Consider the following 144179-nt stretch of genomic DNA (forward strand, 5'->3'; position numbering starts at 1 on the left):
ACAACCTCCTGTTCCTCTTCCAAAATGTCCTCATATAAAAACAGAAAACTTTTTCCTTTAATAACATCTCATTTACAAAGTGGAATGCAACATGCAAAGTGGAAAAAATGGCCACTTTGCACATTACCTTCCACTTGGTTCCAGTCCATACCCCTCATTCCTACATTCCGTGCACACATCTGTGATTCCTTTCATAGGTCAATTTTTTTGTGGTTTTTCAGTTGTATAGCTTTTTGTTGTTTTTTGCTCTCCAGTTTGAAATTTCAGCAGTTATCTTGTTTCTAGGGTTCAAATTACCCTAGCAACTAGGCAGTGGTTTGCATAAGAGACTGCATGAAATGGAGAGGGCCTGAGTAAAAGGTTAAAGAATAAAAAATAACATTTAATAATTGAATTGTAGCAATAATACAAGGTATTTTGGCTGCTGGATCTGAGACCCAATTTGAAAACTGCAAAGAGATAGAAGAAGAAGGAAAATAATTCAAAAACAATAAAAAATAAGACCAATTGAACTATGCCAAGATGCTCTTACATATAAAAAATGAAGTGTCCCTTTAATCACAGGACAAGCAAGTCATTGTGGCAATGGGAGTCTTGGTTACATTACTTTAATGGTACAGGTATGAGACCTGTTATCCAAAATGCTCGGGACCTGGGACTTTCCGGATAACGGGTCTTTCCATAATTCAGATCTTCATACCTTAAGTCTACTAGAAAATCATATTAACATTAAATAAGTGTAATAAGTGGTTCTGCTTACCATAAGGATTAATCATATATTAGTTGGGATCAAGTACAAGGTACAGTTTTATTATTACAGAGAAAAAGAAAATCATTTTTAAAATTTTGGATTATTTGGATAAAATGGAGTCTATAGGAGATGACCTTCCTGTAATTTGGAACTTTCTGGATAACGGGTTTCCGGATAACGGATCCCATACCTGTACTTGGAGTAAGGACCAGAGGTGCAGGGAATAGCAAATAGGGATGCACCGAATCCAAGATTCGGTTCGGGATTCGGCCAGGATTCAGCCTTTTTCAGCAGGATTCGGATTCGGGCCGAATCCTTCTGCCCGGCCGAGTCTAATCTGAAACCTAATTTGCATATGCAAAGTAGGATTCGGTTCGGTATTCGGCCGAACCTTTCACAAAGGATTCGGGGGTGTGGCCGAATCCAAAATAGTGGATTCGGTGCATCCCTAATAGCAAATTATTGAAAATATGTAAAGAATGTGCAAATGTGCAAACACCTTGCAAGTTACATCTTCTTTTTACTGTGCAAAATGTGATACTTGAGGGTTACATTCTCCTTTAATGTCATCAAATGATAAATATTGAAGGCACGCAACTAGGGATGGGCGAATTTGACCCGTTTTATTTGCAAAAAATTCGCCACCGGCAAAATGTCGCCGTCGCCCATTAAAGTCTATGGGCGTCAAAAAATGTTGACACACTTGATTTTTTTTTTTTTTACGTCATTTTTCTTTTTCCGCACACCACTATACAAGTCTATGGTCGTCATTTCCGCTGTGAAACAAGGCGAAAAAATTCGCCCATCCCTACACACAATCATATCCCAATAACAAAAACGTAGTCTAGACTTGGATTGCACCGAGCCTGCACACCTATTCCTAAGGGGGCAATGTCAATGCAATGAATTGTAGTGGAAGTTTTAACATTACAAACTTTTTTTTTATTCTAGTTTTTTGGGACTTTAAACATGTTACTGCTGAGTTCCCTCAACCTGACATTTTTATTTTCTGCTGCAAACTTAACATAGAGAAGCAAATAAACCTAGACTTGGTAGAGTTTACCTTTGGGCCCCATGGGGAGGATACAACTCACTAAAATGCTTGCTATGCCCAAGCTTTTATACCCGTTATGGCACTACCCCATTATGGTTCCCAAGAAAACCTTTGAAGTTTTAATAATATACTAAGAAACTTTAAGCCTGGTTACACTTATGAGACCAACAAATGAGGGTGGTTTCGTCCTTCCTGATATGCTCCACTACTTTTTAGCCACCCAACTCATACACTTAACCACATTAATTCATCTGAACCACTACCCACCTCTATATAAGCTCAGGAGGGCGTTGACCCCTACATCTAATTTTCCATGGTATATTACAGTATACTGGGGACAAAAGGCCTATCCCTAAACCCTACCCTTCTCACACAAGGACGGCCTTCACTCACCAGGACCCCCAAACACAACTGCGGAGTAACGCACGGTTTCCTTTTATTTTACCACCAGAAAAGGGCACTATCTAAAATCTATAAAAAATGCAAGGTGTGCTAATTGATAATACCCTAATTAAAAGGAGAGAGGCATGGGAAAAGTACCTAAGGTCTATCACTGACCCAATGGAAAGAAGCCAGTGTATGTATTGTGTAACTACAATTGTACATGTTACACCAAGCCTACCTCACTAGGAGCAAACTTAGTAAGATGTACCCAAATGTCTCTCCTGAATGGCTTAGGTATGGGGAACTATAATGTTTAATCAATACATCATAATTATAATCAATATATGGCATTGATCATATATCAATGCCAAATTACACCAGGGCTGGGACCAACGTAGACCAACGCAGAAAGTCTGCAGTTAGCTTTTTACCTGTTTGCTGGACAGATAATGAACAAATATGTGAATAGGTGCAGTGGGTTCCACTGGAACCTCACCATTTAGCAAACAAGTACTCCGACACTTCCCCAGGCACTACTAAGATTTTAAAATCTATTTGGCAGGGTCTAAAACTGTCTCTACCTTACAGGGTACAGACTACCAACTTGGCCACTGTGACTGAATGGGCAGCTTACTGGACCATAGAGGAGACTAAAAGTACAGCATTCAAGATGATGCATGTTTGCTGCTCAGCTATATATCATCTAGGAAGGCTGAAAAATCCTGTCCTTCCCTCCTTGCATGGGCCCCCATGTGATCCAATTGTTGGCCTAGCAAGGTTGCACTTGTTTGCTGACTTTACCATATGGTTGAACAGGATGTATATGGCCAGCTTAAATATATCTTTATAACTCCCAGTCTATGAAACTGTTCTGCACTGTACAAAGCAATGGTAGCATTCTTACCACCATGAGATAGTCTTCATGTTCATCAGCTGGTTTTAAGACCACATGCCATGGGTATGTTCTCAGTCTTCTCTGATATCAAGACTTGTTGTGCATACCAGATATATGCGTTGCTGGGAGTCTGTGCTACAATTAATTCTTTTACTCTTCACTATATATTAATAACCATGAAGCAGAGATATCTAACATGGGATATGTGTGTGTATTACCAACAACCTTAGGGCCACAGGTTGGCCACCCCCCATTAAAATACATAAGTATAGCAATGGTTTATTTTCTCACATCATTTATTAAGAGTACTGAATTGGCAGAATATTGGCCAGTTTAATGGGCCATCCAACCAGATATTAAATGGTAATGTCATTGTCCAATGTACCTCCATAGGCCCCACAGCATGATCTGATTGTGGGCCCATCAGCCTATATATGGGTGGCCAAATTGGTCCCAGATCTGCTTGTAATATATTATAATGCATGCCTTCTAGGATGGGCACAAATACACTTGGTTTAATAGTAGAATAGAATAAGGCAGCACATACCACTGTTTTGTCAATTCCCATAAAACACCACTAAAAAAGTCTAAACATATGCAACTTTCCATGAAGCTGTTACTAGTGTGCAGAACACTAACGACCTTTTATCGACAGATAAACATTTTATAATCTGTGGCAGGCAAGAGGATAATGAGCAAAGTCATCTTAAAATTTGTTATAGACGTATTAATCATAATAATACAATATGTAGGTTATTTGTTTAGAATTAGAATTTAGAATGGATTAACACGTAACAAAACATTTACAGTTTGCATAATTGCTACGGAGAATAAGGAACAACAAGTGATTGTTGGGATTGTTATATAAATAGTTGACAATAGTCATTCTGATAAAAAGGTTAATTTTAGTATCATCGAAAATAGTAAGTATGCCATCTAGTGTTACAAAAGGTGCATTCAGCTGATGAAAATAACTCAGCATCAGAATATTTTATGTAAAAAAGAGAATTCTATCAAAATAAGTATAATATAATATATTTAATATAATAATCAGATGTTTCCACTGGGTACAGTTTCATTGAGCAGTTACAGTATATGTAGAGGCCATGGTTAACAAACCATTATATTTCTAGCATGTAAGTAAGTAAATGCAATGTAAAACAAGTATCGCTGTATCTTGCATATAAGTACAAATAAAATACCCTCCTATATACCTGTCAAGACTCATCTATCTAGCCAAGAGTTTTGGTACTAAATATTTCTGAAGTTGATTACAAATGCCCCTTACATGTTCCCCAAAATGAAATGTTAGTGATAAGTATTAGCCAAAATGTAACATTATAAAAACTCAAGATATTTAAAGTTTAATTTTTTTCTATAACAGATATTACAATTTTCAATAATGAAATGTCTAAACAGAAAAAAAATACAGTAAAGAATTGCATCGTCTGTTCTTTGTTCTCTTTAGGTGATATTTTGTGTGCAGTAAGGACAGATTTCTCATCACCATTCCGGTTATTGGCTATTATTATTATCAAACCATTTTCTCTCTACTCTGTATAACTTATTTTAGAAAAATGTATGTACATTTTTAACAGCTGAGTTTGATGAAAATGATTCAGACACATTTAAAGCTGAGAAGAGAATAAAAAGCTATTTCTTAAATCCATAAAAAACATGTTGCAGTAGATATAAAATGAAAATATATTAGATTTTATCACTAGGCGATGGTGTGACTCACGTGTAGCCTGGAGTAACGTTTACTATGGATGCACCGAATCCAGGATTCGGTTTCGGATTCAGCCAGGATTTGGCAGGATTCGGATTTGACCGAAACCTTCTGCAAGGCAAAACGGAATCCGAAACCAAATTTGCATATGCAAATTAGGGGCGGGAGGGAAATTGACTTTTTGTCACAAAACAAGGAAGTAAGAAATGTTTTCCCCTTCCCAGCCATAATTTGCATATGCAAATTAGGATTCCATTTAATATTATTGGACGAATCTTTTGCGAAGGGTTCAACCAAATCTAAAATAGTGGATCCCTACTGTTTACTGTGTTCCACGGCCATCTTTAATCATAAAGTGAGAAGCAGTATGGGAGCACTAGTAATGCTAGGTAATGCACTTCCCTCTGATTGGCAGCTCTCTTCCCGTTTGCCCGTCTTGCGTCTAAACTATCCCAATACGCCTGTCAATATAAAAATTTCTGAACCATAAAATATATAGGATGTAATAGTAGCTGGCTACAAAGAAAAAGCACAGTGAACAAACAGTGAATTACTGTTTCAGAATGTGAACTAAAATTGACTTCAACTAATTCATCTATGTCAATGAAGGCCAGCTGGCCATACATGCTAAGAACACTTTGGAGAAAGAATAGCAGAGAGCCTTGTTTATATTTATGCCATCCATTTTAGTATGTATTTTCATATACAATATACTTGCCTAATATGAAACATACCCTACAAAGAACATTTAACCCAACATTTTAAGAAAGCTTGATTTCCTCTACTGGTGATTACATATAAAACAATGGTATTTTTTCCAGAAATAGTAATATTTGTTAAATTTGTCTAAACAAACAGTAGAGCTCTCCAAGTATAAGGTGGGGTCCAGGTGCCCATGCCCCAGTCCTTCAGCAAGAGGTGAGAATAAACAAGGAATAAACAAACAGACCAAGCACTCATGTAATGCCACATAATCAATCGTAGTGGAATAGTAAATACTTTATTTGTCACATTAGTAAAATTTACCCCCTTACACCTTCTGCCTGCCTGTTCTATAGTATATAGTGCAATATAAAGATTTTTCCAAGAACAACTGACAACGAGCAAAAAGTGAAAATGAAAACCATATATTTTTTACAATTCTTAGTAACTGTTGATGTGTACTTTGAATAGGGAATAGTCCAAATTCGATTCGATTCTTTAAAAATTCGACCATTCTCCATCTAAAACCTGCCAAATTGCTGTTTTAGCCTATGCGGGACCTTCTAGAACCTATTTGAAGTCAATTGGTGGACTTTCAAAAATAATAGTTCTTTTTAGGAAAAACTTTAAATCGAATGAGATTGAATGCGCAAAAACGGACCACTTAATTTCGGTTGGTCTTTTTGAATTCGAATGTTGACATTTTTTGAATTTGTAATTCGACCCTTGATAAATATGCCCCAAAATGTTTATCAGTATGTGGGTTATTATTTATCTAGAGCAAAGATTCCACATCAACATAAATTACTTGGTAGTCACTTATTTTAAAAATGTAATATATAATTTTTAGAGGAAAATATAAAATGAGTGATTTATCATGTGTAAGTGATTTAAAGCTTTCAAATAGGGGTCACTGACCCTGGCAGCCAAAAAACAATCACTTCATGAGGCTACAATTTAATTGTTATTGTTCCTTTTTATTTTATATTTCTATTCAAGCCCTCTGCTAATTTTGTCTACCAGTTTCTTATTCAAAATCATCCTGGTTGCTAGGGTAAAATATAGCTTAGCAACCAGCCAGCTGCTGATGTTCCAAACTGGAAAGCTGCCAAACAAATTTAGTGAATTATTTAAAAAATAAAAAATGAAGACCAGTTGCAAATTTGTTTCAGAATTCCACTCTCTAAAATACAAATCAAAGGTAAAATTTTATTTAACATTGACACAAATACAATTTTTATCCAGTTCATTAAAAGGTATTTCTTTGCAGTTTTTTTTTTTAATTTGGCCAAGTACCAACTGTTTCACAAAAGATTTAAAATCTGTATTGAAAAAATGCCTCCTTGAAACAAAGCAACATTTTCTTCTTTATCTTAACCGTTTTTCATCATTCACACCTATCCCCGCCCCAGAGATGATTACACATTATAGTCCCTTCCACATGCACAAATTAAAGTACAGGCTACATTTTTCAAAGTTACTTAACCTTTAATGCACCTGGTACAACAAGGCATCACCTTTGATAAATCTGACAATTTTTTTTAAAACTGTCCTTATTATCTCGAACATGTTCCTGACAATCAGGAAAGATGTGGATCAGGATAAAGAGCTGCTTTGGGATTCAAATATTACTCTTTGCTGTATACACAATTTTAGCTAAACTCTGGAGTTCTGCCCTAACATATTTTTAAACTCCAGTGTGAATTACAACAAATCTGCCCCACTATAAAGGCCACCTTCCCATGTACTATATATTAATATACTATATACTATATAAATTCATTATATCTTAGTCTGGGACAAGTACAAAGTCCTGTTTTTATTTTACAAAGTAAAACTGTGACTTATTTGATCAAAATGGAGTGTATGGGGCAAATTCACTAAGATCCAAAGTTGCGCCAGCGACAGCTTCGCCGCACTTCGCCAGGCGTAGTTTCGCCAGCGCTACGCAAATTCATTAAAATGCGAAGTTGCACTCAGGGAAGCGAACGGTAGCGAAGTTGTGCTACCATTACTTCGTCAGGCAAAGCGAAGTTACGATGACGATGCCTAATTTGCATACGGTGCAAAGTTAAAATATATTGGACTTAAATGCTTCAGCAACTACATTACACTACATAAGCCCAGGAAACCTTTAAAAAATAAAATAAAGTGTTCTATTGCCCTACACATGTGCCCATTGTATCATTGAGTTGCCACATGTTAGGAAATGTAGGGGGGAAGGAGGATAACCCCAAAAAAAATTTCTCTATTTTTTATACTATCACCCGTAAAGAAGTAAAAGACGCTAGCGTTTTTTGGGACTTAGAAAAAATTTAAACTATTTTCGGACAAACTCCTATCTATTGTATTGAACTTTGGCTGGTCTGACCTGGCAAAGTAAAGTCTGGTGCAAGAGGTAGCGTTCAGTAAAATGCGCAGGTTAGTGAATTAGCGTAGTTAGTCCCTTCACCATAGCGCAACTTCGCCTGGCGTAAGGGTGCGAAATTTGTATTTTATTCATCATTTCTAGAGAGTTTACAAGCTCAAAGAGAAATGCAAAAAACCCGTATTGAATAAATAGTTAAAATTTTGGCTAGGGCAGCTTCCATTGACTTCTAGACCTTGCAAGCGTTTAGATGCTGAGATTTTACCTTTGGGTTTTTCATACCCTTGCCCTTAATAACAAAAATTCAAGTTTTCTAGATAAGAGGTTTCTGACTTCAATGCATTTGGCGAATTTTTCACTGTTTCGCGGATTTTCAACGAAACAGGTTAAATTTGCCCATCAGTGTTGGCGAAATTTTGTGTTAGTGTTTTTTGTGGTTTTTACATCTAATAAATTTCAAACTTTTAGAGCCTTTTTTAAAAAATATTAGAAAACCATGAATTTTTTTTTCATGGAAAAAATTTAAATTAGATTGTTAGTAAATGTCAACCTCTGCAGTGTTAATTTTTTAAAATATATTAATGCGCTTCAGGTTGCTGACATTTTTTTCGGCATTAAGGGGCAAATTTATCAAGGGTCGAATTTTTGAACTCCCATAACTTGAAGAAAATCTGAAGAAAAAAAGAAATCTATTTTGAAGTTTTAAAGAGACAGTACATGATAAATTTCGATATTCGAATAGTCAAATTTTTTTCGAATTCGAATTGAATTTTGGCCTACATGATAGTCAAAGTACACAAAAATAGCTCAAAATCTTTTTACATCAAATTTTTACTTCGACCCTTGATAAATCTGCCCTTAACTGTCGCTCAAATGTTACATGTTCAAATGTTACATTAAAATTACTGACCATTTGACATTCAGTTATTTGCTGAAAAATCTGTAAGATAAAACTCAATTTATGGGGGCCTAAAACAAATTCATAGGATTATTACAGTTTGTAACCAGTGATATTTCTCTCTCTTCACAGAAAGATCTTCAAAAACAAATCTTCAATATCAACAAAAATGTTTCGATACATCTGTAAACTTTTTACTTGTTTTCAAAAAGTAAGGATTTTAGATTTCACGAAACGGCTGCGAAAATTAGCCGGGGAAAAAAAAACAATGGACGCCAACGTCCGTTCTTTGAACGCCAGCACATTTTCGCCAAAAAAGACGGACGCCGGCATATAAAACGGACACCAGCGTCAAAAACGAGATGCCGGGGCCGTTTCGAGAATTTTTCATCGTTTTGCGAATATCGCGTGAAATTCGAGAATTTTTCGGCGAAGTGAAACGGTGCAAATTCGCTCATCACTAGTTTTGGGATAGTTTTGCGTATATAACAGTAGTATTCGTGTCTGGTTTTTGAAAACTCATATGCCTCTAGCTTTGCGAAGATCTATGGCGATCTCATTTTAAGAAATACGTTTTAATAGAATCTCACTTTACACAATTGCATTTCTGAAATGAGTTTATGTGGATTCAGCATTCTTGCACATATTACTATTCAAACATATCTTTACGCTATTGTTTTCCAATGGTGGTTGAGAACTGCTAGGGTTCCTCATCCTAACTGGTAATGGGCCTTTTAATTTAGTTCTCCTTTGATCATTGCTTTTTATAATCAAACCTATTTTCTCTTTTTTTGTCAGAAAAAAATCAATGAACGAGAAGAAATTATTTTGGTAAGAAGAGAAGACCTGCAAAAAACACACACGCACGTACGCACGCACACACACACACACACACACCAAAAGTAATTGACAATATAACATGATTTTACAAAAGTCCTAGTTCATCAATTCTAATTCTAAAGTGGATCCCAAATCCCAAAATCAACACTTGGGGGCAGATTTACTAAGGGTCGAATATCGAGGGTTAATTAACCCTCGATATTCGACTAGGAACTAAAATCCTTCGAATCGAACGATTCGAAGGATTTTAATCCAACGATCGAAGGAATATCCTTCGATCAAAAAAACACAGGCAAGCCTATGGGGACCTTCCCCATAGGCTAACATTGAGTTCGGTAGCTTTTAGCTGCCAAACTAGGGGGTCGAAGTTTTTCTTAAAGAGACAGTACTTCGATTATCGAATGGTCGAATAGTCGAACGATTTTTAGTTCAAATCGTTCAATTTGTAGTCGAAGTCGTAGTCGAAGGTCGAACTAGCCCATTCGATGGTCGAAGTAGCCAAAAAAACACTTCGAAATTCGAAGTTTTTTTAATTCGAATCCTTCACTCGAGCTTTGTAAATCTGCCCCTTGATGTAAGTGCAGGGTGCTTACCTGGAAGACCCTTCCCAAGCATAGGGGTCAGTGGAGTAACAGCAAAAAATTCAGATGCACACCTGTTTGTTAAAATTGCGTCCAAAGGTGATTTATTTAAGCCCATATATATATATTTATCTACATCACAAAAGGGCAATGTTTCGGACCCCTCCGGGCCCTTTATCATACTAATAGTTCGTCAAACAAAAATGAAAAAATGGTTAGAACATTTAAAAAGATACAGCACTTCTTGAACCATTATGCTTATTCTAGGGGCCATATTTTTCTAATATGGTAACCAGATATCTGATCTCTAAATTTAAATTTGCCACTTGCCACTTTCAGTTACATACTGACCTTTTTGTTAATAACCCTGTTCATCATCAGGAAGTCCTATAAACCCTTGCATTTTTATATAAAAAAAGACTTTCCAAATAGATGCCTATACCAACCCTGCTGCATTTATACGTCTATTTATAACCATATCACACTGAACGCATTTCTACCCAATATTAAACAGGCTCTGACATTTACAGATAATCTGTCTCATATTTATCCTGACCAATACCGGGTCTTTACATCTATTACACAACCACTTTTTTTATTCCAAAACAGACACTGCCAGAGGAACCCGCTGAGAAAATCTGCCTGGTAAGCAAATAATAATCATAAAATAACTTCACTTTACAAAACTCCATGATATCCTTACAAAAATATGCTGATCTTTACTGATGGTTTGCTTTTAATATTTGCTTCTGATAGACAATGGGCCTTTTAGCCTGTTTCCATGCTGATGTTCATAAAATAAAAATATAATTAATACTATAAAATCAAAATACTACTTCTCTCTTAAAGGAGAACTAACACCTAAAAATGAATATGGCTAAAATTGCCAGTTTTGCCATGTTTAGATACTGAACTTATTACACCAGCCTAAGGTTTCAGCTTCTCAATAGCATCAATGATCCACAACTTCAAATTTGTCACAGGAAGCCTTCCCCTAGTTTTAGACCCATGTGTCCTTAAATTGTGGCTGCTTTTTTTTGAACAGTGAGTGTGCCCTCTTCCGCACATGCGCACTGGCGGATCATCAGCACTTCCATGCATGCACACTCACACTTTCTTTGCAATTTATAGCATTAACCTTTTTTCTCTCTTAACCAGGAGAAACCAGAGCAGGACATGATCATTGGAACAGAAACCTTTCAAGTAAGCTAAAAAGGCAATATATGGGAAATATCTATATTTTTCAACACCATGTCACATTGCCAAAATACATATTATTACCACCCAAATTAATCAATTACACGTTCTTCTTTTTAAACAGGAACAACCAGAGGAAAATATCAGCCATGACAACTGCCAGGTAAGTCAAAATAAATTGATTTAAAGTAGAAATAAAATATACACACATAACCATTATTTTCTACTGATTGGGTTGGTTATCATTAACAAGGCAAGGTTCCTCCTTATCGCCTTTGCTTTCATCTGCAATTGTTATTTTATCCCTGTGTAAATAAAACTACATACATAAATATTTATTTTTAGGCATGATGGCTTGTTAACTTTTGGTCACTGCCCATAGTCATTGCGACTCTGCCCTCCACCTTGTATTGGATTAAAATCCAGTGCAAACACAAGAGAACCCTGCCAAGAGCTCCATTGCAGCTTGCATCAACTACTGTGCTTTGATATCAAATGCCATTGTGTCCTTTGGCTATTCCTGGCAATATGCATTACTACCAGGTAAAGATAGAATCCCATTCAAATATTAAGACATAGGATTTTGTGTGCCATTCAGAATGCAAAAAGCTTCACCAAAATTTAATAGGCAAAGCTCATGGGTGGCATGAATGTTGGGTAGAAGACATAGCACTCCGAGCCCCATGGTGTCACTTTACACTGAAAAACATTATAAAACACTCTACTTTTCTCTTTTACAGGAGAAGCCTGAAGAACAATGTGACCATGACATTTGCCTGGTAAGCAGAAGAGTAAACGAATAAGAAATTATTTCTAAATTATACATCACTGGGGAACCTGGTAACAAATCAGTCAGATAAGGAAAAACATTGTGTCACTTTGCATTAGAGTGTCAATATTAAATTAACTTCTCTATGATAAATTGTGAAAAATTGAAAGGGCTTATTTGTCATTCATAATAATATTGAACAAATGCTATCGGTCATAACACCAAAAGTATATCGGTCACAACACCAAACTGTAACGTTCAACCTATTGACTGATCTGACCTATTAGCCAAAATCTTCATGCTTTTCATGGACTGATGCTTAGAAATTGGCAACACTTTTGATTTGTGCTAGGCAATATATAGTTGAGCTTCAAGATTTAGTTAATGTGACCAACTGTTTTTCTCAATTAATCAGGAGCAACCTTTAAAGTCTGCAATTGAGATCAGCCAGGAGAAGCTGACAAATGATGATGATGAAGAAGAAGAAACCACTTCTAGCCCAAATTCAGTGCCATTTGTTGAGGTACAGTATAGATGAAATACACTTTAAACCAATCCAATACTTCAGAACTAATTTAAGTGACATTAAAAGTGATGGGACAATTTATTCACCAGGCATGGATTCGTGGTGAGAATGTTAATGCTGCAACAACAAAAAATTTGCACCTCAAAATAATTTTGACAACCTATTGACTTTAATGCATTTGGACAAGAGTCTCGAATATAAAAATTGTTGCTCGTGTATAAAAATTGTCACTCGTGTCAAAATTGTCACGTGGCAAAATTATTTTGATGCCCATTGACTTCAATGCAATTCGCAAATTTTTCGGAGTTTCGTACATTTTTTTGGAGTTGATTTTTTGGTGAAGCCAAACTGGACTGAGTCACTCATCACTAGACATTGAACCCATTAGCCTTGACTTGCCCTGATCTGACCAGTTGGCCCAACATTTCATGTCCCAACACAGATTTATGCTCATAAATGGCCAAGACTGTTGATTTTCAATATGAAATACATATGACTACACCTTGACTACAAGTTTTACTTAGGGGCAGATTTATCAAGGGGCAAATTTTGAATTTGAAAAACTTCAAAATTCAAATAAACAAAAACAACCAAAATTTATTTTAAAAAGATCAAAGTTTTTTTGCAAGTAAATAGTCCATATTCGATTGAATTTGTCCAAATTCGAAGCATACAAAGCAAAGTAATAGAGCATTCGAAATGTACGAATCAAAGTTTTCCCAAAAAAAACCCTTAGATTTTTCAAATCCTACCAATTGACTCCAAATACATTCTAGGAGGTCCCACATAGGCTAAAACAGCAATTCAGCAGCTTTTAGATGGCGAATGGTCGAAGCCGAATGTGGACTATTCCCTAGTTGAAGTACACAAAAATTAGATTGAAATTAGATTTTTTTTAATTAGAATTTTCACTTTGTCCTTTGATAAATCTGCCCCTTAATGTGACCAATTGTTTTTCTCAATTAATCAGGAGCAACCTGAAAAGTCTGCAATTGAGATTAGCCAGGAGAAGCCGACAAATGATGATGACGAAGAAGAAACCACTTCTATCCCAAATTCAGTGCCATTTGTTGAGGTACAGTATAGATGAAATATACTTTAGACCAATCCAATACTTCAGAACTAAAAATTAGATTGAAATTAGAATTTTTTTAATTAGAATTTTCACTTTGTCCTTTGATAAATCTGCCCCTTAATGTGACCAACTGTTTTTCTCAATTAATCAGGAGCAACCTGAAAAGTCTGCAATTGAGATTAGCCAGGAGAAGCCGACAAATGATGATGAAGAAGAAGAAACCACTTCTATCCCAAATTCAGTGCCATTTGTTGAGGTACAGTATAGATGAAATATACTTTAGACCAATCCAATACTTCAGAACTAAAAATTAGATTGAAATTAGAATTTTTTTAATTAGAATTTTCACTTTGTCCTTTGATAAATCTGCCCCTTAATGTGTTTTTTCACAATTACTCAGGAGAAACCTGAAAATTCTGACACATAGGGGGTTATTTATCAAAGTTGAATTTATCTCAATATTTTCTGCTACAAACTCTAATCAAATCCTCTCGGGTTTGTAATCCTTATTTATTATTACATTTTCTCCTAATTTTACTTTGCGGGAAAAAAAAAATCAAATTTTTACGGATTTTTTATTCGATTTTCAAAATTTTTTGGGATTTTTTACCCGAAAACTCAGATTTTTTCCTGAAAACTTTGGGGTATTGCACAAACACATTGCATATCAAAAAATCATTGGGACTTCTCCCATTGACTTATATGCAACCTCGACAGGTCTGAGATGCCGGATTTTCTGATTCAGACATTTCAATCCACGAGGTTTAGTAAATTTCCGAAAAATTTGTGAAGTCCAATTTTATTTAAAAATAAATCACAAATTTTTTTGTGATTTTTCATTTGGAGTTTAGTAAATAACCCCCTAAGGGGCAGATTTATCAAGGGTAGAATTTTAAATTCATGGAGGTTCTTTAAAACTCCCATAAACTCCAATGAACTCGAAATTCGACCAATTAAAATGTATTTAAAAAAATCAACTTTTCCAAACTCGAATGAATAGGATTGAGCCGAAAACTCGGATTGAATTAGATTTGAGTTTTAAAAACGTGATTCGAGTTTTTCTCTGAAAAAAACTTGAATTTCAGGAAGGCAGCAAACAACTTCAAATTGATCCCAGGACATCTCCCATCTCCACTACAATAGCAATTTGGCAGGTTTTAGGTGGCTAATAGCCAAATTTGAGTTCTTAAAGAGCCAGAGTATATCTTGATTTCTAATTATTTTAAAAACTAGGAAAATAACTCAGATAAAGAAAAAGCACCGATACAATTCAAAATATTGTGCATTTTATTAAGATTTGGATAAAAAAACATAATTCTTGGATCAATTCATACATTGTAAAAAGAAAAACACCAAAAAAGCAACACCAAACAGATATTGCTAATATTCAGCTAATCAGGCTGCAATCTGGCCTTACACAATTTGACCAAACCTTTCTTTTGATTAATTAGGAGCAACCTGAGATGTCTAGCTCTGAAAAAATACAGGAGAATCCCTCAGAAAATATGGAAGAAAGCAACAATATTGAAAATGTGGTGCCATTTATTGAGGTTTGGATAAAATATCATACCACTTGGACCAGTCAATTCATTGTTTCAAATAGAGGGTTGAACTGTTCTCTTAAATATTTTCTTTCTATTAATAAGGAGGAACCTGAAGAAGAAAGCAAGCTTAAAAGCTTTTCTTTGCACAAGGAACAATCTATGGAATCTTCCCAGCATGCCTGTCAGCCTGAGGTAAGCAGGAAACAACAAACTAAATGAGCAACAAAGCTTCCAATATTGCATGAACTATGCAAAATGTATTCTATCTTGTCTATTAAAATAATATAAAATGTGTTTCTCCTCCAGGTCCATATCAAACATGCATTTGGAGAACTGTACCCGGTAAGCAAAATTTGTATAATATGCAACTCTGATGAATTATTCCTGCCCTCATCCTTCTCCTTGTATTATCCTTTCACCATTTAAGCTTCTCTTATTGAAAAATATTGGTATTATAGTATCTAACTTTTGTTTTGTAGGACCCTACTGACTGTTTCAATCTCGGAAAAGTTATTGGAACTGGCGGATTTGGAGTAGTTCATAAGGTCAGATAATAGTCTCTTGGACCTCTTTGGATTCTTAAGACCGTAGCATTAATATAATGGCATATATTGCGAATAGTGTTTATTGCTCTCCGTCACTTAACATTAAAACATTGCATAAATGCTAATACAAGTAGAATTCAAATAAATAGCAGAAATCCATTTTTGTTATCAAATGCTGCACATTAATATTCACCAGAAGTCTTTTTTCTTTCAGGCATGGGATGTTACTACAATGAAAAAAGTGGCTATAAAAGTCATTCAAGAGCTTACGGTAATGTATATTGTTTTACAATTCAACTCAATATAATGAGAATGTTACAAAAAGTGTTGTGTTATACTTACAAAACAACTGTTTTAAAAAGAAACCTTATAAACCAAGCTTAGCAGGTCAACCTCTTATATAAGGGATGGCCATGACGTAATCTAAACTGGAATTCCTAATGACTCGGAAATTGCCTTCTAAAAAAGCCCCAAACTCTAAACCAGACTGTAAAATATTCACAAGAGATTTAATAACAGCATTATAAACCATTGAAAAAACACAATATGAGTTGTTTTTTTCAATAATTAGAATAATGTATGGAATTTTTATAAATAAAATAAGAGAGCGTCAATCGCTTAATGCAGTTGTTTATTTGTCATATAGTTATTAGATGTTGATATTGTTGGTTGTAAATTTATAAAATATTTTTTTGCTTGTTCCGTAAATAGTTTGCAATCGATCTTGCTATGCTGTATGTTGTCAGTAAATGCTCAGCGCAGCATCAGAGCAAAAGCTGAAAAAGTAGTAACTATGCCATGTCCCTGTGGTAGTCTTATGGTGACACCATGGGATTGGCAGAACTATGTTAAATAGGTATTACGCCCTAATTAAAAATCATTTCTTTTTATTTGGAACTAGGAAGAAGAAAATATACTTTCTGAACTTTATGTTCAGCGAAGTGTTTCATGCCATAGGAGCTTCCCTGACTATTATGGGGCCTATTATCAAAGGAGTGAAGACTCACTTTGGGTAAGGATCTATTTCTTAAATAAAAGCACACAATTGTCTTGCCAAAAGAGGAAGAGCTCCATTCTGATTCATATTATTACATTCTAGATTGCTATGGAATTCTGTTCTGGTGGCTCTGTAGCAGATTTAATTGAGACCAAGAATTATTCCTTGGGAGAGCACTGGATAGCCTATATATGCAAGGAAGTATTACAGGTATGTATGATGTGAACCCCTTCAGGGCTTTACTTGCTATATTTACTATATTATTTTCTATATTAGCTTAACAAATCTGAATCCTATTAGTTCTTAAAAAATTCAAATATGTATAATTTTCTTTTTGTTTTATCCATCTGTGCAGGGTTGACTTACTTGCAGGAGATGAATGTGATCCATCATGACCTTAAGGGCCTCAATATAATGCTAACATCAAGCGCCGAAGTGAAGATAAGTAAGTGAAGCTTAGTATCTAGAAATATGCATGAATGGGGCAAAGCTTAGATAAACAAGGAGAGAGAGAGAGAGAGAGAGAGAGAGAATATAGTGCTGACCTTTTTAGCTTCTTACTGTGTCACTTGACATTAAAAGGGATCTCTACCTTAAAATTATATATATATATATAATTCTAAGCAACTTTCATATATACATTAATTATAAATGTCCAACATTTTAATATTATTCTTAAATGTAATTGCTACTGAAAGTTGAATATGTCAGCACATCTGGTTATGGAATTGACAAACCAACTTCTGCTTACAAATTAAATGTATAACTCATGTTTGTCTTATGCAATTTCAGTTGATTTTGGCCTTGCTACTGTGGGATCCAAAAGTAACAGCACAGCAGGAACCATCAATTGGATGGCACCCGAAGTCTTTGCCTGCATTGAGGACAGCACAGCACAATATGACTTTAAGGTATGATGAATACATAAGTTGCCATTTATTTAGGTTTTTAGAGAAGGGTCTATGTGACACGAGAAAGCAAAATGCATTCATTGTGCAGGAAACAAAATATTTAACAAACAAATTCATGCCAAATGTACAGGTAGGAGACTATTAGGGGGTTATTTATCAAGGTCTGAATTTATCTCAATATCGGCTGCTACAAACTCCGATCTAAGCCGCTCGGGTTTTTAATGCATATTTATTATGACATTTCCCCGAAAACTCTGAAAACATGGTGGAATTGTCCGAAACCCCCGACACAACCAAAAATCAATCGGACTGTTCCCATTGACTTTTATGCAACCTCGACAGGATTGAGATGCCGTGTTTTTATATTCAGGCTTTTTAGCCCTCAGTGTTTAATAAATTCCGAAAAATTCGTGATTATTTTAAAAGCTTATTATAACACAAAAAATTATGAATTTTTCAGATTTCGGGTATTAGGAGTTTAGTAAATAACCCCCTTAATCTTCAATGATTTATAATCATAAACGTTCATAGTTAAAGTCCTCTATTGGAAATGTTTCATATTTGTACAATGTGGCCTAGCTCTAATTCATTATATTATATTATTGTATTCATTATATGACATTCCACATAGACCCTCAAACAGAAAGATAAGGAATAGTCAATAGATGTGTCTTAATTAATGATCTGTAACTGCATGACTTATTCATGAACCTTCTGTATACTGTTCTCTAAATGACTGTTGTTTTTATATTTTCATATTCTAGGCTGATGTGTGGTCCTTAGGAATCACGGCAATAGAAATGGCAGAAGGCTGTGCACGTAAGTGATAATGTTTCACGTGTGTGTTTGTTAATTTGTGAAGCGGTATTTACATCATGCTGTAACACTAAAATATTTTCGCTGCAATGAGACAAAAATTAAAGCAGGAAATACTGCCCCTTATTCTGACCCCCCACAATGGATAAATATACAGCATTAACACATTAACACACAGTTCCTTGTTTACCTTCTATATATGTATGTATTTTTTATATAGTCATCATTCTACTTTACAATATTAAAGAATATGTCAGTGAATTATATGTGTTTTATTAACAATAATAATTGTGTGATTTTGCACTGACAGCATACATCGAACTGAGTGATACAGAGATTTATACCAAAATTATGCATGATCCGTCTCCAGGACTAACATGGGAAGAATGGTAAGTTTTACTTCATTAAGCAGTGAAAGCAGGGGGGAGAAATGAGAAAAATGATGGGTGCATAAGGCTGGGCCCTGGAAAAGGGGCTGATGGTAGGAAGTTTAGTGAACTATATACTATTTGAAGGGGAACTCTTTATTCTTAAAAGGACCTCTAAGTTGAAATGTACTTCTCTCTATCTCCCAGTTTAGTGGACTGTGATGAAAGTCTGTAATTCCATTAGTAGTGGCCCTTTTCATAAATGCAAGAGGTTACACATTGCTGGCCAAAATGATTTAATCAAATGGAACTTATCTCCCAATTTATGTCCCCATTTCCCAGATGTCAACTGAGTTTTCATTAGCTATGACTTCTCATTGAATATTTTTCTTTATTACTAATGTTTTATTACATTACCAATGATATTCTGCCATGATTTCTTTCCAGGAGTGTTATATTCGACAGCTTTGTTAATAATTGTCTATGTAAAGATCCGTCCAGAAGACCAAGTGCAGAACAACTCCTGTCTCATCCATTCATCACTTACAATTCATATCACATGGATGATGTGAAAAATAGAATAGCACGGCACATACAGAAAGGTAAAGCAATCCACTCAAATTCTTTTTTTAATGCCAAATAATTTGCTTAGATAAAAGACACATATCTATTCCGTGTCTAACATTATTCATTTCTTCCCTTAGGAGCAAGAACTAATACAGCATTTAGAAAGGAGAGGATTTTTTATGAACGAGCAAGCAGATCCCATGAAGCATTAATGAATAATATAATAAGAAGAGTTTCTGATGTCAAAACTGAAACTTGGCTTCTTCAGTATGTTCCCAGAAAAGGGAAGGGAAGGAAAGGGATGGGAACTTGAAGAGCCACAGTATATGTAATGCTGACAAAGAAAGAACTACTATTTTTGTAACTATTTTATAGAATATTTTGTTAAAATTTTATTTTTATTGTAAAAATGTATACAAAATATATACTGTATAATATATAAAAGATAATAAAAAGCATTATACAAATAAAAACGTTTCCATTTTGAATAATTTATATGGAATAAGAAAATGGACTGTGTAAAGACTTTCATTTACTCTAGTGGAATACAGAATTAGTTAGAGAGAAAGTGTACATTGATACAATATATAGGATTCTCTAGACGTGCAGATATAATGATATGAAACAAGTTTTGTATGATTTTTAGACTGTGTGAGGACTTCAAATAATTTAAACGATTTTCACACCACAGTGATTGGTTGTTTAGTCAATTGGACAGGTTAGAAAATTTCTGTTGAATAATGATAATATCTTTGCATGTATTGATGATATCCATGGTTTACTGTCACAACTATTTTTGGGACATAACTTACATAACATTGCTGTCTGTTTAGTAATGGCCAGAACATTGTCTGATTTCTTTTCCCTACTTTAATACAACAATTTAAATCTGAATGGTTAGTTTTAGATCCTGGAATTGAAACAATCAATATCTGAACATTCATCGGACAAGGAATAAAATCTGAATGTCTATGTCGGCACCCTAAATTCAGAACCAATGCTAAGCACCCTGATCTCGGCTCTTGCTTCCGCCTTTAACAGCCGCCTTTCATCTCGGGAGGAGCACTCGGCTAATCGGATGCCACCAGGTCTTATAAAGAGAGGTGCCAAGCGAAAGGTTCTGAACGAGCAAAGGGGCACGACGGGAATGCAAAGTCTTTTTGGCAGAAGGTCACTGTACAAGGAATAGACAGAAATCGTTGTCAAATCATGCCGGGTCGGGGCAGGCAGAGTACAAATGGAGTCAGGCAGGCAAGGGTCAAACCAGGAGATCAATCAGAAGGGATACAGAATAAGCGGAGTCGGTTACCAGGCAAGGGTCAGGATACAGAAGTCAGAATCATCAGTAGCAGGCAGGGTCACAACAGGATATCAGAACACAGGAAAACCAGGAAGCACACCCAGGAACTAGAATCAGAAACCTATAATGGGCAAGGATTCACACACAGACATTCCCTTAAATAGTGCTTGAATTTCGCGCCAATGCACCTTTAAATCTCACAGAGGCGCGTTGCACGCGCCCTAAGGAACTGGCGCCTGAGGGAAGAGAGACCGGTGCGGCGGGCGTCCCCACCGGCCCACTAGACCACCAGGTTGAGTAACCCTCAAAGTCTATGGCCAGCTTAACTGGTAGGGCTTCAGTCTATATTGCACATTTGCCAAGGCCCTCAGATGGAAAAAATGGCATTGTAAATCAAAAGACAGAATTCTAAGTGTAGGCACAACAATAAGGAGATGGAGAAACTAATTTTGTCTGAGATAAAGCATTTAGCCATGCTGTGGTTGCAGTTATCTTTGCTATTTTATAGAGTTCATTCATGGTTTCATTTTTCCTATAAAAATACACTAAATGGCAAGATCATAAATGTAAATGTAAATATAAGGAGAGTTCAATCGTGAATAGCAATAACTGTAATGCAAGCAGCCAAACTTGCTTCAATTATATCTGTTATAAATGACTAGAATAGCTTGCAAGTTCTAGTTCATTTCAAGACTCCTACAGTGAAATATATCATGCTATCCAAATGTCAAATTGTATGAGTGTAACAAAAATGCCTTGGAATAACTTTGAGATTTTTTAATTGAAGAATGACATTTGCGAGATTCCTGAAAAAGGTGCCTAATGACTAACTGGCAACGGGTATGTGTGAATTATCTACCGTTAAAGATGGTGGGAAAGCATCACAACAGTAGCAGATGCAATAAAAATCCAACCAAAACCCTTTGGGTAACATTCCCATTCTCCGAGATATCTCATTTCCCCTCTTCACTCATCTTAGCCATAGATTTGTATCTTATATTAAAGGGCCATAGAATAGGCAAATATGGTTAAAATATTTGTAAAATAGGAGGGCTCAATGACACTTGAGTTCACTTGGGTTCTTGTACCCTGGTGAGCCATTGTGACGCTGACTACAAGATCAACTGAAAAGGACATAATGCAAAAGCACCATTTTGCCCTTCCCTTGCCATAGACAAAAACATTGACACAATCTATATAATATGATTCAGGAAAAGGAAAATAAAAACAAAAATTAAATGATCAAATATTTTAGGCCTTATAGATTGGACAAAGTGTTATAGTAACAAACCACATTTCTGTGTATTGCTCATTTGACATTACTTATTATGAGCTTTCTTTTGGCTCTTTGCTGGTGTCATCAGAGTATCAAGCTCGAATATGGAACACAGATGTTGGTGGTTTGCAAAAGGTTTTTACTGTGTCCCATTTTATTTATCAACAGATAGAAGATGCATTCTGAAATAGCTTTTGCAACTATTTCATTGATTTACTAAATTCCAAGAGGTACAATAGTCATTTCTGACTATACAAACATTACTTCTACCCTGGACGACATTTCACCAAATCACAAAATGGGCCCAAATTGAATCATAGGATGTCATCAACATATCTCAGTGTTTATTTCTGGACTCCAGACAAACACTATACACTACTCCCTGAGCCTCAAGCTCTGTCCAATTTAGATGACATAGTTGATGCTATTGTTAAGATAGATATTGTTTGGCAAGCTCAAAGCCACTCTTCACCCCCTTATTAGCCAACTCCTTCCCACAGGGTGCATCAGCCACATTCCAGGTACACTCAGGCCACAAGGCACTAATTACTGTCTAACTCCTAACCTTCTTACCATTCAAACTAAACATCAGAATTCATCAGACCACTTTTTTGAATTTATGTAATTACCCAGTATTATGTATCTGACCTCCCACTATGATTCCCTCCCACTGGGTTTGAGAATCTATTGTTTACTTACCCACGGATCCTTTTCCTAAACATAATGAAGTAGGAGGTGATAACAACCATAGAAATATCATTAATGTATTAGGAAGAAATATGTGATAATGTTAGAAGACAAGTATCCAGTGTTATGCACCTAGAAAGTATCTATAAAACATTGTTTTTTTTTAAAATTTAAATAAAATCCATCCAAACACCTCATAAATGTATTGTGGAGCAATAGGGGCATTGCAGTTTATAATGCGACACTGTCCGACCCTTATAGAGGAAGTATTGCATAGAATTTTCTTTCAGAAAGTTAAATTGGGCATTCTCTCTATGGAAAAACCCTCTACCACCGTCGAAAGCTGAGGTGAATTCTAGGATAACGGACATGAGGGATATGGAAAGCGTGACAGCCAAATTACTAGGGATGCTAGCGAAATTTGATAAGATTTGGTCCAAATTGGATCTCTGTGTCTCTACAATTCATAAGGGAGTAATTAATACTTTAACCGCCAAGCACGTATGGCGTACGTGCTGGCGGTTCAGGGCTCAGGCTGCCAAGAAAGTACACTGTACGTTCTCCTCCAGTTGAGCCCTTCTCTCTGCTTTGGCTGCGTTTGCCGCCTCTGCAGAGAATCAGGAGGGTAGACAGCCACCTGGGCAATGTGGCTGGGGGGCTTTCAAGTCGGATCTGCGACGCGATTGTCGCAGATCCGACTTCAATGTAGCAGAAGCGCAATGGAAGCGCTGCTGCTGCTTTTCTTACCTGATCCAAGCTGCACACCCGCCCTCTCACTTCCTGCTGCGCAGTAACTCTGCTGACACACTGCCTTGGAGTCCTCCTTCGGTTCCAGCGATCCTCCTGCTACAAAAACGGTAAGTGCGCGTTTTTTTACACACTTACCTGCACTTACACATACTTACAGTACATTTATACACTTACACAAACATTTTAGTAAAGATTGGAATTTTTTATTTTAGCACACTTGGTCCCTTTTGTACACTTATTTACATGTATTTGCACACTCAGACAACTTTTATTAGTGCACAAAAACTCACAAACTCACAAACTGGTGTTTTTTTTAAATTATTCATTGTACCGTTTGTTTTGCCTAAAAACATGTTATTTTGACAGCGTGACTATTGGATAATCGATTTCAGCCACTAATTACGCTGTCGGATCAATTATTTTGTTATTTCATTGATTTACGCTATTTTTGTGGTTTTATTGCAATTTTATCCATGCATTATTGTTCCTTATGTATCTTTAGTATAGTTTTGGTGTTCACTGCTTTGATATAGAAAGATTTATTTTACTTAGTTTGATTCGCCAGAATATATGCTTTCCAAAAATATATAGTTTTCTGGGGGTCTTTTTACAGTTTTGGGGTCTTAAGGCACATAATGCACAGTTGGGGCTCTCTTTTCTGCAGCTTAGTTGGCTAGTGTGAAAATTCATATGCATGTTTTTCATTTGGGGTCCGTACACGCCACATACTTTGGTAAATCTATGCATATTGGGCATCAAACTATTCAGAACACCTCTGACGTCCCTATTTAGGGTGATTTTTCTTTATACGTAAAACATATGTGCGGCAAACTGCAACAATTTTAGGCGATTTTCAGAAATGTTGTAAAAACCTCTACGTTTAGAAAAGCTTTGCCGTTTGGTATTTTGGTGTAGAAAGATGTCTTTATCTTTGTTGGATTCGTCAGAATGTGTAATTTCCAAAAATATATGGTTTTGGGGGGGGTCTTTGCTATTAGGAGGGTCTTGAGGCACATAATATGAAGTCAAGGGTCTATGTTCACAGAAGGCGAATCGGCAGCGGAGAAAAATCATATGCACTGTTTTCATTTGGGGTCCGCACATGCCAGCTTCCTTGGTATATCAATGCATATTGGGCATCAAACGGTTCAGTAGACCCTTGGCATCAGTATTTATGGTGTTTTACAATTGTATGTAAGAAGTTGGGTGAGATAAATGCGGCCAATTGCAATATTTTTAGGCAATTTTCAGAAATGTAAAAACTGTTGCTTTTATCGCCAAATTTAGGAAAGGCTTGCGACTTGGTACTTTGAAGTACAAAGACATGCATACTCAATTTGGATTCGCGGGAATGTGTACTTTCCGAAAATATATGGTTTTCTGGGGTGAATGTACTTTTTTCTACCTTTACTCCCCCCCAAAACTATGTATATGTGTTGATTTTGCAGTACCTGAAATGACAGACCATATGGGGTTCTTCCTTTTGGGGCCCCTATATGCCACATGCTTGGGTACACCTATACATATTGGGTATCAGACTGTTCAGAGGACCCTAGGCTTTCATATTTGGGGTGATTTCTCTCTCTTTTTTTTTTATTAACAATTTTTAATCATTTGTACAACCATTTTTCAGGAAAGGGGAGAGAGAAGAGAGAAGGGAAGAGAAGAGAAGAAAAGGAGGAGATCTGGCTACCACACAAAATTACGGTAAGTCATATAGTTAGATGTATTTAAAGGTGCAATACACATTATAAATATGTTGCAACAATGATTCATAATGGTACCCCAGCATAAAAGTCTCGTAGGAGATATCTGTGGTTATTGTTAATATAGCGTTGACATGTCTTTTGTTGATAAAAGTAAAATACTCGTTCATACAGTTGGATGCGTTCAACCTCCTTGGATATTTCTTGGGTTGAGGGTAGAAAATTCTGTTTCCAGTAGCGTGCTAAAAGGCTCCTGCTTGCCAGGAGTATTTGGATAATCCATTTTTTGGTTCTCCTGTCTACATGTGAAACTTCTAAGCCCAATAAGAACATTGCAGGTTTAAGTGGGGTGAGTATGCCTGTGGACTGGTAAATGTGGTCCCGGATTTTGTGCCAGTAAGTTTGTGCTAGTGGGCAGTCCCACCAAATATGTAACATCGTCCCCACGGCACGTTGGCATCTCCAGCATAAGTTGGATGAATTGGGGAAGCTTGTTGAATCTTATCTGGTGCCATATACCATCTATACATGAGCTTGAAGGTTAGTTCATGGTGGTTTAGCGCTTTCGAGAACTTAGAAGTTTGCCGAAAGAGCTGGTGCCAAAGGTCTACCGGTATAGGTATTTGTAAATCCGCTTGCCATTTTTCAAGAGCAGCAGGGGGCTCATCCGCATGTTTTTGTAGCAATAAGTTGTATACAGTATTATAGTGGTGCCTTTGCTTTTGTATGTAGGCGTCCAACATTTGGACTCAAACTTGGTGGTCCGATGTTTTCCCAACCATTGGTTCGCCTGTAGATAGTGTCGTACCCGTAGGTATGTGTAGATTTGTGCATCTGGTAGTTTATATGCCTTTTGTAAATTAGAGAAGGTTAGTAATCCATCTCGGTCATATAAGTCACCCATTTTTGAGATGCCCATTTCCAGCCAATTTCCTAGATTTAAGTCTTGGATTGACTCTGTCAGGGTGGTGATTGGCACTAGAGAACTCAGCGGGATTGTTAAGTTATGATTAGACCTGGTGGCATACCAGGTGAGGAGGGTTGCTTTGATTGACGGAGGCAGGTGCTCCATAGCCAAGCGGTGGTGTCTTCCCATAGTCCAAATATGTGACAGCCCAGTATGGCCAAAATGTTGTTTGTATATCCAATTTTCCATATCTACCCATTTCTTTACTACTGAGGGTAGGTGCCAGTCAGCTAATTGATCCAGGATGATAGCTCTGTAATACGTTTGTACATTTGGGCAGGCCAGACCGGCTTTTTTTTTTTTTCCATTATTTTTTGTGAGATTCTCGGCTTTTTGTAATTCCAGATGAACGTGTACAGCAGCCTTTGGAGTTGCTGGAAAAAGGAATTGTAGAGAGGGATTGGCAATGCCCTAAATTTATACAGAATTTGTGGTAGAATAAGCATTTTCACTGCGTTAATTCTGCCAAGCCACGACACATAGGTGGTTTTCCATGTTTGTAAGGAGGTTTGAGTGTCTGTGAGCAGTGCTGTATAATTCTGCTGATATAGGTTGTTTGGGTCTGCTGTGATTTTGGTCCCCAGATAGGTAATGGCTATTTCTTGCCAATCGAGGTCATATTTGAGTCTCAGCATGTGTATATCTGTAGTGGGCATACATATCGGCATAGCTTGAGTTTTAGCAATGTTCAATTTGTAGTGGGATAGATTACCAAAATGTCTTATCAGGTCAGACAATTCCTGTAAAGCAATAGCGGGGTTAGTGATCGTTTAAGCTATATCATCTGCGAACAGTAGTATTTTGTGTTCCTGGGGCCCCAGTGTTATCACTCTGATCCTCTGTGAGCTTTTTATAATTTGGGCTAACGGTTCAGTGCTCAAGATATATATCAAAGGTGAGAGGGGGCACCCCTGCCTGGTACCATTAGATAGAGAGAAAGGATTTGACAGGAACCCGTGTATATTGACTTGAGCCGTTGGATCGGAGTAGAGGGCCATAATAGCTGTTATCAGGAGTGGAGGAAAATTAAACTTTTCAAGAACTAATTTAAGGTATAACCAATTCACTCTGTCAAACTCCTTTTCGGCGTCTAGGGCTAGTATGAGAGATGGCGTGTTATTTCTATGCAATTGTTGAATTAAAGTAATAAGCCGTCTGGTATTGTCATGTAGCTGTCGTCCTTTAACAAAACCTGTCTGGTCAGTGCTAATCAACTGGGGCAGTACCGCTTGAATTCTATTTGCCAGCACAGAGGCATATATTTACATATATATAAGTCACCGTTCAGTAGTGAAATTGGGCGATAATTGGGGCATTTAGTATTATCCTTCCCTGGTTTAGGTATTGATGAAATGTACGATTTCAGCATTTCTTGAGGAAATTTCCCGGTGCTTACTGCGTCATTAAAGGCCCTAGTGAGATAGGGAGTTAATAGTTCGGTATAAGATTTATAGTATCGGTTAGTAAATCCGTCTGGGCCGGGCGCTTTTTTGGGCATGTTGTTAATCACCTTCCTAACTTCTTCGGACTCTATACGGCTGTTTAACGTGGACATAGCCGTATTCGAGATGACTGGCAGATGAATACATTGTAGGAATGCGCGGATGTCAGCTTCTGTAGGGATATGTACAGCCGGATTGTCTCAAAGGTTATAGAGGCCAGTGTAGAATCTAGCAAATGTGTCCGGTATTTCTTTAGGGTTAATTTTAACTTCATGCGAGTCTGTCTGTATTTTCTCTATTCTATGATGTAGAGTTTGGTGTATTAATCGGTTCTTAAGAAGGGTTGTAACTCTATTACCCATAACATAATGCATACTCTTCAGTTTATTTAGCTGATTTTGACACCTACTCAAAATGTATAGATTAACCTCTTCCTTGAAATTCCATATATTATATGCAAATAGATGAAAATAGATATACAATCACCCCATAGACCTGGTGGATTAGATTCTCCAATCACACAGCTGCATGTGGGAGTGGGCGTAATGCGTTTCTGTTGTTCTAAGTCGTGAATTTGCTGTAATAGTCGATTTTGCTTCAGTCTAGCTTGTTTGACTTTGTGGGTGGCAATGCTAATCAGGCGTCCCCTCAATACAGCTTTGTGGGTACACCAGAGATTGATGTCCGTAGTCTCGGAGTTGTCATTAAGGGTGAAAAAATCTGCAATATTTGTACCTATTTGATCAGCTATCGTCTTGTCGGAAAGGAGGGTGTCATTTAATCTCCATGGTGGTCTCGTCACGAACTGGAATTTTTCTTGTATTGTGAATGCAATAACTGAGTGGTCTGTCCATTTTGTAGTATGGAGGGAACTGTTGGAAGTGTGTTGTAGCGTAGTCGGGTGCGTCAAGAATAAGTCTATTCTGGTGGAAGAGTTGTGGTGTGTTGAGTAGTAGGTAAAGTCTTTCAATGTGGGGTTATGGACTCTCCAAATGTCGTATAAGTTGTATTGTGCTATTAGTTTAGTAAAGCTCATGGATTTTTTGTTAACAATGTTACTATAGTACGGAGGCAATAGAGCTGCCTGCGGGGTTCTGTCAATGTCTGGGTCAAGTACATTATTAAAATCTCTTCCTATAATGACCGTACCTTGTTCTAAGTTGCTCACTTGGGTTAGGACTTGTTTTAAGAAAGCATTCTGATCCGTATTTGGGGAATATAAGTCCACCAGTGTATACTGTTGTTTGTGAATACTACAAATAACAATCAAACATCTACCATTGGGATGAGCCAAATGTTTTACACTAGAAACAGACAGAGCACGTCTAGCTAGAATTGCAACTCCCCATTTCTTCATAGTAGAGGTTGCTGCTGCAATCATTTTGTATTGCTTGTTTTCTATGGAACATTGGTCTTTTGCCCGAAAATGCGTTTCTTGGATCCAAATAAGGTCCGCATTTTGTTTTATACACTCTGCTAAGGCTAGTAAGCGCTTCCGGGGGGTGTTAAGACCCTTTGCATTAATGCAGATACATTTTAACCCCATTTTACACATCGTGATCTGCTATAATGTGTGCACTTGGCTGAACCCCTAGCAATTATTGCCCACAATAGTACATATAATGTGCCAGTCTCCTGAGGGGAAGGAAAAGTAGGAAAGGTTAGAATGAAAGGAAGAAGAGGGTCAAAAACATAACATATGTACAATTCGGCCACAATAGTGGCCCATTCTCTTTTTGCAATCATGCCTTTCGGCCAACAGTCTAGCAATATGAGAGTAAGAACTCGGGGGGGGGGGGTGAGTTGGAACTGTTGTTAAGATCACAGTCCTGCTCCAGTGCCTAGGAGGTCAATCGGGTGAATGAGGCCCAGGGCTAAGGGTTATTATAACAGTGTGAAACTCACAGGTCAGGTTTTGACTTTATTCCATTCTCCTTCCACGTGTAGATTGCCTTGAGCTAGTCGGGAATCTTGTTGTATTTCCACCGGGATGTTCCACTGAGTCAATGCTGCCTTTCCTTCAGCCGCTGTTGTGATGATTTTAGTAGAATTCTGCCACTGCACAATCAGTTTAGTGGGGTATCCCCATTTATAGGGTATTTCTTTTTGGCGTAGCGCTTGTGTGATGGCTTCCAGTTCACGCCTTTTAGCCATGGTCGATACTGACAGGTCAGCAAAAACCTGTATTTTGTCGTACGGCTGTGGGATAGAATTATGTTGCCTGGTGAAGCGCATCAGGTCATCTTTAATGTGGTAGAAGTGGATTCGGAGGATTACATCCCTGGGTGCTGTGGCTGGCTCACTTTTAGGCTTAGGGATTCTTTGGATGCGATCAATAATGAGCTGGTCTGCAGGGGTCTCAGGGAGAGCGTGCAGAATAAGGTCCTGCGCATATTAACAGAGCTGAGGCTGTGTCACGACCGGCACCCGATACAAGAAGAAATGCCAAGCACCCTGGTCTCGGCTCGGCTTCACCAGTAGTGTGACCACCGTTGGGCTGCGGGAGAAGCCCTCAGCTTACTTTGGTGCCACCTGGACTTAACGAGGGGTGCAAGGTGAGATGTTCTGGCTGGCGAAGGGGCACGGCTGTTAGCAAAGTCTTTTGGGCCGAAGGTCACGGTACAAAAGGATTAGGCAGAAGGATGGTCAGACAGGCTGGGTCGAGGCAGGCGGATATCAGAATCGTCAGGCAGGCAAGGGTCAAACCGGGTTGTCAATCAAGGGGTTAAGCAGGAGAGTTGTCGTAGGCAGGCTAAGGTCAGGATACAGAGTTCAGAGTAGTCAGGATACAGGCTCAGGAAACCACAAGTAACAAGTTCTATCACGGGCACTGGCTGGGGGTCAGAATGGGCTTTATATACATTCGAAATTGGCGCCAAAAGAAGCGTCAATACGCGCTGGCGCAATCACGCCAGCGCGCCTGTACCTTTAAGAGGCGCACAGGCGCGCCGCGCGCGCCCTAGGAGAATCAAGATGGCGCCGAAGAGCCACGCGGCGGGCGTCCCCGCTGGTGGAACGGCGGCCGACCCCGCCGCGTAGGTAATTTTATTACATTGTGCCTCTGAATTTCTGTGGGGTTAGGGGGGGTCACTGTGCCTCTTAATTTCTGTGGGGTAAGGGGGGGTCGCTGTGCCTCTGAATTTCTGTGGGGTTGGGGGGGTCACTGTGCCTCTGAATTTCTGTGGGGTTGGGGGGGTCACTGTGCCTCTGAATCTCAATGGGGTGAGGGGGGGGGTTACTGTGCCTCTAAATCCCAATGGGGTAGGGGGGGTTACTGTGCCTCTGAATTTCTGTGAGGTTGGGGGGGTCACTGTGCCTCTGAATTTCTGGGGGGTAAGGGGGGTCATTGCACCTCTTAAATTCTGTGTTGTTGGTGGGGTCACTGTGCCTCTGAGTTTCTGTTGAGTAAGGGGGGGTCACTGTGCTTCTGAATTTATGGGGGGTAAGTGGGCCACTGTGACTGAATCTCAATGGGGTAAGGGGGGGTTACTGAGCCTCTGAATTTCTGTGGGGTTGGGGGGGTGGTCACTGTGCCTCTTAATTTCTGTGGGGTTGGGGGGGTCACTGTGCCTCTAAATCCCAATGGGGTAGGGGGGGGGTTACTGTGCCTCTGAATTTCTGTGGGGTTGGGGGGGTCACTGTGCCTCTGAATTTCTGGGGGGTAAGGGGGGTCACTGTGCCTCTGAATTTCTGGGGGGTAAGGGGGGGTCACTGCACCTCTTAAATTCTGTGTTGTTGGTGGGGGTCACTGTGCCTCTGAATTTCTGTTGAGTAAAGGGGGGTCGCTGTGCCTCTGAATTTATGGGGGGTAAGGGGGGGTTACTGAGCCTCTGAATTTCTGTGGGGTTGGGGGGGTGGTCACTGTGCCTCTTAATTTCTGTGGGGTTGGGGGGGTCACTGTGCCTCTGAATCTCAATGGGGTAAGGGGGGGTTACTGTGCCTCTGAATCTCAATGGGGTAGGGGGGCTTACTGTGCCTCTGAATTTCTGTGGGGTTGGGGGGGTCACCGTGCCTCTGAATTTCTGTGGGGTTGGGGGGGTCACTGTGCCTCTGAATTTCTGGGGGGTAAGGGGGGGTCACTGTGCCTTTTAAATTCTGTATGGTTGGTGGGGGTCACTGTGCCTCTGAATTTCTGTTGAGTAAGGGGAGGTCACTGTGCCTTTGAATTTATGGGGGGTAAGGGGGAGCACTGTGACTCTGAATCTCAATGGGGTAAGGGGGGTTACTGAGCCTCTGATTTTCTGTGGGGTTGGGGGGTGGTCACTGTGCCTCTTAATTTCTGTGGGGTAAGGGGGGGGTCATTGTGCCTCTGAATTTCTGTGGGGTTGGGGGCAATCACTATGCCTCTGAATTTCTGTGGAGTTGGGGGGGTCACTGTGCCTCTGAATTTCTGTGGGGTTGGGGGGTCACTGTGCCTCTGAATTTCTGTGGAGTAAGGAGGGGGTCACTGTGACTCTGATTTGCTATGTGGGGGGGTCTCAATTGGTTCATTCTGTCCTTTAGCGGGGGGAGGGGGAGTCACTGTATCTTTGAAAGTCGATGGGGTGGGAGGTCACTGTGCCAGTCTTGAGAAATCCCTCGTCCTCCTGTAGTGGGATATGGCTTCTTATCCCTTTTTATTATAACTTAAAGGAGAATTCAACCCCCTTGATTTTAAGTCCCCTTCTGTCCCCCACTGTTCGTCCCCCTCCCTTTCTTCCCCCCTGCACAGTCTTACCCCTGAATCCTTCTCCCTCCAGAAATAAGGACCAGAAAAGCAGAGTGAGCACAGCAGAGCTCCCAGCCGCCATCTTCTTGTCTTCTTTCTCCTCTTCGGCTACAACTGCGCATGCGCCGAAACTCCACTCCATTCATGAAGATTAAGAAGATGGCAGCTGGGAGCTCCGCTGCACTCATTAGACTCAATGTCAGATTTGGTTATTTCTCGACTAGTACAATTCTGCCACGTTTGAAATTCTAGGTCAGTGAGCCCAACCAGTGGCTCTTGAGCAAAATGTTGCACTGCAACCCCTTAGATCAGTGCTGTCCAACTTATATGGTACAGAGGGCCGAAATCTTTCAATCTACATGGTGGAGGGCCGATAATGGAAGCCAGTGTTAGTAATGTTTCGGGGAGTAAAACCCCTTTTACTTGACAAAGGGGTTTTACTCCCCGAAACGTTGCATCGCACTCATCTTTGAAATAAATATTGAAGATTTCCTACAGTCCTGTGTGCCAGTGGAATTCCTTTGCGGTACTCTGTTGTGGGGCTTGCCGAACCTCTACCATTGTGCACCAGGCATATCCCAATAAATGGATTGAACTGTTAACTATATTATGGTCATTACTTTTGGAGAAATAACTCATTTTTGATCTCTGCTATGTACTATAAACCCATGGACTGGGGTGAACTGTGAGTATATCTCCTTACCTTATTACTATTTTCCTTATATTTATAGTCATACATCAACTTATAGTGGTGCCATCACGGGCTAATTGCATAAATTTTGCTTACTTTCGTATTTCCCATACCATGTGCACTCCAGGGCCTGTGCTTAGGGTAGCAGCTTTAAGGGGGATAAAAAAAATTGCTTTAAAAAGAGAACTTTTCCAGAGTCCACTGCTGGATACTTGCGGCTAAATCTGGCGGCAGAGTTGAAGGGGGAGTACCTGCATCTAATGTGATCAGTCCATGCATAGGGAAGGGTGCTTAGCAATGATGTAACTTCTGTGGATGCAGGAGGTGCATCGGGCAGTCCCTTCCCTCCAGGAACATGCCCAATTTCCTTGCAACACACAAGCATTCAAACTTCTTGCCAGTGGTGCAGACTCTGAATTTGGGGGGGGGGGGGCAGGGAACATGGAGCCCCAGACCCAGGGGGGCCCTGGACTATGGGGTTCCACTTCCTCTATAGTTGTAGAAATCTTAGTACCCAGCTGCCCACCCTGCTTGTGACCCTGCTCCCTAGCTTCTCTCCTGCCTATATGCAAGTGGGCAGTGTGAAATGGTGAGGGTGCGGGCTGGGTACAGGCACATGTTTGTGCTGCAGATGTGCGCTGGGCCCCTCCAAATATTTTTTGGCAGGGGGGCCTGCGTGAGGTAGGTACACCACTGTTCGCAGATTTGCCCATGATAAGATGACATTGCATCACCTGTGGGCCCCAAGGCACCTCCTGATGGTTACACCACTGTTGCCTAGGGCAGAAACAGCTAAATACTTCTCTGAATTTAATTTTAAACCACTGTATTCATGAAATGAGTAAACCTTTTGTGAATTTGATGCTCTTTTAACAATAATTTTACTCCAACAATATTTCTTACTTCAGTTTATTTGTCTTTTTTCCCTACCAATATGGCCAGTCACTGGCATTACTTGTTAAGTAAGCCTAGAAGCCAGGGTTGTATTAGGTCGCAGGTACTGTAAAGTAAGCTATATTATCTGTGCATCATCCAGTCAGTAGGTGGTGGTGTAGAATTTAAAAAGAAAAATCAGTCTGGTTTAGGCTAAAAATAGAATTACAGGCACACAACATGTACCCACAGGTAACGGAAATGGGGTTGATATAACAATATCAGAAAAATGAGTCATATTTGAAATGGAAATAAAACTATTGTCATAAAAGGGCAAGTCAACAGAACAGTGAAATAATTTGTTCATCAAGAAGTTTACTCATGCGTGTTTATATTCTCTAGTATTAATATTACATTAAAATGCTATTGTTTTATGTATTTTTATCTAATATCAAATACTTTTTCTTAACTATCATTTTGGGAGCTGATAAGGGGCAATGTGAATGTATGTGCTCTTTCACACTGCTGACAAACCATACCAACATGTATTTGTGCTGCACTACATTTTTTTATTTTTAATATACATTATAAAGAATGTTTCCTGGATGAACTTAAGTATCATACATGTCAGATATGGAAAATAACAAAAATAATTCTACCAGTGTTGTTCCTCACAGAAATCTGTTTATATCATTCCATTTACAGTGCAGGTACTTATATATTTAATGTCTTGTTCTATTGTTCTGGTTAATTGCTCTCGCCACTTCACTTCATTTGAATTACTCATATTATGTTTCAATATTCCCAAATAAGATATAACAGAACAAAAGGAAATTAATATGTCTTTCACAAGCATAACGAGTGATCTGTACAGCTAATTAAATGCATGGCAAAGATAGAAAATAAAGTTCAACGTATTAAGCCCACCAATGTAATTTGTTTAATAAAAATAAAAATTAATATTATCAAACAGCTAAATTAGGAGTTAGAGAAAAAAAATAAAATGCTGTCCTGCATGTCCTTACCTTTGTTCATCCCATGGGTATTTGTTATAAACAATCGTGTTTATCCAAGGGCAAGTGCATCAGAGCATTAAGTACATAACACATGTATTTTAATAGAAGAATAGTTGTTTCATTCGTGGAAATAAGAAATGATAAATGATGGCTCTTTAACGTAATACACAAATAGGTATAATGCAAAATCCTCTTATTGGTAATCTGATTACATTCAAGCATTTAGTAGGTTGATGTGGAGTTTGAAAGCAGGTGTCTTACATTCGTATAAGAAGATTTTAAGATGATCAGTGAAAAGATGCTGGAAGAAATGTACAGTAGCTATGATTATTGTAATGAAGTGTTCAAAAAGAATAATATGGTATGGGACAGTTATCTAGAATGTTTGGGACTTGGGGTTTTCCGGATAGCAGATCTTTCCATAATTTGGATCTGCATTCGTTAAAGCTACTATAAAATCCATTAAACCCAATAGGCTGGGTTTGCTTCCAATAAGGATTCATTTTATCTTAGTTTGGATCAAGTACAAGATAATCATTTTTAAATTTTGGTAGAATGGAGTCTATGGGAGACACTTTACAGCAAGCAAAGCAGGCATTATAGGCCCACAAAGTAGGCGGGACACCAGGAAATTAAGGGACATGTCCAGGAGTTGCCACAGGGAATTGAACCGGGTTTTAGGAGAACACAAAAATATAATACTACTGTAGATCAGACTTTGTGATATAGTGATTACAGACAGATAAAGCTATTATTGCACACACACAAATTATATGCACCTATGTGCAACAGTGGGTGACAATTTCTATCTCTTTTTTTAAATAAAAGTAAGGTTTAGGTTTTAAATGTTGATACCATAAAATTCAGTGTTTCACCCATGATGCAATGCAGGTATCTATGAGTTTAAATCCAGAAAATCTATGGCTCATCCACTATGCAAACCAGAGAGACTTCAAGTTCCACAATCACTTCACAATGGGACAAGATGGGGGAGGGTTTGCATGACACTGTGAGCCTTAAGCTGGCCATAGATGCAAAGATCCGATCTTCTCCCACGAGCGTCTTCTTCCTGCTTTGACCGGTGTCTTCTGGCGCATGCGCAGTAGGAATATTTACCGGTATGGCTCTACTGCGCATGCGCCGAATGTCACAAAGTCGTGACATTCGGCGCATGCGCAGTAGAGCCGTACCGGTAAATGTTCATGCGCCAGAAGACGCCGGTGAGTAACAAGTTAGGGGCATTTGCCATGGGGACAGGTAGGCCAGGGGGGAGGAGGGAGGGTGGGCAACGCATGGGAGGGGGGAGGGGTTTTGCGCCCAGGGGGTTTCCTTCTCCTTTGAGAGAGGCTCTCGGATAGGCCTCTTTAGCCAATGAGTAAGCATAGGAATTAAGTCCATATTTAAAGGAAGAAAGTTCTTATAAACAGGATTTTATTCAGTGACCCTCAGATGTATGTAAGCATCTGTGTAGGCATTGCAGCATACATTCTTAATGGCTTTAATGTAGGTTAGAGTATAGCGGCCTTTGCTAGATAGATGGCAAAATCTCTGCAGGCAGGATTGCATCTGTGTTCCTGAAGCCATGGTAAATTGTGCCCCTGTAGTCTTAGAATGAGGAGCCGTATATATAATATAGACCAGTGCTATATTAGTACTTTCCCCACTCTGCTGGGTTGCACATGCTCGTTTCGATCATCTCCTGTACTAATAAATTTGCGTGCCTCTAATATATAACATGCAGCATTATATATATATATATATATATATATATATATATATACGAAAAAATCCAATTGTCTCGTAATGCACTCCCTTATTGAAACAATGTCAACATGTAAGGTGCGTCCTCATTAATGGTGAGTGAATCCATATATCACAAACATATGTTCCAGCAGAGTCGCACTCCAATAGATTAAAACATAACGTTTATTGTCCCATCATAAAAGCATGATACAAAGAGAAATACTCATCTATGTGGAGACATCACGCGACGTTTCGGGGTCCCCTGCCCCCTTTCTCAAGCGTGTCCCCAATGTGTATCGCATTGAATCAGTGAAAGGACCCGGAAGTCCATTGCTACCATTGAAATAGCGGAGGCTGCGTGTCCGATCGTTCTGACGCAGCCACGCCAGAGCGTGGGTGCGTCACAAGAGCGAACACACGCCAATCCGTCCATTGAATTCAGCCACGCCATATTTGAAATTGGCAGCAATCCATCTTTGGCAGTCGGGGATACAAAAGCATGGTTACATCCGTTAAAAATATACAAGATAGTCAAATACAGTTCTCCTCACAGTGTACGTATATTCGCCCTTACAATTGGCCAATGAATGTTCCAGTGTATATCACATATTAACTCGACAAGTCAAGTTATAGGTTATAAACATTAAATAAAAAGATGTAAGTCAAAATCCCTATTTAACCCATTAGGGCTTAGTGATTTTAGTCGGTGAATCCATTGTACCTCTATCCTTTTGAGTAACATGATTCTGTCGCCCCCTCTCCTGGGTTGTGGTACATGTTGTATCACCCTAAACCTCAGATCATCCGCACTATGTCCCTTCTCCAAGCAATGTTTGGAGACAGGGAGAATGGAATTTTTGGTATTCACAGTGGATCTATGTTGGGAAAATCTATCCCTAATTTTCTGAATGGTTTCCCCTATATAGATTAAATTGCAGGGGCAAACCAACATATAAACGACATAATTCGTGTCGCACGAATAATGTCCCCTAATGTCATAGCTTCTGTTCGTAACTGGACTGCAAAATGAGTTACCTGTAAGGACAAACCGGCATTGAGCACAACCTTTGCAACGAAACATGCCCTCTTTGGGGGGGCCCAGAAATGTAAATTGTCTAGGAGGAGGTCGCATATCAGCGCATACCAACCTCCTCCCTATAGTGGAACCTTTTTTGAAAGACATCATAGGTGGTTGTTTGAATTCAGTTACTGTCGGATATGCATCTTTTAACAGATGCCAATGTTTACATAGGATCTGTCTAAATTTTTCACTACGGGAATGATATTGTCCCACAAAGGTAAGTCTCTTGTCTCTATTGTCAACCTTCTGTCTAGTGCTCCCAGCGATCAGCCTAGCCTTAGTACTTGTGGAATCCAGCGCATCAGGTGGATAGCCCCTATGCACCAATTTATTCCTCATTGTCATGAGGTCATGTTCAACCCAAGTAGGATCATTAGTGATTCTGCACACTCTTGTAAATTGACTGATAGGAATCGACTTTTTGACAGCCGGGGGATGAAAACTATCAAATTTTAGCAGCTGATTCCTATCTGTAGGCTTAGAGAACATTCTGGTCAAAAAACCTTCTTGGGAACGAATTACCTGAACATCCAGGAAATTTACAGTATGGAGATTGGCTGTCATGGTAAACTTTATGTCATCATTAGCAATATTAATAGCATCTCGGAAGGCGGACAAGGAGTCCAGGTCAACCCGCCATAAGAGGAACACATCATCAACTCATGAATGAGTTGGCATATGACGGGGCGACACTGGACCCCATGGCCGTCCCCCGCAGCTGCAAATAGTACGTTTCTCGGAATCTAAAATAGTTCCTATGTAAAATAAATTTGAGTATCTCCATAAAGAAAGAAATTTCCTCCTTATTATATAAGCCGCTGTTCTGTAGCAGCAATTCTGCAGCCTGTAGCCCCTGTGGATGTGGAATAGAAGTATACAGGCTAGCGACATCTAATGTCGCAAGCCAAATTGTTCCTTCGATTTTTCCCAATGCGTTCAATTTCCCCAGGAAATCAGAAGTATCCCTCAGGTATGATTTGGTTTTTTGTATTAGGGGGCTCAATATCCTATCCAATACTATCGCTGAATTATTAGTTAGCGAATCAATGCCGGCCACAATCGGCCTACCCCGGCGGATTCACCGGGTCTTTGTGTATCTTTGGTAACACGTAAATGAGGGGGATCACAGGAAAATCTACCTGCATATATTTGAATGTGGCCAGAGTAATCACACCCTCCTCTAGTGCACGTTTCAATAACTCATCCATTTCACTCTTGAAACCCACAGTAGGATCACATGGTAAGCAGGTGTACACCTTTTGGTCAGACAACTGTCGTACAATCTCCCCAATGTATTTTTCCGTGTCCATTATCACAATCGCTCCCCCCTTATCGGAGGGTTTGATTGTGATATTGGACATGGATGTCAATTCCCTTAATGCAGCAGATTCAATTTTAGACAAATTATAATTCTCCTTATTAGTTTGTATTTGTAAATTGTTATCTATCTCAAGTTTCACCTTTTGTATGTAGGTCTCGACTGCTGGGTAGGTTGTAGGTGGAACAAACCTACTTTTAGCTCTGAGACCAAATTGCTTAGTATCAAACCCATCAGTATCCGAAATCAGTCCTTGATTATCATTTCCACTTGCAAAATGCACTTTGAGTCGTAAAGTCCTGAAGAACCGATACAAGTCCACCTGCAATTGAAAATCATCTATCTTAGAAGTAGGACAAAAATTCAACCCTTTACTCAAAATTTTTTGTTGTATGGGTGAAAGTTCCACTTTTTCAAGGTTGAAAACTACTTGTTCCGTCTCATCCGTCTCGGTTGTTGCCTCCGTTCTCGCGTTCCTCCATGTGTCTCTCCGCCGGCATTTACCACCTCTCCTTGTTCTTTTTCTTTGTCTACTCCATCTAAAAAAGGAGCAAGTGGAGTAGGGTTATCATTATCCAAAAAGTTCGGCTGTGTACGTTTGCGGGATCGATGGGAGTCACGCCGATAACGCTCTCTATTGTGCGCCTGATATGACCAGTTGTACACCGTGCCTCGTTCATAATCAGTGGCATCCCGGTCAAATTTTTGTTTTTTAACTCGGCTGACTTCCCCTTTAAATTTCTCCAACATAGCCTCAGTTTTATTTTGAATTTGTATAAATTCCTCATCTTGTAGTGAGGATTTCAAAATACTTTCAGTAGTGCTTAATTGTATCTCCAGATTTTTTATTTCCTGCTGGATAAATTCGATATTTAATGCAATTATATCCAAAGAACATTTGTTGATTATCCCCGCAAATTTGATCTTAAATTCCTCATTGTAGGCAAACAGCGTGGGTTGTAGATTGACCCTGAGTCCCCTAGGTATTCTCTGTAACCGGAGATATTCAGTAAGAGTCAGGCCATGTAATTTCAATTCGACACATCTCTTACTCTGTGCCTCATATTTGCGTCGACACCCGGTTAATGAAGGGGTAGCAAAAAATTCTTCAGAGCCCTCAAATAAATTGCCAATCCTGGCTATATCCGTATCGCTGTATGAGAAAGTACCATGCAATCCGCCACCTGACGCCATTATGAATCCTCACAGTGCCGCAATTGGATGCAAACCAACCAATATGTTTGTGGCCAAAGGAGGGGTGCTATTACCACTCAAAAATACACGAAAAAATCCAATTGTCTCGTAATGCACTCCCTTATTGAAACAATGTCAACATGTAAGGTGCGTCCTCATTAATGGTGAGTGAATCCATATATCACAAACATATGTTCCAGCAGAGTCGCACTCCAATAGATTAAAACATAACGTTTATTGTCCCATCATAAAAGCATGATACAAAGAGAAATACTCATCTATGTGGAGACATCACGCGACGTTTCGGGGGTCCCCTGCCCCCTTTCTCAAGCGTGTCCCCAATGTGTATCGCATTGAATCAGTGAAAGGACCCGGAAGTCCATTGCTACCATTGAAATAGCGGAGGCTGCGTGTCCGATCGTTCTGACGCAGCCACGCCAGAGCGTGGGTGCGTCACAAGAGCGAACACACGCCAATCCGTCCATTGAATTCAGCCACGCCATATTTGAAATTGGCAGCAATCCATCTTTGGCAGTCGGGGATACAAAAGCATGGTTACATCCGTTAAAAATATACAAGATAGTCAAATACAGTTCTCCTCACAGTGTACGTATATTCGCCCTTACAATTGGCCAATGAATGTTCCAGTGTATATCACATATTAACTCGACAAGTCAAAGTTATAGGTTATAAACATTAAATAAAAAGATGTAAGTCAAAATCCCTATTTAACCCATTAGGGCTTAGTGATTTTAGTCGGTGAATCCATTGTACCTCTATCCTTTTGAGTAACATGATTCTGTCGCCCCCTCTCCTGGGTTGTGGTACATGTTGTATCACCCTAAACCTCAGATCATCCGCACTATGTCCCTTCTCCAAGCAATGTTTGGAGACAGGGAGAATGGAATTTTTTGGTATTCACAGTGGATCTATGTTGGGAAAATCTATCCCTAATTTTCTGAATGGTTTCCCCTATATAGATTAAATTGCAGGGGCAAACCAACATATAAACGACATAATTCGTGTCGCACGAATAATGTCCCCTAATGTCATAGCTTCTGTTCGTAACTGGACTGCAAAATGAGTTACCTGTAAGGACAAACCGGCATTGAGCACAACCTTTGCAACGAAACATGCCCTCTTTGGGGGGGCCCAGAAATGTAAATTGTCTAGGAGGAGGTCGCATATCAGCGCGTACCAACCTCCTCCCTATAGTGGAACCTTTTTTGAAAGACATCATAGGTGGTTGTTTGAATTCAGTTACTGTCGGATATGCATCTTTTAACAGATGCCAATGTTTACATAGGATCTGTCTAAATTTTTCACTACGGGAATGATATTGTCCCACAAAGGTAAGTCTCTTGTCTCTATTGTCAACCTTCTGTCTAGTGCTCCCAGCGATCAGCCTAGCCTTAGTACTTGTGGAATCCAGCGCATCAGGTGGATAGCCCCTATGCACCAATTTATTCCTCATTGTCATGAGGTCATGTTCAACCCAAGTAGGATCATTAGTGATTCTGCACACTCTTGTAAATTGACTGATAGGAATCGACTTTTTGACAGCCGGGGGATGAAAACTATCAAATTTTAGCAGCTGATTCCTATCCGTAGGCTTAGAGAACATTCTGGTCAAAAAACCTTCTTGGGAACGAATTACCTGAACATCCAGGAAATTTACAGTATGGAGATTGGCTGTCATGGTAAACTTTATGTCATCATCAAATTTATTTTACATAGGAACTATTTTAGATTCCGAGAAACGTACTATTTGCAGCTGCGGGGGACGGCCATGGGGTCCAGTGTCGCCCCGTCATATGCCAACTCATTCATGAGTTGGTTTGAGGAGGGACATGTCTATACTGATGTGCTGTTTGCCAGACATTGTCTGGCTTGGTGGCGGTACATCGATGATGTGTTCCTCTTATGGCGGGGTGACCTGGACTCCTTGTCCGCCTTCCGAGATGCTATTAATATTGCTAATGATGACATAAAGTTTACCATGACAGCCAATCTCCATACTGTAAATTTCCTGGATGTTCAGGTAATTCGTTCCCAAGAAGGTTTTTTGACCAGAATGTTCTCTAAGCCTACGGATAGGAATCAGCTGCTAAAATTTGATAGTTTTCATCCCCCGGCTGTCAAAAAGTCGATTCCTATCAGTCAATTTACAAGAGTGTGCAGAATCACTAATGATCCTACTTGGGTTGAACATGACCTCATGACAATGAGGAATAAATTGGTGCATAGGGGCTATCCACCTGATGCGCTGGATTCCACAAGTACTAAGGCTAGGCTGATCGCTGGGAGCACTAGACAGAAGGTTGACAATAGAGACAAGAGACTTACCTTTGTGGGACAATATCATTCCCGTAGTGAAAAATTTAGACAGATCCTATGTAAACATTGGCATCTGTTAAAAGATGCATATCCGACAGTAACTGAATTCAAACAACCACCTATGATGTCTTTCAAAAAAGGTTCCACTATAGGGAGGAGGTTGGTACGCGCTGATATGCGACCTCCTCCTAGACAATTTACATTTCTGGGCCGCCCCAAAGAGGGCATGTTTCGTTGCAAAGGTTGTGCTCAATGCCGGTTTGTCCTTACAGGTAACTCATTTTGCAGTCCAGTTACGAACAGAAGCTATGACATTAGGGGACATTATTCGTGCGACACGAATTATGTCGTTTATATGTTGGTTTGCCCCTGCAATTTAATCTATATAGGGGAAACCATTCAGAAAATTAGGGATAGATTTTCCCAACATAGATCCACTGTGAATACCAAAAATTCCATTCTCCCTGTCTCCAAACATTGCTTGGAGAAGGGACATAGTGCGGATGATCTGAGGTTTAGGGTGATACAACATGTACCACAACCCAGGAGAGGGGGCGACAGAATCATGTTACTCAAAAGGATAGAGGTACAATGGATTCACCGACTAAAATCACTAAGCCCTAATGGGTTAAATAGGGATTTTGACTTACATCTTTTTATTTAATGTTTATAACCTATAACTTTGACTTGTCGAGTTAATATGTGATATACACTGGAACATTCATTGGCCAATTGTAAGGGCGAATATACATACACTGTGAGGAGAACTGTATTTGACTATCTTGTATATTTTTAACGGATGTAACCATGCTTTTGTATCCCCGACTGCCAAAGATGGATTGCTGCCAATTTCAAATATGGCGTGGCTGAATTCAATGGACGGATTGGCGTGTGTTCGCTCTTGTGACGCACCCACGCTCTGGCGTGGCTGCGTCAGAACGATCGGACACGCAGCCTCCGCTATTTCAATGGTAGCAATGGACTTCCGGGTCCTTTCACTGATTCAATGCGATACACATTGGGGACACGCTTGAGAAAGGGGGCAGGGGACCCCCGAAACGTCGCGTGATGTCTCCACATAGATGAGTATTTCTCTTTGTATCATGCTTTTATGATGGGACAATAAACGTTATGTTTTAATCTATTGGAGTGCGACTCTGCTGGAACATATATATATATATATATATATATATAAAACACTATTAATAATATTAATACTACTACTAATAATATAGAAAATAGGATATCCATGAAAATGAAACCTTTAAAATGTACAGCAGTGAAAACAAGTCAGCGTTTTTCTCAGTAAATATATTTCTAATGGGGCTAATGAAATTTACTGAAATCTGTCAGTATTTAGAAAGCAATCCTATTAGTACAAATGAATATCAGCTTGTTTAGTCCTAATTGCATCTCATGATGGGTAAAAGCAAAGAGCTCTCTCAAGACCTTCACAACCTTATTGTTGCAAAACATAGTAATGGCATTGGTTACAGACGTATGTCTAAGCTTCTGAATATTCCAATGAGCACCGTTGGGACCATAATCCAAAAGTGGAAAGAACATCATTTCACCCTAAACCTGCCATGACCAGTTGCTCCTTGCAAGATTTCTGACATAGGAGTCAAAAGCATAATCAGAAGAGTTGTCTGGTCAGATGAGATTAAAACTGAACTTGTTGGATGTCTTTGCACACACCATGTTTGAAGGAGAAATGGCACTGCACATCACCCCAAAAACACCATACCAACAGTGAAGTTTGGAGGTGGGAACATCATGGTGTGGGGCTGTTTTTCAGTATATGGTACTGGCAGACTTCATATAATTGAAGGAAGGATGAATGGAGAAATGTATCGGGACATTCTTGATAAGAATCTGCTGCTATTCACCAGGATGCTGAAGATCAAACGAGGGTAGACATTTCAGCAAGACAATGATCTCACACACACAGTCAAGAAAACTCTCAATTGGCTTGAGAGAAAAAAAATAAAGCTACTAGAATGGCCCAGTCAATCACCCGACTTAAATCCAATTGAAAATCTATGGAAAGAACATCAGATAACAGTTCATAGAAGAGGCCCCAGATACCTTCAACATTTGAAGACAGCTTGTGTGGAAGAATGTGCCAACATCACAACTGAGCAATGCATGCAACTAGTTACTTCATACAGGAGGCATCTTGAAGCTGTTATTATCAACAATCATTTAAGTAAGCGTGTTCAATACTTATTCCGTGTCATTCCACTTTATTACACATAACTTCACTTATGGACTATATGTCCATAATATGTTTTTATTTATTTGTATGTATGCCTTCTTAATTTCTGTACACTGTAGCTCACCCACTTTTTATTACAGTTTTCCCCCTTTGCGGTATATATACATATATACAGATTCTCACCCACTAAAATTTTTCAGCAGAAACTGAAATTATTGCACCGCATCTGCAGCCTTGTTTTTAGATCTGTAGGTAGATGAAGCAACTTCAATGGAAAATATCAATGGAAAACGGTTTGATTCTCATATTAAAATAAAGGGGAACTGTCACTAAAATGAGTCATGCAAGAATCTGAGTCTGAATTTGATTCAGATCTATTAATATCTTTTAGAGGGGCTCCCTTTCCTTAGCAGATGTACTGTATTAGAGCTCATTTAAATAACTGATTTTGGCACAAACAAAATAACTGACTTTGACACATATCCTGCATAGAGAGAGACAGGATTTCTGGTGATTTTAAAATAATGAGCTCTAATAAATCTTCTAGGCAAAAGGAGTCCCTCCCTTCCAAAGGCTGTATTAGACCTAAATGTCAGACTCCCAACTCCTGCATGAAGAGAGAATAAAGATGGGGATATTGAAGAGTAGCTTGATTATTTCAGAAACCTGTCAGAATTTTTAATTATATTTAGAAATTTTCTTATTTTTCTTATAATTGATAAAGCTTACAATATATTGCATTTTAATTTTCAAGATAGTTCCCCTTTAAAAAACACTTAGATTCTAAAAAATGAATTAATGTACAGTATTAGTTAGCTTTTTACCACTAACTGGTCCTTCTAGCAGAGTTCTTTATGCTACATCTGATATTCCTGTGCTATTGCAAATAACCAACTATTGAAGCCTTACTAAAAATGGTGGACTCATCAAGTGCTTGTTTGTTGTACTGGCCCTAGCCCACCACCATCAAGTGGAATATTGACACTGCAGCTGTTATAAATAGGCTACAAAAAGAGGAATTTTAAAAGTGCTGCATCAGTGGCTTAAATAGATGTTACTGGGCCCCACAGCAAATACATTTTAGGGCCCCCAAAATATCCAGAGGATGCCCTGTTTTACAAATATATATTGAAATACCTTTTTAATTAGGGCCTTGTGGGGCTCCTTATACCTCCTGGGCCCCCCCCCCCCTGCAGCTGCAGGGTTTGCTTCCTCTGTAATTACATCTCTGTGCTGCAAACCAGGGTTTCCACGTGTGACTCATGTCCTCTATGAGCACTATTATAATTAATGACTTCTGTAATTTAAAACACACGAGAATGGGAAGTCCTTTGCTGATGTCAGTATCTGTCATTTTCCCGTTGATGAATATTTAGAGATATGGGCTGAGAAAAGATAACAAACCACTCAACCAAAATAGGAAATGGGATTGTGTAAAAGCAAATGCAAATGCCAGTAATAAGTTCACTTGTAAGTCTTCTCTTTGGCTGTTCATGCATCATGTAAAGCACAGCAAGGTAAGGATATTTGAATTTACTAGTCATAGAATGGTATAGAAGAAGGTTTACCTAATAATTAAAGGGGACCCGTCACCCAAAAAAATTATTCAAAATCCTATTTTATCAGATTAGTCAAGGAAAATGAACTTTAACTACACTATATAAATTATTTGAATCTTGTTTCCTTCAGTCTGGGATTTCAAAATTATAGCAAGCAGGCAGCAGCCATTTTGTGGACACTGTTATTAAGAAAAGCCTTGTATCATCTCAGAATCTTGTTTGTGCACCAGAATGGGGGACCCGATGTCCATCCCCATGCCCTGGCTACACAATTAAATGGTAAAGAGAACAAGGGAATGTGTGGGGAGCAGTGACATCTAAGAAGTGCTGAATTGAAAGTGAAAGTAATAGTCTGCCCCGCCTCTATGCCACGGGCATAGAGGAGGGGCAGACAATATTTGATTGACAGCTGAGATTTTTAAATGAGCTTACAACAGCTATGAATGCTTAAATAAAAAATAGAAATTGGATTTCATGTTTAATTTGAAAAGGACTTTTATTATACAGATTTTTGTGTCTGGGTGACAGGTCCACTTTAACTTTTAATATAACATAGACAATGGTATTGTATAACAATTTGCATTTTGACTGCCTTTGTGCTTTTTGCATTATTATTTCAATTTTCTGCAGAGCTCCAGTTTGGAATTTTACATCTACCTTGTATACTGTTATCTGGTTGTTAGAGGCCCACTGAGCCTAGCATCTAGCATTATTCTTAATTCTTTTATTCTGATATGAACTTCCCTTATAAAGGTGTTGTTCACCTTTAAATTAACTTTTAATATGATGTAGAGAGAGATATTCTTAGAAAATGTTGAATTGGTTTTAATTTTTTATTATTTGTGTTTTTCGAGTCATTTGGCTTTTTATTCAGCAGCTCTCCAGTTTGCAATTTTAGCAATCTGGTTCCTAGGGTCCAAATTACCTTAGCAACCATGCATTGATTAAGAGAATGAAATAGCAGAGGCCCAGAATGGAAAGATAAATAATACAAAGAAGCAGTAAAAATAAATATGTAGCCTTACATTTTAGATGAGGGTCAGTGACCACCATTTGAAAGCTGGAAAAAGTAATGAGGAAAAGGCAAATCATTTAAAAACTACACAAAATAAATTATGAAGACCAATTGAAAAGTTTCTTATGCTATTTTATAACATACTAAAAATTAACTTAAAGATGAACCGCCCTTTTAATACCTGCTGTGGTTTTTGAATCCATTATAGAATGTTCATAATAAGAAAAAATTCAGCAAACTGTTGTTAATACAGGTTTTAATATATAATGGAATAGTAAAAGCTATTAAGAGCACTGAAAGCCTTTTATTAGATTTTAGATTATATCATTGACAATAAATAAACGTTCTTAAGAACTTTATTATCCGAGCAATTTTAAGGCATTGGTAGGCAGAAGAAAAAGACAATTAATTCAAAAACTATAACAAAATAAATAATGATGACCAATTGCAAAGTTGATAGGAACAGGACCTATAACATACTAACAGTCAACATAAAGGTGAACCAGCCCTGTAACAGGGATGCAAAACGTGATTTTTAACGGTGCAACATGTATACGATACAAGAGAAATTATGGTCTACATATGTGTCAAATATTATAGGGACTTTCAGTGTCAGACTGGAACACCTTAGACCAGGGGCCCACCAAAAAAACCTTAGACCAGGGGCCCACTCTCTGTACTATATTCTTCCTCTCCTCACTCAACCTCCAGTCTCCTAGTCTCTTTTGTTTACATACCATAATCTATTATTACATCTATTTAGGCTCTTTTTTTTTTCAATTTGCAGGTTTATTGTGTAATAAAGGCATACATAACAGTGATACGTTGCATTGAAGAAACTCACAAAAAAAGCCTACATATCAACATCGCATGCTATACAAATTGAGGTAACACAATGAAAATAAAAGATAAGAATAGCAAAACCAAAGTATAAAAAGAATACAAACAAAAGAGAGAAAGAAAATTAAATAAAATAATACACGGCAGTACATGGCAAACACTCAGGCAAGTAGAAAATCACAATAGAACAGGGCATTCAGTAGGCTGTGGGAAATCTCAGAAGCAGGGTCATTCAAAGACAATGAATCAATCAACTGTAATGGGGTGCCACGGGTCCCAGATTTGAGCACATTTAAGCTTAGCATCCACAGAATCTGCTGCCATGCGTTCCATAAGTTCCCTTGAGTCCAGATGTTGCATTAAACAAGATATGGTAGGGGTCACATTCAGCTTCCATGTCTGCGCAATTAGCGTGACCGCAGTATTAAACACGTGAAATAGTAATTTCGGGTTATCATAAGAACAGTTATCAGGGTAAATCTGCAATAGTCCTATTTGGGGCTGGAGGGGCAGGTCACAGTGCAATCTACTCTTAACCAGAGCAAACACTGCAGCCCAAAATGGTTGAACTGTAGGACACAACCACCACATATGCAGAAGAGAGCCAATCGCACCACAGTTCCTCCAGCAAAGCGAAGAGTAGTGGGGTGACATTTTAGCTATTCGTTGTGGAGTAAGATACCAGCGGTGTGTTACTTTCGTGTGAGTTTCCACATGATTAGTACAACATGAGGCCCCTTTCGAAGCCGTGAGGCAACGTTGCCATTGATGTGACGTAAATTGGGTTTGTAAGTCTTCCTCCCATTTTAGCATATAAGGGAATTTAAAGTCTTCCGACAACTGCAGTTGCTGTTGGTAGCAGTCCGAGATAATCGCTCTACCATTCCATGCTGCGTGACAAAGGTATTCAATTCTGGTACGAGGCCTCATGGTTTTAACATTGGGAATGTAGGATTGCAACAAATGAACAATTTGAAGATAAGCATAACATTGATTTCGAGGGAGCTGATATTTATTAACTAGATCATCAAAACTCAACAAGGAGGAGACAAAATATAGGTGACCAATAGTAGAGATACCCTTAGAGTCCCAGAGATGCAAATTGACATTAGGAATAACGTATTTCAATGCCAATATAGGGGTGAGCGGGGAAGGAAATGTGGTGAGCCCTCGATTTTTATTTAAAACATCCCAAATACGTAGGAGGACTGTGGTCGTTGGTAATAACCCTAAATTAGGGGGCCGAGAATGCTGGGGAAGCCAGAACAGCTGTGTCAACCTACCATCTTCAGCATAGTCCGCTTCCAAATCAACCCAATCTCGTAAAGCAGGTGGAGAATGTAATCTAACAATCACTTCTAGCATGGATGCGTAATAATACATTTTAATATTCGGAATGCCAAGCCCTCCAGAGCGTCTTGGAAATTGTGCACATTGAAAAGCTATTCTAGGGGGTTTACATGCCCAAATAAACCGATTGAGGACCTTCTGTATCGTCTGACAAAAATGAGTAGGTAAGGCTATATGGAGAGTCCTAAAAAGATACAAAATCTTAGGAAGGAGGTTCATTTTTATTGTAACTATCCTCCCCAGCCAAGAAACACATGTTGTTCTCCATCGCTCACATTCCGATTCCGTGAGTCTCAGGAGGGGCTGATAGTTCAATTTATAAATGTTAGCCGGGTCTTTAGGAAGTCTAATGCCTAAATACGTTATAGAGGACTCCCTCCAATCAAAGTCATATACATGTTGCAAACCTTGCAGTGCCATATGGGGAACATTAAAGGGGAGAGCCTGGGTCTTAGAGTGATTAATTTTATACCAGGACACACTCTGGAATTCAGCTAAAACTTTAAAGAGATTAGGGAGAGAAACAGCAACATTTGTAAGTGAGAGTAAAACGTCGTCCGCAAACAAACCAATCTTATGTTGTTGTGACTTAGATTGCACTCCTGTAATATTAACATCCTCTCTGATCTTTTGAGCCAATGGTTCTACCATCAATGCAAATATCAAAGGGGATAGTGGGCATCCCTGCCGCGTGCCATTAGTGACAGAGAAAGCACTCGATAGGGCGCCCGCCGTACAGATCCTGGCTGTAGGGCTGGAATAAAGGGGAAGCACAGCTTTAATAAAGTTCGGACCTAGATGATATTGCCGAAGAGTCTCCGCAAGATAATGCCAGTTCACCCTATCGAATGCCTTCTCGGCGTCCAAGGACAATAAAATAGCTGGAGAGCCTTGTTTTCTAATAACATGTATAAGATCATGAAACCGACGTGTGCCATCCGAACCTTGTCTATGAAGGATGAAACCAACCTGATTCGGATTTATCAAAGAAGGGAGAATTTGGTTAAGTCTAAGGGCCAGAATCTTAGCATAAATCTTGAGATCAGTGTTCAGGAGCGCAATCGGGCGATAGTTTTGGCATTGATCAAGTGGTTTCCCTGGTTTGGGAATGGTGACAATTTGGGCCTGGAGATATTCTTTATTGATCGTACCCTCGTCCATAATGTGTCGAAACAACTGCAATAATTGTGGGGCAAGTATATCCGAGAAGGTTTTATAATAGGCGTTAGTAAACCCATCGGGTCCCGGGGCTTTATGAGTCTTTAAGGATTTGATAACTGTTACAATTTCCTCTAGCGAAATTTTGTCGTTCAGTGATTCTAATTGAACGGAAGTGGGGCGTGGGATAGCAAGTTTACTGAAAAATTCCTGAATATTAGCCAAAGTAGGTTTAGGGAGGGAGTCGTCATCCTTCAAATTGTAAAGTTTAGAATAGTAGTTAGCAAACTCATTAGCGATTAGCTTGGGATCTGTCACCCTACCCCTTCCACTGGTAATATGAGTAATTCTATTATGGGCCTGATGTTGCTTAAGTTGAGCTACCAACAGTTTATCTGCTTTATTGCCTTTAGTATAATACAATTTTTTAAGGAGTTTAATGCGGTATGCTGTTTTGGCAGCCAAAATCTCATTAAGTTTTTTTCGGGTATCTGCTATTTCGCGTAAATAAAGGGGGTCATTGCGTTGGTGAAGTTGCCTCTCTAGATCATACAATTTCGTTTCAAGCTGCAATTGGGATTCGCCTCTTAAGTTCCGAACCTTACGTGCCAAAGAAATAAATTCCCCTCTAAGAACCGCCTTATGAGCTAGCCAAACTACTTGTGGTCCCACATCGCCATTATTATTAATCGAAAAATACTGAAGGAGGGCCTGTTCAATCAAAAGCTTATTGTCATCCCTTAGGAGCAAACTGTCGTTCAATCTCCATGGCAACTTATCATATAGGGAATTGCTATCCGGGAGTTCAAGTCCTACAGGAGCATGGTCAGACCACGTCCTCAACCCTATCCATGCTTTCGTAACTTGAGCAGTAGTCTGGGGGTCCGAAAAGTAGGTGTCTATTCTGGTATGGGTGTGAAAGCGAGGAGAAAAATAGGTATATTCCCTAGCTGTCTGATTTTTCGCTCGCCACACATCAATCATCCCATGGGAATGGATTAGGTCCCTAAATCGGCTAATATGTTGTTTATGTGAACTAGCTACAGAGCCTCCCGTACCCTTTAGTATATCAACATCTGGATCCGAAATCATATTAAAATCCCCCCCTATTATTATTTTGCCGGTTTTATATTGAAGCAGTTTAGGGAGAACTTTACCAAGAAACCTAATCTGATGCACATTAGGAGCATAAACATTAATAAGAGAATACGTCACATTACCAAGGGTGCATATCAACATTATGTATCTGCCAGCAGAGTCAACGTGCACACCCTGAAACTGAAATGGGAGTCTGGAAGAGACAAGGATCGATACCCCCTTGGATTTAGTTGTACTATAAGAATGATAATGGTGCGGAAATTTTTTATTAAAAAATTTTGGGGGGGCAGATTTGCAAAAATGAGTTTCTTGGCATAGCAATATGTCGACTTTAGCTTTATAGGCATCGTTAAGTACCTGATTACGCTTATTCGGGGAGTTAAGCCCCCTACAATTTATCGAATAAAATCGTACCATTGTGATAGAAGGTGTGCACGCTTACCCTAAGCACAGAAACAAAAACAAATATAACCTGAACCAAACAGTGCCATGTATTACCGTGTAAAAGAAACAGCATAACAAAATTATCAACATGCAAATCATTCCTGTATTGCATAGTGAAATAACAAGGAGAAATTGTGGTTATCTGCTGGAAACCACCAATCGGCTCAACTGAAGATCTCGTGGAGCTTCGGGGGGAGGAGAAAGATCAACCGTGGACTGTCAATCAAGGAGAACTAAATAGCAAATATACTTAGCTATCTTAGGAGGGAAGCAATATATGGAGAAAATAAGGAAAGACATCAGACTTTACGCCACTCTGTTTGCATTTTCTTAGGCGAATGTGAGGGAGAGTGCCTTTGCAGCAATTCCTCGTTAGCCGGAAGCGAGAGTAAATCCCATCGAGCCAAAACTTTTTTAGCTTCCGTCACTGTAGACAGGGTCGTAGGAGTCCCGTTACGTAGAACAATCAATTTAACAGGAAAACCCCAGCGATACGGAATATTGTTGTTCCGAAGAAGTTTAGTAACATCGGCAAAGGCTTTCCTTTTAAGTAAAGTAGCTGGAGCCAAGTCCATATAAACTTCAATCTGTTGAAACTGTTGCGGCCATTTATCCTTCTTTCGAGCTAGAGACAGAAGCTTATCTTTAGTTTGATAGAAAACAAATCTGGCAAGGACATCTCTGGGAACATTCTCTGGGGCCATTCTGGGTTTCGGGACCCGATGTATGCGATCAATGGCCAATTCAAGTGCGTGCAAATCCGGCAAGATTATTTTAAGCAAGTCAGTGACATAGCTTTCCAGATCTTTAGGCAAAATAGATTCAGGGATTCCCCGAAAACGTAGGTTGTTCCTACGAGATCTGTCTTCTAAGTCTATGACTTTACTTGAAAGACGATCAAGTTCAGTTTGGTGTTTAGTTTGGCAGTCAGTAAGATCATTATGGGCCTCAGCCAACTCACCCAGCTTTTCTTCGAGATGCGCTGTACGATCACCTAGGTCGGCGATGTCTTTTTTAAGATCCTCCGAGAGCTGTTTGAGGTCCTCACGGATTGCTTGCTTTACATCGAGGAGCATCTCTTTAATTTCGGCCGCCGTAGCAGGAGCTGGGGCCGCTGGGTTAGCTTCCATCATTGGTGAAGCAGCGTCCGGTGAACTGCGCAACGGCTCCAAGATGGCCGCCGCAATAGAGCTGGCTGTCGGCGAGGGAGTCTTGGCCGGATTGAAGAAGGCTGTGACCCGTTTCTGCTGCTTCGAATGCGTCCTCTGGCTTCTCCTCATTTAAGCGAACCAAGGATGTAAATTGTAGGCAGCTAGAGGAGTGAGAACGCTCCTGCTTCCCTCAAAGCATACTCCTTACAGACGGAGCGCAGTGCTCACGCGTCCATCTTGGATAGCCGGCAAGCCCCGCCCCGCCCTATTTAGGCTCTTTGTTCTCATAGAATGGCCATGTAATAGGCCAACATTGAGCAGCATGAGAGCCCACTGACACCTGGGCCGACCGGGAGTTTTCCTGGTATCCCGGTGGGCCAGTCCGACACTGGGGACTTTTTTGGTACTTTATTCTTTATATTATCATTTTTCAGAATAAATTGAAAAGGTATCAAAATAATCCTAAAAAGACATTAACAAGGACAGAATTTGATTTCACTTATACAGAGTACAGGGTATGCACATATAGTATATATGTGCATATCTGCATATATAGCAGGGTGGTATTTCAAACATGACAAGACATGGTAATTGTAAGGGTAATGACAGGCACATAACAAAGATACTTGGTTAGGAAGGGAAGTTCTTGTCTGCTGTCAGTCTGAGCCATTTCACCTCAGATGAATAGTTATGATTCTGGTGCAGAGTACAAATCACACATTAACCCACATAGGAAATGAGTTTGTTTGAAAGAAGATGCACATTCCAGTAATACGTTCAGTTGCATATCTTATCTCCGCATGTACACATCTCACTCCAAGCATGATAAGGTAAGAAACATCAGTTATTTGTCAGGCAGAAAAATATTCATGACATCAATGAAAGTTTTTTTATATTTGTCTTTTGGTATCTGCTTGATAAAAAGCTTGTGATGAAAACACAGCAAGTAACCAAAGCCTATTACCAGCCTTGTGTTAATTGTATATTTTTCAGAAATGAACAGACCTTAGAGATTTTGAAATGATATTGAATAGACGCAACCACTTGTTGTCATACCCCTTAATAGTGGGGCGCGTCAGTGTTACTATTCATTTGCCTTCGTTTTGCATCTCCTTGGGCTACATGTATATGAAAAATACTTAAGACCTGAATGTCATTTGATGTTTGCAGATACTGTAATTTTTGTTTTTTAAAAAATAATATCATTTAGCTTGTGTGTAGACAACTAGAAGCCACATACCTTCTGCAATGTCTATAGTAGGACTAAATACAGGGGTCATTTCTGGCCACCCACAAATCTGACACTGCCTCCTGTTCTAAAGTAGCAACCAGTTGCTAAATGTGCAGCAGTTCAGGTGTACATAGTACATGACAGTTAACATTTTAGTAAATGAGACCCAGCATCTCATGTCATAATGAGGGCTGGTGTGCCTAAAGCAACTTTTAAATTAAGTATGACTTCCTTTAATCAACTGTGCATAAGTTATATTTTGGCATACTAATGTTATACTTTCAGCACTCCTCAACGTTATCCTGCAGTGGACTGCTAGTTGGAATTATGCATGGTAAAATAACATATACAATAACAATAAACTACAAGTAGTATAGCTATTGGTATATACAGTATAGTTTATGTATATGTGAGTGTATAGATGCACTGGTGCTTATTATATAGTGGTTGAACTTGATGGTATTTGGTCCTTTTTTAACCCAACTTAACTATGTAACATGATATTATAATAGCGCAGTTTAGTATGCCCAGGTACGGCAGAGTTTTAATTAAGTATCTTGAATAAGGGTTTAACATTCTTCCATTGCAGAGTCCTGAAAGAAATGGAAGCATTGTCTATTGATTTATAATACATATATAATAAAGTTAAGGATACATTAATGATCGGAGGATGGCTAGAATCACATTAAGCTGCAGAGGTAAAAACTGAAAGGTAACAGCAGATTTTATGGGTGCTTATTTGAGAATGGAAGGACCTAAATAAAAGTAGGCATTTATTGGAGAGAATCCTTATAAAGAAAAAGAGAGAGCACAAGGGAAAACTCCCATAGTGTATCACCAATGGTATACTGTAGTTGCAAGGTTTCAAAATCCTGTTAGCACTTAGCAGGGAATGTGAGTAATATGTACCAGGTAAGGGTTCACCACAGTGCTCCCTCTCCCTCCTATATACTCGGAGTCGGTGTGTGATAAAACAATGGAAGATACAATCGTGCATTAAAGCTTCTGTAAAAACAGATGTCTATTCACAAAGTGCATAAACTACAAACAGAAGAAATATCAAAGGAGAAGGCACTGACTGCTCCTAACTTCCAACGCGTTTCAAGAGGCTCTCTTCATCAAAGAATAGTAGTGTCAATGTATTCAGCGTCTTTAAACACATACCATTGCCCTAAATTTACCCTGTCAACCAAATAATATATATAACTATACAAGTGTTTGCTATGAACTTATCCCAGCAACCACTGCAAATGCTTTATAAATACAATAGTGATCTGCTAGCATGACACTTATATGTACCAGATAAAGCCCCCTTACAGTGACTAGTTGTCTGCTTAGTAAAAATATTAGACCGCCACCAGGTTTTTTATGGTTCTTGCCCTTCGACAGACAACATTAGGTTTATCTTTGGTCCATGGAGCCAATACATCGTCAGCCTGCAAAATATGCCAATGTTGTCGTAACAATTTCTTAAGTACAGGAGTAGCCTCATTAAATCTAGTAACGAATGGTATTTGGGGAATCAGGCTTATTCTTGGTTGTCAATAAAGCATCCCTACTCCTGCTCTCTCATAGGACCTAGAAATAATAGCCTCATTGTAACCCTTCTCCAAGAACCTGTTATGTAATGTCAGTGCTCCCTTTTCAAAATGCTCATTGAGAGTACAATTACGTTTAGCCCATAGGAATTGACCATGTGGGATATTATTAATACAATGCCTACTATGCCCACTCCAGGCATGAAGGAGGCCGTTCGGTTTTCTATAAAGTTTTGTATATATCTTTTTGCCTTCGCTATAAAGCGCGAGTTCCAAATAGTTGATGGATGTGGGGCTATACTCATGCCTAAAACTCAAATTAAAAGTATTGAAATTCAGGAATGAAATGAACTCCTGCAACAAAATTGCACCACCTCTCCATATGAATAAGAGATCATCTATAAGGCGGACATACATGACAACATTATCCCTAAAGCGTGATCTCCACACAAATTAATTTTCCCATTTGGCAATGTACAAATTGGCAAAGGATAGGTCAAACTAACTTCCCATGGCCATACCGGTGGTTTGGAGGAAGATCATCAAACATAAAATAATTCTTTTTTAATACAAAAAGAATACAATTAACTAAAAACTCACACATCTTAGGGGCAGATTTTAAAATTCTCATAGGAAGGAATAGAAGGTGGGTGAGATTTTCTGTGGTGAGTTCTAATCTCACATGTTGATTCATCTGCCCATTCATGTACCAACTAGTTCTTTTTTTGTGAAATATAATGGGGATGTATAATAAAGGGTAGACACAGAATGGCTCAAAGCATACCCTTGTATGAGTATTGAAGTTTTCATAGGCATATGTATAATATGTTAAGAGCTGCAACCTTTCTAATGTTCTGGCTAATTCCTAGCATGCTTTGACCACTGTGCTTCAGAAGTGACAAGTTCTGGCAATTTTTGTGATCTGTGGAGAACTCTTCCTTTACCTCTAAGGCTGATGGCACACAAGATGCATTTCAGCCATCTAGAAAATGCCTAAAACCAAGCCCTGCCATGAAATAGCTTTGCTGATTAAGACAGATTTGGTATTCACAGGCAGACCTCAGCTCACTTTGGTGTTTCGGGGCAGTGGTTTGACTGTCACCACTTATTCTGCCTTATGCAGTTCTTTTCCTCATATCATTATAAGGGGTGCCACATGGATATGGGCAGTCATAAAAAAAGAATCATCACTCCCACTATTGTGTGCAGGGCCGGAACTAGGGGTAGGCAGAGTAGGCACCCACCTAGGGTGCAATCATGGGGGTGTGCACTTTTAAGTGGAATTGTTTTCTTTTTTTTTTAAACCCTGGTTTGCTTCACCTTTAATAGTTTTTCAATTTTATAAACCGCCTGTTCCAAACCCCTGTTGCCCGTGATTTGTACTGTGGGCAGAAGCACTCCTCACCTCCCTCTTGGCTCCTGCTGGCAAAAGTAAATTTTTGGGGGAAATTTTGTGGATTTTTTGGCTGGCATAGGTACAGATTGGAGGAAAAATGAGGGATTGGATTTGCCACTGGCTCAGGTATATGGGGCAATATGGTGGCTGCTGGCACAGGTACACAGATGTTTGGGACAATATAATGGATTGTTGGCTCCTGCTGGCACAGGTACAAATTAGGGGCAATATGATGAATTTTTTTAGCTGCCTCTGGTATAGGTACTGATTGGGGGCTTGGGAGCAATCTGAGGGATTGACTGCCGTTGGAACAGGTACAAATGGGGGCAGTATGATGGCTGCTGGCACAGGTACAGAGGGCAATATGAATGGTAAGGTGGGAAATGGTAATGCAGGACCGGGTGAGGGGGGCTTTGATTGAAGCCCTTGCCTAGGGTGCCAAAATACCTTGGCCCGGCCCTGACTGTGTGAAACTGTAGTGATTTGTGTGGCACCATAATAAATATGGGGGCACCTAGTAGCATTAAACCTTTTCAAATAGTCATGTGTGCCATAGTATTTATGGAGATAGCTTCTAAAACTTTCCTCCTTAAGTGTCTCAAATTGGGATAATATAAGCAGTATCTGGTTCTATCATGCACCCCACCTTGCAAATAGCACACATGGATGAGTACATCTGAAATATTCTCTACATATAATCATTAACAAATGTTAGTAAACTATTATTTGCAAAATGTCTAAAAGGCAAGTACATTTTCATAAACATGGAGTGTACCATTGTTGGGTTTTTATACCTACATTTTAACACTGCCACAGTAAATGCCGTTGAATGCATTTTGTAATCTGTGTCTTCACAAATATGGCGACTAATTAAAAACACAGTTGAACAAGTGAAGGACTTTAAACCTACTGCAATTAGCACAACTGCTAGGCATATAGACATACTGGGTGGGGGATCATGTATTTGCTATTTGCAGTAATGCTGGTGTTCCTTTAACATGTACATCAATATAGATAGATTCAGTCGCAACCAGAAATACCGTTACAGTGTAGACTGCATTATCTCTCAGGTCAATGCAGAACCAATATACCGTGTCAAAATCATACCTAGTAAACTGACCATTTCCTGATGAGTTCTTTGGGAAGTATTGCAGAAAATAAAGTCAGCACGCAATGTTCTGCTTTTCTTAAACAGCAATGTCACCTCTCCTGGGCAAGGTCAGGTCCTTTCTACTTTCAGACTGGCATTTAATATATTAAGGTTTAAGGACACATTTTATGCTAGGGCTGATTTTAGATACTGGTCATTTATAAACACCCATTTTTCATGGTGGTTACTAACTTTCTCCTAAGATTCAGGAATTCATATAAGGGTTCATTCAACTGGATGGTCCCAGTCAGGGTTTTTTCGGGGATAAAACCTTTGTAAAGACGCAAGGGAAGGGCTTGAAATGTTTTAGAATGTTATGTAAAGATATGTGCCGTACTTAAACAATACATAAAGTATGATTTATGTGTCAGTAATTAGATATTCATAAAACATATACATTTACCATTAGGTTTGTCATATTTTATTTCATGGTAATTGCAGAAGGGATGTTGGGCTTGAGCCGTAGTGCATCTTAGTAGCAATGACAGCTGGGTAGCTGCTTATAAAAGCATTTGTACAATGGTGACCAAAACACTGCCAAATCTATTCCATTGTGACTGATTTTGTTACTATTGCTGTATCTGTTTCATGGACTGGAATGTAATACTGTTCTTCTTGTTTATAGACTTATTTACTAAACTCCAAATGCAAATATCACGAAAAAATCGTGATTTTTGTTATAAAATCTGACTTTTAAAAAAAAAAAAATCACAATTCTTTTGGAATTTATTAAACCTCAAGGATGGAGGATTCAGAATCAGAAAATCCGGCATGTCAGACCTGTCGAGGTTGCATATAAGTCAATGAGAGAAGTCCCAATGGTTTTTTTATGTGCACTGGGTTTTGTGCAATACCCCGATGTAAAATCCGTAAAAAACGTGAAAATCTGATTTTTTTTTTCCCGCAAAACAAATTTTCCAGAAAATGTAAGAATAAATAAGCGCAAAAATAACCAGAGAGGATTTCATCGGAGTTTGTAGCAGAAAATATTGAGAAAAATTTGGACTTTCATTAATAACCTCTATGTCCTATTAAATTAATATTTAACACAAATGCACTGCAATACTTATTTGTGGCCATTAAAATCTGGCCATCACAATTTAGTAAGTTTGTAAACTGCTATTGTGAAACTATTAGCTACTTGTTTATGCTCATGAGCAACCAATCACAATAAACCTGCAGAGGCTTTAATGTAAGGTAGAAAAATCATGTCAGTGCTATATAAAGAAAAGATAATCAATAATATATAATTTATTAATTTAAACCTTGCACATTTAATTTGAAGGAAAAAGTAACCTATGATGGCAGTAATTACTATCAAAGTATCCTTTAAGTTCAAAGTATTATTCAATACCCTGTTCCTCTTTTTCTGGGTTTATTATCACAAGGAATGTATAATTGTTTCTTTGCCAGTGATAATATACAGTTCCATGGTACAATCACAACAAACTATTTGTTTTAGGGCTAGGCCACACGGGAAGATTTCAGGGAGATTAGTCGCCTGGTGATTTATCGCCATGTCTAATCTCCCTGAATGGCTTGCTGGTATCTTGCACCCGTTAGCACTAAAGTCGCATGCGCCTATTCACACGCGGCGATACGTTTTTCAAAGTCGCTCGAAATTGCCTCGTGGGGCAATTTCGAGCGACTTTAAAAAACGTATTGCCGCGTGTGAATAGGCGCAGGCGACTTTAGCGCTAACAGGTGCGAGATACCAGCAAGCCATTCAGGGAGATTAGTCGCCTCAAAGACGCAGCAATTAGTCGCCAGGCGACCAATCTCCCTGAATCTTCCCGTGTGGCCCTAGCCTTAAGGTTCTACTTTTTTTGCCCTATGCAGAGTGAAGTATCTTGCAGAGTCCTGATGATTGGTTCTGATCAAAGTTTTAAGCAAATAGTTATATGAGATAAAAGAAGGTTTTTCCCAGGGATGTCATAAAAGACATGACGAATATCGAAGTCGACGTTTTTTTGCATCGAATTTGGGTATTTGCGGTCGAAGAAAGATTCGAAGGATTTCAGCAATCGATTGAACTATTTTTCTTCGACTTCAAAAAACTGCTCTAGAAGGTCCCCATAGGCTAACATAGCACTTCGGCAGGTTTAATTTGGCGAAGTATTGAATTCAAAGTTTTTTTAAAGAGACAGTACTTCGATTATCGAATGGTCGAATATTCAAACTATTTTACTTCTAATCGAATTCGAAGTCGTAGTATCCTATTCGATGGTTGAAGTATCCAAAAATTACTTCGAATTTTGAATTTTTTTACTTTGAAAATTCCCTCGAATTCACTTCGACCCTTGATAAATCTTCCCCTAAAAGTATGTTGATTGGGAATTTTTATGACACAAAATAACTGCTTTGTGGCTGCGCAAAGGATCATAGGCGCATCTTTAATTTCCTGCGCTTGTGGCCTTTCCAATCAGAAGCCACATACATAGGCTACTTGTTGCATTGGGCTGGGCTTTGGATTAATGGAGAGGCATCCCTGAGCCTATTACACTGCTATTGCACCTTCTGAAGCTGCCCTGCTACCATTTCATTGTCAGAGAATGGACTTGGCATGAAGGGTTACTCATCTTATACTGCTCTACAGTCCCTGCAAAGCCAAAAATATTGGCATTACAGAAGAGGCAGGGTGGGAATGCAGTAGGCTTCTGATTAGTGAAACTTCCTATATAAGAATGAACTCCTGGTCCAGATCCTCAGATTCCAGAAAGAGCTAGCACTTCTAAATATTTACTTTAATATTCTTTAATTCATCTTTAAAACCACAGCTAAAAGCTAGATTTATATTTGCAGCATTTGATCATGTATACAGAGTTTAATTCTAGATTTGATGCAAAAATTAACATTAATAAATGCAAGCAGGAGAATACTGTATTTATTGTACTGATGCCAACGTTTTACACACCCATTATATTTTTTTCCTCCCTAGACTTATGAATAAAATAAAATCACTAACATATATTTTTTATTCCAGTAGAATTTATTAACATTCTGAAAAGAAATCCTAAAAAGGATGAAACTGGACATGTCACCAAGCAAAACAACATCAACGCAATTCTGTAGAATACAAGTGACATCAGAAAATGGAGCTCTGTGCATCATCAATCCCCTCTACTTACATGAGCATGGTGATACATGGCTAACCGATAGCTCTCGAAATAAGATGGAAAACAGGATGAGCGTCCCATGGTGCTATGGGCAAAGTGGAAACAGAGGATCCATGGATTGGAGGAGGATGTCAATTTATGGACAAAGGCCTGGAAATATAAGGCATGGTAAAGAAGGTATGAATAAGTGTTTCTTTAATTGTCTTTATAGATAAGATTACACAAGATTTGACTTAGTCTGTGTTTCACAAAAAAATAGTTAGTTAAACTGGCACAGATTATAGTGCTTCTGTAAGCTCCCCCAAGAGAGTCTTCATCTTTAGTTACAATCAGAGCATATATAAACTTATAAAAAGCTTATATGTGTTCTTTTGTTCAATCTAATCAATATATAAGGTCATAAAGAGACTATATATAGGTATGTAAATATTGACAGAAGTTTAAATCTGGGTACTTGACAATATATGTAAAGCTCATATGTTTTACTACGCATTGCCCCTAAGCTCTCAAACTTCATTTACAAAGACAAGTGCAAGTGCAAAGTTCAATATTTAAACACAGTTCACCATGTTTTTTTTTCTCACAATGCATTGTTTCCCCCCAGAAATTCAGTGTAATTATGGACCCTGCTAATCGGTATCTGTCACAACTTGCTTATTTTTGTTAAAAGAATGGTGCCACTTCTGATGTGTGGAGATATGCTTCTGATTCAATTGGTGTTAAGACAAGTATATGGATGCAGCCCAGTAAGGCAGCTCTGGAATTACAGTAGACTCAGGTAATTCCAGATCTTTATGCGTCCACATGCTCAAGTGTGTGCAGTTCATTATAACAGGCTTGGTGGGTGCATTGGGGCTCACACAAATTGCAAGGGATTAAATATGGATGCATGTAATTCTGTGACTAGCACCAATACATGCTCAATTTTGTGTCCGTTTTAGTACTTTGCACTTGCATTTGTGTTTGTTAATGAGACCTGAAATCATTCAAGTTATGTTAAACTGAATCTTTTCAAACATGGGAGAAAAAAAGGTTTACAGCTCAGGTGATGATGACTAATGCCTCAAGTTACAGCTAGTCTGTTAGAGTAGAAAGTGGGGAGCAAAGTTCTTGATTAATCAGATGGTCCAAATATAATGGGTTTACAAGCCCATGAAAACCATGTGGAACTAGTCCCCTGCAGTTCCACCTAGCCAGGATAAATCTATAAGACAAAGATACATACACAGGCCCGGATTTGTGGAAAGGCCACCTAGGATTTTAGGGGGGCGGCATGCTGCCCAACCACACCCACATTGGTTCAAAAACACTGGAATGTGCTGGATTTTTAAACTCATTTTTTAACCTTCCCATGCACCAATCCCCATTGATGAAAATTTACAAGAATAAAGGGAAGGGGACAGGGGCGACGAATGGCAGTGGGCCTAGGTGCGCCCATTATGTAAATCCGGCCCTGTACATACATTTTAAGACATCTATTTTGTTTTTCATGCTTTCCATAGATATGAACAAAAAATATTCCAGTGAGACAGAAGGACTGTCAGACGTTTATAGAAGGCTCAGTATAGATAAAGACAATGAAATAGCAATACAGACAGAAAACAGCCCAACAGGGATTTCTGCAGCTGAAGGGGAATCAGATTCAGAGGCAACAAACAAAGATACATGCTGGAACTCAGAAGTGATGACCCACCAGAAAACCAATCCATCAGAAAACGCAAAGGAGGCATTAAGAGGTTCCCGGGAAGAGAATGCCCTTCTGGGACATAAAGCAAGTGAATGGAGAAATAATCTGAGACGACACAGAGTCTCTTGGGTTGAAGTGGAACATTCAGCAGAATGTATATTAAAGAAATGCAGTTCAGAAACTTCACTTAGTTCCTCAGACAGCTTTCTTCTTCCTCCACCCCCAGAGCTAGACTCTGTATCTATCAGTAGTATTGAAGAAGAAATGGATTGTCACTCTATAAATAGTGGGAAAAAACATGCTCATGGACTTGGAGACATGGTGAGACACAGCCTTCTAGCTGTCAGCACCATATTGTCAGGCCTTGTCTCTCCAGAAAAACATCTTAGTAATAGGATTCAACAACTTGCAGCAGATCCATCCTGTTACCTTGGTAGTATGGTACAAAGATTTCATTGTCACATGTTCAAGGAATATGGCCAGTACAAATCTAGCATTGATATGCTGCAGAGCATGCGTCAGCTGATTACAAACCTCAAGTCCCATTTGCTCGAGAGCAATGAAATCTGGGAAATACTGGAACATCAAGAGATTGATGAACATAAATTAGGTAAGTAGGATAGTTGGTACCAAAAAACCCAAAACACTGTTAATTTCTTTATTATTCTTCCATTATTAAAATCCCTCTCTTTGTCTCTCCCACTGGCCCTAATGAAGTGATCACAATATCTTTTGCTCTCTTTCTTACCACACTACACTACACAGTTGATTCCTATACATTTCACTTTGAGCTAGTGTAGGGGTGAATACTATTTTACAGGCTTTTAATAGTTTTCTAAACTGGGTACAGTTGCTAAGCTCAACTAATAATAGATACCCCCCCCCCCCCCCCCCCAGTGTGAGTATATGGCTGTGGTTTTAAGTATGCAAACTGAGGTTTCCGTTCACAGTCATTTTTTTTCTACTTTATCCGTTTAACTTAGTTACCTCATTTCAGAGAAAAGCAAAAAAAAAAAAAAGATCTCTTGCAATGCATCCTGTTCTCATACTGCAATGCCTTTGTTTAAATTTTCACACTACTTTATCTACAAAGCGTAATTGTCTTGACAGTGTGGAGATATAATCTGTAGCAAAGAATTGTATTATTTGTTTGAAATGTATATATCTTAGCAAGACAAAATGTGACAGGGCAGTCAGCTTTCGGGAGAGTCAGGAAAGATAAAGGCATTGGCTACAGCGGTGTCTTTAAAAAAGGAAATTTCATGCCAAATGCATCACAAGGTGTCACCATGTGCCCATTTTAGTGGTGGCAAGTGGAATGGATACCCAGGGCCGCCATCAGTGTTGTCTCAGGCCCGGCTGTGCTGCATTTACTTGATTAGCTAGGCCCCCCTGCTGTCACAGACCTGCCGACTCTGGAAGGGAGGGCAGGAGCACAGATGACTGCATCTTCTGTCCATTCTCTTACCTTATTGGTCACAAAAGTTTAAGTCCCGGTTGAGCTTAGGTTTGAACTTCCACTCAAGCTCATCCAATCAACATGCGGGACTTAAAATTCTGTGACTGAATAAGGGAAGAGATTGCTGTTACTAGATAGAAGATGCAGCCACTTGTGCTTCCCCCTCCGTTCTGAAGTTGGCAGCTCACTGACAGCAGGGGGGCCCTGCTAATAAAGTAAGTGCAACATGACAGGCCCCCCTTAAGTTAACCCAGTGACCCCTGTATTGGGGTTGGCTACAATTTTTTTTAAACAAATGTGTGGCCACCAATGTTTTATAACATGTGGGGGGGCCTGGACACCAATTTTTTTTACCGTGTGGGGGTCCAAGCCACCAATATTTTTTAATTTGTGGCCCTGGCCACAATTTTTTTTAATTATTGGGGGCCCTAGCCACCAATATTACTTTTATGGGGTGCCCTGACCACCAATGTTTTATTTTTTATTAATGTATGGGGGGCCCTGACCACAAGTGTTCTTACATATTAACACGTGGGGGACCCTAGCCACCAATGTTTTTTTTTTTTATTGTGGGGTGGGTCGACCTGTGGGTGGGGCTTGTGGTGGAGTCGGCTCTGCCCAGGGGGCCCAGGAAATTTTGTTGTATGGGGCCCAGTTATTTCTGATGGCAGCCCGGTGGATACCTCAGCAATAATGTTTGTGCCCTTTAAACCCCATGTCTTTCCATAATGTGAAGCACATTCCTTGAAGGGGACCTAAAGCTTAAAAATAAGTAGACTAGAAATGTTGCACATTATGTTTTGGGATTCTATACCAGTCCAAGGCAACAATAGCACTTTAGCAGTGAAGATCTGTTCCTCCGAAGATGCCCTAGTAGCTCCCCATCTTCTTTTCTGTTGATTCACTGCACATGCACTGTGCGGCTATCAGATCCCTGAGCTTATGGACTAATATACTGTATATACAGAAACCAGTTCAGTTTGCATCAGAATGTAATAATTGTCCCGTAGTAGCATTAGCTTCTATGACAGGAAACCCCAAATTTCTGTTGATGATTTGCTACAACCCCTAAGCTTAGCTTCTTAACAGCTGCCAAGATCTAACTGAGCATGTGCAGTGTCACTGACACTCCTAACAATATCCAAGATGGTGACTCCCTGTGCACATTTTTGATGGCCTGAATCATTACTGTTATAAAGAGTCTGCAACTTTAGACTGGTGCAGTAAATTTAGTATATAAAATATGGCATTTGTCACCATATTTGTTTTTAGGGGTTCACTCTCCTTTAATGTTTCTAAAAACATTTAACCATTAAATAAACTGAATAGGATTAATATGGATTCATGCATCTTAGTTACCATCAGGTACAAGGTATTGTTTTTAATATTGCAGACCAGCTGTAGATCCAACCTTCTGATTCATATAGTTTGGGACTGATTCCTGTGTTCCCTTCAAACCTCAACAGAAGAATGAATGCACTGTATCATATGCAGCAAATATCATATTGTAAGCTTTATAGGACAGGCACTTTGTACTGCAAAACTTCTATGAACAAATCGGTGATGCCAGAGATATATTAGTCATGCCAATGTTCAACTGCTTTTCACAGGCGTTAGGAGTGGCCACAATTTTGATGTTTCTATCACAATTCCCCTAACCTCAGTTATCATTTTCTTTTCCTAAGCTTCCATTGTTGAGGCTTCTCTATACAAATGTATACTGAAGCCTACCCAAGATGTGATTTACTCTCTGCTTCTGGATTTTCATCGAAATGATGGGTCATTAACCAAATTATTAGAAAACCAGGAGAAGATGAAGGGAATGAGTAGTCAAAAACCTCGTTCTGGTGTACCAGGCCCTGCTATTATGGAGAAGATTCAAAATACATTTTCCCTTATGCACGTGACCTACTCCCCAGAAAAGATGATCAGGCTCTTGCTGAAGGTTTGCAAACACATATATGAATCCATGGAAGCCGCAAGTGGAAAGAAAGGTACTTAAAGCTTTAATTTCAAGTAGACTCTATGAATACATGCAATATTTTCTACTTTTTATTTATATTTCATATACTGGATTTGAAGCATCTTCACTCAAGGAAAAGAGAAAATGTGCTGCTGTTAGCACAATATATGGCCAATAAAGCACAGTCTATGGCAAAACAGTTTTTGAATGCTTCCAGCACTGCATAGAAAAGGAAGCACTTCTCTTGGAAGAGGATTTAAATATATTTTTTTTTCTCAAAAGAAACAGTTACACAAATAAACATGGTTTCTGCATTTTACTTAGATGTCCTACAGTCATACTATTAATCAAAGTTGCCAGAGCTGAACTCTAGCATGCCTTTACTCAGATCAAGCACTGTTAAACATAAATAAGGCTTCCAACGAAGCATTTCCAGACCATATATTTTTTATTTCAGACATATAATATCACATGAAAGCTGCAGCAGCATATGTATAATTGATTTTATGTTGTTACCCAGGAGCCTTTGGTGCTGATGACTTCTTACCAGTATTAATCCATGTTTTGCTGAGTTGTGACCTGACTTCTCTGCAGCTTGATGTGGAATATATTATGGAACTCGTGGATCCTTCTCAGCTTCAGGGAGAAGGTGAGGAAACATTACCTTAAAATCATTGGTTTGTTCTCTAGTGATTAGTTTTGCATATTCCAACCAGGAGAAACTTTAAATGTTTTTTGTAACACAATAACAATAAAAGAGTTCCATACCAGTTTTTCTGTTTCATATACTAGTTTGTTAAATGTTCTGTGCTAATATTTGGAGACCTGTGCACCCCTGCTTGTGGATTCTTCCTCTCTAAAGCTGACCACAAACAAATAGATCTGTTTGTATGAGGAGGTCATCAGATAAGCAGATCGTTGCCCAGTTTGGCCACTTATGCGCTGGGTTTTGGCCTCCAGACCAAGGATTGCATTCTAATATGGGTTTATGTTGTTGGAGGACAGAATTAAGAGGCCATTGCAATCCTCACCCAATGGAATTTTCTAAACTGACTGCTACATATCTGCAGGGGGCTGCGTCAATAAGGCAAGTTGAGAAATTAGCCACTAGCAGCAGCGCAGAGCAGGGTACCAGGGGTGGCAGAAAAAAAACTCCTGGTACCTTTAAGAGCTGAATTTCTGTTTTTTAAACATATATTGGTTGAGCAGACCATTTGGAGGCTTTTGAGGGGTCAAGCTGGCAGCTTTTCTGTCAGGAATATTTTCTGTGGCTTCAGCATCAGTAGTTTTACTTTTGTCGATCTTTGTTGTTTCAGGTGGTTATTATCTGACTACACTGTTTGGAGCCCTTTATCACATCAGCAGCTTTAATACGGTGTCCAGGCAGCTCAGTGCAGAAGCACAAAATTCAATACGCCAATGGCAACGTAGACGGACAATTCACTATAAAAACACTTCTCAAAACCGCATTAAAAATGTGAGAAATGAAAACTCCGATGCACAATGTACACCAGAAAAAGAAGCAGAGTAATTATTTTGGATTCAAGACGTTATTTCATATTGTATAAAGTTTAAAAGCTGGTTTCTCATTAAACTTTGATGTCTTTTGATGAGGAAAGACGAACATGTGTGGGATCCAATGTTAAAAGACAGGAGTTGGCATATTGTCCCTTTTCCCACAAAGAACAGTGAACAGTTTGGTAGATACCAACAGCATCTGAACAGTAATTCTGAACTGCTGCATTGGCTGTAATTGTGTAATTGCTTCTACCCTTGTGGAATCTGTTTCAGACAACATTAATCACTTGAAAGACAAATAAACTGGTTTCAGATTTAAAGATGCATCTCTATAAACAATTTTCCTCCAACAAACACAGCTCCAATGTGGGGTCAAAAGGAAAATGCCAGGGTAAATATATATTGTTTCATCATTATCGACAGATGAAATGCTTCTTGATTGTGCATAGTACTTTGCATTAAGATTATTCTTGGTCTCCTTACATAAACTGCTAACAATGCTTCCAAACATACTGTTCCTCAACCACATAAGGTACACTATAGTGATTTATGTAACTACGTCCAATGACTCAGTTTTCATTTGAACCTGCATAAAGCCAAATATACCATACATGTATACATATTATTAGTAATAATGTTAATGATATGCTTTTTTCATGAATTTTTTTTTTTATTGCAGCCTTTTATGAACACTAATAAAATTATAAAGATATATATTTATACATTAAGAATAACAATGGTGGAGTCAACAAGCACTGTCGTATCCTGCACAGATAGATATACTGCTCTTTATTATGTGCCAAAACATTCTTTATATGTGATGTTAAATAAAGATACATATGTTCGGTATAGAAATCAACACTGTGGAGGTGATTTATTAACACTCAAATTGAAATGTTGCTGCGATTCAAGGTTTTTTTGAGCTAAAACTCACTAATTCGAATTCAAAACTTTTGAAATGGAAGTTGCCCTTTTTTTTATTCAATTGATTGAATAAAAAATGATTGATTGATTTTTTATAGGCATACTAATAAATACGTATTTTTAAATTTTTAAATTTGAGTTTATGAAGTTGACGTTGTTGAATATTTACATAGTGAAACCTATACAACTATAAGTAGATGGATTAGTGCTCAGGATTCGCAGTGAATATTCCTACAGCATTGTAGCTGTTGTATTAAAGGGGTTTTTCACCTTTAAATTAACTTTTAGTATGATGTAGATGGTGATGTTATGAGACAATTTACAATTGGCTTTCGTGTTTTATTATTTGTGGTTTTTAAATTATTTAGCTTTTTATTCAGCAGCTCTCCAGTTTGCAATTTCAACAATCTGGTTGCTAGGGTCCAAATTACCCTAGCAACCATGCATTGATTTGAATAAGAGACTGGAATGTGAATAGGAAGATGAGTAATAAAAAGTAGAAATAACAATGATTTTGTAGCTTTACAGAGAATTAGTTTTTTAGCTGGGGTCAGTGACCCCTATTTGAAAGCTGGAAAGAGTAAATGCAAATAATTCAAAAACTATAAAAAAAGAAAAAAGTAGTCCAATTGAAAAGCTGCTTAGCCATTCTATAATATACTAAAAGTTAACTTAAAGCTGACCTACCGCTTTAAGCTATTAGTTACTGTGGCTTCCTCCTCTTGATTGTCCAGCATAACAACTGAACTATTTAGCCCAGTTGTTGAGTAGATCTATGGTCAATGTTGCCACATAAGACATAAAATAATTTATTGGAAAATTAGTTATTGGCCGATAAGAGTTTACAAAAACAAAATAATTTACTATTCGCCTGCATCACTGCTTTGAACACACTTATTAAAAGGACAAGTGAAAGCCAATGGACATTTGTTTCGGTTGCTGGAAAACATGGCAGAGGTTAATTACAGCTTTCCCCACCTCCAGCAGCTCTTTCCGAAATCTCACCTGGGTGCAGGCATATAAGTACATATTGATTGCAGTGTTGCTTAAATCCAGCATTGTTCCAATGTCAGCAGCAATATTAATTGCCTTTGTGTAATCTCTTCTCTCTTGACTATAATACAATGTCTTGATCATGATTTGCGTGACAAAGCGGGTTGTGCACAGATAAGCAAAGGTCATTGATATGGTGACTAGTGATGGGCGAATTTATTTGCCAGGTGCGAATTCTCGGCGAATTTGCCCGCGAAAATTCGCCCAAAAAAATTCGCTGGCGCCGCGGCGGAAAGAAACGGACGCCGGCGGAAAAAAAAAACGGGTGCCGGCGTCAAAAAAACGAGACGCCGTTTCCCGAATTTTTAGACGTTTCGCGAAACGGCGCAAATTCGCCCATCACTAATGGTGACTAAGAGCATGACAGATCTCGTCTTCTGTTTGCTAAGCTTTCTTAATGATGGGGAACTGTCGTGGTTTGGTTGTATTCCACACTAAATAATAATACTAAAAATAATAAAAATAATTATATATGGCACATGTAGACAAGGGCTGCTCGAAACCTATGGGAGGGTGAGTATTATACACACAGGTAAATCTTTCTGTATTATTCACTTCTTGGGATTCATTTGACCAAAAGTAAGATACTGACAAGAGATGACTGCAGATAAAAACCAGTGCTATAATACACAATGTACAATTCCTAGTACAGAACTTGGGCTTTAAGTGGCATGTTCTAATGGCAACAAAGCGTTCAATAGTAAAGCAAACCACTAGCCACACTGATGAGTTGTAAGCTCCATAGGCCAACTCATCACGGATCATGCACCAAGGGATTCTGCTCCAGAATGGTTCTGGGGTATGGTACTGAAGTACAGTATCATTTCAATAATCACAATATGTATTATTACCATGGTGTCGGCCACAGAGATTGCCATCATGTAGCAGCAACAGGATGGGGAAACGCCACAGTCCCTTCTCCAGAAAATAATGAAAGTTATTATATTCGCTGTAAAACAAGAAATATCCCAGTCATTTAACGAGAAGAGGAAGTGGACAGCAAACCAATACCACTCGTTTCATTCTTTAGAAAACTGATGTAACAGTTTCACAAGCCTGAAACAATTCACATGAACATATGCAAATGGCACCATGACCCTTCATATGAACTGGGTCTGATAACTGCCAGCAACACCAGCAAAGTTATGCAGAATTCTGCACTGAAATCCATTTTTTTTAAAAGAGCAAACATATCGTATTTAAGTACATTGAGGAGGGGAGAAACAATAGCTGTCTCAAAGCAGTTCCATCCTGAATAAATAAATATCATTATTATTATTATTATTCCTTACTTATAAAGCACCAACATATTCCTCAGCATTCTCAAAACACTGAGATGGCTGCCTATACACTAATATTACAGCCAAATGCACTTTAAAGCTGGCCGTAGAGGTGCAGATTTTGTTCCCACAAACGATGCACAATGTTCCTTCCAATGGACCGACCTGCTACTAACCACTCAGATTAAATAAAATACTAAAATAACAAATCAGAAGATGTTCTGGCCATTAATCGACAGATGGCAATTATAGGAAGTTATGTCTAACAAATAGTAGACAAAATCACCAGGGATATCATCAGTAAGCAATACATGCAGATATCATCATTAGCTGATAGAAATCTTCTAACCACTCTGACCGATCTCCATGGTACAAAAAATGTTGGGACAATCCACACATAGTCCAAAAATCGTACAAATCTTCTTTTCGTATGACTATATCTTTGCATTTATGGCCATCTTAACACTTGTACTTACATGGGATTCCAATGACAGTGAGCAGAGGATAGAATACTTTCTGCAAGGTGATCATCCAGGGCTCGGCAGTCATTGTAATGGAACAAAGGGGTCCTCCATGGAAAATGCACTTGTTATAATAAATACCGGTGAAGCCCTCTGCTGTCTGAAACTACACATGATTCCATGCACAATAAAAGCTGTCTGAGTTTTACCTGATTATATTCAATACCTTATATTGTGTTTTATCCATGAGCCGCTTATCTCACATTCAATCATATCATCAGTAAACACTGGAATGGCACAGTAAACAAACATGATCATTTATCCATGGTAGCACATAGTGCATACAGAAAGGCAGTTTGTTCTGTTATGTATACAGAATAAGTTAATAAGGACTTTTTGTCCTATTTTGACAGATGTATAACTAGAGGGTACAGGAGTTGTAACCACATTGGCTTCAGGCCCCTGTGGTACCCTGAGGGCACAAAGAATTCAAATCTTTTGCAGCAAACGATTAATACATTTGCAGTGTGACTGGAGCAAATTAAAATACCTGCTCCAAAGAGATATAAACATAAATAGGAATTGGAAATAAGAAATCGGTGGTTATTGAGGGCATGAGAATTTTGGGGCAACAAAAAAGGGGGTGAGCGAAGTCCCAGCTTTTGCACTGGTGTCCCAATACCTTTAAAGAAGGCACGGAATATTATGGCATTAACCCTTTTTAGGAAAATCATCAAAATAAAAGCCAAATAACCTTGTATGTGAAAGTTAAGGATGTTAGTTATTGGTAAACTGTTTTGTCTAAAGATGAAGGCAATTTTAGTAGCTTTTTGCACAAAGTATCTCCCGTGAATTTTGCGGTCTCAATCTAATTTTACTGCAGGTTTATAAATTGAAGCACAATGGCATACAGGGCAATTTAGACCATTTTGTTGCCTTCAGCTCAGGGGTCCCCAACCGCCGGGCCACGGTCCACTACTGGGCTGCAGACATACTTGAACTGGGCCACCGAGCCAAGTCCGAATTTGACACAGCACGCCCGGAATTGATGCAGAGTGCCCGAATTTGATGTGGTGTGTATACTATTTGACGCTGGCACATCTGAATTTGACACGGGATGCGTGACATTTAAGTTGACCCCCCCATCCTTGAAAAAAATTAGGGCTTTGCACCGGCCCCTGGGGAAAAAAAGGTTGGGGACCCCTGTTGTAGCTTATTGAGTGAGGGACAACACACTCAATATGGCCCTTTTATTCATGTCAGGAAGTGTTATTGAGCAGTAGTCGCCTGTCACGAAAGTGCATTTAGTGCTTTCAGCTTACCCCTGTTCAAATGAATGCAGGGGTGATTTCAAGCATTTTGTCTCCCCCTCAATCAGCTACTAAGCACAGGGGCAAAAATGTCTCTGAGAACTGAACCCCTTGGGATGCAACAGCCCCCCTCCATCTGCCGCTTTATCTCTCCCTTGAGCTCAAAACGCAGAGTAGCACAGCGGAGTTCCTCAGTTCCATCTTCTACCTATTCGTATCTCTTCGGGTCTGTTTGCAGACACAGAGCCTACAGGCGCAGTTGGGGCTAGTCAGGAATCAACTTCAACTGTGCATGCGCCTGCAGGCTCTGTGTCGGCTAACATACCCAAAGCAATATGAATGGGCAGAAGATGGCGCAGAGGAACTTTGCTACGCTACTCTGCGTTTTGAGCTCAAGTGCGACTTTCTACAAAATCCAATGTGCAGGGAGGGAGAGATAAGGGTGCAGATGGAGGGCAGTTAAAGGGGACTGTTGCATCTGAGGGGGGTTTAGTTCTCCTTTAACGCAGCTCCAGCAGGCTCAAAGGGGTGTGATTGCCACTGAACAGGGCATTTTGTAGCAGCTTAATGCACAAAATGTCTCAATGTCCTAATATTGATAATGGGTTGAGTGCTGAATATCTCTGTACTATCTTTCTCTAAGAATCAACAACAAGTGCAAACCAGAACTAGAAATCCAAGTACAGGCCTTATATTAAATGTGTGAAGCCTCATTTACTAAGACTAGGGCATAGTGCAGGTAAATGAGTGCCATGTTTTTTTGCCCTTTGCACCCTGCCCAGTGTTTTGCAACTAAAAGCTAACTCTTTGTGTTTCCAGAATGAAGTACAAAGAACTGCTCTTTCCTATAATGACATCGCTGGATGTGTGTAGCAGCAAAGTATTCATTAGAAGCAGGCACTTAGGTATTCCATTGGATAAATTAGAAGCTAAAATATATGACAAATGCATCTTCAAAATATCATTGCTACATTCTGAGAAATTGTTTCTAAAAAAAACAAAACAGGCTTTGTGCTTTTATGTTCTGTTCATATATTTCACGTGTGGGACAAAAGCTTGAGTCACATATGTGGTTTGTTATATAAATAAAAACTGTTTTAATGTCGGCTTTCTCAGCCTTTCAATGTGGTCATTGTGCTAAACTCACTAATATTGAGAACATCTACAAAATGTGCACGTTGCCTCCTTATATGGTGGCTATTTATTTAACACAGAAAACAGTTGTCAAAGAGTAAAGATATTTAAAGGGGTTGTTTACCTTTGAGTTACATTTTAGTACAATGTACAAACTAATATTCTCACAATTTGCTTTTGGATTACATTTTTTATTATTTGTGGTTTTTGAGTTTTTTAACTTTTTATTCAGCAGCTCTCCAGTTTGCAATTTGTGCAATGGTTACTATGGCCCAAATTACCCTAGCAACCATTTATTGATTTTAATAAGAGACTGGAATGTGAATAGGAGAAGGTCTAAATACAAAGATAAGTAATAAAAAGTAGCAATAACATTAAATGTGTAGCCTTACAGAACATTTGTTTTTTAGATGGGATCAATAACCCTTATCTTAAAGCTGGAACAAGTCAGAAGAACAAGGCAAATAATTCAAAAACTATGAAAAAGAAAAAATGAAGGCCCACTTAAAAGCTGCTTCGAATTTGGGATGCACCGAATCCACTATTTTGGATTCAGCCGAACCACGAATCCTTCGCAAAAGATTCAGCCGAATACCGAACTGAATCCTTATTTGCATATGCAAATTAGGGGTGGGAAGGGCAAAGCATTTTTTACTTCCTTGCTTTTTTACATAAAGTCACGCGATTTTCCTCCTCTCCCTTAATTTGCATATGCAAATTAGGATTCAGTTTGGCCGGGCAGAAGGATTCAGCCTTTTTCAGCAGGATTTGGATTCGGCCGAACCCTTCTGCGTGGCCAAACCGAATCCTGGATTCAGTGTATCCCTACTTGGAATTAGTCATTCTATAACATACTGAAAGTTAACTTAAAGGTTAACCACTTAAAGGTTAGTGGGAGATGCACTGAAATAGAGAAACAAGATGATGGCAAGTAATGAAGATAACACTAAGAAACTGAAAACTGGTTTCTGTAAACACATTTTGCAGTTGGGTTGTCATTTACATAACTGAAGTGTTGGCAAAAGGCTCTTTTTTTTTTAACAGGTTTGTGTGTGTGTAATGCAGATATATAACACATGAGTTTGTAATGACACTATACTTCCACCCTGTGCACCTGCTTCTTGACTGATGTGATATAGAGGAATGTAGGAATGGAAAATAAACCCAGTCCCTTCTTTTTAACCAAGAACAGTGGTCATTAGTCTTAAGGGAACTTAAAAATAAATGGGGCCTCCACCCAGAAAAAATGAATTCAGTAGTTATGAGTCAGACAATGTCTCTGAGGAAGTGGCGAGAAGCCATGAAATTTGTCAGACAGTATAAACTCACTTACATATTTTAATCTTTATGATTTTATATAAATTGCAAAGAATAAAGATTTTTTTACTGAACTGCTGAGAAACTCACTTTGAACTAATGCTAATCCTAATGTTTGGAACCAATAGATAGTTCTTGAAAGGAAACTATCTAGTCAATGGCTTGTTTCCATTTTTACTTTCTTCAATGAAAAAGAAACCTATCTCCAATATACTTTAATTAAAAAATTTATAACTGACTGTATGCAGTGAAATCCCCCCTTCATTTACTACTGTGGATATGACTTGTCAGACGGTCCCTAACAGCTGGGCATGGAAACAATAATACTTATGAACAGCAGGGGGAGCCCCGCCTTACTTCCCAGCAATGCAGAACTCAAGCAGTTTTGTTTGTTGCCCTGTAGAGCAGTCAGTGACTGTGTAGAGCTTTGTATTGGATTTTATTGTTGCCTTTAAATCCCCTTAACTGTTTCCAATGCCAGCTTCAGGGACAAAGATCAAGGAGCCATATTTAAATATATAAACTGGGATTCTATTTGGAGGATTATTTTGCTGCAGCCACTGGTTCTGCAGAGTTGGAGAAAGTATTAAACAGTACAAAAACTATAAAATCCACATCAGATTACATGACAACACAGGACCCAGCACAGTCTGTATATTCTTATTATTAATCAGTCTTTCTGTATCGGCTTCTGGCAGATATTATTTGTATTTTGTGCTTTTTTATGATCCCTAAGCAGCACAGACCACACTGAGCATGTGCAAAGATGTTTTACAAAGTTACAATATGGCGACCCCTTGTGGCCAACTTTGAAAGCATAAATCATTTGTTTGATTAGGCTTGTGGTGCAGTATGTTCATGTTTATGTTTAGTGTATACTATTAAACATTAGCATCATTCTATTTTAGACTTTACTTTCCCTTTAAGACTACACCTGAGTGTTTTGAATTGAGTCTAATTTCTTGTTTTATTGTGTAAAACCATAGAGAGTTCCAGTTGTAAGGGTAGGAGATGTCTCTATCATCCTACCCAATAGTTCTCCAAATGGGAAGGAGGAAAAAATGACACAAGGTTCTGGGGATACAGTTGCATATAAAGAATCCTCTCAGCAAGGTTGTACTGTGCACAATGCCCTTTCCACCTTTGTGATGCTCCTTGTACACAGGGCTGCCATCAGAAACTTTGGAGCCCATCACAAGTTATTTATATTGGTCCTCCCAGAAACACAAGCACACAGTACCAACATTTTGGCCATGCCCCTTGTGTATACAATATAAACATGTTACTTTGTATAAGAAGTTCACACAGTGAGTTCCATTGTGCTGATTAACAGTTCATTGAGGTCAGTGCATTCTGCCACACTTATCTACCTGTCATTGCTCGATACACTAGTTACATAAGTTTCTATAAAAGAAATGTCAATTTTTCCACAAGTTATGTAAATTGCATATGTTTAGGGGTCCAATGATAGTTAGTAGTAGAAATTAAAAATAATAATAAAAAAAACAATGTGCTACAATGTGCTTTGTATGTACGTTTCTCTAAAAATAAACCTTTTTCTTTGTTTTATGTAAAATAACCTAAAAATAGAATAAGCATTGGCAATTTAATATATAACATCCTTAGAAAATACAGTGGCAGCCATGCTTGAGCCATATACTGCAGTAAGAGTCTTATTCTACAAAATCAACATTTTTCTGTCAACGTCCAATCTTTTGTCTGACCTTTGCTAGTCTCTTATCCCTGAACATCAGGGCAGAGCCCTCACCACCAAAACCAACTCACAGAAGATACTACATTGGATCTTAGCCAAAAGAGTGAGTTAGTACTAATTTACTGTTACTTATGCAAGTAACTTCCACATGCTTTCGTTTTGCAATGTGGGTTAGTTCACTCTGAATTTATGTAAACTGCAACTGTCTTCAGGAAATGAAGGGGGTTATTTAATAAAAGACACTTAGTCTGCCCAAGAGCAGTAACCCATAGAAACCGATCAGCAAGTAGCATTTACTGGTCACCTACTTAAAGGGGAAGGAAACCTCGTCGGCGCTAACCCCCCTCCCGTGTATTGTCCCCCCTCCCTCCTCCCCCCTGGCCTACCCCTCCCGCTGGGCAAATGCCCCTAACTTGTTACTTACCCTTCTGCGCAGGTCCAGTCCAGGGAGTTCACAGGCGACATCTTCTTCCACGCGATCTTCTTCCTGCTTTGACCGGCGTTTTGGCGCATGCGCAGTAGGAGCATTTCGCCGGTACGGATCTACTGCGCATGCGCCAAAAGTCACGCGCATGCGCAGTAGATCGTACCGGCGAAACGATCCTACTGCGCATGCGCCGGTCAAAGCAGGAAGAAGATCGCGTGGAAGAAGAAGTCGCCTGTGAGCTCCCTGGACTGGACCTGCGCAGAAGGGTAAGTAACAAGTTAGGGGCATTTGCCCAGCGGGAGGGGTAGGCCAGGGGGGAAGAGGGAGGGGGGGCAATACACGGGAGGGGGGGTGGGGGGTTAGCGCCGAGGAGGTTTCCTTCCCCTTTAAAAGCAGACATCTTATTGGTTGCTACCAGTTACTGCTCCTGGGCAAACTTAGTGCCTTTTATTAGAAGAGTTACACAGTTTGTCTGACGTCTCACACAAGGCATTGCAGCCATGAGAACCACAGCATCCTAGCAGGGCTGTAGTTTCATGTGGATCAGACAGAAAGGATTGTGATTGGTTAGCTTGCATGTATTTTTATTATTAATAATAATAATAATAGCCAGTGACTAGGACGAGAGGGCAGAGATACACAGAACTTTGAATTATTATATCACAAAAAATAAAACAAATAATTATTTGTTTAATTATTAATAAACTTTAGAAAAGTGTTCCTTATTGTCTACAATGTAAAAAAAAATTATTTTAGTTCCTCTTTACTCTTGTTTTAACTACACTCTAAGGGGCCGATTCACTAACTTCGAGTGAAGGATTCGAAGTAAAAAAACTTCGAATTTCGAAGTTTTTTTTGGGCTACTTCGACCTTCGACTATGACTACGACTTCGAATCGAAGGATTCAAACTAAAAATCGTTACACTATTCGACCATTCGATAGTCGAAGTACTGTCTCTTTAAAAAAAACTTCGACCACCTAGTTCGCCATCTAAAAGCTACCGAAGTCAATGTTAGCCTATGGGGAAGGTCCCCATAGGCTTGGCTAACTTTTTTTGATCGAAGGATATTCCTTCGATTGTTGGATTTAAATCCTTCGAATCGAATAATCCTTCGATTGTACGATCACACTATTTGCGCTAAATCCTTCGACTTCGATATTCGAAGTCGAAGGATTTTAATTCCCAGTCGAATATCGAGGGTTAATTAACCCTCGATATTCGACCCTTAGTGAATCAGCCCCTATGTATTCGGCATGGTTTTTATTACATATTTTATTTTATTACATGCAATATACCGTATATACTCGCGTATAAGCCGAGTTTTTCAGCACCCAAAATGTGCTGAAAAACTCAAACTCGGCTTATACGCGGGTCATACCTCTGCTCTTCCCTCTGTCACCTCTGCCCCAGCCGGACTGCCTGTGACTGCCTGTGTCGCCGCCCGGAGCAGGTCCAGGAGCTCCGGGCGGCGCGTCCTTCCCTGCCGGCGTTCGCTTTCAAAATGGCGGCGCCCATGGCCGCCACGTGGGTAGCGGCGCCGGCCGCTACCCACGTGGCGGCCATGGGCGCCGCCATTTTGAAAGCGAACGCCGGCAGGGAAGGACGCGCCGCCCGGAGCTCCTGGACCTGCTCCGGGCGGCGACACAGGCAGTCACAGGCAGTCCGGCTGGGGCAGAGGTGACAGAGGGAAGGACAGAGGGAAGAGCAGAGGTGACAGAGGGAAGGACAGAGGGAAGAGCAGAGGTGACAGAGGGAAGGACAGAGGGAAGAGCAGCCAGGGTGGGGAGAGCGACAGATGGGGGGGGAAGTGGCAGAGGGAAGCAAACATGAAATAGGGGTGGCAGAGGGAAGCAAACATGAAATCCGGTCGGCGACACAGTCAGTCACAGACAGTAACAGGTACCTGCCCAGTGTCCCCCAATTGTTGCGGCTGGGTCACATTCACATTTTGAAATCTGACATGGGGCCCCTAGGCTTATACACGAGTCAATACATTTTTCCAGTTTTCTTAGGTAAATTAGGTACCTCGGCTTATACACGGGTCGGCTTATACACGAGTATATACGGTAATTGTTTTACTCTTGAACTTTATACTATATGGAAAACCTCAAATAAATTATAAGTTAAAGAGACCACCATACTCAAACAAACAGGGGATAGGTACACTAGATATCTGACTTGTACATAGAAAAATCCTCAACATCATAATTATTATTTTTTTTTTAAATATGTGGCACTAGGTAAGTTTGGGTGAATTGGGAGCGGAAGGTGAAATAATTATTTTGCATATAAGAGTGTTCTACATAGAATACAGTCCTGTATATCCTTTATTATATAGAGAAATGCAATCAATTTTAGAAACAGTTGCAAACCTACATTAATAACATATTAAGAATCAATAATTAATATACAAACTATATGATATATTCTAGAACAGCAGAAGTACTGTTTCTTCCAATACTGGGAACTATGATGACCAGCTACAGACCAGTCCTGGTTGTCAGAATCAAAAGTAATACTAAATCTATAGTATAAACAGCTAAAAAAAATCACATAATATATGTATCTCATGAAAACAATGCATTCACATTTGTAGCTGAGTGAGACAGACAACTAAGTGTCCCAATGACTAGTTGTTCAGTTGGATAAGTGCAAATTGGTCATCCAAATGTGTAGCAAACAGGCCTGCAGTTGTCTCATGTTGCCTACTGTGTATTCTGTCCATTCTACTAGATATCCCAGAGTCATGGGCATCCGCAAAATATTTTCATGGGGCCGCTGGCAAGGAAGAAAACATATTACACAAATTACTTGTATCCATATTTCGGTTTCCACACAAATCTAACAGCTTTTCTATAAATATAAAAAGTAGCAGCTGTATAGTATATAGTATATAGCATTGCCATTCTGTTAGTGGCACAAACGCCTTGTTATTCCCTCTAGAGCTCTAGTTACAGCTTGATACATACAGTGAAGCCTCCATTTTACATAGATTAATTCAATGTTTTTTCTCTGAGTGAGGCAGAGAGAGGTTTATTAGAGACAGAGAGGTGAGTGTGGCAGTAAATATATATACATATGGCAAGAGACTATCCTTTATTATAAAGTACAAATCCAGGGAGGGGCAAGTGCCCCCCCCCCTTGCCCCTATCTGTGGACGCCCATGCCAACAGGTAATGACTGAGTTTGGCACAGTCAGGTCCAGGTTTTAGTGCCCACTTGTTACATGAAACCTGTCACAAAAGAACACTATGGGGACTATATTAAACTCTAAAAATGAAAGATTTATAATGTGTATAAACCACAAAAAAATTTTGCCATGTAAAAGCTGTTAAAGTCCTATACAAGTGAGTGGGAGCTGCGCATATCCTATTTGTCCATTTTAAATCAATTCAGACTTTTAGAGGTTTTCCGATTTTTTTGCTAGTAATTGCCTGAAAAACTCAAATAATTAGAGGTTTTTGTATTTTTATTTGAATCTTCAAGATTTTTTTTTTTATTTGTGCTTTCTTTTCATAAATTGCATGACATTCAAGGTTTTAGACACAATTAGTTTTTTTTTTAAAAACCTCTAAAACCACTAAAATGAGAATGTTGATAAATGGGCCTCCCTGTGCATTGGGGGAATGTAGAATGGAGTGCAATATGCACCTATAACATGTGGTGCATCATTTATACTGCATTTATACTACAGTAAACTGACTTTTGCTGTTGCAGAATTGCCAAAGGTCTCTAAGACCTGCAAGACCTCTGCGTTCAGGTAAAGCTACATAAATGAGTTGCAACAGGGAGAAGCACATTGGTTCATTCCCTCCCTTTTAATTTTTGCACATTATTCAGACAAACAATTTAGGGAGCAGCAAAGTTCACAGGTCGTTACGGGGCCATGTACTTTCCGCTTACCCTATGGTGGGGGGTAAGGACAGGGTTGACCTGCACCCCCTGACACTGTGTTCTGCACCTTCAGCTAAATGTTTTTAACAGAAGGATTCGGCCGATTCCGAATCCTGCTGAAAAAGGCCGAATCCTGGCTGAATCCCAAATGAATGCTGGATTTGGTGCATCAGTAATTATAATTATATACAAGTCTGTTTCATAGACTCACAACATCACTCTATTTCATGTGCTTATTTACCGGACAAGTTCAAAATGTCATTCAGCACCTTCTCATTACTGCTACCAAACACCTTTGACGAGTAAGTGGTCACCTGCAAAAGCCTTGTATAGGAAGGACATTAGAAGGGCCACAGGGTTTCTGACATAGTCATGAATTACTAGATTTTTTCTGCAGAAATATGGATCTTTATCAGTTATGTAGCTATGATTGTAACCAAATTGCATGCATCTTGTTTCTCTGTTTATGTTCATAGCTGTTGCTATAACTGAAGAATCAGATCCCCATTCTATGTAAGAGACCAAAGGCTGTGATATTGCATTAGTAAGACCACCAGTTCCCCCAAGGAGCCTGTTTCTAAAAGCAAGGTCAAATATTCTTCTCCTAGGTGGGAAAAAGAATCTTTATAATGACCAGTAGGGATTTAATTTAGGGATGAATCAAAATCAATATTTGGGATTCCGTTGAATCCTCGAATCCTTCATGAAAAAGGCTGAACCCTAAACTGAATCCTGGATTCAGTACATCCCTAATTTATTTTTAAAAAAATGCATTTGTTTTGTGAAGCGTAAGACAAATACGGAGAAATGCCCTTTCACTAGATAAGTGCATAAAAACACCAAGCATATGTTTTGCTATTTCTCATGTTTCCCTGTGAGTGAGAGCACTGGGTGCATATCAAATTAAGATTTTATTTGAATTAGAAAAAAATAATGTCATTTGATATTCCCTTTATTAATATGATGTATCGTTTCCCTAAAGATTCACTAAACAAGGGGAATTTAAAAGGCTATTTCCTCTTCACTACAGTAATATTCTGTCCCTGTTGCACACAATCTTTTTCTGTGCACTGCATAAACCATTTTATGTCCAAAATGGATGAGTTTGCATTACTGGTTGGTTCAGGTCCACTTACTAAATAAATCCAGTTCTATATAACAGACAGAAAACATTGTAGTGATTGTAGCAAAGTGTAGGTTCCTCCAGCTGCATTTTCACAAGGATCATAGCCACAGCTTATAAATAAACAAAGAGCCATAATGGTTCTAGTTTTAAAAACATTTAAAAAGAGCTGAACATCTTTATTGACTGAAACATACCCAGTGAGTTTGGATTACAATCCCTTCAGATAACAAAAAAGTTAATGCTAAAGATTTCTGGATATTTAATTTACAATTAACAGAGGTTTATAACCAACATTTCCAAACTGGTTTGTAATTGATAGGTTATATTCTTAAAGGGAAACTTTCACAAACATATACTGCAAGCTCCACCTCATAGAAAGAAGAATCTCTCTAAACATAATAAAATACAAATTCAGCAGCATTTCTTTAATAATCAAATTACACTTTACGGTCCCCTCTCTACATACTGCTTTATGTCAAAGTCTGTTGACTTGAAAGGGCTAGCTCGAATATCTAGGCAAAGAGAGCACACACCAATTATGTATTAGATCTATCAAACTCAGACTCCTACATGTAGAGAATACTGTAAAATAAATACTGCAAATAATATGTTTTAAGAAGATATGCTGGAAATTTACGGTTATCGGATGTACAACTCAAAGCTGGTTGATGGTGACAGATTATACTAAAAGAAAAAAAAATAATTGTCCACAGCCACCATCTGAAATCAGAGGCTGAAGATTTCTTCAACAGCTATATTCTCTTTTCCAAAGCCCAGGTTCTCTGCTTTTAAAATATGCCTTTAAGGAAAGCCATTTTACTTGGGGATGCCAAGAGTTAGGCACCCCCAATTGATTGTATTTACTTACCTCACTCCCTGGGCTGGTGCTCCTATCAGCAGAAAACAGCACCAGCCCGGGGTTATTCCAGCGAGCACCACGAAGCAATCCTCTTCCTCCTTTGTTTTTCTCATTTCCCAGGGCAGACTCATGCGCAGTAACTAGCTGGCTTTTTTTTGTTAAAGTTCGGCCTTTTACTCTAATGCACACACACAGACATGAGCTGAAGAAAGAAGCGGGAAGATGATGGCTGCATTGTGCTCGCTGGAAGAATTGCAGTTGCACCGGCCCGGGGAGTCAGTTAAGTAAATACAATCACTTGGGGTGATTAACTTTTGGCACCCCCAAGTATAACATGCCTTTCCTTCTCCTTTAAAAGAAAAAATAAACTCTGAATAAACTCAATGGAGCTCACTAATTGTGGTTTCCCTCCCAAAAATATAAGACACACAGGGGGAATGTAAGTGCTTGCCTACTGCCTGCATTATAATTCAGTACCACAAGCGATTTTCAAATGAACAGCAGCTATAAAGAAGTACCAGCAAAGCTGGTACACTCAGTATATCAACACATACTTCCCATTTTTTTCTTTAACAGCGGGAAATCAACTTTCCCTGCTTATAATCAATGAACACAATAACCAAGGCGAGCATGATTAACATCTTTTCAAAGATATGGAGCGTCCGTTCATTATTTAAGAAGAAGGAAAGCTCCAATCTAAGGGAGATTCCAAATTTAGGGCACCCCAAAGGATTGTAATGACTTACCTGATACTCCGGCTGGTGCTCCTTTTAGCAGAAAACTGCACCTGTCTGGGGCACTTGTGAGCACGTGATCCTCTTCCTTACTTCCTTCTTTGTGTGGGCTCACATGAGTAGTAATGTTAAAAGCCGAACTTTAACAGAAAAGCCAGCTTTTTCGCTCTACTGCAGAAAAGGGAGGACAAGAATTGCTCGCTTGAAAGTGCCCCAGGCTAGTGAGGTTTTCTGCCAACAGGCGAGCTGGCCTGGGGTAACCGGTACAGTCAAATGAAAAAGTTTGGGAACCCCTCTCAGTCTGCAAAATAATTTACTCCACTTTCAACAAAAAAGATAACAATGGTATGTCTTTCATTTCCCAGGAACATCCAAGTACTGGGGTGTTTTCTTAAAGATTTTTAGTGAAGCAGTATTCAGTTGTATGAAATTAAATCAAATGTGAAAAAGTGGCTGTGCAAACATTTGGGTACCCTTGTCATTTTGCTAATTTAAATGCATGTAACTGCTCAATATCAATTACTGGCAACACCTAATTGGTTGGATTAGCTTGTTAAACCTTGAACTTCATAGGCAGTTGTGTCCAATCATGAGAGAAGTTATTTAAGGTGGCCAAATGCAAGTTGTGCTTCTGTTTGACTCTCCTCTGAAGAGTGACAGCATGGGATCCTCATAGCAACTCTCAAAAGATCTGAAAAAAAAGATTGTTCAGTATCATAGTTTAGGGGAAGGCTACAAAAAGCTATCTCACTGTAAGGAATGTAATCAGGAAATGGAAGGCCACAGGCACAGTTGCTGTAAAACCCAGGTCTGGCAGGCCAAGAAAAATACAGGAGAGGCATATGCAGAGGACTGTGAGAACGGTTACAACCCATCACCTCAAAAGACCTGCAAGAACATCATGCTGCAGATGGTGTATCTGTATATAGTTCTACAATTCAGTGAATTTGCACAAAGAACATCTGTATGGCAGGGTGATGAGAAAGAAGCCCTTTCTGCACTCACGCCACAAAGAGAGTCACTAGTTGTATGCAAAAGCTCATTTAGACAAGCCACAGTCAGACTGATGAGACACAAATTTAGTTATTTGGTCATAACAAAAAGCACTTTGCATGGGCGGAAGAAGAACACCACATTCCAAGAAAAACACTTGCTACCTACTGTCAAATTTGGTGGAGGTCCAGCTGTGGGGCTGTGTGGCTAGTTCAGGTACTGGGGCCCTTGTTAAAGTCAAGGGTCGGATGAATTCAACCCAATATCAACAAATTCTTCAGGATAATGTTCAAGCATCAGTCACAAAGTTGAAGTTACACAGGGGTTTGCTATTCCAAAAAGAAACACTTCGGAACCTACAAAGGCATTTATGCAGAGGGAGAAGTACAATATTCTGGAATGGCCGTCACAGTACGGCGACTTGAATATAATCGAAAATCTATGGGATGATTTGAAGCAGGCTGTCCATGCTCGGCAGCCATCAAATTTAACTTAACTGGTGAGATTTTGTATGACAAATGGTCAAAAATACCACAATCCAAACTCTCATCAAAGGCTATAGGAGGCGTCTAGAGGCTGTTACATTTGCAAAAGGAGGCTCAACTAAGTATTGATGTAATATCTGCTGGGGTGCCCAAATTTATGCACCTGTCTAATTTTGTTATGATGCATATTGTATTTTTTCTGTTAATCCGATAAACTTTATGTCACTGCTGAAATACTACTGTTTCCATAAGGCATGTTCTATATTAAAAGGAAGTTGCTATGTTGAAAGCTCAGCCAATGATAAAAAAAAAAACTCCAAAGAATTAAGAGGGGTTCCCAAACTTTTTCATATGACTGTAATTCATTATAATCCTTGGAGGGTGCCCTAACATGTGGCACCCCTCCTTGTACTGGAGCTTTCTTTCTCTATTACCAATTCCAGTTTTGCTAGAACTTCACAGAATAAAACATTATTATAATCATCAGAATAATGATTATCAGAATAATGATTATTATATACCACAAGCTAAATCACCTCAGTGTGCCTGACATGAATATGTCTCACCCTCCTGACACCTACTCAGATGAAGCAACCAATGTTGTAATACAGGCCAGGAGGGAGTGGCAAATGAGGGTTTAAAGTGGACCTGTCACCCAGACATAAAAAGCTGTATAATAAAAGTCCTTTTCAAATTAATCATGAAATCCAAATTCATTTTTTTATTAAAGCATTCATAGCTTTTGTAAACTCGTTTAAAAATCTCAGCTGTCAATCAAATATTGCCTGCCCCTCCTCTATGCCTAGGCATAGAGATGGGGCTAGCAATTACATTCACTTTCCATTCAGCACTTCCTAGATGTCACTGCTCTCTTCACATTCCCCCAGTTCTCTTAAACATTTGATTGTGTAGCCAGGGCATGCGGATGGACATCAGAATCTTGTGCACAAACAAGATTCTGAGATGATACAAGGCTTGTCTTTGTAACAGTGTCCGCAAAATGGCTCCTGCCTGCTTGCTATAATTATGAGTTCCCAGACTGATGGAAACAAGTTTTATATAATATATACAGTGTAATTAAAGTTTATTTTGCTTGACTGACATGATAAAATAGGATTTGAAATACTTTTTTTGGGTGACGGGTCCACTTTAATACACTGAGGCTTTGCTTGATTTTTACCTAATATAATTTAACACAGTTGGAAATACTATAGTTCAGCAAATTTTTGTTTACAATTATAACTTCTTTTTATTTATCATTCCTAATGTAATAAATCTACAGGTATGGAACGTGTTATCCAGAATGCGCGGGGCCTAGGGTTTTCCAGATAATGGATCTTTCCTTATTTTGGATCTTTATACCTTAAGCAGCACTGGTCGAGTTACTGCAAAAATGTTCTAAAGCATCAGAATAAACTATACATTAACTGAGACAGAGACATTCTTGATCTGTGTCTGGACAATATAGTTTATGAGACTGGCGATAAATCAATTCAGTCATGTTTTTTTAATTTATACAAAGATAATTTAGATAAAGTATCTGATAATTAAAATGTATCATTAATTATGGTTTTTTCCCTTAATTAGAAGTGTTAAGCAAACCTTGTGTATACTCAGTGGGCAGATGTAAATACGTCTAGTTACCCAAGCAGAAACTCAATAGCTATTTCTGAGGTATCCTTTGCTTTAAGGCAGTTCATACAGACAGCTGCCAAGTGCCCATTTCAAACCTGGCAATCTACTGTTCTGGCACTCCAGGAGGTTGTACAAATCCTAATAACTTCTATGCTCTCTTTCAAACCTACACCTGTAGCTCTGAGATGCCAATGCCCAGACCCCATTTAATTGAAATATAGATCTATCAGTGTTTTGCAAGAGGCAACATTAATCAGCCAGTTCTAGGCTTCCTGCACATAGTACAGCATTATTTATTAAGACACTTTACCTTCATTTTGAAGGACTGAAAAAAATAGACCGATTTTATACAAAGCATAACCAAATGTCACTAGAATCAGTTACTCTTCAGAACTGAAACCATAATATCTATTGGGCAGTATATGTCAATTAACTTTTGTAAAATTCTTAATTATAAACATTTTGAACACTGGTCACACCAACGCAGTTGCACTTGAAGTCTTGAAGAGATGAAATTCAGTGGCTGTTGGTTCTTTGGCACTGAAAACCACAGTTGTTTGGCTCCATATTTTTAGAATGCATTTTCTTTGGTTGATTGTGAAACTGCACAAAAAAGGACCAAAAAAAACCCCCAGACTTCTCTGCTCAGATTCTTAAGCACTGGATGAGAAGGGATATCTTGGATGCCACCAATCAAGGAGATGGACAGTTTGCACAGGATCCAGAACAACCTGCACTCCTTGATCACCACGAGGCTTTTTTCCATTCCACACTGGAGAATCTTGAAAGACTAACCTCACCCTATGGTGCCTCATATCAGTGCTGACATTTATTGTGAACTGCAAAACAAATATTAATTTCATTATGTATACAGCTCAACTAGACTGCAAACGTGAAAAGATTAAACTTGGCATACTCACATAAGATAGTGTCATACCCATGACAATAGGTATGAAAATAAAATTTAGTGTGGACACCTGAAGAAGATAGCAGTCATTATCTGGATTAAAGTGAACTTCCTTGTATTCTGAAGGTGGCTGCAGCTCTTTAAGACAGTGGTTTTTCAGCTTTGTAGGCTAAGAAAAAAAAAAAATACTACTACAATGTGTGGTTTTTGAACGATCATATGACAGTTTTTAAAAGCTATATATAAAATGTTCTTTTGCACAACTTAAAATGGTTCAATAAACCTGTTTAACAAATACCTGTTTTTTAAATTTAAAGTTGAATTCCCACATGTTTTCAGCTCGATTTTCTCCAGCTTTTCTGTACCAGAAAAGTAAGCACTGTAAAAGAGTAATTCTAAAATTAAAACCATCCATGGTCAAAACTAAAGGAATAGACTCTCAGACATCTTAATTCAGAATAAGTGGAACACCTGATTTAATGTATCTAGTGGTTAGTAACACTTTCCTAGATTGCTTTATTCAAAATGATATATATTGCATAGCACATAACTGCTTACAAGTATTATAAATCACACACAAGCACATGACATTTAGAGGGAATTTCTTGATTACATTATTTAGTGAAGGAAGGAATTGTTCAGGGGCCCAAGGCAGCACCAAATACGTGCAAAATACGTGTGCTGCTGTTGCTGCATTCCTGGACCTTTTTGTGCCTAAAATAAAATACTTTTCTAGTATAAATGGCAATTTTTCATTTTATTTGTATTTAGAGTTCTAAATATTGTTCCAAGAATCAAAATACACAAAAAATCTGGCAGATCTGGAAAGCTCAGGTTCTCAGTTTACCTAGGTAAAATAAATATCCCCCCCAGGAAATGTCCCTAAAGTGAGAGAGCACAAAATGATTTACGCAGAAAACAAAGGTGTTTCTTTTATGACAGTACAAAACTTTTGCTTCTGAGCTTTCTATAAAAAAATACTATATAACATATAAAACAGGGAAAAAGAGAAATATGTACTACTTACTTTTGAATTGGACAAGGTATTGGGGGTAAGTTCGGGAATTGGAGGGCTTTTAGATACCCGAGAACAAAATGGCTCATACATGTGGTACAATGAACGGATTACACAGGCACGCAGACATCGCAGCTTGTACATAAAGTCTGGCAGCAAACGTACTGGAAGGTAGACATTTATTTTATAATATCTGAAAGACAAAAGGACACTCATTATATATATATATTTCTCCAAGTAAACTATCACACATAATAAAGAAGTGAATTAAATCATTTGAAAACTTAAATTTCATAGCAGTGTATATTACTTTTCCAACCTTTTATACAATCTTATCCAAAAGGCAGCCGTGCATGAAACGATCCAAGCATTCTTGCAAATAAGGGAAAAATTCATAACATCTTCAGGCCGTATATAAGAGGCCAGCAAAAGCCATACGTCAATTGGAATGGAAGTTCCATTTTCTGCAACTGCACTATTTTCTAAACAAACAAAAAAAAAAAAGAATGTAAAGTAATTATCAACAGAAGCACAGTCATGAAATTCAAAAAAGTAATAGAAAAGTTGTGGGAATTAAAGGGGTTGCTCACCTTTTGATCAATAAAGCTAATTTAAATAATAAGTGAAACTTTTTTTTTTTATAATTTATCTTTGTTACCTAAAATGTATGCTTTCAGAGATACATACCACAGAAGCTATGGATCATCTCTGCAAAAACTCTCAGTTCTCTTCTCTGTTATGAGTTCGTCGACACGTTCTGTGTTGTAAGAGATGCAGGTTGCCAGTTCACGACTGAATCTGCACTGCGCATACACTCTCGCTATCCTGCTTCATTTACATATCTTCAATTCCATTGGCTGGCAAGATTCAGCCAATCGGATCAAAGATATGTAAATGAAGCAGGAGAGCGAGAGAGTATGCACAGTGCAGATTCAGTCGTGATGTCCCATGATCACAGAGGAGAGAACTAAGAGTTTTTGCAGAGATGATCCACTTCTATGGTATGCATCTCTGAAAGTAAACATTTTAAGTAATAAAGATATATTAATTTTTTTTTTTTTAACATGGGCCGTTAAATTAGCTTTATTGTACAAAAGGTGAAGAACCCCTTTAAGTGAGCACTAGGTTATTATCAAATAGGTTATTATCAAATAGAATACACTAGAAGCCTGTATAATGCACATATAATGAATGTATGGGGTTGCCCATTATGTGTTGTCAGCATTTCAATTTCCTACTTTGTTTATACTAAAAAATGAACTGAATCCAAGATTTGGTCTGTGTTTCAGCCAAGTCCAATGATTTTTCGACAGAATTTGGAAAATTTCAAGTGCCTGTAAAACTCTTAAATACACATGCATTTTGCTCAGACACACACACACACGAGAAAATTGCATATTATTTCCCCTGCATGGTTTATTTGTGGATGCAGTTTAGAGATCAAATTTGGTTTGGGATTTGGCTAAATCATAGTAACACAGTAAATGAGGTTGAAAAAAGACACACGTCCATCAAGTGCAACCTTTGAACTCTATTTTAACCTGCCTAACTGCTAGTTGATCCAGAGGAAGGCAAAAATCCTTCACTAAATCATTCACTAAATCATTCAGCCGAATCCCAGAATAGAGTATTTGGTTCATCCCTAATTCATACCACTAAACATTTTTAAACCAGGACAAAAGCACCTGAAATTACCCATGATGGCTCCCATTTATGTAAATAGGAAAAGACTGACAGCAGCAGTGAGTGTTTTTCACCACCCCAAAAATACTTTAGAGTGTGTTTTTAGGTTGAAAAGCACCAGTAATGAGATCATGTGTTTCCTATCTAAGTATGGTAACAGAGCAGATGATATATTCACCATTTGATAAATATGCCTCTAAAAATCATATACAAATAAACAGAGCTGGGTGAACTGTTATTTACTTATATACCCATACGTATCAGTCTGAGGTTAACTACAGCATTAGAGTAGGAACTAGTAGGAACTTAGCAATGGCTGTGAAGTTTAAAAGGGGTAGTTCACCTTTAAGTTAGGTTTTAGTATGGTGGAGAAAGACCAGTTCTAAGTGACTTTTCTATTGGTCTTCATTATTTATTTTACATAGTTTTTTAATTTACCACCTTCTGAGTCTTGTCAGCTTCCAAATGGCACTGACCCCATCTAAAAAACTAATGCTCTGTAATGTTACAAATGTATTGTTATGGTTACTTTTTATTACGCCTGCTGAAATTGCAAACTTGAGAGCTGCTGAATAAAAAGCTAAATAAAAAAAAATGCAAATAAGAAATTATACCCAATTGCAAATTGTCTCACAACATCAACATCACTTTCTACATCATACTAAAAGTTAACTCAAAGGTGGACAACCCCTTTAAGGAAGGTTCAATAAAACTGCCTTCCTTGCCATGAACAATGCTCATTGGTTTGAGGTCCAATGCTAGCCTGTGGGTCGCAATCAACATCAGGACTTAAGGTGGCCATACACGGGCAGATTAAAGACTGATTTGCCATCTTATTTGCCTGTGTATGGGGCTTCAGATGGGCCAAAAGTCAGCCAGGTATGGATCGGGCAGGTTTGACTTTTCCTGAGATTGAGGACGGCATCGGCGAGTTTATGCGGTACTACGACCCGTTGGCACCCATTTCCTTTGTTGTAATCCGATCATTTGCCCCTATGGTCGGACAATTGGAGTAACCCGATATCGCCCTGCCTTTAGTGGGCATATCGGTTTAAGATTTGCTTGTTTGCTGTTATCTTTTCATGTATGACCACCTTTAGTTTTACTTTGGTGACAATGGGGTGTTGTTATTAGGGATTCACCAAATCCTGGATGTGGATCCAAATCTGAACCCTTAAAATAATGTGACTTTTTTCTCCCTCTAGTTCACACTGATTTGTATATGTAAATTCAGTTTCAGAATCAGTTTGGTAGTCAACCGAATCCTTTGTGAAATATATGGTCTCCAAAAAGTGGATTTGGTGGATGCCTTTTTGCAATATGTTAAATGGACACCTCTCATATGAAAATATTTTCTGCCACCAGAAGTGCAGGCTAATGGAGTCCACACTCTAATTAGGGGAAACAATACTATTTTGCTCAAAAATATTTTAGTGAGTGCAGCCCACACAGGGAAGGAGCTTCTCCCAGGTGCCATGTTAGCACTCTTTGCTTTAGAGTCCAAGTTTGCTTATTTAAGTGCATGTGTGATTTCATATGCATAATGCATGTCATGAAACTATAGCTACCCCCTGATGTTGGTCGCATAGCGCTTGCTTCAAGCTATTTTTAAGCAAAATATTGTTGTTTTCCCTATTCGGGCTCTATCAGCTCACACCTCAATTTTCCTATGATAGGTGCCACTGAAATGAGAAAAATGACTAATCATTTTATAAAAACAAATGCTTTGTTAAAATTATTGCATTACAAGTAATGATTGTTTTGCCTGATGCAAAAAATCATTGATTTTATGCTCCTCTGCTGGCAAAGTGGGTCAGTAGTTAGTATTTCATGTAACTTTGGTTGACAAAGCCATTATTCTACCTCACAACTGCAATTACTTTTGAATCATCTAATATGAAATACCTTTTTTAATTGAAAGAGCAAACCAGCTTTTGTTGGGGAGAATATCCTAAAGAGCAATATTTTCCCTTTAAATAACGACAGCAAGGCTTACCTCTGGGTCTTTTACTTTTCTTTTTTTTTGATGATAATTCTCTGAGATTTTCAATAGCACTAAATTCATCACATGAGTGTTGCTCATTTTCTGACAAAATAGAGTCTCCATCTTCAGTGGGAACAGAGGAAGCCTCCAAACCACAAAGTGCCTTTACTAAAATTGAGGATCATTGTATATTAAAGTAGATGCTAATGAACCACCACCATTTAATTACTATAACCTGCAATAATTACTATATAGCAGAGGAATTTTCACCTTGTTATAAAAAAAGGATGTTCACCTTTTCAAAGTACTACCAAAGTGGTAATATATTGCTGTAGAATGGTTATTTGCATAATATTAACAGTTAAAGGTATTGTTCAGTATACAGGTATGGGACCCGTTAACCAGAAACCAGTTATCCAGAAAGCTCCAAATTACGGAAAGGCCATCACCCATAGACTCCATTATAATAAATTACATTTTTAAAAATGATTTCCTTTTTCTCTGTAATAATAAAACAGTAGCTTGTACTTTGGTTCCAACTAAGATTTAATTAATCCTTATTGGAGGCAAGACCAGCCTATTGGGGTTATTTCATGTTTACATGATTCTCTAGTAGAGTTAAGGTATGAAGATCAAAATTACAGAAGATCAGTTATCCGGAAAAACCCAGGTCCCGAGCATTCTGTATAAAAGTTCCCATACCTGTACAAATAAAAACTGGGTAAATAGATAGGCTGTGCAAAATAAAAAAAATATTTCTAATATAGTTAGCCAAAAATGTAATGTATAAAGGCTGGCGTGACTGGATGTGTAACATAATAGCCAGAACACTACTTCCTGCTCTTCAGCTCTCTTTGTTTCCACCGATTGGTTACCAATCAGTGACTAGAAAGAGGGCCACATGGGTCATAACCGTTTGCTTTTGAATCTGAGCTGCATGCGGAGGATCAATTGCAAACTCACTGAACAGTTACTTCCCATGTGGCCCCCCCTTAAAGTCGCTGACTAACTCAGAGTTAGAGAGCTGAAAAGCAGGAAGTTGGGTTCTGTAAGACATCCAGTCTCTTCAGCCATTATAGATTACATTTTTGACTAACGATATTAGAAACATTTTTTATTTTGCACTAGGGATGCACCGAATCCACTATTTTGGCCGCATAGCGAATCGAATCCTAATTTGCATATGCAAATTAGGGGTGGGAAGGGGTAAACATTTTTTACTTCCCTGTTTATTGACAAAAAAAATCACGTGATTTCCCTCCCCACCCCTAATTTGCATATTAGGGTGAATCCAAATCATGCTGAAAAAGCATGAATGCCAAACCGAATCCTGGATTCGGTGCATCCCCATTTTGCACAGGCTATTTACCCAGTTTTTATTTTTATACATAACTGCTCCTTTAAGGTTGGTGCTCATCCTATGCACAGATGCAAAGATTGGCAGCTGATAATCTTCTGTATAGGACTGCATAGTAGTGATGTGCGGGCCGGCCAGATACCCATGGGTCTTGTATATTCAGGCTGACCTCGCTGCACCAGTTCTGCGCGAGTACAGGTTGAGCTCTTCTGCCTGCTCTCCCTGCCCACAAACTCAGACTGCTGGCTTCTGACTTTATAGTTGCGCACCTGCCCCTTTTGTGATGTCATCAGCAGGGCGGCACTGGTAAATAAAAGGAGGGAAGTGGAGTACAGACGATTGCGGGTTTGGGGGTCGAGCTTTTCTGCACGGCTCTATTCGTTACTGCACATTTTTGGGCTTCACTAGCAGAGCAGAAATCCAACTAGCTGCTTGCACAGTGACGTAGGGGACAAGCATGCACAGTAGCACATACAGCTTTGCAGCCCTTTACAGAAGACTGCCATCTGCTGCTGATCTCTACATTTACATGGTGAAAAAGCCCCCGTCTCCAGAGGGGATAACCCAAAGGAACCATAGGGTACGTGCAAATTAATTATTAATATTATACAATACATTTTTGACAGCAATGTATTAGGGAAAGTAGTTAGTCTAATATTGTGTATGCCTTTAAAGAGACTACTAGTATCCCCACACTAAAATATGGTGACCCATACATTAAGAACCGTACTACATAAATAGCATTATGTGAGCAGGCAGCAAGATGATGGCGGACACTCTAGCCAGCACTAGTGGCTTACTTCTGAGACTGGGCCAGCACTCTTCTTCAAAAAAATGCACTGGGTTACTTTTTCTCTCAGCGCTGAGCCACCATATATTCCCAGTGTGTCAGACACTCCCTGTACATGCACAGTACAGAAATCATCGCAGAATTTCTGCATCCACTTGCCCAGGGGATGCTAGACAACTGAAACAATATGGCTGTGTGGGGTTGAGAGGAAAAGCATTTGTTGCCTGTGCATTTTCTGAAGAAGTGTAGCACCAGGCCAGGGTCAAAAGTAAGTGACAATTACTTGGCGGTGCTCTTTCCATGATTCTGCCTTTTGTTGTCTTTTAAAATACAAATCTTCTAGTCATTGACCCTAGCAACAAGATTATATTTTGAAATACTATTTCAAAAAAGGGCCTGCTCCAATCTTCAAGTCTGTTTAAGGGTAACCATTGTGAAAATGAAAATTTGATATAAGCGTCATTACACTGAAATAAGAAGTTTTCTAAATATAACCAATTAAAAATTCTGTACCGTTTCTGAAATTAGTTTCTAAAAAGATGTGCTCAACATCGTGTAAAAAAAACTTCAGTTGCCTGGTACAGCCTATAAAGAAACGCTGCTTCCATGCAATGTGCAGCCAGCTTCCCACGCTGGACCAGGCAAGTGAAGTTTTTTTACAGGATGTTGAGCACATCTTTTTAGAAACGAATGGATGCTAACAGCGCTTAGAAACAAGGGGAAACAATCTTATACTACGCAAGCAATACTTATAAACATCTGTAAGTATAAAATCTGGAAACACCAATGGTGTCATCTAAATGTGTTCTGGTTAAAGGGCAAATTAATCCCACAGGTGAAGGAAAGCAGACACTTGCACCCATTGTTAATTAACCCTACTATCACTGCCGGTGTAATAATGAAGTAAGAAATACTATACTATATATTACCCTTTCTTTGTCTACCCTGAGCTTACAGCGCTGGTTTACTCTACACAAATTTCAATCATGGTGGGGTGCCTAATTTTTGGCACCCCCCAGTGATTTCACCTATTTCCTTAAAAAAACAGGTGCCGGCTGTCATTTCTTGGTCAACTAAAAACATATGGACCAACTGTAGACATGGGTACATCAAGCACTACACAGTAAACGTCTTACCTTCTTTCTGAACGGCATTAGCTACAGACTTTCTGATTCTTCCAGACTTCACAACAGCTGGATCAGAATTTGCATAGTCTGCCACAGTAACTGCGAAAACAGATAATTACCCGAAGGAATGCCAATATTAAAACAATACATTTTCATATCTGTGAAAAATTGCTTTAAATTTCATGACCTTCATTTGATAACATGTGACTAGTTTACATAAGATAGAGATTGCAAAAATCTAGGGGTATGTTTGAACCTGTCTCAGCTTCTGGAAAATTGCTGTAATATTTTAAACCTAGAAATGTTGTGCTTCTGACAACTACAGGTATATCAGCAGGTGTCTACATGCATAGGTAAAGTATGTATTCTTTATTATCTTTACCAAGCATAAAAAGTCAAGCATTTCCGGCTGCAGATGAAAGAAATAACAAAACAAGGATGCAGAATTTATCCCATTCCTGGACCTATGAGCACATATTCTAGGGATAGGCAATATCTGGAACAATGCACTACCAGTGACTGTAAGAGGCTTAGATAAAGATGCAACCTGATGCTTCATTCCTGAAGCATCAGGTTATGATAGAGATAGTGACTATGTGATTTAATCTAACATCACGAGTGGAAAGCAAAGTGCATAATACTGGGAGGCACAGTGGTTCTTTTATAAAGTTGTATCTAATATGTCATGCCGCAAAAATGGTGTACAGTTCGGAGTATTTATAAAGCTCCCTTGAGATTCTTACGTGTAAGTTAATGTAAGGTAATCCAATAATATAAAGGGCTAATTGGTGTATTTTTAAAGGTGCATATTTTTTCCCAGGCTAAAACTGGGACAAATTCAAGCATTTTGTGACAGAATATTACATTTCTGCTACACATTTGGATAAAATCATTACACAGCTTGACAAATAGGAGTGATTTCTCAAGTGGTAATGCTATGTGTCTGTCAATGAATGTCAATGTCTTTACAACCATAATAATATAAACATGAAATCTGCTGGAGAGGTGCAGGTGTTGAATTTAGAACTGGTTCTGCTGCAAGGACGGAGAGATAAATATGTGTGGCACAAGTAGGTGAGGTTTTTCGGGACAATAACCTTTTATATTCTGCTGCAGAGGACTTGAAGTTAAAGAAACAGTAAGCCCAAAAATTAGTGTTTTAAAGGAATGAAAATATCATGTAGTGTTGCCCTGCACTGGTAAAACTGGTGTGTTTGCTTCAGAAACACTACTATAGTTTATATAAACAAGCTGCCGTGTAGCAACGGGGGCAGCCATTCAAGCATATTATACACAGTAGAAAACAGATGAGTTCTGAAGAATCCCATTGTATAATATAGAGTTTATCTGTGGTGTATCCTGTGCCTTTTATCCGTTTTCAGTTTTGAATGGCTGCCCCCATGGCTACACAGCAGCTTGTTTATATAAACTATAGTAGTGTTTCTGAAGCAAATGCCAGTGCAGGGCAATGGCACATTATATTGTCATTCCTTTAAACCAGTTTTTTGGAGTTACTGTAAAGTCGTACTGTTGATGTCTAATTGGAAGCACAGGACAGCACACATGAGAGTAACTGTGATGCGTGGAAAAACAGCAAAGGACAACTAGGTTTATGGCTAGGGATGGGTGAATTTGACCTGTTTCGTCAAAAACCCGCCGCCGGCAAAATGTCGCAGATGCCCATTAAAGTAATTGGATTGGTACTTGCACCTTCTCCCTACTTATGCCTATTTTTAACATATGGCAACCCCCATTCAATTCAAGTACAGACTGATGTGACTCCAAACCTGATCAGAGCAATTCAAACAGTAACTTTTTCTTTTTTATTCTGTGTTCGAACCAGTGTTAAACTGCCACTGAAGTAACAGAGACTCTATCTAAGGGGTTGCTGAAAGTATTCTCTGGAAAAGAGGTGTTCACTGAAGCAATACAATAGTATAATAACATGGAATTAAAATGGATAATGAGGCTACAATACTAAAAATACTTGTAGTTGCTTTTATCTTGCAACACCCATTCGGTCAAGGGAGGAAAGGGGACTCTGGGAGTTGTAGTTTGACGAGATCAGAATGAATTGGAGGGACTCTCTCCCTAATGACAGTCAGCACTAAGTTCCCAACACATTCTCACCTCTGTGGGAACTCATGTCGTCTCCCTTGAACTTCAGCCGTTTTCTGTTCCCTTTCTTAGGCATGGTGGCGGAGGCGGGTCGGAGATGAAGTGGAATCTAACCAAATGGAAGCCAGTCGTGCTCATGACTACACCCCACACAGCAAAGAGAAAACTAGAATAAAATACAGGTGAAGACAACCTGGATCTGCAGCCATCATGGAAACATGACGCTTCCTGCTACAGCGTAATGACGTATCAACGCTCAAGCTCCTCCCACCAGAGATAAAGCCACGCGCGCTTGCTTAGTTGGGTTACGTACATGCGGGGCCGCTCGTAGCAGCTGCATGGAATTAGCGGTTCTAGACTCCAATCACACCTCATAAATATTTAGTTACAGTAACAAGGTCGATTCTAAAGCTCGTCGGTAGTGATGTAGTTAGTGAGACAACTTTTAACTCGATTAGTGGCAGTGGAAAAACGCGCTATCGATAAATAAAAGGGTGCGGCGTACTAATTGTAAGAATCTAGTGGTGTGTTAGAGCAAACATGAGTATCTACTGCTGTTTCACATGTAAAAGAAAATTTAGAATTTCTCTCCTGACGATTATACATTGTAGGGAGCAGGAGCAGCAGGGCATGGTCAAGTACTTTAATTAATGCTGTTTGTAATGACCAATCTGTGGCAACATTTGCACACTGTGCTGTATCGTGTTATCAAACATTAACCTTGTAGATATACTGTATATAAATCCCAGACTGGAAATCTGCAGAATCTGGCCAATACCAGGGGGTTACTGTAAGATGCCATAGACAGTGACTTTTTAGTGGGGTTCTGTGTTCTTCAAATGCCAGGGCCTGAATCCCAGTCTTGGCCTGCCTAATGGGGTTTGTGTGAACTTGATCAGTTTGTATTGTGTTGTGAAAAGGGTTGAACTCCATGCAATTCGTTACCCATTGCAGATTGAGTGCAAACAGTGGTGACTGATAAGCCTGCACCCTCAGGAGCAAATTTACTAAAGGGAAAAGTGACTAACGCTAGTGAAAATTAGCCAGCGTGATGTCATTTTGGCACTTCGCCGATTTACTAATGCTCCCTGGCGTAAAATTGCTTGCGAAGAAGACATACTAGTGGTACTTCGCACCCTTACGCCAGGCGAAGTTACACTCTGGCGAAGGGACGTAACTATGCGGATTTTACTGGACGTTACCTCTTGCGCTAGACTAGACTTTGCCAGCTCAGACCAAGCAAAGTGCAATAGAGGTGATTTTTCTAAGTCCCAAAAAACACTGGTGTTTTTTACTTTTTACTGGGTGATAGGCTAAAAAGATCTAACATTTTTTTCGGGGTACCCTCCTTCCCCCTTACATTTGGCACCTAAACTATACAGTGTGCACATGTGTAGGGCAATATAAGACCTCTATTTTATTTTATTAAGTTTCCCTGGCCTTGTGTAGTGTAATCTATTTGCTGCAACATAAATGTCCATTGTACTTTAAGTGCACGCCGTATGCTAATTAGGCATCGCTAGTGTAACTTTGGACTGCTTATCATATTATCAGTAGCGCAACTTCGCAACCATTTGGTAACCTGTGCGAAATTTCGGATCTTCGTGAATTTGCGCAGCCCTGGCGAAGTGCGGCGAAGCCGTCGGTAGCGCATTTTCGCCGCATAGTGAATTTGCCCCTCAGACTCTTATGAAATTCCATTAATAAAATGGGCATGCCCTGTAGTGACAAAAAATGGGCATATTAAAATGCAAAACATTGGTACACTAAGTAACCTGATGTTGATGTCACCAAACCCATTTGCACAGAAAACCAATATTTAGTCAAATAAATCATATTAATCAAATCAACCTCTAATACACATTTTATGTGCGTTCACTTGCCCTGTGAGCCTTCTGCTTTCTTTGGGACGCCTTCCATAACCATAGAAACATCTTAAATACAACATTGTCACTCCTTTCCACATAATTGTGGACAGTCACTCAATTTTTTAATGATATAAACACACACATATACAGTCATGAAAAAGCTTGGGAACCCCCTCTTAATTCTTTGGAGTTTTGTTTATTATTGGCTGAGCTTTCAAAGTAGTAACTTCCTTTTAATATATAACATGCCTTATGGAAACAGTAGTATTTCAGCAGTGACATAAAGTTTATTGGATAAACAGAAAATATGCAATATGCATCATCGAAAAATTAGGCAGGTGCATACATTTGGGCACCCCAACAGATATATCACATCAATACTTAGTTGAACCTCCTTAGCTTCTAGACGCCTCCTATAGCCTTTGATATTTGTCTGGATTGCAGTATTTTTGACCATTCGGCCATACAAAATCTCTCAGTTCAGTTAAATTTGATGGCTGCCGAGCATGGACAGCCTGCTTCAAATCATCCCATAGATTTTCGATGATATTCAAGTCGGGGGACTGTGACGGCCATTCCAGAATATTGTATTTCTCCCTCTGCATAAATGCCTTTGTAGATTTCGAAGTGTCATTGTCTTGTTGGAATATTCAACCCCTTTGTAACTTCAACTTTGTGACTGATACTTGAACATTATCCTGAAGAATTTGTTGATTTTGGGTTGAATTCTTCCGGCCCTTGACTTTAACAAGGGCCCAAGTCCCTGAACTAGTCACACAGCCCCACAGCATAATGGAACCTCCACCAAATTTGACAGTAGTTAGTAGGTGTTTTTCTTGGAATGCAGTGTTCTTCCACCATGCAAAGCGCTTTTTATTATTTTTTGTCTCATCAGTCTAAAGTAATTTGTTCCAAAATGACTGTGGCTTGTCTAAATGAGCTTTTGCATACAACAAGCGACTGTTTGTGGCTTGAGTGCAGAAAGGGCTTCTTTCTCATCACCCTGCCATACAGATGTTCTTTGTGCAAATTGCACTGAATTGTAGAACGATGTACAGATACACCATCTGCAGCAAGATGTTCTTGCAGGTCTTTGGAGGTGATCTTTGGGTTGTCTGTAACCATTCTCACAATCCTCCGCATATGCCGCTCCTGTATTTTTCTTGGCCTGCCAGACCTGGGTTTTACAGCAACTGTGCCTGTAGCCTTCGATTTTCTGATTAAATTCCTTACAGTTGAAACTGACAGTTTAAACCTCTGAGATAGATTTTTGTAGCCTTCCCCTAAACCATGATACTGAACAATTTGTTTTCAAATCTTTTGAGAGTTGCCTTGAAGATCCCATGCTGTCACTCTTCAGAGTCAAACAGAAGCACAACTTGCAACTGGTCACCTTAAATACATTTCCTCATGTTTGGACACACCTGCCTATGAAGTTCAAGGCTTAACAAACTAATCCAACAAATTTTGGTGTTGCCAGTAATCAGTATTAAGCAGTTACATGCATTCAAATTAGCAAAATTATAAGGCTACCCAAAATTTTGCACAGCCAGTTTGAATACTGCTTCACAAAAAATCTTTGTTCAAAAAACACCCAAGAACTCAGATGTTCCTGGGAAATGAAAGACATACCGCTGATATCTTTTTTTGTTGAAAGTGGAGTAAATTATTATGCTGAAGGATTCCCAAACCTTTTCATATGGCTGTATACCATTTATACCAATATCTATACCAATTGTAAATTATAGTATCAAAATTGCCTTTTATATTATGCTTGTTCAAGAAAGCATCCAAGCCATCAATTGAATCTGCCATCACAACAAGTGAAAGTTCTGCTCCTCTAATGTACACGGGAGGCCTCTTGTTTGTTGACTTTTTATGGGAAAAAAGATTCCCCATAATCTGGCTATAATGCCTTCTAATGTAGTTGTAAAGAGTTATCATGTCCCCTCGCAAGTGTATTTTTTCCAGAGAAAAAAACCCAACCCTGACAGTCTACCCTCATAGTTTAAATCCTCCATCCCTTTAACAAGTTTAGTTGCACATATCTGCTCTCTCTTTAGCAAAAACTGCTCTGCACACTCAAGATGAGGCCCAGGGGCCTATAAAGAGGCAAAGTTATCTTTTCATTCCTTGAGTTAAATACATTTTTTTATGCAAGACTGTACTTTATCATGGAATGGCACTGCCTGGAATTAGACAAAAAAGCTTGTAATGATGGGCAATCACAAACAAGCAAAAAAGAATACAGAAATACACAAGTATAAATATTACTCTATACATGCGTACAGAATACATGTTGCACATAACTCTAAATAAGAACTGTTCAATAATGTGTGCATAGCTATTAATCATTACGTAAATATAGAGTGTTCAGGTATAGCACAAAACGTCCAGATTAATTCCTTCCGGTTGTCTCATTCTAAGGTAAAAAAAATCCCTCAATTATTCTGCAACCATGTGTCCCCCTCTAGGGTATGTAAATAACGTCTCTATACCTATTACTGAAAAATGAAGAAGTAATCTGTTAGTACCGTCTTGAACATGATTAGCTACTGCAGTTAAATATTTTACATTACATATATTGCTAATATGTTCTCTTATTCTCTCTTTTTGTGTGCGTTTAGTCTGTCCCACATATTCCTTTCCACACTTAGTACATGTAATAAGGTATATCCCACATTTAGAATTGCAATTGATAATTTGTATAAATTGTTTCCTCTGATAGCTGTCTATTAGCATCAGACATATAGTCATCCTTATTTAGTATATATATTGAATTGGGTATAGGAAAGGCAACCCTCTTTTTGTGGTTCCTCTGAAAAATTGAAAAGCTTGAAAAAGATATAAATTTTCACTACACTACTGACAATTTACTTCAAAAACATATGCCCTTGAAAACCCTATATCCACTTTTGGTGTGGTTGAACTGCAGAATCAGACCACTCTGTGGTTCAAATAAAAAAGTTTTTTTTTTGTAAATTAGACGTAGTCAGACAATTTCCAAACAAAAAGAAGAAAATGTTAAATTCGTAATGATTTTCACACAATCAGGTGTCTAAATTCATCAACACTTACAGTATAATTAATTTGAGCCCAGTACTAAAGTGCCTGATTGGTTTTAAAAAATCTCCACATTGTTTACTACTCTTATGACTTCCATGTTAAAAGTTTTTGATTCAAGTAAACAGGGCTGGTCCTATCAAATGTGGGGCCCAATTGGGACCATGTTGGCGGGGCCCCTAGACAAAGTGTTGCTGGCTACTGAAACATCAAGTATTTAGGAAAATAAGGGCATACAGGCACAAAATAGAAAGATTATCTGTGCTGCCCTGTGGTGCGGGGCCCAATTGGGCCCAATTGGTCCAATTGGCCTAAGGCCGGCCCTGCAAGTAAAGTAATGTGCAAGGTCTAATAAATTAAATTAAAAATTTTCACTGAAGTTGATTTTTTAAAGTTTCACCTTGATTGAAATGTAAATTTGGAAAGAACTGAAATATGGTGGAGCGAACCCCCAGAAAGTGCTATTATCTAACTCTTTCTGTCTAGGCCCTGGGAATATCACAAAGACAGAGAAGGCAGGAACCAAGGGGCTGTGGTCACAATTTTTACCTTGCCTGACCTTAAAAACCACAAACCCCTAGGACCATGGAAAAATATCAAGTTTAGAATAAGAGAATCAATTAGCTAAACCAATTAAAAATATGACCACTTCACAAACATATATTTTATAAAAGTATTGCAGGTTTCTATCCTATTCGCCAACATAAATAGAGCCATATGTGATATTGAAATACAAATACTCAATTCAGTGCATGGGATTAAATCTGAGCAGCAAAAAATTCTTATTATATAGACAAGCAATATTTTGTAAGACAAAAGTGTACTGAGGACTCAGGTGGTATTGGGGCAATAAGCATATTCATTGTTTATCCAAAGGATAAAATTTGCTGACATTTAATTTCTAGAATCCCTGATAAATGTCCCACACAGTGAATTTAATAGCTGTCTTGAAAACAGGGACACAGAGAAAATCATTAGATAAATGTTCTGAATATTTTTTTTATTAATACCATACAGATGTACTGTATTTAAATTAAAAATCCAAAAGCTGTCCCTTCTTAGAGGTTCTTCTTAGATTCCAAGGTTTACTTTTTCAATAACTTATTCATTTTAGTTGAATCTAAATTATGTTTTTTTAAATGCTGTTCGTTAACTTTTGAGTAGTCATTCCTACATATTTTTTCTCACAGACATTCAATACAATAAATGACTCCCTGCATTCGACAGTTGATATAATTCCTTATCCAATTCTTCCAAATCTTTCCTGAAACAGTTTTTTTAATCAGTTGTTTACACATAATTAGTGATGGACGAATCTGACCTGTTTCGCTTTGCCTAAAATTCGAGAAACTGCAAAAATTTGATGAATTGCATTGAAGTCCATGGGCGAAATTTTTTTTGACGAACGACGATTTTTTTCACCCACTGGAGCCGTGTGTCAAAATTTTTCTGACGCTCATAGACTTTAATGAGCGTCGGCGAAATTTCGCCAGCAGCAAATTTTTGGCGAAGCGAAACCGGTCAAATTCGCCCATCCCTATTTATTTCTCCATATTTGGGATTCAAAGTGGCTAAGCCATAAAATGACTTAAATTATGGTTTCTCCTTTAGCAAACAACCACCTAGTCCCGTAGAAAGGACCTCAAAATCACATCTTCATGGATTCCAGTATTTATTAAAGCTAATGCAAACCTCACTACTATTACTACTATAGGTACTAATAAACTAATAAACCTTAGGGTATTTACATTCTCCACCTTTTCCTTCTTAGTTAATAAAGATTTTCTTTCCATACCGAGTGCTGTATGATACATATTTTTAATTATTTTTTTTAATATACTCAGTCCTTTATTTTATCTTTTAGATCTTTAGCTTGTATAAAGATATTAAAGGAAGAGCACAGTTTCTCCGTAATATCAAAAATTCACTAGTAATGCTTTTTTTTTTTTTTTGAAACTTCTCTTTATTTTTCACGGTAAATCTCCATACAAAATAAAGGCATATATCGTACATTACAGCCATATCGACACAGCACAAAATGTCAGAAGATACAGCAGCATTATATGTACAATTAATACCTGAGAATACAGTACAACCATTAACTAGGTCAACTAGATCATGTAGAGCAACCAGGTCACCAGGTATGTCCGTCAATCACATATCAAGATCAAATCAACATCAAATCAACTCAGAGTTACACAACCCTCCAGAGTCATGAGGTAGCCTGTGGGGCCGGGTGTCGAAAAGTCTGCCAGGCAGACCATATTTTATCGAACTTTAAGTAAGTGTGATCGTTCTTGGCTGCTATCAACTCCATACTAGCCCTGTGATCAACTGCCACCAAAACTTGTTGAAAGTCCAGCAGACCAGCAGTTTTCCAGTTCTTAGCAATCAAAAGCGTCGTAGCATTAAAAATATGGAACAAGAACTTCTTCTGGAATCTAGTGACCTCATCAGGCAGGTTCAACAATAAGGCAGCATCCGGTGTGTGTGGGACCCCCAGTTGTAAATCAACATTTATCAGAGCGAAAACAGCGGTCCATAGGTCAACTACCAAAGGACAGGACCACCACAAGTGCACCAATGTCCCCTGATGCCCACAGCCCCTCCAACACAAAGGGGAGTACGTCCCCGACATTTTGTTCAGCTTAACTGGCGTGAGGTGCCACCGATAAAGCAGTTTTTTATAAGCTTCAATATGGTTGGTACACTTAGTAGCACCAACGAGGGTTAGCTGAATTGCTTGCCAACGATCAGGTGTAAACTCTACATTAAGTTCTTGTTCCCACTTAATAATATGGGGATGTTTGTGGTCTGGAGGCAGAGTAAGCAGAAATTTATAGCAGTCTGAGAGAACTCCCTTAGCCAAACTTCCCACTTTACACAAATATTCAACCCTGGACCTCTGACGTAAGGTTCTATACTCTGGTAAGGCTTTGCTCAGAAAATGAGTAAGTCTGAGATATGTGTAATAATCTTTCTGACACAGTTGGTATTTGTTCTGAAGTTCTGTAAATCGGCGGTAGACATTTATCAAGTACAAATCCGAAACTGTCTGTATACCCTTTTGAACCCAAGCATGTAAATCTAGATCCTGTACTAAAAATTTAACATTAAGCAAAGGCATATTCGGGGAAGGGAATTTCCCCAGGTCCCAGTGTTTGTGCAGGGAATCCCACTGAAGAATAATGAACTGGGTGGAGGGTAACATGTGTGAGGTCCTAGGTCTGAGCTTAGCTGGCAACCATAACAATTGGGAAACGGTTAAATTAGAAAGGGTAGCATTCTCAATATCTAGCCATCGTTTACAATTAGGGGGACTATGCATCCTCACTGCAGTCTCTAAAAGGGAAGCCCTGTAGTATTGCAGTAGATTGGGTAAACCCACCCCTCCGTTACTTGAGGGTTGGTATAAGACTTTGGCCGAGACCCGGGGTCTCCTACCCCCCCACACAAACGAGAGTAATGCTTTTTTCACACTTTTGGGTAAAAACTAGAGCAAACAATGAGTTTTTTTATTGTTCCCTTTCTATATAGTCCCTTAAAATGAGTTTACCCTCTTTACTTTTGGAGATGTTTCAATCTAAATAGGAGACTTCACTTTCTGAGACATGGGAAGTTAAATTTATGTTCAATTAATTTATATTTAATGCTTCTAAAAAGGACATGAATTCCATTTGTGTTCCCTGCCAGATTATTAAGATAGCATCAATATGTGTACATCTTAAACACATAATTTTTAATGGTATTTTTGAAATTCTGTACCTAACACAACTGTTTCCTCCCATAGGCCTAGAAAAATTTTTGGGCTAATGCAGTTCCCATAGCCGTTCCTCGGGTCTGAAGAAAGAACTTCCCATTAAATGTGAAGTAGCTAAAACTGATGTAGTCAGACAAATTCCAGACAAAAAGGAGAAAGATTACAATTTCTCACATAAATGATGAATGATTTTCCCTGCATTCTACAGTGGATATTCCATATTATCCAGTACTTCCCAAATCTATCCTGAAACTGTTTTCTCTTTATCATTTGATTACACTTATTACAGCTACCCAGCCCTGGACTGGGATTCAAAATAGGCCCTGGAATTTTAAGTTCACATAAGCCCAAACAGCTCCCCGCCAGCCCACTAAATACTGGCTGTCTATGGCACCTTATAGCAGCCCCTCTGGCATTTGCCAGAACCCACAGATTGCCAGTCCGGGCCTGCAGCTACCATAGTTATTTTGTCTCTCTAAACTTGATATGTTTCCATGGTCCTAGGGGTTTGCTGTTTTTCAGATTAGATATATTCTTAACATCCGTGTCAGGCAAGGTAAAAATTGTGACAGCAGGCCCTTGGTTCCTGCCTTCTCCATCTTTGTTGTATACCCAGGGCCTAGACAGAAAAAGTGAGATAGTTTTGGGGATATCTGTACTCTATTTAGAAGAAGACAAACCCTTTTGTAACTTAATTGTATTATTGTATATAGCTATACAGAACTTTATTGTAACTTTACATTTTTAAGAACAAATGTACAGACCCTTGTACGTAACCCGGGGACTGCCTGTACCTTAAAAGCACTTTTTATCTTACCAACCTCAACACCAATACTTTGCAATGACATTCCTTGCTTACAATGGTAAAATAATGACATATATATTAAAGTGATTCTGATGCTAAAAAACTACTTTTTAAAATATGAATGTACATTAAAAGTTACATATAGGTCATGAGGTCTGTTTTTGTAAATAATTTTTGGTTGATGTTCCTAAACCTGATTGTTTTGCCAACCTGACTTTTTCTAATGCTAACTGACTTCTGCTGCACAAATATGACAGCACCCTCATAGACGAGCACGGGGAGTCAGATGGGTAATGTAAAATCTTTGAGCAAATACTTTAAAATTCTAAGTCACCAACAAAGCCAATGCTATGATAGATGTAAAAATGATTTAATTTCTGGTGTCAGTATCTCTAAGTAACATTTTAGAGGAATTTTATTTTTATTCTTTGTTTAACCCAGCCTTTCCCAGTTAATGTATTGCAGAAATGCCCTTATACTGCAAAAGTTTGCATGTCTAAAATTTTGTGTTTTAGTGACTTCCATATAGAGTTGTCTTTGCAACATAATCTCATAAGAAGACCATGTTGTGATCACTATTCCCTAAATACTCACACATGAAAATGCTAGCGATGAACTTTAGCAATATTAATTATTACCAGGTCCAATAGAGAGTTATTCCTAGTAGGTTCTTGAACTACCTGAAATAAAAAGCTGTCATTTAGCATATTTATAACCTACTAGCTTTTTCTTACTTGGCAACCCCATTACCCCAGTCAATGTCTGCCTAACTGAAGTCACCCATAATAACAATTTGACCTAGTTGTCATACTAGGTTGTTTGTAGCATACACCCATTATTATTTTCTTTGGCCCAGCTGAAATCTCTACCTATAGCAATTCCACACTCACCAGTTCTATCCTTGGTTATTTCTTTAGTGTATTGGTTTAATTCTGGCTTTACATAAAGAAAAAATATCTCCACCCTTTTTATCCCTCTGTCTCTGCTAAAAGTGTGTAACCATTTAAATCCACAGCCCAGTCTCAATAATATAAATTTTATCAAAATTTTCAGTACATGCAATAAACGCCAAGTCTCCCAAGTTACCTGAAAAACTCTGCAGTTGCCAATATACAGTGTAGGCTACTAGTTTTTCTGTCTGGAAGAATTAGTGACACAGAGGCAAGGTGACATCGGAAGGGGGTGAGTGATAAGGAGCAGGTGCAACAATGAGCCATTAAGATCATGTCCCGCTTGCCAACTGGAATTACTTCTGTGCCTAACTGGTTGCTTATATGTTGTACTACTTGCATGCTGGCATGTAACTTGTTACATCACTGTGCTGACGTCAGCCAATTGGAACATTGCTGACTTGAATCAGAAGGAGGGAGAGGGAAAAAACTTTATGCACATCAGAGCAGAGGCCACCCCTTTAGACTACGTTGAAGCAACGTAGAGCACAGTCAGGACAGTGAGGTTGTGGAATGCACTGCCGGGTGATGTTGTGATGGCTGATTCAGTTAATGCCTTTAAGAATGGCTTGGATGATTTTTTGGACAGACATAATATCAAAGGCTATTGTGATACTAAACTCTATAGTTAGTATAGGTATGGGTATATAGAATTTTAATTAAAAGTAGGGAGGGGTGTGTGTATGGATGCTGGGTTTTCATTTGGAGGGGTTGAACTTGATGGACTTTGTCTTTTTTCAACCCAATTTAACTATGTAACTAACTATGTAACTATCATCATATCACATTTTTCCTGAATTCTTAAATCACCCATCAGGGTGAACTTGTGGCTTCCTTCCCACCTCTATGTGAGATGCAGTACTTTAAGCAATCTTTACACTGGATATTTAAACTTACACTGCATTGTAAACTATAGACAGACAAACCTTGAAGCCAAATTAAATTCAGATTGCAGTCAATGCAGAGATAGAATACTCAGCAGTACTGTTTTTTTTTGTAGTTTGATTTTTTTTCCTGTAGGTGTCGCTGGATATCTACAATTAGTTTGTGGTTGACGTCAATGAAACTAGTATTAGAATTTCTGTAATACTTTGTTTCTGCTCCCTGGTTATCTCTTGTTGCACTACTAGTTTACATAAATATTAGTGACAGCAGGAGTTTATATCTACCCTTAACAGCTGATAATTTAATTCAGATCAAGTAAATGAAGGTCATATAATGCTGACATTGTGATTCCCCTTGCTTCAAAAGCATAAACTGTCACTCTTCAGGGCTATTTCTGCCAATAAAAACTGATCCATTGATTTCTGTTTCACGGATTATGTTAAATTTGACCTTGGAATATTAATTTTATGGCAGCTTAAGCCACACACAACATAACTCCCCATATGTGTCCTATTTAAACAAACAAGAAGAGATTCATTTGATTTTCTTTATTCTTTACATGTATTTATGTCCCATCATAAAGGATCATTTACAAATGCTGTGCATGTTGGTGAGTGTGCTTTTTGGAAACAAATCACAATGTTTTCCCCATAAAATGGAGAATTTTCCCCAGAATTCTAGTGTCATTGTAGACATGCATCAGGTGGCATCCAGTCTAATTAAATAAATAAATGTAGGGCCATACAGGTATGGGATACATTATCCCGAAACATGTTATGCAGAATGCTCCAAATTACAGAAAGGCCATCACCCATAGACTCCAATTTATCCAAATAATCAAAATTTTAAATAATGATTTCCTTTTTCTCTGTATTAAGAAACAGTAGCTTGTTCTTGATCGAAACTAAGATTTAATTAATCCTTATTGGAGGCAAAATCAGCCTATTGGGTTTATTTAATGTTTACATGATTTTCTAGTAGCTTTAAGGTATGAAGACCCAAATTATGGAAAGATCCGTTATCTGGAAATCCCCAGGTTCGAGCATTCTGGATAACAGGTCCCTTACCTGTACCTATTTTATTAATTTATCCAAGGATGTTTTGTTACATTCTCCGTTGTTATATCTATTGGGTGTATCCGATGTATAAAGCAACTGCAATGTTTGTTGCATGCCAGTTTTAATAATTATTTCCCTAAAAACTTTTCACCACATTAAAGGGGATGAAACGTATTCTATGTCCCATTGGAATACATTTACTTGTTTAGGCCCACTTATAATGTAATGAGGGTTATGTCTTAATGGGGATCTAAACTAGAAAAACGAACTGATGTAAACTTACTTAACGTGGGCAATTATACAATTTACATTTATTTTATATTTTTTAGCGGTTTATGAGATATTAGCCGTTTTTGACCAGACTTTTCACCTCATCTTGGAAATGCAGGGAGTAAGTAGCCCTAGGCTTATCTAACTTTACAAGAAGTGCATAGAAGGGGCACAGACAGGGTCACTGACTTTCAAAGAGAGCTGTCGAGCAGAGAGTCTGGTATTAGCAGTCTGAAACTGCCAACATCTACACAAAATATCTACAAAACATAGAAAAAAATGTTGAATACTTGCTACTCAGTCAGAGGAAACATATATAATTTCTCTGTCAGGTTGATCCCCTGATTGCAAGACGGTTGGAGTGGACAACCTCGCACGTGCACCTGCTTGACAAATTTGTGGTTTGGGTGAGTGCTGACCAATTGTTCCAGTTTCCTGATCCCCTGATTGTACACACATGGGCGCCCATTTATTAAACCTCATTTTTTTCTGGTCGAGTTTTTAAAGGGGAAAACTCACATTTTTAGAAATTTAATATAACCGAAAGCTGCTAAAAATCTAAAAAAATACTGAATCTCAAACCTGTCAAGGTCACCTTAAAGTCAATGGCAGATGTTCCTGAAGATGTTTCTTGAAATTGTAATCCGCACTGGTTTTTGTCTGATGAAGTCGGGTTTTCAGATTGTCAATCGTACAAATCAAATTGAGGCACAAATTTATTGTATTTTTTTTGCACTGACTTTTTCGAGAATTATTGATAAATGAGTTCAATTTGTGGATGGTGAGTTAGGTTGACTTTGTTTAGATGAAACGCTAAAATAAACCTGAGTTTTAGTAAATACCCCCCATAGTGTATACACATATTAACACTTCCTTTATCATATAGTGCTTTGCTGGGGTCAAAGGACAATCCATGGACAGGGCAAGCCAGAAAAAATAAATGTCATCGGTGACACCAGAGATCATAACAATTGGAGGTCAAAAAGAGACATCAAGAAAGGCCAGATTTCAAGAACTAAAACAAAGACCTAGACTGGGTAAACTGGGGTAACTGGTAGCAGAAGTGCCAAACCAGAAACTCTGCCTTTCATTTCTGCCCTAAATTGTATGAATTTTGGTGGGGCAGAGACTTGATTCTCTGTAAACATCATTACATGGTAGCTCTTCTTACTCTTTTTTTAACTGCTGTGCCAGCAACAACATTTAATATTCTGGTGATGTTATCATTGTAGTTTTTCTTTCTGATTTTTTTTGAGGTTTGCTATAGAAATCTGTGGGAATAATTGAGATGTAAAACTTAATTTGGAATACATATAAAAGCAATTTTTGATATTATATTGTATATATAAATGAAAAAACTGGAGTTTAAGCAGGTTGCAAAGTGAACATTCTTTATCCATTAATGAGGAGTCTATAACTACTGTAAGTACTTCTGCCGTGCCCATAGGGAGGTACAAGTTGTTCTCTAAGCCTTCTCCAAACACCAGACTCCACTCCTGTAGGGGTCGGGAACACATTGTAGGCAAATAACATTGTGGAATGGACTATGTTTTAAAGTGCTGAGTAATCACTTTCCACCAGAATTGCTCCATCTCCACCTTTAAATATCTCCTTTGTCTATACACACAGTCAGGACTGCCATCAAGAATCACAGGACCACCATACTACTATGCTAGCAGGGTTATTTCCCCTTGGGGGCCTCAATTATTAAACCAGTGGTTACCTGATCTCTGTCAAAAAAGTAGAATGGGACCCAAATGGTAAAAAATATCCTGTACATACACAAACAAGTTCCTGTTTCACCCCAGCTCTATTATGCAAACCCCCTTCCCACACTCCACCCAAGCCCCAGCCACTCCCATAAGCCCTAACCCCTTTGGCAACCCACAGATCACATTGTTATGTCTAATGGGGCCCCTTACTACAGCACCTTCTGTACCTCTGTGATGTTGCCCTGCATACAGTCTCTTTTATATTATTAAAACATTGTTGTAAGAATGCAACAAGTGAATATTTATTAGACTAAAGAAGCAACTGGAGTCTTTACCATAATAAATCATGTTTTTCTCCTCTAATTGTGCCTTCTTTTCAGTCAGTTTAGCGTGGAATGCAAAACCAGGTAATTGTTAAATGTACCCTGTAACATCGAGTGATTTAATAAAGGCAATAGAATAAATTGATTTGAGAGACAACCCCACCATGAGCAGAGTTACCATGGCATTTAAATAGAAGCAGTACTGTGAAGAATACATTCTTTCAGCAAAGTGCCTTCTGTCAGCAAACTGTTTGCAGACTAATGGGCTGTGTTGTTTTTTTCAGTGTCTTCACAGAACAGCTGTTAAGATCTGTGACTCTGATGTCAGCTCTATGCTAACCTGGCAAGTACAAGACAAATGACAGGTTATGTAGTTCTGCTCCTCCAAATCTATCATCTTATGTCTGTTGCGTCTAATGAGTGCACCTACTCTTTTTACTTTACACAACTAGGTATGATACTGCATATTCTTACTGCAGCAGTTTGAGGTTGCTGCTATTCTCCATGGGTCACTCTGCACCCTTTAATAGTTACAATAATGATTGCCAAAAACAAATTATTCTTGTTTTTTCAAGTATCTGCCTTTACATACCAACGATCATTACATGTTCTTGATATCAAATCTGTGAATCTGTGTAAATATTTACGTTACATACATCAGGCAAGATTACTCAGCATCACTCCATGCTGTATCTACTATAAATCTACTCACTCCATGCTGTATCTACTATAAATCTACTATAAATTGCATAGAGCGGAATAGCATATAATAGTTAAAAATATATATATATTTATTTATTTATATACAGTTACATAGGTGCACTCCACATACAGAGTCTGTGACTTGGGTGCCAAGTGAAACATGTAAAGCAAAATGTAAAGACTGGCACACTCAGGGTTTGCATATTATTATCCTTTTTTGCATAATATACAAACCCTGAGTGTGCCAGTTTTTACCTTTATATAAATATATATATACCCACACAAACAGACAACAATTCTCACAGGTGTAGGCTATATTCCACTTATTATAGGTCCAGTTTCAGTATGTGCCACTGTTCACAGATAATGCACTTGAACTCACAGGCATTCTCATGTAGATATTTTTACCTAATTTAAATTATTGCTCATAAGAAGGAATTCTAACAGCATAACATCTCAGTGACCAATTACTACACTGGCCAAATCCAAAACTGGAGAAATGTGGGACTAATTGTAACTGCAAAGTAGGCTAATTTAATTTGCATTTAATAATCCAGGTAAGAATTCAAGTCATTATACTGTGAGAGGTTAAGCATAAACTACCTACCTGTTTCCCCACTTGTTAATATCCCTAGGAGGCCTTACCAACATCTGGCTGGTCAAGGATCAGGGGTGGACCTAACACTTTTATTGTTTTATTAATTGCCTTTTTTATTGTTTAACTCCTTTTTACTTAAATTTAGAGGCCTATTTATCAACATTCGGATTAGTGTAATTTTAGATTTTTTTCACCTCTACTCATCTAAAACAAGCATTTATTATACCACATTGATAAAAAAGTATTTCCTCCATTAAAACGGTGGGTTATTGTGAAGGGCTCTCTCTACATTACATTATTCTTTTATACCATGTATCATAGATTTATCAAAGTGTGAAATTAGAGCTCACCACAGAAGAACTCATCTACTTTCTATACATTCCTATAGGATTTTTAGAATAAGATATCACATGGCAAACTCTAAGGGGCAGATTTACATAGGGTCGAATATCGAGGGTTAATTAACCCTCGATATTCCACTGCCGAATTGTTCCATTCGAAGGATTTTAATCCATCGATCGAACTAATTTTCTTCGACCTAAAAATTGTTAGAAAGCCTATGGGGACCTTCCCCATAGGCTAACATGGCACCTCGGTAGGTTTTAACTGGCGAAGTAGGGGGTCGAAGTTTTTTTTAAAGAGACAGTACTTAGACTGGTCGAATAGTCAACGATTTTTAGTTCGAATCGTTCGATTTGAAGTCGTGGTCGAAGTAGCCAATTCGATGGTCGAAGTAGCCAAAAAATCATTCGAAATTCGACGTTTTTTTTATTCTATTCCTTCACTCGAGCTAAGTAAATGGGCCCCTAATTTTTAGAAGCATATTATTAGAAGCCTATCAATGGGTGAAAGGCTTCTAATAATATGCTTCTAAAAATCTCATAGCAATGAATAGAAAGTGAGTTTAGTGCTAACCACAGAAAAAGACACCCACTTTCTATTCATTCCTATAACATTTTAGAATTGTATTTATCAGTGGGTGTTCACTATTTCATGCTAGACAGTGCCAGATTTGAAGAATCATTTCAAGATTTGTATCTGGAAACACTGGAGGGCACTACAGCTTCAGCACCACATACTTGTCTAGGCTCATCCTTATACACGGGAAGGCCCATTTATCAAAGTCCGAATTTATCACAATATTATCTGAAAAAAACTCCGAACAAATCTGTACAGGCTTTTTTATCAATACACCTTGTTTGCGGGAAAAAAAACAGAATTTTTCAGAATTTCCTCACGGAAACTAAAATTTTTTCGGATTGTTGCCCGAAAACCTAGACAATTTTGGATTATTGCATGAAATCTAGCGCAGATCAAAATATCTTTGGAACTTCTCCCATTGCAACCTCGACAGGTCCGAAATGCTGGTTATTTGGATTTGGACTTTTTCCATCCTCAGGCTATAATAAATTCAGTTTTTTTTAAATTCCAAATTTAATACTAAAAAAACCTAATTTTTCTCATTTTCTGCATTCTGAGTTTAGTAAATAACCCCCTTGGACAGCATTGTAAGGTGCAGTAAGGTAACGACATATGTAATTGGCAACAATTATTGGACGAATCTGACCTGTTTAGTTGAAAATTCGCTAAACAGCGACAAATTTGTTATGATGCGCAACATTTTTGTTCACCTATTTGAGTTTATGAGTGTCATTTCCACGGAAAAACAGAGAAAACATTTGCTCATTGCTAGCAACAATGCATGGATCTATTCATAAAGTTCTCTTTTCATGCTTGGTATCAGCATTATAGGAGGAACCATATTTTTAAATGTGATAATTACAGTGTTGGGATTTTGTCATCTACTGTTTCTCCAGACCTTGTGAACCTACAACAGGCACATTTTTTGACTAAAAAAAAAATAAATTTGTGTGGGTTTTATCCAGATACCCTGGTTTCCTCCCTAACTGGGAAGGTTATCTGGCTCCTGATTAAACTGGCCCCAGTGTGTGTGAATGGGACTTCCACTAAAAATGTTGTGTTGTGCAAACCTGTCAGAGTTTTAAAAGAAAGATGCAATTTTATTGGCATGTACAGATGGTCTATGTCACAATGACTGTAACATTATACATGAAATCATTAGCAGGGATGTGCCAGCGTATCATGACATCAATCAAGAGTTCTTATCTAGACAAAATATATATATCTCTCAATCTAGACCCAATCCTCACCAACCTGACTACCACGCTGAACCGATGGACCAAACTACCTCTATCGTTATGGGGTCGAGTCAATATTATCAAAATGATTTATCTTCCCAAAATTCTCTATCTGCTCCACAATGCACCCATATATCTCCCTAAAAACTACTTCAAGCGCCTTAACCAAATCACGGTCCCCTTCCTTTGGAACAATAAATCACCCAGAATTGCTTGGACCAAGTTATGTGCCCAGTGTGAAGAGGGTGGACTGGCCCTCCCTAACTTCCATCTGTATTACCTGGCTTCACAGGTATATTACCTCCACTGGTGCTTTAACCCTGACCCGTATAACCCAAACTCACAGTTACAGGATCTCCTTGTATCCTCATGGGAAGGTCTTCGAAATTTCCCATGCCGCTCCCTTAAGGACTACAGCCCTCTACCAACTACATTAACTACCCCTCACAAATCCTGGCTGGTAGCCCTTAAGTTCATGGGATAGAAACTCATACCTAACTCATTTCAGACACCTAAAAGACTTCATCTTCTGGCCAAACCAAGACATTAAATGCCTAAAAGACCTCCTTGATCCTCAGGCCTTTCCCACTTATCTTGCTCTTCAACGCAAGACCCACCCGACGAAAATTCTACTATTCCAATACCTTCAGCTACGACATGCTTTCTACTCCCAATTCAACACCCTTACCCCCCAACAGTCCTCCCTTGTCATAGAAGAAATTCTCCACGACCCTAGCCGCTCCAAACTGGTGTCCCGGCTCTACCAACGACTTCTCCTATCCGGCCCTAAATCCTTCCAGACAACTCAGGAATGGTGGACTAATAAAATTACAGGTCTTACACAGGATAATTGGGAGGAGGCAATAGACAATGTGTACACCGGTCTCATTTCTCTAAAGGATAAACTGTTATAGTACAAAATTATACACCATGTATATATAACCCCCATATGCCTTAAACAAATGGGCCGAATCCCTCTTGACAATTGTCCTAGGTGTCAGCAACCAGGCGTGGACTTCTTCCACCTAATATGGGAGTGCCAACATATTTTGAATTTCTGGACACGAGTTGTAAATTATTTAGCAGATAACCTTGACTTCCCAAGGGTTATCACTCCATCCGTTTTCTGTTGGGGGTCTTAAAGGAACTAGTCCCAGCCAAATATGCCAGAATTGCCTACCGTGTCCTCCTCTTTTATGCAATGAAAACTGTAGTACTGCACTGGATGGGCAACCTCTCACCTTCTCTTAGATCTTGGGTGCAGCTGGTTAACAGTGTATTAAATTATAACATAGAACTCCGGAGAACCAAGGTAGTAGTTCAGTAATTCATTTTATTCATACAGTGCACTGTATGAATAAAATGAATTACTGAACTACTACCTTGGTTCTCCGGAGTTCTATGTTATAATTGAGTAAGTCTGCAGGTCTGGCGGGGCCCTGACTCTGAAGTGGAACCAGACATAATAACAAAAGGAGTACATCATCCATAAGACTATATCTTTTTAACAGTGTATTACCCCTATATAAACTTACCTATGAGTCCAGGGGCCACCAGGCGAAATTTGATAACATATGGGGCCCATGGGCTGACATAGATCCGAACCCCCCAGATTGAACCGTGATTGGATAGCCCTTCTAGGCAGAAACGGTGGAGGTTTAATTCACCCTGAGTTGCTTGAACGATCACTTAGGTACTATGATATAGCAGAAGTCCATCTCTATCTAATAGCAATGGTTATTTTAGTATGCTCGGAGTCAACTTGTGTTTTGCACCCATTTCATGTAGCTTATATGAATCAGTCTGCTCAACTGTTTGTAATGTATGTATAATTTATGTGTGTTTCAAAAGGAAATAAAACTTACCTTTCAAAAAAAAAGAGTTCTTATCTAGAAGATTTTACACTGCTAGAAAATGGATTTATAGTCGAGCACAATCTATCATAGATTTATGGTTCATTGGGTTACTTACAGTAGATACCAAAATCCAAATAGTAGCAGTATCATGTTAAAACTTTTTTTTATTTTATTTCTATTAAGGTTTATAAAGGCTTTTCCTGCTTATGAAACAGTATTTTTTTAATCTTTTCCTGTAAACACTAAACCCTTTGAAGGTTCAAATGCGAAACAACAGCAAAAAACAGGTCCTTGTATAAAACGTTATAGAAAATCAAGATTATTTTGTTCCAAAGCCAAATGATATAGCAAAACACTATGCTAATGGTTCTCTCGCCTCTGTTCCCAGCCACCATTTGTGCAAATTGCTTTCAACTATAAATGTACGTCACTACTGTAATGTATGCCACAATAAATGAAATTATTATATCATAAGCATTCGTGCCAGAGCATCTCTGAATATAATTATATTTAGCAGATATAGTACCCATCTCGTAAAAGCCTGGATAATAAAGTCTATACATTTCATTCTTAGGTCAGACTTATTTAACCACTTATATTTGTTTTGCTGAAATAAACGCTATCTCAATTTTCAGCTTTCGGTTTAATCCACTTCTCCAGATGTAATTAACATTCGATCGTCAAGTCAATACATATTCGCAAACTTCAAGACAAATAGCATTTAACTATAACAAGGAAAAGCTGCAAGCTGCAAAAAGTGTAAGGATAAGTATGGTAATGTGATATGCGCTAGCTAGACACTCTAGGTATGAGTCATATGCAGTAATAGAAAAAACAGAAGACAGACACTCTACAGAAAAGGCAGGCTTTTATTCACTGACGAGAATTAAATTGCAGGAATAATACTTATTCATTTTGGACCATTGTATTTCCTAGGTTACACAGAAAAGGGATGATTTACATTTAACCAAACCTTAGAGGCCTATTTACTACTGACTCTATGAGACCTATTTAGTAACAATGAAATGTTGATTTTTTCCCCAAGAATCTCTAAAAATTTGTTTTTCTTTTTTTTTTGAGCTCTAAAAATTCGAGGTTTATCAAGTGTAAAATCCATGAAAACCTCTTAATACAAAACTTTGCCAGGTAAAAGTTGTTGAGGCCCTATAGAATTCAGTGGGAGCTGCACTGATCCTATTGGATTGTTTTAAATGAATTTGGCTTTGAGGTTTCAGATTTTTTTTCGCTAGGAATTGTCAGAAAAAAACGAATATTTAGAGTTATTTGTATTTTTAGCTCATCGTTCAGCGTTACTTTCTATTCGTACTTTTTTGGATCTTTTAATAAATGTCATGACATTCTTAGTTTTAGCTAAAGTGATTTTTGGAGGTTTTCAAAAACCTCTAAAACCACTAAAATCTGATCTTTGATAAATAGGCCTCCGCGACCCTATAAAGGTATAAGGCCTGGCAGCATGCAGAAAGGCAGTGGGTATATACTTACCCTGACTGTTTCCAGAGATGCAGTTTAATTAGTGCATACAGATGCAATGCATATAGAGAGATTTGAACTTTATTTCATCCCAGCTGCAGTTTGGGCCTATTGTCTAACTCACAATAGATACAACGTGCACATTGACACTAGGTGGAAGAAAACCTAGGAGCAGCGGCTGTGTGTCTGTTGCTTTTAGATGTGAAAATATGGCCTTTTCCATTGTGCATACAGGTACCTTTTGAAATTGTGCAGCCCTCATATAATATAACCCTTTATGATATTTCTGTTTGACACAGTTGTTCTATGAACATGTAAAGAGAAGTGGTATGAGCAACACTTAAAGGGGTTGAGCCCTTCGGCGATCTGTAGACAGAGGCCAATACAGTACCGTAATTATTGTAACTGGTATAGAGTGTATTTTGTTAAAATGCACAAAGAAAACGGGCCTATCTACAGCTAACACATTTTCAATAATTAATTATGTGGCTAATTGGAGTGTAGTCGCTCTGTATCTACTGCATATTGAATGCTTTTTTAAATGCTATGCAAAATAAAACTTTATTTGTCTGTATGTGCCCTAATTGAAAGAAAGTTAAATACAGGTATGGGACCTGTAATCCAGAAAGCTCCAAATTATAGAAAGGCCATTTCCATTTTATCCAAATAATCCACATTTTTTAAAATTATTTCCTCTTTCTCTGTAATAATAAAACAGTACCTTGTACTGCAAACTAATATATATTTAATCCTTATTGGAAGTAAACCAGCCGATTGGGTTTATTTAATGTTTTATCGTTTTCTAGTAGACGTAAGGTATGAAGATCCAAATTACAGAAAGATCCATTCGGAAAACCTCAGGTCACGAACATTTTGGATAACAGGTCCCATACCTGTATATATATGGTATATTGTCAAGCTGTTTGCAATCACAGATTTGAGGCTAAGGCACTGATTATGCATACATTTTTATGTGAAAATAACATTATAAATGGGTGTACAGATATCGGATCCGTTATCCGGAAACCCGTTATCCAGAAAGCTAAAATTATGGAATGGCTCCGATACACTATATTACAATCAAATCCAATTTTTTAAAAATTATTTCCTTTTTCTTGTAATAATAAAACAGTACCTTGTACTTTATCCAAACTAAGATATAATTAATCCTAATTGGAAGCAATACCAGTTTATTGTGTTTATTTAATGTTTACATGATTTTCTAGTAGACTTAATCTATGAAGATCAAAATTATGGAAAGATACATTATCTGGAAAACCCCAGGTCCCGAGCATTCTGGATAACAGGTCCCATACATAAGGATAAAAAGTGCTTAAACGGGTCAGAAATATATTTCAATTACAAATCATTCAAAATTAATTTAATTTTCTCTGTAATAATAAAACAGTACTTTGTACTTTATCCTAACTTAGATATAATTAATCCTTATTGGAGGCAAAAACCAGCCTATTGGGTTTATTTAATGTTTACATGATTTCAGAAAGATCTGTAACCCCCAGGTCCCGAGCATTCTGGCTATCAGATCCCATACCTTTCTACCCAGAACAAGGCCAATGACACATTTAAGTTACTAGTGGTTGTACTGCATTTTTATGAATAAATAAGTGTTACATTCTTGGCTAAAAAAACAGCTGATCTTAGGTACATGACTTGCAATGAAAATGAATGGCAACCTTATTCATACAAATTCTAATATTAAATCTGTCACATGCGAATGGGGTACTATAGGCAATACATTTATCTTATAGAATTCAGTTTGACTGTATTTTTTCAATTCTGGTTCTGTTTTTTTTAAATGTGATTTTGATCATACAGAATGAAGCACTAGAAATGTCATGTTACACCTAGGGGCACATTTACTAAGTTTTTTTTTTGGGTACTTCAACCATCGAATAGGCTACTTTGACCTTCGACTACGACTTCGATTCGAACTAAAAATCGTTCGACTATTCGACCATTTGATAGTCGTAGTACTGTCTCTTTAAAAAAAACTTCGACTACATACTTCGCCACTTTAAACCTACCGAGGTGCAATGTTAGCCTATGGGGACCTTCCCCATAAGTTTTCTAAGCTTTTTCTGATCGAAGAAAAATCGTTCGATCGATCGATTAAATCCTTCGAATCGTTCGATCGAACGATTTTTACTTCGATCGATCGAAGTATTTGTGCAAAATCCTTCGAATTCGACATTCGAATTCGAAGGGTTTAACTTCGAGGGTCGAATTCGAGGGTTAATTAACCCTCGATATTCGGCCCTTAGTAAATGTGCCCCCAAGTCATATTTACTTTATATTTTTCCAGTATGGAATCTGTATCTGGAACCCGTTACCCTAAAAGTAGTGATGGGTGAACTTATTCGGCATGTGCGAATTCGCTGTGAATTTGCGCAAATTTGCTGTGAATGTTTCGTGAAATTTTCCCCGTTTTGCAAATTTCACAGGAAATTTGTGAATTTTTCGGCAAATCGGCGCAAATTTGCCCATCACTACCTATTAGCTCCTAATTACGGGAAGGCCCTTTCCCAAAGACTCCATTTAAATGAAATAATTAAAAAAATTTTAAAAAAGTATTTACTTTTCTCTGTAATAATAAAACAGTACCTTGTACTTTATCCAAACTAAGATATAATTAATCCTTATAAATATAATCCTAACTACATTTTAATGCAGGCCCAATTTATTTCACTCACTGTGCATTCTCCCTCTTTATTCAGTGGTAAGTCTCTACATTGTTGGTATGAAGTAAAGGATATGCATTACTTTGTTACACTGGCAAAATATTTAGATTTTTTTACATGACCTTTTCTCAGAAGGATCCTTATATTTTGTAATGTACACTGTCAATATTCTGACATACGTGCCTATAGTAACCATGAATAAAATCAATATCTGAATTGATTTTCCCCTTGTTTTTACAATGAATGTAGAGTTTAATGAAGTATTTGAAATAATAGCATACAAATCAAATTTTGTTTCCCTAGGAAACCACTAAAGAAAAATCATCAAACATCCATCATCGGGGGAATAATGAACTATACTACTTGTACCAGTTAATCATGTCTTGTTTCTCATGGTAATGCTTTGTAAAGTGGCATGTTTAATGCATCACATTAAACTACTTTGTAAATGGCTCTCGGGTCTGCCTTGAGCTGCTCTGTATTACATGGTGGCCAAAAACTACAAGTGACATGTATTGTATTGTTTAGATCATAACACCGATGTTACGTTTTGTATTAACTGAAGATAAACCATTATAGTGTGTGTGTGTGTGAAGTTTACAGACACCCACTGAGAGATCATCAATTACTCTCGCACTCCAGGTTAAGCTTGTGTGTAATTCCGTATTTCATTATAGTTACATTAAATTCCATGTATTGCCGAGGGGCAATGGCTTTTTATTTATACAGCACAAACAGAAATATACAGGGGCTGCTTCTTACTTTATAGATCTAGTGCATCTGATTAGATTTTTTTTAACAAACCAGCTATTTTATTACCTTACAAATACATTTTTGCCAAATCCCTTGATGCAAGCGTTTTCTACTTTATACTAAACACCACAATGCATACCACTGACAAAAGTTGAACTTCCTTGGAAAGACCTCCTGGAATCAATTAGGGGGCCAAATTAGGCTGAACCAACTGTTTGTAAAGCTGGCCATAGATGGGAAAGTCCGATCGTACAATGATTCGTACGATCGGACTTTCCCATCTTCCGACCCGCCACTAACCATTCAGATCAAAGTCTTACCAGTCAGATTAGTTAAAGAACAGATCAGCAATGTTCTGCCCCTGACAGCAATCGTACGATATCTATGTCCAACCAAAGCTAGTGACAGTCTCCCACTGAAAATCGTACGATCGTCAATACACGCAGAGATATCGGCAGCCGACAGAAATTTCTAACCGGTCCGATCGACCAAACGACCGATCTCCGCCGGACGAAAAATGTCGGGACTCTCCACACACGGTTTGAAAATCTTACAAATCCTCGATTCGTACGATCAGATCTTTGCGTCTATGGCCAGCTTACTTGTCGGGACTCTCCACACACGGTTCGAAAATCATACGAATCCTCGATTCGTACGATCAGATCTTTGCATCAATAGCCAGCTTACTTTGGCTAACAATTTGTTCACGTGTAGAGCAGGTCCATGCAGACATCATTTGTAGCTCAGTACAGCACTCAACAGATAGCAGTTTCTATCCTGATATCTGGATAAGCTCCTATGAATTATTGATTAGTGACGGTGTTGTTTTAGGCTTATACAATGGCCAGTAGACTTACAAGTTTCCAAGTACTCTGATTTATCTCTGATATAGATGTGAACCAGGTCTGCTCCTGTATATACAACGCCACAATTATAATATAACTTGCTTGATCCTTTATTCCATTGCCTGCATAGAACTTGTGCCCCACATAAAAAATTAACCATTAAATCATATAATGGTTATTACCTCTGTAGCTGTTGCCCTCAATTATCATTAGGTTGATCTAGGGACTCAAACCTTGGTTACATAAAGCACATGGCGGCTTTGACTGTCTCAGTACTCTCAGGAACAGAGCATAATTTCCTATGGCATAAGCTGGCACTGTTAGATGTGGATCTTTTGCGTCAGATATTCTGAGCACAGCTACATAGGCGTCATATTACACATTCAAACCAATGTGAAGTGGTTGTTATTGGGAAATAATTTTATGATTTTTGTCCCTGATGTACTGTCTCATTAAAGTATCGGAATCACATAAATGATGAATGGTCTTTCATATTTGTCTTTCTGTTGGTACAAACTCAACAGTCAGCAACCCAGGTGTCATGTTTTCATGGGGGGGGGGGGTAGTGGAGACAATTACTGCCTCCTGTATGAACATGAATAAAGACAGGGAAAGCAAGTTACACATACCAAGTCATTTGTAAACTGCAGTAAGCAGGAGACTTTCAATCACCGCACAGCTTGCTTGACTCATATTTACTAAACACATAAATTATATATTTGTGACAAATAGAATCCAGCACCCAACTAATGAATTAATAGCATTCACTATAATTGCATTCTGAATACCAGGCTTTCGGCTTTGTCTGTTTCTGTTTCTCTAATTCCAAAGAAAACTAAATTGCCTTTAAAAGCTTCACAGGATTATGAATGCTAAATGTAATTTCCTTTAACGTCTAAAATGTCATTGCAGCCTATGATGGCTTTAGGAGGAGGGCGTCTGGAAAATTAAAACACAAAATGATGTTTTTGCAGCATTAAAAGTTAAACTGAATGTAAAAATACATTACTGGATTTTCAAAGCAGATAAATAACTTAAAATCATTAGTCAATGGCAAATGTTTGGAGTGCTGTTCTTATGTTTTAGGATTGAATTACAAGCAAACGCTTGCCGTGTGTTAGAAATCTCTTCTTACCAAAACAGCTGCACCAGCTGCCATGCCCCATTCAAATTAGGCAGGCTCTCGACTTTCATTAAAAAGAACAGCTGCAAATCTCTTATCTGGGCAACTCTGCAAAGGTTGAAAGAAGCTTTTATAACCCAAGTCAAGTTGATTTAATGCCGATCCATGTCACTCTCCTAGCATTCAAAATATAAACAGCAGTACTGTGCCTCTTTCCAAATTCTAAGATCATTAAATGTTTGGTACAGAAATTCTGTGAAACATATATGCCATTTCCTCTGCAAAATCATCTTATGGCCTGACCCTTACTACTGGATGTACTGTAATTGTTGTTATGTCTGCAGCCTTATTCTTATATTTCTTATTATGAAACCATTGACCACCTGAATTTTCATCAGAAAATTTCACACAGAAATCTAAAAGGCTTAAGGGAGTCATCCATGCCTGCAACTGTAGTGTGCAATGTGCAAAATGCAGCACAATCCACCATTTTCTTTTGCACTTTGCACACTGCTTTCCTTGCTACTTGAATTGCTGCAGGTCAGAGCACTATGAATGCAGCACTGTGAACATGTGTCGATGTTGTATTCATGGGAGGAGCAAATGTCCAGTCTGGAGTATAAAGACTTACAACTATTGTAACAGGGACATTCAGCCTTTTTGACTTAGGGTCTCCAGTGGTACATTGTCAATAGTTATGGACAAAAGGGCATATTTCTGGCACATTTTTTATTGAAAAAGCACAAACATTCGCTATTATTTTTAATTTACTTACACAGCAAAACTCTGTAATGTACATGGACTTGGAAGCAATAATAGCATTGTGGAAAAATTAGAAACATTTATAGACTGGTAACACAATACAGTTCTTTATATGGGAGCACTAAGGATGAGCACATTTTTTTTTTGTGAGAAAAAAATGCCCATTACACCAAAGGATTTGGCACAAGAAATAACACCCCTTGGCTTCAATGCATTTGGCACAAGAAAAAACGCAAAAAAAAAAATGGCCATTGACTCCAACACCTTCTGCAAAATTTACATTTCTGCAAAATTTTGCAGTTTGCAGAAATTTTCAGCAGTTTCAAAAAAGTGAAACGGGCCACTTTAGCTCATCACTAGTCAGCAAAGTTATGGAATATTTACTACAGGATGAAAGTAAACATTTGGGGGCAGATTTACTAAGCTCGAGTGAATGGTTCGAATGTCAAAAAGTTCGAATTTCGAAGTAAATTTTTGGGTACTTCGACCATCGAATAGGCTATATTCGACCATTCGACTTCGATTCGAACGATTCGAACAAAATCGTTTGACTATTCGACCATTCGATAATCGTCAATAATTGTCTCTTCAAAAAAAACTTCGACTTCATACTTCCCCAAATTAAAGCTACCGAAGTGCAATGTTAGCCTATGGGGACCTTTCACAGCACTTTACTGTGCGAATAGAAAACGTTAGATCGATCGCTAAAAATCGTTCGAATCGATTCAATCATTCGATCGAACGATTTCTATTCGATCGTTTGAACGATCGAATACGCTAAAAATCCTTCGACTTCGATATTCGAAGGATTTCAATTCTAAGGGTCGAATTTCAACGTTTTTTTAACTTCGAAATTCGACCCTTAGTAAATCTGCCCCTTGGTGTGTTTTCAGTTTATCAGTGACATTTGTAGTTTACTAAAACACAGTACAAGTTTTGGAGTGCATTGTTGCACATTTACATCTTTTCACCCCTGCAAAATTTTGATAATATTTACCAAGAGCGCCAGCACAAATTTTAAACAAATTAGGCTGGAAAACTACCACTATAAATGTTTGCATAATTTTATTTAATTTCCTTCATGCTAATATCCCAGCTGCATCATTGCTTTATGGCGAATTTACCCAATTATTTTCCCTATGTATTATTGGAATATGCGATGTACAGAGCTTATTTTGTGTATACTAGGTACCATAATTAAAGGGGACGTGTCCCCCTAAGAAATAATACTAAAATATTTTCTACTGTGGTTGTCACACAAAATAAACTTTACACTTTATAAATTATTTAAATCTTTTTACCTTCAGTCTTACAATTCACAACCATAGCAACATGACAGCCGTCATTTTGTGAACAATGTTGTTGAGGCAAGCATCATACTAAAATCTTGTTTATGTGCCAGAATGCCAGAATGATGGAACTGATGACCATTCCCATTCACTGACTACAGGGGGAATGTGAGGAGTGCAGTGATACCTAGGAAGTACAGAATGGAAAGTGAAAGTAATTGCCTTCCCAGCCTCTATATGTGGGGCAGGCAATACATAATTGACAGCTGAGATATTTAAATACATTCATAACAGGTATGGATGTTTTAATAAATAAAAGAATTTGGGGTTTGTTTATCATTTAAAAAGGAGAATTTTTATACAGCTTTTTAAGTCTGGGTGACAGGTCCCCTTTAAGGTATTTTAATATACATCTTTCATATATTGTATATTATCTGGATACACATCATCTTATAAATTGTACTCATGTTATAATGATATAATTGTATTGGATATTAAGGGGGTTATTTCCTAATATCTAAATTTATCAAATGTTTTTATTAAACAAAGCTCAACCAATCCTATGATTTTACATTATTTATCAATAACATAATTCGGGTCCGGAAAAAACAAGATAAAATAGCGAAAACTCGAATCATATGAATTTTTCAGACTTTACTCCTGGAATCACTTGATTTTTTTGGGTTATTGCTTGAAAACCCCACATTTTGGATTCTCGGGCTAAACCCAGCGCAGACTATATCTTCAAATTGGAAATTGGGATAGGGACATCTGCCACTGACTTATACCTGACCTCGTCAAATTTGAGATGCCGGGTTTTAGGATTTTGGCTTTTTAAGCATCAAGGTATAATAAATCTCTGAAAAAAGTTTTTGCCCCAAAAAGCTGACCAGAAAAATTCAAGTTTTAGTAAATAACCTCCTTAAAGAGGGATAAACTAGTCTTAAAAGAATACAATGTAAGAGTCGAAGACAGATGCCATCATTTTTTTGTTTAGAAGCAGAAGTGTCTATGATAAATCCTTCCTCTGCATTGCAAACATATTATTTATGGGATTATTCTTGCAATCTCTAATACAGCTGGACAGCAAAACAGAGTATGACATATTTCATAGAAGAAACAATACTATTAGAGGTAATAATAGCAGAGGATGCAGCTGATACCATATAAACAGTTTATACAAGCCTTTTATGTCCTGCTCACAAGCGCTTATCCTGAAGGTATTTGTGATCCTGAAGGCAGAGCTCATTATCTATCCAATAACTGTCAGTACAGCTGCAGCAAGGATATACTCTCAGAAGTATTGCCATACCTACAGCTCCTCTGTGTTTACTGTAGCCCAATCGAAAGTTAAATCCAACCACACATTGGTTTAAAGAACTGAAGCAGTAGAGGTGCAATCATTTTTCATTTTTACCGATCATACTATTTAGAATGTTTATTCATTTTTATTTTTTTCCTCCCAACCATATATATATAGGAATATCTAATAATAGTGGGTGATTGATGCAATTTCAATATTCAACATTTTCAGAACAGGTCATATTAACCAATGTGATAAAAATGGAAAAATCTAAAAAGATTTTGCTGTTGTCCTAGCTTTTATTTAGGCCATTACCTTTAAGGTATAACTGAAAAACATTAGGAATAAAATACATGTGGCGTCTTAACCCTAATGACTAAAGGTGGCCATACACGGAGAGATCCGCTCGTTTGGCGATGTCGCCAAACGAGCGGATCTCTCCCCGATATGCCCACCTTGAGGTGGGCAATATCGGGCTGATCTGATCGCGGGCCCTAGGGCCCAACGACCGGATCCTAACGATGGGTAAGTGGCGGTTGGATCGCGGGACAGCATCAACGAACAGATGCGGCCGCGATTATACGGGATTTTAAGTCCTGTCCAATCGATATCTGGCCGACTTTCGGCCAGATATCGATCGGGGAAGCCCGTCGGAGGGTCTGTTGGCAGCTTTTATCGCCACGTGTATGGCCACCTTTATTCAATGTATTTTGTCCCATTTCCTGCTACAATTCTGGTTCTTGAAAAAGTTACAACCCCCCTACTCATCTGTCCTTAAGGAAATATAGCCTTTAGTTTTTGGTTCTGCATGTTAATCATATTTCAGATAATATTTTTTTAATTTCTTGAAGGTCAGATATTTTGGCATTTTGCATTAAGGTTTAAAAAGTTGTTAAAATGTTATGCTTTAGTATTTTGTGACTTTATAGCTATGCAATGATTTATGAATCAAAGAGAAATTATGAGCAATTGGTCAAAGCCACTCTGTAGGGTTGACTAGCTGCTATTTTTTCAGTGCTAACCCACATTCTGAAGTTGACCAGCTGTTACAAACAATATACAACAATTATTTGCACACACAAAAGAGAAAAAAATATTGTCAGCTCTCAAATTCAGCCTGTCTGAATCCCATCAAATAAAAATTTCTTAAAAAAATTGAAGCCAAAAGATGTAAGCTCACGTGCCATACCAAGGCCCCTCATTTAACTGATTTATGAATGTTTCTGCATTTTAGATTTTCAACCAATATCCCAGCAATAATGTTTCATAATATGACATGAAATATTAATTTATTATAGACATTATGATGTAGCAAATGGCTTGTTTTCTTCTCACAGATGTTCATCCTTTCATTATCATAGTTATAACAAAAGAATGGAGATCTTTTTACAGTGTAAATATGTAACTGATGTTTTATTGGCACGGGGGTAAGGTTTTCAGGTGTATTTTAAACAAGGGGTATTAATGGGGTGGTTCAACTTCAAGTTAACATTTAGGGGGGTTATTTATCAAAATCCAAATTTATGTAATTTTTTTCTGAAATATACTATTTCCCTTTATTTATCAATACATTTTTGTGGCAAATATCTTGAAAATTGTACGAAATTTTGAATCGTACAAATTCTTTGGATTATCTGCCTGAAAACTCAGATCTATGGATTTGTGCACAAAACCCAGCATAGATCAGGATATCTTCGGGACGTCTCCCATTGACTTATATGCAACATCGGCAAGTCTGAGATGCCGGATTTTCCGATTCTGATTTTTTTTTATCCTCAGGGTATAATGAATCACAGAAAATTTGAGGTTTTTTTTGCTAAAAATTTGGATTTGATAGTAAAAAAAAAACCTTGAATTTTTCGAGTTTTGGGCATTTGGACCTTAATAAATAATCCCTTTAGTATGTTGAAAATGGTTTTCATTATTTATTTTTTAGTTATTTAGTTTTTTAGTTTTTTGTCTGCCTCTACAACCTTTTTCCAGCTTTCCAAAAGTCACTAAACCTGGCAGGCAACAAACGATTGCTCTGTGAAGCTGCAATTTTATGTTACTATTATTTTTTATTAGCTTCCTATTCATTCTCCTTCCTTTACATATTTCAGTCTCTCATTCAAACCACTGCATAGTTGCTAGGCAAATTAAGACCCTAGCAACCAGATAGCTGCTAAAATACCAAACTGGAGAGCTGCTGAACAAAGCTAAATAAAAAATAAATAATGAACTGGCTAACTAACTGAATTCTTTAGTTACATTTTAATTGTTAAAGTGTAGCGATGGGATATAGATGTTTGGTATCATGAAACCCTCCCTAGGTTTACAGATTAAGATAGCCAAAGGGCTTGCTACAACTTTAGTCACAAATCATCTGTTGGGATGGAAAAAACATCCTGTTGCTCTGCTGTTTCAACTTTTTTATGAGGTCTCTTACAAGTGGATCTCAGATCCATTTCTCCTCTCCTAATCTCAATCCAGAGCTCTTAACTCGGATCTTAAATTAAACCTCTAAAATGTAAAAGGTTACACCCATAACAACCCAGAAGTATCTATCATAGTTTAAAATTCCACTATCACCCCATCTCCCCAGGCCACGGTGCCTTACGGTTATCCTACATTCTGCCCTGTTCATCAATCCTCATATCCAGACACTTATTAAATCATGTCAATTTCACCTAAGAAACATATCCAAAATACGATCATCTATCACCCAAGATGCTGCCAAAATTCTTATTCACTCTATCACATCTAGACTGTAACTCTATTAATTGGCCTTCCTCTCCTCTCCAGTCCATAATGAACACTGCCGCCAGGCTTATACACCTCAGCAATCGCTCCTCCTCTGCCATGCAGCTCTATCAATCACTGCACTGGCTTCCACTACCTTTCAGAATAAAATTCAAATTAATGACTCTGACATTTAAAGCACGTCATAACTCTGCCCTTCCCTACATCTCTGAACTCATCTCTAGATTTTTACACAACCGCTTACTATGATCCTCTACTGACCTGCTCCACAACTCTCCTCACACGCTTCTATTCAAAACTTTGCAAGGGCTGCACCCCTCCTTTGCAATTCTCTCCCACAGTCTGTTCAACTTTCTTCCAACCTTCCTGCTTTCAAAAGATCTCTGAAAATACACTTATTTAGAGAAGCCTACCCTCACTCTGTTAAGCTACCAAATACAATACCATATGCTACATCTCTCACCTGCTTATTTTTTATCTTACCCACTCCCGCACCCTTGTGTCTCATTCCCTTCCCCTTTAGATTGTAAGCTCTTTTGCACAGGGCCTTCCTCACCTTTTGTACCCTCGTTGTTATATATGTAACTCTATGTATGTAATTCATGTGATTTCTTGTATAAGCACATTTATTTTACAGCGCTGTGCAATATGTTGGAGCTATAAAAATACATGTTAATAATAAAATAAAGTGGAAATGGGGAATTGTTTTTTCCCATGTGTGAGGCATTACAACTACTATGACTAGTAACAGTGCTGGTCGAACTGGGTCTTATTTAGTTAAAACTTATCTTAGTCAAGACTGCTTGAATGTAAGGGTTTCGTCTGATTTCTGGTTTATATTCAGTGATCACGGCTGCAGCACATTTTTGTCCCAATTCATTATTAATGCTGTTTTGAGCAAAACACTCCTATAAATGGAATCTTTAGCACGTTTCTAATAATAAAAATCTGTTATTTCTACTAATTATTTAGCAAACAGAATGTTTTTGGTTTCATTAATTTCAGGATGGCATGATTTAAATTATTAATATGCATGTTACTTTTGTCTTACAAAGACCAATTATATTTTCCATATTTAGTAGGCAAACAAGTTTGTGTTGCAATACAGTAATATAGTGGCTCAGTATAAGAAGCCAGCATTTTGAGAATATGTCAGATTACAAAGAATAATTATTGTTATAGTTTAAAGGGTCCTGTCACCCAGGCATAAAAAAATGTATAATAAAAGTACTCTTTCAATTAAGCATGAAACCCAAATATTTTGTTTGTCAAAAATACCCATTATAAACTCATTTAAAAAATCGTCTGCCCTTCCTCTATGCCATAGAGGTGGAGTAGGCAATTACTTTCACTTTCCATTGTACACTTTCTTTATGTCACTGCACTCCTCACATTCCTCACCATCTAATTGGTTAGACAGTGCAAGAACATGCACATCAGATGCCCCATTCTGTTGTATAAACAAGATTTTGGCATGATGAAAAGCTTGCCTGAATAACAATGTTCACAAAATGCACCTACTTGTTTTATGTGATTTTGAATTCCAAGACTATGGGGTTTATTTTTAAAATCCAAATTTATCTCATTTAAAAAAAAGCTTCACTAAACTCCCATGCCTGATTTTGCCTTCTTTATTAATAAATCAACTCCGCTAAAGAAACTCGAAAATCAAGCGAAAACCCAAATCGGCTGATTGTTTTCTGACTTTTCTCCCGAAAAGCTCGATTCTGTAGAGTTTTTGCCCGAAACCCCCCCAAAAAATAGGATTGTGGTCAGTGCAGACCACAATAACTTCCATTTGGGATAGGTACCTGTCCCATTGACTTACACAGGATCTCGACAGGTCTGAGATGGCGGATTTTAGGATTCAGGCTTTTTGCAGCATCTTGGAAAACTAAACCCTAAAAACGAATAGGGCTAAAAATGCTATGTTTTATATACTGAACTTATTGCACCAGCCTAAAGTTTCAGCTTGTCAATAGCAGCAATGATATTCAAACCAGGATTTCGAACTTTCCACAGGGGGTCACCATCTTGGAAAGTGTCTGCGACACTCACATGCTCAGTGGGCTCTCAGCAGCTGTTAAGAAGCTAAGCTTAGGGGTTGTTGCAAATTATCAAGCAGAGGTTAGTCTGTAATCAAAGCTGATGCTATTGGGCGGAATATTAAATTCTGATGCTAATTGCACTGGTTTCTGTGCTGCCATGTAGTAATTATCTTTATTAATTACTAATCAGCCTTATATTGTGACATTTTTATTCTATGCGTACTGTATATTTTGAGTCAGTAAGTGACAGCAGCACAGAGCATGTGCAGTGAATCAGCAGAAAAGAAGATGGGGAACTACTGGGACATCTTTGGAGAGACAGATCTTTACTGCTAAAGGGCTGTGGTTGCTTTCGGCTGGTACAGAAGACAAAAACATAATGTACAACATTTCTAGCCTACTTCTTTCGTTTAACTTTCCTTGTCCTTTAAGCCACAAGAGCATACATGAATTTGGACACTGATGTCAGGCCTGACACACAGTCAGCATTTCAATTCAGTCCATAGGTGTTCAGTTGGGTTTTGGGCAGAGCCATGTACAGAGCAATCATATTCTTCCACTATAATTTCACTGGACTCATTCTGTATTAGGAAATTGTTGTGCTGAAACTGGAAAGCAAAGTAGGAAGCACAGAATTTTATTGTAACTACTTTGTAGCCTTATGGTTTCCTGTGGAACCAGGGGCCCTATTCCAAACTATGCAAAATAGCTCCAACCATTATACCTATTCCACCAAACTTTATGCATTAAGTCAAGTAGTGTTATTGTGCCATCTACCAATCCCAGACTTTTCTACCAGACTGTGGTGGTGACTTTTACGCCACTCAGTTTATTTGTCTTTGATTACCTATTAAAACTCAAAAAACACAAATGATGAAAAATTAAAACCAGTTGCAAATTGTCATATCAATTTTTAAATCATACTAAAAGTTAACAAGGCGAACAACCCCTTTAAAGCAGGAAGCCTAGCAACAGAACAATACACTGCATTTGCCCACCCTGAAATTAACTAGTTTGGCAGTCAGTTGCCAAGGTGTCATGCATTTTGTTTGTGCAAAGTTATACAAGTAATATCCCCAATTTATTAATATAACAGGATTTGATTGTGCTGCTTTTGAATTATTTTCACATTTCAAATGCGAAAGTATATTAATATATTGTAGTCTGGCAAATTTTTAAGTCTTTTCTGTTAAAAAAGATTATAAAGTTGTGCCATCTTGATTTTGCATGTGTATAAGAGTGAGGTTGATTAAATGTGGGTATATAGTTTGAATTGTGTTTGGCAGAGTGGTGAAGTCCTGGTTGTTTGCATCGTGGGGATTGTGTGCTTGGGTTTTGGAGGGGAGCTGTTTGGCTTGTGGTGTACTTGCTGGGATATTGTTGTCATCGTATGTGTCTCGGGTAGGGATGGGTGAATTTTTTTGCCATGTTTCACCGCGGAAATGACGCCCATAGATTTGTAAACGGGTCAAATTCGCCCATCCCTAGTCTCGGGTCCCCCAAAATGTTCCAGACAAGATTATCATCTGAGACCAGACGGCCTGGAGGATTCATCACAGAACATGGACTAAAGTTATCAAGGACTTTAACCTCTGATTGGTCAAAACTGAAGCCTTTGCAGACCCCCTTACAGGGGTATAAAAGGACCGACACTGGAGGACTGTTTTTGGAATGCTTACAAATAAACATTATCTGATTTCTTTATCTCATAAGTCTAGGTGGCATTATTTCGTGGAGGAGATTTCCTCAATAAATAAAGAGACTGTTGCCTGACACAATAACAAACTTTGGAGACTGGTTCACCTCGTGTTGAAAAATGTCATATTCCTTACGACTTTGCAACTGGTCTTCATTATTTATTCCATATAGTTTTGCATTATTTCATTTTCTCTTCAGAAAGTATTGCATTTTTGATTCATTCTCTAAAAAACTATTTTTCTTGAAGATATAATTCTATTGATATTGTTACTTTCTATTTTCTATTCAGTCCCTCTCCTGTTCTTATTCCAGTCTCTTAATTAGACCAAAGCCTGGTTGGTAGGTTAAATAAGACCCACAAATCAAGGTAACTGCTTTAATGCTAAACTGGAGAGCTAATACCAAACAAACAGCAAAATGACTGCAAAACCACATACAACAAAAAATAAGAAAAAATGCAAATTATCTCAGAATGTCAATGTTTACATCATCCTAAAAGTTTATTTAAAGATGAACTACCCCTTTAAAATTTGTGTTAATGCACATATATTTCTTGTTTTTTACTTTGTTTTTCACTGATTGGTCATTTCAGCTTCATATTTTTCTTCAGATTTAATGATAATGTAGTTGAAAAATCTTTGCTCAGCAAACAGTAATGTAATTCCTGGCAAAATAATATCAAGTTGCTGCCAAGACATATGCCACTGCATTATTTTAATTTAAAAGTAGATTAAGCAATTGGATACTGTAAGGGTTTTATCCATTAAATCAATTATAGTATAGAGCCTAGGTGTGCCGCTCTCTAACTTTTACCATCTACAGTCTTTTCAGAATCTTTTGCAATGGACATTCTTTTATGGGATCTGTCCAAAAATGTCACACATGGCACCCAACCAGTAGTGCTATCAATTAACTGCTGCTTTACGCTGCACAATTTGTAGAACTGTTCCAATTTCTGTTGGATCTGATCAGCAAAGACATGGATTTAATTCTGTGAGGCAAGTCTTAGCCACACTCTGAAAGATCATCAAAATTGCTTAATGGTAACAAGCAAAGCAAGATGAAGGTTTAAAATTGAAACAAAAAAAGTTCAGCCTAATAAGTCTTAATGGCTCATTTATTAATGGGAGGTAAAGTGCAAAAACAGATGCAAACACTTTACTCCTCCACTATGGGTGCCAACTGTTAGAGAAAGCAACACTGATAGATACAGTTGGCACCTGCTGTGAAGGTGCAATGCACTTGGGTGGGTATTATAGACTACTAGCGGAGATCTATTTTTCCATAAAATGGATCATTGGACCGGAGGCCATTCATTTAGACTAGAGGAGTAGGTGGTTCTTCACAGTGAGGACAGTGCACTGCTGGGTGATGTTGTGATGACTGATTCTGTTAACACCTTTAAAAGGGGCTTGGATGATTTATTGGACAAGCATAATTTGCAAGGCTATAGGGATACCAAAATGTACAATTAATAAAGATATTGGTATATATAGTTTCAGTGGCTGTGTGTAGATATGTGCCCTGGGATTCATTTGGAAGGGTTGAACTTGATGGACTTTGGGCTTTTTCAGCCCAACTTAACGAGATACTTTAAGGGGCAGATTTATCAAGGGTTGAATTTCGTAGTACAAAAAATCTTCGAAATTCGACCATCGAATTGAAAAACGTTGAAATTCGAATATTGTATTCAAAGTTTTTTCACCGAATTTGGCAATCCTACTATTGAATAAAAATCGTTCGATTGAACGATTAAATTGTTCGATTCGAACGATTTAAGCGTACGATCGAAGGATTTTTATTCGATGTGTAAAGACTTGTAGAAGTTTGTAGAAGGTCCCCATAGGCTAACATAGCAATTCGGCAGGTTTGATTTGGCGAAGTATTGAAGTCGAAGTTTTTTTAAAGAGATAGTATTTCGATTATCGAATGGTCGAATATTCGAACGATTTTTACTTCAAATCGAAGTAAATTCGAAGTCGTAGTATCCTATTCGATAGTCGAAGTATCCAAAAAATTACTTCGAAATTCAAACTTTTTGTACTTCGAAAATTCACTCGAATCTGCCCCTAACTGTGTTGCTATGTTTCATCTCTTTAAAAGCCACAAGTAAGGAGCTACTAGTGGTGCATGGCGCTTCGGAGCCTGTATTTAAAGGCACAAAAAATGTAGATTGCTCACAGTGGGCAAAAGTTGAATGTCAAAAACTTTCTGCAATTTGAGGCAAAAACATGATTTTTTTTAGTTTTTCTGAACTCAAATTTTCAAGATTTATCAATTGAAAAAAGTCTCACAAATTTTAATTAAAAATGTAGCAACTAAAACCTAGCAAACTGATATAGAAATACATTTTAATTAATAAATAAAAAATAAACGGAACAATGCAAGTTGCATTGTAATAACGTTTTTCTTCTTGACTTAACACAATCAAGGTTTTCTGGTTTCAATTTTTTCAAAAATGTGCTGGTGGTCAAGGGAAAAAATTCAACCAAGTCTAGATACCCATCATTGAGTTTTGCAAAAAAAAAAAAATGGAACTTTAAATTTAATAAATCAGCCTCCAAGGGTAAAATGTATCAGAATATGAATTTCTGTGATTCAATACAAAAGAAAAATTTTTGAGAAAAACAAAAATTGTAAAAATGCTAGTGTTCAAAATAATTTGTAATCTGTGATAAAATTAGTTTAATTACAGTTTGAAAACCTCCAAAAATTTTTTTTAATTTTTTTGATTTGTGAAAGTCACATTATTGACCTTATATGTATAAAAATAGCTTTAAAAAACAGCACCTGGTCATATTTCTTCTAGTAACAGTTGCTGAGATATAACCTTTTCAAATATAAAATGCAAATTAACAAGCGGACGGAGATTGCAGATTCTGCTTACTAACAGGAACACAAAGTAAATTTGTTGATAAGATCTTTAAACATGATTCCAGCAAATGGATTTTGTTCAGGGTAAAGTAATGTATAGTCTGTCATGAATTTAAGCCCAGAGAGAAAAATGAAGCTGTGTACTCCACAAAGTAATAACTAAATCAAGCCTAATGTGGCAACAATAATATATGCATAGAAGCACTCTGTACCAATAAATCTTCAATCTTCAAAAAGATTTGAAATGCCTTTATTTATTTAAATCTTTTTATAGAATATGGCAAGTTCCATACTTTATAACATCAACACATTAGGTATTGGATTTTTTTTATTATTATTATTATTATTATTATTATTATAAAACTGTTTACCCAGAAAGTTAAAAAATCTGTCTGTGTTATTTCTCATTTTGATCTAAATGTATACTCTTATTTTTTTCTTTCTTTTACGAATTTGTCTTTTCTGTGAAATAAGCAGACAGTGCCTTTACTGTTATGTTAAGTAATCTAACATAAAGCTGTGTTGATTGCAAACCTCAAAAACCATCTGAAAGCATAGTGCTCCAAACAATGGAAAGACTCATTATCCTGAAAACTCTATGTTCCAAGTATTCAGATAATAGATTCCATACCTATACTGGCAACATTTAATTACCCAAGGTCAACCATTAACAGTATCTCCCAAAGCAAAAAAAAATCCACGCTTCACACTTGACTGATTTTTTAAAACATGCATTTAAATAGCTTCTTGTGGAAATTTTCTGTTATCCGAGTGTATCTCATTCATTCCACTGTCTGATTTATTTTGTAGAATGCACCACTGAGTTCTAATGTAGTTATTAGCTCTTAACTCAGAAATGCTAAACTTTTACCCTTAATATTAATGGCCTTCTGACCTTGCACATTTTGTTTGCTTTGCTTTGTTTGTTTACTGTGCAGTAAAAGGTAGAATAGATATATAGGTCTTTGCAAAGAATAGTTAAAAACAGAAATATTGTTATGTAGCCATCCATTAAAGTTGATTAAGTGGCCCTCTGAACACATTTGCAGTTTGCATTAATGCTCTATTTATACTGGTTTCTGAGATGTTAGCAGTTTTGTTAGACTAATAAAAGCAGGCTTTTGTATCAAAGGTTGTTTTGAAGGCTCAGAATGCCAGTGTCCCTGTCTATTCACTTCTTCTAATCAGTTAACCCTTTGGTTTCTGACTCTCAGGCTAAAAGTTCCAATACTGTGTGTATATATATATATAGAGAGAGAGAGAGAGAGAGAGAGAGAGAGAGAAATACAAGAGTCCTCTGCACTCAACCCATTATCAATATATTTAAGACAGAGACATTTTGTGCATACTACTTCTGAAAAATGTGACCAGCTCCATGTTGTAGCTCCCACTCTTCCAGCTATAGTCAGGTGATCCCACTGGTGTCTAATTAAAGGGCAGCCAAGTTTGGGAGTTTTACTTTGAAAGCAGCAAGTAAGTTGCAGGTAAAACTTAGTCCCTTTGTAAAATGTATAATTAAGCAATTGAATTCTTAATGAATCAGATGAAAATTAAGCGTAGGACTGGCCAGATATGGGATGACTTTGACGTAGTTGGCCAGCTTAAATATATTGCAATATATGGACAAACAATCCCTGTGTTTTTTAAAGGTTAAGGCATTTTTCAGTAGCAGTATGCACAAAATGTCTCTGTCTTAAATATATTGATAATGGGTTGAGTGCAGAGGACCTCTTGTATTACTGCATTTTATTTCTCAAATTAGGGTTTCCAATTTTCCATAGTTTGGATTTGGGCATTGTTTCCACCAAGACACTGCAAACACAGCACATGGAATATAAGGCCAACAGTTCTGGTTGAGATCACCTGACCCAGTGATAAGCAAAAGACCCCTCTTTGGTGCACAGTGTAAGTTTGAACCCATAGCACTTTCACTGTACAGAAAACTGCTAGGTATATGCAGGTACATTTTAATTCCATAAAATTTGAGTAATAGAAAGGGGAGGAGGGCAGGCAATATTGATGCTGTTTTTTGCATTTTTTTCGATGCACCTCTTGATTCACCTAAAAAAACTAGGTTAGGTAGAAAGAGATATGGAGGGAAAATCTATTTGGTGCCCTACATATAAATCTATAGCTGAATGACTGGATATGTTCCTATAATAGTAACCTTGTTAAGAGCTAAAGGGAAAGTGCTGATCAAAGGTTGGACCTTCAAAACGGGTTTGAACTAAAAAATCTGACAACCACTGCTCTATAACAAAGTATAAGCAAGATAACATTTTTGGTAAAAAAACAAGGTGTAAGGTAACAATTTTGTTTGTACTGCATGATTTCTGGCTGTTCTTTACTTCTGTGGTCAGCCTGGGATAAGCTTATAAAGCTTATAGAGCTTTATCATATACAGATTGTAAATATATTTTTACCAAGTCAATACTCTATTTTTCTGTCACTCTCCAAAAACATACAGGTAGGTTAATTAACCAAAAATCCGATTTTATCTCATTGTTTCAATAAAAAAAAAAGCTTGACCAAATTCCATCTAAAAAAGCTGGACCAAACTCCCATCTACGATTTTGCCTTATTTATCATTAAAGAAAAAGGAAAGGCCAAATGTTAGGCACCCCCAAGTGATTGTACCTGAAACCCCGGGCCGGTGCTCCTATCAGCAGAAAACTGCACCGGCCTGAGGTTATACCAGTGAGCACCATGGAGCAATCTTCTTCTGGCATCTTCTTTCTTCAAATTTCCTGGGACAAACGCATGCGCAGTTGAACAAAATAGCAGACTTTTTAGTTAAAGTTTGGCTTTTCGTTCTACTGCGAATGCGCAGCCGTGCAAAGGGAAGAGGATCAAGTATCGCTCCGTGGTGCTCACTGGTATAACCCCGGGCGAGTGCAGTTTTCTGCTGATAGGAGGTTTTAGGTAAGTCAATACAATCAGTTGGGGGTGCCTAACATTTGGCACCCCCAAGTGTATGAAGCCTTTCCATCTCCTTTGAAATAACTTGAATACATTGGATCGGGAAAAAAATATGATAAAATTGAGTGAAAATCCCTAATCCGTATGATTAGGGAAATCCCTGATCTGACTTTTCTCCCAAATCACTCGATTCTTTCAGGTTTTTGCCCGAAAACCCTAAATTTTTCAGGTTATTGGGCTAAACCCTGTGCAAACTATGATATCTTCAAACTGGCATAGAGACATCTCCCAGTGACTTATACATGCCCTCGACAGGTCTGAGATGGAAGATTTTCGGATTCAGGCTTTTTGCAGCATCGAGGTATAATAAATGAATAAAATAAATAAAAAATGTGAGTTTTTATTCATGAAAAATTTGAGGTTTTGCCCCAAAAGCCAGACCAGAAAATTTTTAATTTTTAGTAAATAACCCCCTTAATGACACACACACACCAAGTGACCATAAAGGGGATCTAAACCGAAAAAAAATGTATTGGTTTCCCCATGGCACTTGCATTTCACAATAGCTTTTTAATCGGTTTCTATTATAGAAGTTTTTGTCAGTTTTAATGCCAGGCTTTTGGCTTAACGCCTCTCTGAAATTTAGCAACCTCAGAATTGACTGTACAAGAAGTGCATAGAAGGTACATAGACATTTAGGGGTTATTTAGGTCGAATTTCAGAGCTTTTTGAGGTTTTTTAGACCTTGAATGAAATCACTATTCCGGCAGAAAAAAACTCAAATCGCTCAAATTAGTTTTAGACTGCTATTACCAGGTTTTCGGCATGTGTGTGCCCACAAAATAAATACCTTACTGATCTATCTCCATTACAGGCTTAAGGTTCCCATAGACACAAAGATTTCTCTTGCCGAACGACCGATTTTAGCGAAGTCCGACCAATCCTTCGAAATTATTGTGCGGTTAGTGGGATTCGAGCAATCGAACATTTTACAATTTTTTGGCCGACATCTGTCAGGAAATTGATCGGCCAGGTTAAAAAATGTTTGTCGGTCCCAGTGCAATCTATCTATGTTTGCAGGGCCAAGCAGGCAGCCCTTTGGTCGTTTTAGTTGATGGACAATTCAAACAATCGTTCCGAAATAATCGTGGGCTCACGATCATGATCGAATCGGTTCATTAGGAAGGTTTCCTGCTATGTTCTTTAGTACTTTTTTTTTTTTTTTTTATCTTTCAGCAAGCTTTTATTAAAGGTTTTGTGGGTTTACAGGAACCTAAATTGTCTCAGTTTGTCTTCCTCTGAGAATTTTGCTAGTCTGTACCTGGAATAAAACCAGCCACAACACCTTCAGAAGGCTTTGTAACCTTGGCCCTGTTAAAGGCATTTGTAATGGGATGAAGAGTTATTCATTTAACTGCCTTCTGGTCCCTCTCCAAGGAATTGGCAATAGAACCCCCATTTCCTGTTTTTCAGGGGGACCAGAATAAAATTGTTTAAAAATTTTTCAGGGGAATGTGTTTATGCAACTTATAGTATTCTGTAGTATTTAAAGGATACTTTCTTGCATATAATTGTTTCCATAGCCATCCCACTATTAGCTGCTGTTTTATGTGTGATTCTACAGTCACGCTTTAATTAGTGCATTGATTGAAGCAGTGATGAAGGGGTGCCCATTGTTTTCCTGCTATGCTTATTAGTGCATTGTCAATTACACTTAAAGCATGAAATATTTTACTACTGCTGTCTGATATTTTAGATGTTTGTATCAGTACTGTAGTGATAAGAAAGCAGAAATGATAGGGCATTAGTACTTGGCACAGTTGAATGATGTGCCACTATGTAAGCTTTATTGGTGAATGGATTTCTTGTCCTCTCCTTGTAAGCAATTTTAATACAGCTTTGTCATGTTGATGTGTTTTCCATTAATGTGCTGAATTGATTGCCATATTCCTATTCTATCACAAAATGTTCTTCATATTTCATCTTGAAGCCATAATTGTTGTTGTTAATGTCTGATTATCAGGACACAATATTCCCAAGGAAATGAAACTTAGCATTGCAATATGACTAGAGGTAGACAGACAGGTTTTTACTTGATGTTGGTATGATGGCTTACAATTTACTAAAAGTTACATTCATTGCTCATTGCAAATATATGCATTTTTGAGTGTGCTGCAATAATGTGTTTAACGCAATCCTTGTGAATCAAGTTCAAGTGCCCCTATTGATGCAGGGGAACTTTGGAGCTAATGGCACCTTCAAACCAGTGGGGAATGTTAATGCACTGTAAATGGTGCAATCCTGAATCCACATTGTCCTTCTATTCCCATTATGTTCTCCATGGGGCATTCAAAAAACTAGGAAATACTTCAGTTGATATTCAGTACATTTGTGTTTTATTCATTCCTCTCCACAAGCACAGTTTTTTCACAGTGCAATCAAGTGTAAGATAGACACAGCAAACATGGAACCATAGGTACGTACTGTAATTGAGCGTTTTAATCATAGAGTGATCCCCAATTTTACATTTTGCCGTTATCAAAGCAATCAATAACCTGAAGGCTCATTTACAAAACAAGCACAGTGTGCAAGGTGCAGTTTTCAGATGCATGCACCCCACAATTCCAGCATCATTGCAGTTGTATGCTTAGTTGAATCAGGCACAATTCAGAAATAATCAACACATTTGTTGAAACTGAGGTTATATATGTCACAGAACTGATTATTTACTAATTCATATGCAGAATGCGCTGATGTCTACGCTGCCAGGTAATTTGAATTAGATTAAATACTGTCTT

General features: G+C 38.2%; 2 protein-coding genes across 4 annotated transcripts; one reads left to right on the forward strand and one right to left on the reverse strand.

The window, feature by feature from the left end:
• The first annotated feature begins 25089 nt into the window (after positions 1 to 25089).
• Positions 25090 to 68851, forward strand: LOC121399991 (ras and Rab interactor 3-like). Of its 2 annotated transcripts, none has more exons than XM_041582120.1 (6): positions 25090 to 25237; positions 61738 to 62047; positions 63373 to 64167; positions 66702 to 67010; positions 67500 to 67628; positions 68296 to 68851. In XM_041582120.1, the coding sequence occupies exons 2-6, from the start codon at positions 61777 to 61779 to the stop codon at positions 68508 to 68510; spliced, it is 1719 nt and encodes a 572-aa protein (XP_041438054.1). In that variant the 5' UTR covers positions 25090 to 25237; positions 61738 to 61776; the 3' UTR covers positions 68511 to 68851. The 2 variants fall into 2 exon arrangements, with proteins under 2 accessions (XP_041438054.1, XP_041438055.1); XM_041582121.1 differs by lacking the exon at positions 25090 to 25237 and adding an exon at positions 54197 to 54269.
• A 19269-nt stretch (positions 68852 to 88120) lies between these two features.
• Positions 88121 to 99109, reverse strand: tmem183a.L (transmembrane protein 183A L homeolog). Of its 2 annotated transcripts, XM_018246680.2 has the most exons (8): positions 98839 to 99109; positions 96718 to 96807; positions 93447 to 93602; positions 90087 to 90249; positions 89780 to 89960; positions 89051 to 89131; positions 88766 to 88921; positions 88121 to 88684 (listed from the first exon to the last, which is right to left on the reverse strand). In XM_018246680.2, the coding sequence occupies exons 1-8, from the start codon at positions 98900 to 98902 to the stop codon at positions 88499 to 88501; spliced, it is 1077 nt and encodes a 358-aa protein (XP_018102169.1). In that variant the 5' UTR covers positions 98903 to 99109; the 3' UTR covers positions 88121 to 88498. The 2 variants fall into 2 exon arrangements, with proteins under 2 accessions (XP_018102169.1, XP_018102170.1); XM_018246681.2 differs by lacking the exon at positions 93447 to 93602 and having other exon boundaries at positions 98839 to 99094.
• Positions 99110 to 144179: the final 45070 nt, after the last annotated feature.

This window comes from Xenopus laevis, chromosome 2L (assembly GCF_017654675.1).
Source record: "Xenopus laevis strain J_2021 chromosome 2L, Xenopus_laevis_v10.1, whole genome shotgun sequence".
NCBI classification, from domain to species: Eukaryota; Metazoa; Chordata; class Amphibia; order Anura; family Pipidae; genus Xenopus; species Xenopus laevis.

Coding starts and splice junctions, on each gene's coding strand:
- LOC121399991 (XM_041582120.1), top strand. CDS start 61,777: ATGAAACTGGACATGTCACCAAGCAAAACAACATCAACGCAATTCTGT. Junction 64,168..66,701: donor GATTGATGAACATAAATTAG/GTAAGTAGGATA, acceptor TCTTTTCCTAAG/CTTCCATTGTTGAGGCTTCT. Junction 67,629..68,295: donor TTCTCAGCTTCAGGGAGAAG/GTGAGGAAACAT, acceptor TTGTTGTTTCAG/GTGGTTATTATCTGACTACA.
- tmem183a.L (XM_018246680.2), bottom strand. CDS start 98,902: ATGCCTAAGAAAGGGAACAGAAAACGGCTGAAGTTCAAGGGAGACGAC. Junction 89,961..90,086: donor TGGATAAGATTGTATAAAAG/GTTGGAAAAGTA, acceptor TTTGTCTTTCAG/ATATTATAAAATAAATGTCT. Junction 88,922..89,050: donor ACTTTAAATTTAAAAAACAG/GTATTTGTTAAA, acceptor TTTTTTTCTTAG/CCTACAAAGCTGAAAAACCA.